We start from the raw sequence: 138,884 nt of genomic DNA, 5'->3' as shown, positions 1-138,884 counted from the left end.
AGTCCTCCCCCAAGTCTGCCCAGGAACAGGCCAGGCTGTTCTTGTTTACGACCCCCGTCCCAGGAGGGCAGTGATTGCTCATCCCCACATGTGATGTGAGAGGCCAGTCTTGCAGGCTGGGAGGAAACTCAAGCCCTGCCAGCCGCGCTGGCACCGGAATGCTCAGCTGGTCCCCTCCTGGGGCTCATGTGACTGGGGTCCAGCTATAAATATCAGAGGGGCCTCAGACCAAGAGAGAATTCAGGCACCAAGAGAAGAAGGCCAAGAGGCTCCGGGCAGGTGTTTTGTGACAAAGGCAAAATCCCAGGCCTGCTTAGAGCGAGGCAGGAAAAGGAGGCAGCCAGGTGGGCCCCACACCTCCCGACAGTATGGATTACAAATCAGGCCTGATCCAGGATGGGAACCCCCTGGAGAACTTGGAGAAGCAGCTGATCTGTCCCATCTGCCTGGAAATGTTTACCAAGCCGGTGGTCATCTTGCCGTGTCAGCACAACCTCTGCCGGAAGTGCGCCAATGACATCTTCCAGGTCGGTGCTGGGCATGGCCTGGTCCTGGGGGCTCCGGGGGCTGCTCAGCTTTCCTGGGATGAAGGCGCTTCTCTTTTAGCCCAAGACCCTTCTAAACTGGGGCCGGTTCTTCCCCCACAAAGGCCTCTGGTCTGGGCTGAGGGGGGCTGGGCAGCGGCTCTGGCTGCCTAGTTCCTTTTCTATGACGCATGCTTCCCCTCCCCACCCTGTGGCAGCTCTGCCACTGGCCACCTCTGCCCTGGGCTCCGCAGTTGACTCTTCAATCAGGAGTCAAATGCCTCAAGTGATAAGTCGGGCAGGCAGGGGGAGAGGAGAGAGAAACCAGACCCCTGGGGCTGGAGCCAGCTCCCTGGTGGCAGGGGGCCCAGAGCTTTAGCAGGAGGGAGGGTGGGAGGCACTGGGCAGTGGGGCACCTCCCCATTCGAGGCTGTTGCCTTAACTATAGGGCCAGAGGGGCTTCATCTGCTAAGAAAGACATGAGAGTAGATGTCCTGCCTGGGAAGCAGGACTCAAGGTTTCCCAGACTCGCTTTACAAAATGTTCTCTCACTATTTTATCTTTAAAGTAGCAGCCCTAGTTGCTGGCTCTAATTATAGCACCCATTTGTCGGATGGGCAAACTGAGGCTTGAAGGGATAAGGTTACTTGCCCAGAGTCACTCAGAGAACAACTGTGACTTGAACTCCAGGTCTGTTGATTGCTTAGTGCTTCTCAGGTGCTCCCTGTGTTAGTGAGCTGCCTCTCATCTCAAGACGGGGGGGGGGGGGGGGGGGGGGCGCTCAGGTCATGTGGTTTGACAAGCATGGTTGGGGTAAGCAGGAAGGAAGATAAATAGAGATTAGAAAGGGCAGGGGCTGAGGAGGGAGCCCAGGCCTCACCTCTGCCCTTGACGCCCACAGGCCGCAAATCCCTACTGGACCAACCGGGGCAGCTCGATGTCCATGTCTGGAGGCCGTTTCCGCTGCCCCTCCTGCCGCCATGAGGTGATCATGGACCGTCACGGAGTGTACGGCCTGCAGAGGAATCTGCTGGTGGAGAACATCATTGACATCTACAAGCAGGAGTGCTCAAGGTCAGTCCTCCTGGCTGCTGGGAGCCCATCCTCCCTCCTCAGCCGTCCTGCGCCCAGCTCTCCCAGGCTCCTTCCTCCTTCAGCTGCTTGGGATCCCTCCCCTCGCTGGATGAGCCCCACTAGCCAGTCCAGAGAGCCATGCCCCTCTTCCTCAGGCAGGGACAGGGGCTCACTCTATCCCCCACCCCTGATTCTCTGTGTCACTCAGCGACTGAAAGACACTGAGATAGGAACCAGAGGAAAGACAAGATGTGACAGGGACAGAGAAGCACTGGGGGCAGCTAAGTGGCCCAGATAAGCCGAGAAAGTGCCCAGTGAGAACAGAGCCAGTTTCTCGACAGTGATAGCAACAGCTAAGGGGGGCCTAGTACCGACCGGGCACTGGGAGTGCTTTCTCCTGCTGCTTCACCACAACCCTGTAAATCAGGCGTGGTTATCAGCCCCACTTCACAGATAAGGAAGCTGAAGCTCAAAGAGGTAAAATCAGTTGCTCAAGGTTGCCCCGTTGGGAAGTGGAAGAGCTGGGAGTGGGCCCTGTCAATGGAGCCCCACGTCTCCCTGATTGTAGAAGAGCAGCTCTGTCTCGGGCAGGATTTGTGAGTGGCAGAGGCTGTGCAGTGCTAGGCCTCACTGGAGAGAGATGCAGCTGCCAGGGAGATCTTTACAAATCAGGACGTCCTGACAAGACTTAAAGGTTGCTGACATCACAGTTCTTATGGTCCCAAACTGTCACCCAAGTGCCAGCCTGTAGGCTGTGTTCTGCCCAAGGAAAGGTGACAGACCAGTCCTAGCGAGAAAAAGCCCAGGCCTGGGAACTGTGTTTGCTAGTCTGACTCTTACTAACACATTGTAGGATCCTGCATAAATTTTTGAGCCTTCATTTCCCCAGCTTGCAGAGGGGACAGTAAGATTTGTTTTTGTGACCGTATAGGATTTTAATGGGGAATGTTAAAAAATATCAAATATTTATTGAGCACCTGCTGTGCTAAGTATTTTCCACGAGTTATCCTTATTTAATTCTCACAGTAATCCTATAAGACATTCTTCCCCTCATTTTACAACTATAAGGCTCAGAGAGGGCCAGAGGGTTGCCCAAGGCCACTCAGCTTGCAGGTGGAGTCTGACTGACTCCAGGATGAACACTTCTGACTGCTATTGCCCCTCGTGTTGCTAGGATTCAACACTACAAAAATGCAAATATATTTTTGATCATTCTAATCATAATACAATCAACATTGCACCGGAATATTAGCCCACCCAGTGTCTACCTATGAAGACCATATTGTGTTTGAACCTTCGAGGCCTTTCTGCAGAGTTGGATGACAATGATAGCTGCCCTTAGCGATGGTCTGCCCTGTGCCAGGCACTACACTGTCACTACAGACAGTGATTGCAGAAGCTCTGGGAGGAAAACCAAAGCTCAGACAGGTGAAAGCACTTGCCCAAGGTCACAGAATGAATAAGTGCAGAACAATCTGGATTCAAACCCGGATGCAGAAGCCTGGGCTGGGGGGTAGCCTGCTGTGTTAGGCGCTGGGAAATCAGAGGTAGGGTAGACATGGTGTTAACTAAATGAGTGTGTAGGCTAGCTAGGGAAGGTAAGACCTAGACTGCCCCCCCCCCCAGATGAATCTTAGATAGAAGGCAACCAATTTTCTGAGAGAACACAGATAACCTGCCAGAGCCCCTAACTGGAGAGAGACACAAAGGGAGAAAGACATTCTAAGGATGAGTGTTTGGGAAGAAAGAGAAGGAAGAGACTAGACCCTGGAAACAATCTCTGGACTAGAAGTCAAGGCTCGTGCTGGGCTGCTGGACAGTCCTGAGGAGGCTGCCCGTGCACTAGCCGTGTGACTTGGGGCACACACACTGCTTCCTCCTCTGAGCCTCGGGGCACCCTCCTGGCACGCTTGCTGATTTATCCTTTCTACCTGTATTAACTTACCACCTCCTCTGTGGGAGGCACTGTACACTGCAGGTTCAGGAGTGAAGGGAATGGGCAAGTTTCCCTGCTCCGATGGAGGTTACAGTCTGGTGGATTAAATATAGACTTCAATGAGGCCATGAGTATAAATTGCTTCACTTAGAGCCCAGCCTGCAGGAACCGAGAGTTGTGGTGACTATAATTAGAGCAAATGAACTTGAGCAGCCCCATGCCCTGACTTGCTGGGTGACCTTGGGCAAGTCAATGCACCTTTCTGGGGCCCAGCTTTTTCTTCTTGAAAATGTCTCCAAATCTGACTCCGGGATTCTACCACCCTTCCCATGTCCAGGCCAACTCCATCACCAGAGTTTGAGTCCTAGTATTGCGGTGTCATTGACTTCCCTGGTACTGGTTCCCCAGAGGATAAAGAAAAGAATTAGGACATCCAACCACTGAGAACTTGCGTCATAGACCTGGGGTTGGGGGGCACTGTGACTGGGGCTGGGTGAGGAGACCCCACCTTGTGACTTGTGACTCTTCCACTTCAGTAGGCCCCTGCAGGAGGGCAGGCACCCCATGTGCAAGGAGCATGAAGACGAGAAAATCAACATCTACTGCCTCACATGTGAGATGCCCACATGCTCCATGTGCAAGGTGTTTGGGGCCCACAAGGCCTGCGAGGTGGCCCCACTGCAGAGTGTCTTCCAAGGACAAAAGGTACTGGCCCAAGCCACATCCTCCCACAGCCTTTGGGCACAGCCCGATGATTCAGGATTCGGATTTGATCCCTGGAGATCTGCTGAGCCAGTCTTTCAGTAATGGTCCCTCCAGAGGGACTTCCCAGGCTGCAGGGACAACAGTCCTTGCCTTCCTGAGGGAGGTGGCTGAGCTCATGGGTTATACTTAGAGCCACTTGAGAGCACCTGGGTGTGGCCACAGGGGAGAGGCCAGACCCCAGGGCCAGGCCACCAGGGGCCCTCTCAGGCCATGACTTCTACATCCCAGTGTGCTTTGGACCCCAGATACCTCTTCCTGTGCTGGTCACCTGTCTCCCCCTGGACCTCGGGGTGACCCGCTATCCTGTCTGTGCAGTGATCTGTGGCTTCTGTTTCCATACTCTTTCCTCCCCACTCCCACCCTTCTCTTGAGTTCTTAGAATTCCCAACGATTTCTTCTCTTCATCCCTTCTTTTTTAGAAACAAGCCCCTCCTCTACTAGTACCTTGCTGTGTATTTTGGGCAGCTCACTTCCCCTCTCTGTGCTGCATCTGTTAAACAAAAGGAACAGTATCTCTCTGATAGTCTCTGCTCTGGACCTCAGCTGTACCTCCTAAAGAGGGGCCAGACAGCCACTGGAGGCTCTTTTTAGCAGAGAGGGAAGTGAGGGTGCCATTTTGCTGCCAGCTCCCAAGAGGGCAGGCCCTGAGACTACTTCTGTCCTCTCCTCTCCTGATCCCCCACCCTCTCCTCCCATCTAGACTGAACTGAGTAACTGTATCTCCATGCTGGTGGCGGGGAACGACCGCATGCAGACCATCATCACTCAGCTGGAGGACTCCAGTCGAGTGACCAAGGTGAGGGAACAAAACAGCTCTGCCTGGGGGTTTGAAGCCTCCAGTGCAGCCTGATCTGTGGGATGAAGGCTCTCCCATGGGTTATGACTCAACGTTGGGGCCTGCAGCCTGGGGTGTACAAGCAGGGATGGTGGGGAGGGACGGACTGACTAATCCTTTCATCCCCTCATTCAGCAGGTGTTTCTTGAGCACAGCTGCGTGTCCGGCCCTGCCAAAGGCTCTGGGGATGGGGTGGTGAACAAAGGCAGACCCCCCCGCCCCAGCAAAAATTCCCAGTTTAAAAAAAAGCATAGGTGGTTTTTTAGACCGTTGTTCTCTATGTGCTGTAGACCAAGGCTTCAAACCTTGAAGTGCATACAAGTCACCCAGGGGTCTTGTTAAAATTCAAGTTCTGGTTTAAGATGTCTAAAATGAGGTTTGAAATTCTTGGGGTTGGCCCAAGTTGCTGGTCCATGGACCACACTTTGAGTAGCAGGACTGTAGAGGCAGAAGGAAACTTCTTTATTTCTGCAAAAGCACCCATGATTTTCTCTCTTGACTTGGGATGGATCCCCGGAGATGAGGTGGGGAAAGGCATCATCGTATTGCTGGCAGACAAAGAGGGTGTAAGAGGTAGGTTCAAAGGAAGGATGGGGACATTGTTAGCACCCTTGTGGGCTCCCAGACTGAGAGATGCTGTCAGAGCGCTGGTCTGATGAGATGCTATTATTGTATCCATTTTACAGATAGGGAACTAAGATGTAGCATCTGCGTTGAAGACAAGGGGACTTCATTAAGTTACTAGGGAAGGAGCTGCTTCTCCACCTCTTCTAGGACCAAATGATGCCGAGCTTCTTGAATCCAGTCTTGGTCCTAAAATGGGGGGAAGACTGTGACTTGGGGATACACAGGAGGTTCAGAATATATGATTTCATCTGAAGCTAGAGTCTCTATTTTTTGAGGAAGGGAGTTGCTTTCTGCATGACACCAGACTCCAAACGAGTACTGAGTAGCTATGAAAACTTCGCAAGTGTTTTCTTCCTGCTAAGCCTTCGTTTTATCTTGTGTAAAATGAGGGTGTAGTAAGACCTCTTCCAGCTTTAGACTCCTTGTTCCTAGCATACCCATCCCAGAAAGGAAGTGTTGGGGATAGGGAGAAGCCCACAGGACGTGACTCCGAGATTTCTGTCCCCAGGAGAACAGTCACCAGGCGAAGGAACAGCTGAGCCGGCAGTTTGACGTGCTGTATGCCATCCTAGATGAGAAGAAGAGCGAGTTGCTACAGCAGATCACACGAGAGCAGGAGGAGAAACTCAGCTTCATTGAGGCTCTCACACAGCAGTACCGGGAGCAGCTGGACAAGTCCATTAAGCTGGTGGAGACAGCCATCCAGTCTCTGGACGAGCCTGGTGGAGCCATCTTCCTCTTGGTGAGCAGGACTAGGAAGGTGTGGGCAGAGTCCCTTCAACTCAATAGCTCTGAGTAAGGTTCAAGTCATGCTCCTCCTGTGACCACCCATATGCCCTTGGGCAAGTCATTTAAACCTCCCTGAGGCTCATTTTCCTCATCTGTAAAATGGGTATGAAACAATCCCTGCCTAAACCTATTAATTGAGCACCTAGTTTAGGTCAGCCACTGAGGTGCAGATACAGAGATGTATCTTGCCCTAGAAGAGCTAGTTGGGGGAGACAGAAAGGGATCAGCTATAAGATTCCACAGTTCAGTTCCTTAAAAACTTCCTAAGCACCTGCTGTAGGCCAGGCTTTGTGCCAGACATTAGATATAAAGAAGTGATGAGGATAAGATTCCCATCTTGGAGAGTCCAGGGTTTAAGGTGTTTAGATTGATATCCTTAAAATCTAAGCTTGCTGCCAGGACAATGGGAGGGGCCTAAAGTGATCACCAAGACCTGTGCCGACCATGGACAGAGGGAAAAGATCCAAGTTCTGTTCAGTTCAGGGTGGGGAGCAGGTCATAACTGGGCTAGGGAATGGCACCAAGGGCCCATCTGTAGCACCCAGTCACTGGCTTTGCTGATTTCCTGAGGCCACCCCGAATGCAATCCTAACCCTTTGCTCTCTCTCCCCCCCAGAATGCCAAGCAACTCATCAAAAGGTCAGTGTCTCCCCAGGGCCGTGACCGAGGCCCTAGCTCCTACCAGGGTCTCTGACTCTGTCCGGTGGGCCTCCTCCTTTACATGAGGGCTGCTGGGAGGGTCTCATCCCAGGCTGGCTTTCACGGCCTTTTTATCACCCCTGCTTTCTTGGACCAGTGCTTGCATGTGACTGGAGAGGAAGTAACCCCCTCCTCCAGGGGGAGCCTCTAGGTCAGCGGTTCTCAACCTGTGGGTCGCGACCCCTTTGGGGGTCAAACGACCCTTTCACAGGGGTCGCCTAAGACCATCGGAAAACACATATATAATTACATATTGTTTTTGTGATTGATCACTACGCTTTAATTATGTTCAATTTCTAACAATGAAAATACATCCTGCTTATCAGATATTTACATTACGGTTCATAACAGTAGCAAAATTACAGTTATGAAGTAGCAACAAAACTAACTTTATGGTTGGGGGTCACCACAACATGAGGAACTGTATTAAAGGGTCGCGGCATTAGGAAGGTTGAGAACCACTGCTCTAGGTGCAAGGCCTGGGTGGGGGCACAGGCATGAGGACTGGTGTGAATTGGAGCTAAACCACCGCTTCCCTGCACTAAGCCCTGGATATCTCTCCCCTCCCCCACCCCCACAGCATTGTGGAAGCTTCCAAGGGTTGCCAGCTGGGGAAGACAGAGCAGGGCTTTGAAAACATGGACTACTTTACTTTGGATTTAGAGCATATAGCGGACACCCTGAGGACCATCGACTTTGGGACAGGTAAAGGAGGTAGCGGTGCCACTTGTCTCTTTCCCTGCTCATCCCTGGAAACCTGCTTCCCTCCCACAGAGCCCCATGTGGAGGCAGATACACTAGCAAAGATGCCCGGATATCAGCCAACTTCTGGATTAGCCCAGTGCCGAGCACAGTGCTTGGTACATAATTGTTGCTCAATAAATTATCACTGTAGGGAGGTGTCTTGGGCTGTAGGAAGCACACAGCGTCTGGAGACAGGCAGACCCAAGTTTGAATCTGGGGCTGCCATTGGTTATCTGTGTAATCTCTGGTGAACTCCCTCCCACCTCTCTGAGCTTCATTTTTCTAACTTTAAAAATTAAGAGTGGGCCTGCTCATAATGACTACCTCAGGGTGCTGTTGCAGCAACTGAGATACTGACACAGAAGAGTTTGTAGAACATAGACACACACTAATTAGTGCCTAAAGCTAGTCTGAGCTTCAGCTTTTTCATGCTACCATCTATGATACTCAGGTACCTTAATTTATCTATGCCATATCCTCATTTCTGTTTATAGTTACTCTTCCACAGAGTACCTATAATAATTGTAACAATGTAACCACAACAGTAATAAGAGGAAAATAATAAGGGAAAATGAGGAAACCCCATGAAGAGCAAAGATGTAAATAATTTGCTCAAGGTCACGGTTGAAAGGTAGCTGTTGAGCAACGGAGAAAGAGAGAGAGGGTAGCTCCAATTTTGCTGAATGTTGCGTTGTTCTGATAGGTGATGCTTCAAGGAACAGGACAGAGAAGGGGGTGCAGGGTTAGGAAAGAACCGTGCAAGGGCTGGCATGAGGAAGCTGGCTCGCCTGCAGGCTTGCGGAATCTGGTGTTACATCTCCTCTCAGAGCACCAGGTGTACCCCACTTGTGGGTGAGGACAAAATGCATTCCAAAGCTGAGATGCTGGCAGATTGGGTAGAGCGGTCACTGTAGGTCACCTGTCCCAGAGCCACCCTCCTGAAGCTCAGATATTCAAGAACGGGTCCGACTATACCAGCAGCAGGGCATTGCGAAGACCTGCGCTGCCTTCCGTAATCTCCCTCCGCCTTCGTGTCCTCGGAGGAAAATGGGGAGAGAACCGCACCGACAGCCACAGTACAATTCATTAGGCGCTTTCTATGTCCCAGGCCCTAAGCCCATGGCATAAATTCTGTCATTTAATACAACTTCAGGAGGTAGTTTCTGTTGTCATCTCCATTTTGTAGTTGAGAAAATAAAGCCAAGGGACGATGAGGGGTTTCCTGGAGGCCAGCTAGTTAGTAGCCCATGTGGATGCCACCAAGGGCCACCTGGTGAGGCTTCTATGAGATGATGCATGTCCACATAGTAGGTCCTCAGCAAATGCGGCTCTGAGGAGTGAATGTGAGAACAGCGGCCCAACTCCCTGGATTATGCCGAGATTCCTGGCAGGTGGCTGGAAATTTGGCTGCTGTTTTGGAGGCATTCACTCTTTCAGGCCTCTTCCTAGACACTCCGGACAAATGCTCTGACTCTGGTGACCCCCACAAGGCCACAAAGGACTGAGGAAAGCAGCTCTGGAGAGGGGGTGGACAATGGGCATGTTCCTTGTTAGCAGAGCTTGAAGGTGATATCTCAGGGTGGGAAAGTGAGGACACAGGTTACAACTCGCTCACAGTCTGTCTGGGGTTCAGCTTCAGAGAGCCACGGAGCAGGTGGCCCAGAAGTGTCCTCGCCCCCTCCCCACCCATCTGTAGGCTGAGGAACAAGGAAAAGTGGACAGGGAGTGAGTGCTAGGCAAGCAGATTTCAAAGGCTGGGCAAATTCCTTCTTGACAAGGACTCTGATTGCTGAGAATCAAAGCGTTCTTGTCATGTCTCCACAGGTGATGTTATCTGTCTAACTGGGAGGTATGCAGAAGTACAGTGTGCCTATCAAAGTCCCCTCTGGTCACAGGCAGATCAGGTGATAGAAGCAGCTGCAGCTAGTGGAACAAAGGAGCCTCCTGAACCTCTCCCCACCTTGGGCTGATGGAAGGGGAGGGAGGAGAAAGGAGGAAACCCACCTCGGCACAGCTTAGGTTGGGCAAGCCCATTACCTCCTGGGCCACTTGAAGTCATTGCATGGCCTGTTGACTCTAACTGAGCGTCAGAAGGGATTGGGATCTGTGTTGTCCCCAACCTGGTTCCCCTTTGAGCAGCAGCTCTGAGAAACCAGCCTATCCTAACACTATTGTTCTTTGTCACACACAGATGAGGAAGAGGAGGAGTTCACTGAAGAAGAACATCAGGAAGAGGAAGAGTCCACAGAGGGGAAGGAAGAAGGTAAGAAACCCATCTACCTCCATTCATTCATTCATTCATTCAAAAGCATGAGCTGCTGACTGTGCAAAGTGCTGTGTTGGACATTGGGGACAATGCCAATATGTGCTGACGGTCCTAATATGTGTAAACTTTTGAAATGTAAAGTCCTGCTCCCTTTGCCCTTAGAGAAAAAATAAAACCCAAACTATTCATAATAAGAAGCTCCCATTTTTATCCTAAATGACCAGTATCTATATGGAAATAACACAGCATAACAGACGTGAAAGACAGAGTCCTCAAGAGCCAAGCTCCATCCACTGAGGTGTTTTGTTTGGCCAACACAATGTTTAAAATTTTTTTAAATCAGTTGCCAACATTTAAAAAATTAGGAGATTTTTAAAAGGATTTTTTAAAAGGAGACTTCAACTAAGAATCTGGATTTTCACCTTCTTGTAAAAATTTTGAAAAAGCTAACAATGTTGGCTTGTCCATCTCTCTGGTCCCAGAGACTTGGCACTGGCCAGTGGCTGTCCCCCCTGCATGAGACATACCCTTGCCAGCTTGCCCAGACCCACCACTGTCAGCCTTCCTGCTCTCCTCATTTTTGTCATCTGCTGGCCCCTGTAGGGCATCTGAGTTTGCCAACCTGGCACACTATAGCACAGCTTTATCACAGACTGGCAGTATGACCTTGGGCAGTTCACATTCTGAGTCTTGGGCTACCCCATCTATCCATGGGGGCATAATAGTACTTACTGACTCCAAAAGATTATAATGGAGAGTACATTAGAGAATCTTTTAACAGTGTCTGGTACATAGGAAGGACGTGTTTGCTAATTAGCATATGTTTGCTAATATTGTTTTAAAAGCCAAGTTATTATTGGAACTAAATTCCAATCCAGTTGAGAAATACAAAGGAGTTTTTTGGAGTTCTGTATTGGGAGTGCAATCCAATTTTGTTTTGGCAACTAAATTCTACTTTGGTTTAAAAGGGAAGAAGCCAGGCAAGAATTGGAGTTTAATCATATGGTCACTACGGTTTCGTAAGCCCTGGATCCCCTTGAGTCCCTGTCTCATTTTGTGTTTCTTTGTCTTTTTCTTTCAGGACACCAGTAAGGAGATGGATGAGGAAGAGACCCTCTAGATGCAGAGAGACTGGGGAGGGTGGGGATGGGCCCAGCTGCCTTGGTGACCGGCCCAGGGTGGGAGGGGTCGGGGCCCCTGGAGGGGCCAAGGGGAGGTGTGTCTTCTCTCTGCTCAGAGAGCAAGGACTAGGAGTAGGACCCCCACTGTTATGTCCAGCAGTCACTGAAGCAGAATTGAAAATGTGCTTGAAACAACCACACAGGACACTTTTCTACATTGGTGCAAAATAAGAGTATTTTGTACATTTTTAAAATGTGATTTTTGTATATACTTGTATATGTATGCCAATTTGGTGCTTTTTGTAAAGGAACTTTTGTATGATAATGCCTGGTCATTGTGTGACTGGCGATTATTAGAGGGGAAGGAAGCCAGGCTGATACAGCTGCCCACTCCTTTCCCTGGCTGGGAGGGCTGGGCAGCACTCACAGACCTGGAAGGGATAATGTACTGTACTTCAGCACCTATCCCTGACGTAGGGGATGGAAACTGAGCTTGTGTTATATGTTGTTTTAATAAATGCACAGCACTGTCTTCCTGTTGTTACTGAAGGAGTTGGGGTTTCACTCAGCCTTTTTTTCTGGAGAGTTCGGAGTGGATGGACAGAAGCCTGACAGAAAGTATGTGGCAGGCAGGAGACAGCAATGGCAAGGCTGGACTTCTGTCCCACCAAAGAAGAGCTTTTTACATCAGCATTCCCAATGAGAGCTCCATAAAAAACTGACCCTGAGATGATCCTCAAGGAACAGGTTTATTGCCCTGTTCTCTGGCTCTGGAAGACAGAACCAGAGGCAAAGCTTAAATGTTTTAGCCTAAATAATCCCCGTTGGCAGCCAAGGTGAGAGAAAGTGGAAGGAAGGCAGGAAAGGAGAGAAGCACATAGAAAGTGTCGCATGACTGAGCTGGCCACAGCTTCACCAGAGACTGGGCTGTTTGCTCAGTCATGTGAGATGTTCCTAGCAGGTCATAAAGACCAGAAGGAAGAAGGTAGAATTTTCTGTCTGCTGGCTCCTTTCCTTTCCTGTCTCAGGATTGAGGTTTATCTCCCAGAGTGCTAATTCCCTTACACTTCCAGGTTGCCTCACTTGGCCCCTCTAGGCAGCTAGGGGAGTTAAGCTAGATGGCACATCATCAGTTGACTCTGTGCATGGTTGGAGGAATAGAACCTCTGCGGTCCAGTGGGTTGGGCATGGGTGCTGGAGCTGCACAATGGATGCTCTGCTGGAGTCCACATTTACTCCAGGGAAGGCCAAGGTAGCCACCAGTGCTCCGGGATGAGGTGCTGACCACGGCCAAAGTAGCACCAACGCTTTCCATGAACAAGGGGCCGAGGGGCTGGGAGAGAGATGAAACTGAGTGAATCGGGCACAGTGAGTGAATTGGGTCAGAGACACCTTGGACTTATAAATTTGATGAACACTGCAGAGTCTGCCTCACCTTTTTGACATTCAGAACATAGTAGCAAGTTAAGGGCTCTGAGTAGTCCTGCTATAAAGAAGGCTATTTGACTTTAAGCAATGACTGGCCCATCACATTTATGGTATTTGGAATATTACCTGATCTTTAAGGCTCTTTGGTGGATTGAATATTTAATCCAACATTTCCCAATTTATTCATTTATGTGACATCCTCTAGAACTAGTGTTCTGTGGAACTCACATTTATTTAGTTATTTACTTATTTAGAGGATGTTTATTAAAGCTGGGGACAGAGAAACAAGGAAGGACCTAGGATACTAGGTGAGAAAATGAGCTTAGGCTGGGCTTCTTTGACTCACTAAGTTAGAGAACATAGGAGATCCAAGATGGTGGAGGAGTAGTGGAAGCTACACTAACCTCCTCCCAGGACCAATCTGGAATTACAACTTTATTTTTAAAGTATATTTTATTGACTATGTTGTTACAATAGTTCTAATTTCTTTTCCCCTTGGCTCCCCTCTGCCCAGTACCTGCCTTCCCTCCAGCGATCCCACCCCCCTTAGTTCATGTCCATGGGTCGTGCATGTAAGTTCTTTGGCTTCACCCTTTCCTATATTATTCTTAACTTCCCCCTATTTTGTACCAACCAATTATGCTTCTTAATCCCTGCACCATTTCCCCATTTCTCCCCCTTCCCCCTCCCAGCTGATAACCCTCCAAATGATCCCCATACCTATGATTCTGTTCCTATTCTGGTTTGCTTACTTGGATTTTGTTTTTATTTTCAGATTCAGTTGTTGATAATTGTGAGTTTGTTATCATTTTAGTGTTCATAGTTTTGATCTTCTTTTTCTTAACTAAGTTCCTTTGACATTTCATATAATAATGGCTTGGTGATGATGAACTCCTTTAGCTTTATCTTGCCTGGGAAGCACTTTATCTGCCCTTCCATTCTAAATGATAGCTTTGCTGGATAGAGTCATCTTGGTTGTATGTCCTTGCTTTTCATCACATTGAATACTGCTTGCCAGTCCCTTCTTGCCTACAAAGTGTCTTTTGAGAAATCAGCTGATAGTCTTAAAGGCACCCCTTTGTTGGTAACTCTCTGCTTCTCTCTTGCTGGTTTCAGGATTCTCTCTTTATCTTTCACCTTTATCTTTTTAATCATGATGTGTCTTGGTGTGGTTCCCTCTGGGTCCAGCTCGCCTGGGACTCTCCATGCTTCCTGGACTTGTATGTCTTATTTCCTTCGCCAAATTTGGGAAGTTTCCTCCATTATTTTTTCACATAAGTTTTCAATTTCTTGCTCTTCCTTTTCTCCTTCTGGCACCCCTATGATTCAGATATTGGCATGTTTAAAGTTGTCCCAGAGGTTCCTAAGCCTCTCCTCATTTTTTTCAATTCTTGTTTCTTCATTCTGTACTGGTTGACTTTTTTTCTTCCTTATGTTCTAAATCATTGATTTGAACCCTGGTTTTCTTCCCTTCACGACTGGTTTTGTGTGAATTTTCCTTCATTTAACTTAGCCACTTGCCCAGCACTTGCCCCCTTTCCAGGCACTTCTCCCACTTCTGTATGGGACTGGTGCCTCTCTAGCTGTTGTCCTGGCTGTTGTTCCCAGAGTGGATGTTCTAGGACCGTGGGGGCCCTTTAAACAAGTGGATTCTGCTGAGAGACTGGCAGTTTCTGTCTCTGCCCCAACCCCCACTGGTTTGCACAGTCAGAAGCAATGAGGCTTGATTTTCCCTGTTGCAGGACAGTGAGCTTTGCAGTCTGGTGAGGAGCTGCGAATGCTCCCCAGGTGTCTCTCCTGATTTTTTAAAAAGTGTAACTGTGCCTTCTGCCAGCCTGCCACTGCCGCCGCTGCTGCCACCACCACACCGCATCCTTTCCACCCCGGCTCCGCCCCTCCTACCTGTCTGGATGAGTATTTCTTCTTTATATCTTTGTTTGTTGGACTTCCATGCAGTTTGATTTTCTGGAACTTCTGGTTGTTTCTAGTTTTGAGGTAGTTGTATTCCTTCTTAGTTGTGGAGAGAGACATAGTGTGTCTGTCTTCACCTCCATCTTGGCTGGAAGTCCCTGGAATTACAACTTAATTGTGGAGAAGTCATCCAGAATAACCAACTAAACACTAGTTGGAGAGAAACCTTATAACCATGGGCAGACAGGAAAGGCAGCTTCATCGCAACGTGACTGGTAGAAAGTGCGGAGATGCAAGAGGGCTGGTTGGGCTCCCATAGGTGGCAGCTGAAGGGACAGAGAAACATCTCAATAGCTGAGGGTTCCCCCTGAGAAGGGTGGTGTCTAAACCCCTAGCTGGGTTCCCAGCCTACAGCAACAGAGTGGAGAGTAAAATAGCATACAGCTGTGAAAAGCAAAAAGCCATGGGGTTTTCTGCTGGCTTGAGAGAAATGGCTGGAGACAAAGAGCTCTTAAAGGGACCATGTACGAAAATACATTGGCATCCACTTACCCTAGGCTTCAGTAGAGGGAGGGCAGAGTGGACTAGAGATGCTTAAGGAGAGTTTGGGGCAGTGGCTTTGAGGAGAGAACTGAGGGAGCAGCTGACCAGGTCCCAGTGCTGACTCATTCCCCCATACTACAGACAGACCACTCCCCTACAAATGGCATCAGCCTGAGGAGAAGCAATAGCCCTGCCCTAGGTGCTTTAAGCCTGATGACTGGTCACAGATTGAATAGATTAACAACTAAATGAGACAAACAAAGGTAGTAGATCTCTGGTAGTCTCGAACAGGCTGCCTAGTCCCAGACTGGGACATGATGTCACCAGGGGCAGATCCAGGAAATAAAGGAAGTACTATAACAGTATACTAGACCTCGTGGGAGGAGTGACTCTCAGTCAGCTAGCCGGAGCAAAGGACCCACCAAAGGCCACCAACAACAACCAAAACCCAAGTACAACCAGACTGCCCAAATAAGCAGCATAAGGTGTACCCCAAGAGTATCAAGATCAGGAGATCAAGGAGACTGCACCACTGAATCCCACAGGTCTCCTACCACAGAAGGTCACAACATGAAGACAGGAAGTCAAAGCAGATCAATCTAAGAAGCAGAAACAAACAACAGTCACAAAAATGGAGAGACAAAGAAAAACAACCTCCAATCGAAATGAAAGGAAGTATCTCCAGAGAGAGTGCTAAATGAAACAGGGGTAAGCAAACAATCAGACATGGAATTCAAAATAATGATTATAGGGAAGCTCAATGAGCTCAGTGAGTTCAAAGAAAACTACAAAGAACTCCAGGGGAACTATTAAGAATTCCAGGGAAGCTACAAGGAACTTACTGCAAACTACATCAGCATTAAAAAGGACATAGAAACTATCAATAAGAGCCAGGAGGAAATGAAGATACAATTTCTGAATTGAAGAAGATGGTAGAAGGAATCAAAAGGAGGCTAGATGAAGCAGAAGATCGGGTCAGTGAGCTGGAGGACAATGTAGAAAAAAATTCCCAGACAAGTGCAACAAAATGGAAAAAGACTGAAAAAGAATGAAGAGGTTTTTAGAGAGCTGCAGGACACCATGAATGTAATAATATCCATATCAGAGGAATACCAGAAGGAGATGAAGAGGAGCAAGGGATAGAAAGACTGTTTGAAAAAATTATGACATAAAACTTCCCTAACTTGATAAGAGAAAAAGTCATGTAAGTTCAGGAAGCACAAAGGGTCCCAATGGAGATGAACCCAAAAGGCCCACTCCAAGATACATCATAATTAAAACGGCAAAACTCAAAGACAAAGAGAGAATCCTAAAAGCAGCAAGACAGAAAGAGCTAATAACATAAAAAGGAGCCGCAATAAGGCTATCAGCAAATTTCTCAGCAGAAACACTACATGCCAGAGGGAATGGCAAAAAATATTCCAAGCAATGAAAAACAAAGGCCTACAACAAAGACTACTTTACTCAGCAAGGCTCTCATTCAAAATGGAAAGTGAAATAAGGATTTTCCCAGACAAAGGAAGACTAAAAGAATACATCTCCACCAAACCAGCATTGCAAAAAATGCTAAAGAGACTGCTTTAAGAAGATGAAGAAACAGAGAGAGACAGAGAGGAACACAGGTACAAAGGGGAAAAATGACAATACGTACCTATCAATAATAACCTTAAATGTAAATGGATTAAATGCACCAATCAAAAGACATAGGATAGCTGAATGGATCAGAAAGCATGACCCACATATATGCTGTCTACAAGGGACCCACCTCAGAACTAAAGATCTACACAGACTGAAAGTGAAAGGATAGAAAAAACAATTTCATGCAAATGGAAAGGAAAATATACTGGGATAGCAATATTTATATCTGACAAAACAGATTTCACAACAAAGGCCATAACAAGAGACAAAGAAGGACATTTCATAATACTTAAGGGATAATCCATCAAGGAGATATAACCCCTGTAAACATATATGCACCCAACATAGGAGCACCCAAATATATAAGGAAAATCTTGAAGAACTTCAAGAAGGATATCGACAGCAACACATTCATAGTAGGGGACTTTAACACCCCATTGTCAACAGTGGACAGATCTTCCAAGCAAAGAAACACCCAGGATATTGTGGCACTGAACAACACTCTAGATCAAATGGACTTAATATATACAAACACTTTCACCCCAAAGAAGCAAAACATACATTCTTTTCAAATGCATATGGAACATTTTCAAAGATAGACCACATGGTAGGACACAAAACAAGCCTCAACAAAGTCAAGAAGATTGAAATCATATCAAACATCTCAGATCACAATGGATTGAAACTAGAAACCAACCTCAAGGAAAAAACTCAAAAACATTCAAATTCATGGATACTGAATAACATGCAGTTAAACAGTGAATGGGTTAACAATCAGATCAAGGAAGAAGTCAAAAAGTGTCTGAAAACAAATGAAAATGAACACACAACAGCCCAAAACCTATGGGACACAGTGAAGGCAGTCCTGAGAGGGAAGTTCATAGCAATACAGGCCGACCTCCAGTTTTTTGTTTTGTTTTGTTTTGTTTTTAATTGAGAGATTGAGAGAGAGAGAGAAAGAGAAAGAAAGACAGAGAGAGAAACATTGATTTGTTGTTCCACTTATTTACGTGCCCTGACTGGGAATGAAACCTGCAAACTTGGTGTATCAGACAACGCTCTAACCAGCTAAGCTACCTTGCCAGGGCTTCAAACTCACTTTATGAAAGTGCTTTTGGACAAAAAAGGGGCCACATACTAAACCTAATCAATTCAGGGGAGGCCTGCATGGTGTGTCTTACAAACTCAGGGACTGAAAGCAACTACACAGGATGGTCTGAAATTAAAACTTCTTAACCAAAAGTCATGGCAGGTAATTACATCCTGCTGGTATCTTCCTTGACAAAGGTCAGCCTTTACCTTAACTGAGCCTGCCTATAGTCTTTTTGCATCTAAGATGACAAACCTTTGGAATGCCTGAGTAATCCCTTTTTCCAGACCACTCAATGTCGCAGACTCCAACCAGTGGTGTCCACGGTGTTGTGGATGCGATGAACAAAATCACAGGGACTGCACTAATCCGGTAGAGAAAAGGGACAGAACAGCCACTCTCTAAATCAGTGAGAGCGCCATGACCCTTGCCTGAATAGGCTTTTATTCTTATTTTCCCCCAGCGGATCACATCAAACAAAGTTACAAATCTCTTTGCTAAGGTTGCTTTAGATCAGCAGTTCTCAATCTGTGGGTTGCTACCCCTTTGGGGGTCGAACGACCCTTTCACGGGGGTCACCTAAGACCATCGGAAAACACATATATAATTACATATTGTTTTTGTGATTAATCACTATGCTTTAGTTATGGTTGGGGGTCACCACGACATGAGGAACTGTATTAAAGGGTCGCAGCATCAGGAAGGTTGAGAACCACTGCTTTAGATGGTTGTTGTTTACAGATAATAAAGAAAAGAATGTTGAGCATGCAAGAAAACAATAAGGATGGGAGATCTGGCTACATCCTGTCCTTAAAACAGTTCAGAATAGACCCTGAGAAGTTACTTTAAAGTTATACATTAAACATCTGTTGTCAAGAGCAAGCCTTTAAGCAGTATAGATACAATACAGGCCTGATTCCCATGCTGATCTGCTGGCCTGGCTCCTGTGTGCCACCTCGCACCTGTTGGTTTTCCGAACCAGGGCTGAGCTACATTCGCCACTGCCACGTTACCAGTTCCCTGTACCTCAGGGCACAATGCTATAAATGTTATTAACTCTTTTATACCCACCAATGTAAAAGAAGTATTTTTCTTGTTATCCAATCCCAGACACTTCCTCACTTTGCTTTCTCCCACCTCCCAAATCTATCACCAATGAATTTCATGTAACCCTCTTTCTGCCTCCTTTGTTTTCAATGTATAAAATAGGGTGCAAAATTGCAATTCTCTGGAGCATTTTCTCAATCTGTTGAGGTTTTGCTTCCTGGCAATTGTACTCAGTTTGGCTCCAATAAAGTCATAAAAATTCTTATCGGTTTGGATGTTATCGTTGTATATTTTAAAAAAGATTTTACTTATTTATTTTTAGAGAGAAGAGAGAAAGAGAGGGGGAGAAACATTGCAACTCAGGCATAAGCCCTGACTGGGAATCAAACCTGTGACCATTCACTTTGCAGGACGATGCCCAACCAACTGAACCACACCAGTCAGGGTTGTGCGGAGACTTTAAACCCTCACATCTTGGCTCACTTCTGAGAGTTTTCCTAAGGCTAACTTAGCTCAGTCCCTAACTTCGAATTTCAGGGAATCAGATTTTGCTTTCATTTCTAGTCCCTTCTCAAGTTCTGAAGTATTTTTTTAAGTTCTTTAAAAATTGTGTGATACATTACAGACACAAGTGTACAAAACTAGTTATGGAGTTTAATAAACTGTTGTAAAATGGAATCCTGTGTTGCTACCGTGCAAGTCAAGAACATTGCCAGTTCCCTGAACTCTTTTTTTTTTTAATGGTCATACACTTGCTTTTCTTTATAGTTTTATTTTCTCAAGTTTCTAAAGTATCTTCCCATAGAAGACTTAAGGAGTTTGAGGCCAGAAAGGGAGAGGCAGAACACCATGCATGGCACCTCCTGGGACTCCTGTGAGCTGCTGCGGTCAGGGCAGGAGGGATAGTGGTGACGGTGTCAGCTCTGCCTAGACTGAGACTGACTAATGTTAACGACACCGCCCAGGGGTCGGAGATGAGGATAAAGCCGGCCGCTCCAGATTCTATTCCGAGCAGCGCACAGGCAAGGAACTAGCGCTGCTTCCGTGGCCAGGATGGGTCGGGCAGTCCCAACCGATCCTAAAGAGGGCCACTGCCCCAGCCTGAGGGGAGGCAATCCCCGCCTCCAGGACCCCTGTCCTAGTCTGAGCGGAGCACAGCCAACTTTTGGTGGCTGCAGCCTGAAGGTGGACACCTACCGAACTCTCAGGAGTCTCCAGGTCCAGTGGAAGACACACCGTAGCCTGAGGAGCCACATTCCTGCCCTCCGGGGATCCAAAGTGAGCTGCAAACCAAGATCCAAGAACTTCTCTGTGTGATGCTGCCAGCCCCAAGCGGGGAAGAGCGCGCGCAGCCGTCGCCCAATCCTAACTTAAGAGAGGCGGTTACGTCTTTCATCGCAAGCCAGGTGGGTTCCCCCAGCTCCAGGGACACAGGGGATGGGTGCTCCCGGACAGCTCCCGGGCATCCTTTGCAGCCGGCCACCTCCTCCCCCTTCCCCGCGGGCTTTTGCACACGACGCGTGCCAGGTCACTTCACACGGGGTGGCGAGGGCCAGATGAAGCGCTAGGCGCGCGGAGTCGAGGCTGGAGCGACGCGGCAGCAGGACTGTCCCACCGTGGCCCCAGTGAGGCTCGGGTAGGGGACACCGCACAAAGGATCGCGTGTGCTAGGGGCGCACGAGTGGCGAAGAGAGAGGCACGCAGTACTTCCCCGCAGGTGAGTGCGTGCAGCGAGCATCTGGTGTGCAACTTGCTGGGCTCACTCCGCGGGGCAACCGCGCGCGGCTTCCTGACCCAGAGCCGGGCACGCGGGGCTGCATGAAGGCCACGGATAAGCAGCATCTGTTGGACGCCAAGCCTGGAGCCCGGTAAGGCGAGAGCCTGGGGAGGGATGGAAGAGTGGCCATCAGAGGGACCTCCTTGTTCGCTCTCCTGGGATGATTTGGGCAGCGGCTAGAACTAGGACCACACGGAAGGGGTAGGGTGAGGTAAAGGAGAGGGAAAATCCAGGTTAGAACAGAGAACATCCCTCTTTCCCGGCTGAACACAGATCCTGGCGCCTGTCCGCTGGTCGGGAGTGCGATGCCTAGAGCCCCGCCCACAGTGGGGAACTTTGCCCCCTGCCCCACCCCCCTCTCCCCGGCAGCCTCTCCCAGGAAGGCCTTCTGGCCCCAGGTGCACGAGATAGGGGTTTGCCTTTCTGCCAGTGTTCAGATCCTTCTCTGCGCTCCGCTGGACCGATCTGCCCCTTGGCCAGTTCCCAAGGTCTTTGCCTCCTTCAGGGCCTGGGAGGGAAGGGGGAGGAGTAAACATTCCAGACCAAGGCCCTTAGACTCCTGGAGACTGGTCATTCCCTAAGCACCCACTGGCAAATATGGGCTTCTGGCCATTCGTTAGGGACCATGGAGTTTTGAGTGTCTTTAGCTATTCTTCTAAGTGTACACATGGTAACACCAGGGCCCCACGGAGAGACAGGACTGGAGTCAGCCCTCCTTGTCGCCAATTCAGAGCTGAGTCTCCTTCTTTCCCTTCCTTTCTGGCCAGATGTTACACTGGATCTCTGTGGCAGGATGGGGCTGGCTGGATTTCTGTGTCCCCACCTGACTCGGAGTTGCCATCCATTGAGCTGGCCATGGAGAGCAACCATTACTGTCATGCCCAGAAGGGTCCTGGCAGTCACTGTGACCCCAAGAAGGAGCGGGCCTGTCGCCAGCTCTATGTGGCCTCTGCCATCTGCCTGGTGTTCATGATTGGAGAAATCATTGGTAAGGCTTTTTGTGCTAATTAAATGAAATTGGCACATGGATAGTTTGGATGATCCAAAAGGCTTTTCTCCTGAATATTCCAGCAATATTAACACAGTTGACACTTAAACAATGGGAAGGGGGGAGGTTAGGGGCACTGACCTACACAGCTGAATATGCATGTGTAACTTTTGACTCCCCCAAAACTTAACTACAGTCAGCCCTTCTCATCCATGGATTCAACCGACCATGACTGGAAATCTGAGGTTGGAAAACCAGGCCTGTGAATGGGAAAGTACTGTTTTCCATGAGATTGATTGAATCAGCAGGTGGGAAACCCGTGACATGAAGGGATAATTGTGTCTATTGAAGGAAATTTGCATATGAGTGGTCCCACACAGTTCAGACCCGTTTGAGAGTCATAGTGGTTAAGATTGAACATTCATTATGCTCTTTAAACAATTTTTTATTTAAAAACTTCATTTTTCAATTACCTTGACATACAAATATTATATTAGTTTCAGGTGTACAAAATAGTGATTAGACATTTATATGTTACCAAGTGATCACCCCAATAAGTCTAATACCCATCTGACACCGTACATAGTTATTACAATGTTATTGACTATATTCCCTATACTTTGTTGAGTCAGGCAATCCTCAAAACAACCTTGTCCTGATTTTACAGATGTTGAAACTGAGTTACATTTAGGTTAAATAATTTGTCCAAGATCACACACAACTAGTAGGTAAGGGAATGCCTGTATGCCTAGAAGAAAAGAGCATTTACTAAATGCCTATCATGCTTTCTAGGCCCTATCTGAACTTGATTTTTCACATACACCCTCTAAGTAGATGTTGTTAGTCCTGATTCACAGACAGTAGAAACTGAGGCGCAGAGAAAATACTTGCCCGTGGTTATACTGTGAATGGGTGGAGAGGTCCTGGTCTGGTGTCTTTTTCTAGAGCTCATGACTTCCCTGCTACACCACACAGTCTGGGAAGTTGGCTCCTTGGAGAGCTGATGACAACCCTCCATCCCCATCACTGCCCCTACAGGTGGGTACCTAGCACGTAGCTTGGCGATCATGACTGATGCAGCCCATCTACTCACTGACTTTGCCAGCATGCTCATCAGCCTCTTCTCTCTCTGGATGTCCTCCCGGCCAGCCACCAAGACCATGAACTTCGGCTGGCAGCGAGCTGGTGAGGGTCTTGGTCTGGATGGGAGTGGGGTTGGAAGAGGGGCAGGTCAAGACATGGGTTCTTAGGTGGCTGTAATGAGTGGATCCCCTGAGTGAAGCCAGGAAGGTGACTTTTGTGAGGAAATATAATGTCAAAGTTGGCTCCCCTCCTCTGGGAAAGGAGAATTCACCTTACTATGAAATGAAGTGGGCAAACTTCAAGGACGAATGACTATAACATTAGCTCCATGACTCCATGGATCAGCTCTGGGGGGCCGGAAAGGTCAGTACAGCCTTCTGGAAGATACATGCTTTAAACCGTCTCTAGTTCATCTCCTGGCTGCGTTATCATTTTCCTCTTGGTGGGAGATGGCCCAGCCTCCCCTCCTCAGAAGCCTCAGTTTGCCAGCTGAGCAATAGGTATTTATTTACTTATTTATTTATTTTTAAGTAGAGGGAAAGGAAAGGAGAAAGAGAGGGAGAGAAACATTGATGTGTGAGAGAAACACAGATCAGTTGCCTCTTCCACGCCCCCAACTGGGGACCCAGCCTGCAACCCAGGCATGTGCCCTGACTGGGAATTGAACCAGCAACCCTCTGGTTCGCAGGCCAGCACTCAGTCCACTGAGCCACACCAGCTGGGGCAGTATATATTTTAAAAAGTCATTTTCATTACATGTAAAACCAAAAGGCTTGACCCAAATGACTTCTGAAGTTTCTTCTAGCTCTGACATTGTCAGATGTGTAAGTGGTGGGGTAAGGTGCAGCCATATTTTCAGCAGAGACCAATCAGAACCAGGCCCTGATTTGGGAGATGGAGTTCCTAGAGGGAGGGGGAGGCCTCCTCAGCCTTAGGGCTGCATGCGGAGACTGGTGTTGGGTTGGTTCTTCCTCAGAGATCCTGGGAGCCCTGCTCTCTGTGCTGTCCATCTGGGTCATGACTGGGGTACTGGTGTACCTGGCAGTAGAGCGGCTGATCTCTGGGGACTATGAGATTGAGGGAAGGACCATGCTGATAACGGCGGGCTGCGCTGTGGCTGTGAACATCATGTAAGTCCTCCCGTTTCTCAAGTGCAAACCAATGTGCCTTCTGGTGGAAGCCGGAAAGGCCACACTCCCGTATAGGCTACAGGAACAGAATTTCCCTAACTGTCTGAGCTCTGGCACCTGCAACACCTGGGTTCTACCTTAGGCCTGGGTCAAGTCCGTCAGCAAGTGGAAATCTGTGGCAGCATCAATTCCATCCCCTACCTCCCCCCAACCCCGTATGTGTTGGCGAATAACCTGGGAGGCTTCATACCTGAAATGGGGAGGGGTTAGTACAGTCCTTGCAGGAGCAGATGTCCCTAGGGGAAGAATCCAAGTTGTTTTTCAAGCTGATATGACTGAAACTGGTCTCAGTGAGAGGCAGGGTGTGTAGAGCATCTGTCTTATTTGGGTTCTGCCTCCCTTGCTTAGTGGCCTAGGGCAAGCCACTTCCCTCTCTAAGAGTTAGCTTCCCCATCTGTGACATGGGAGGGGAACTGATGACCTCCATGGTGCCCTCCTGCTCTGAGATTTGACACTGGGGCATCTTTGTGCCCAGATTTGGCCTGGCATTGGAGTTGAACCCTTTCTCCTGTAGCATTCTGAACCGAGGTCCCATGGGTCAGGCTCCTCATATAGTGAAAGGAATCATGCATTCTGGGGGCTTGGAATTTTTGCCCTACAGGGAGGCAGCCCTAATGAGTGGCCTCTACCTGGCTGATTTGAAGCCCTTACCTGCTGCCTCAGTGAGCCCCTTGGCTTTGTCTCCACTTCTGTAGAATGGGGTTGACTCTTCACCAGTCTGGCTACAGGCACAGCCACGGCCACGGACATAGCCATGACACCAGCCAGCAGCAGGAGAACCCCAGTGTCCGAGCTGCCTTTATCCATGTGATAGGAGACTTGCTGCAGAGCTTGGGCGTCCTGGTGGCGGCCTATATTTTATACTTTAAGGTCAGAGCTGGGGACAAGGGGGGTGGGCTGGGGAGTGGGCAAGGTGCAAGTCATCTGGGGGCTCCTCTCAACACAGGACTCTCTCCAGATTCTATCCCCCTCCCAGCTCTTGGCAGAAGGGTGGGGAGAGGGAAGAAACATTTACCCAATTTCTGATCCTCACAACAACCCCGAAGGCTATGTCGTGGTGTTTTCCAAAGCTCAGAGAGGTTCAGTGACTTGCACAGCATTGCACAGCTAGTAAGTTGTGGCATCAGATTCAAATCCAGCACTATGTGCTGCCAAAGACTGGGCATTGCCCATCACATAGAGGCAGCACAGTACCTTGGAAAGAGCTGGACGTTGGGTTTGAAGCCTGGCTAGCTGTGTGATGTAGAGTGGGTCCCTTGCTGTAACTGAGCTTCAATTTATCTGCTTATAAAATGGGGGTGATGGATGTAAAACGTACAGTGTTCAATGATTTCAACTAAACTTCTCAGATATGGCAAGATGGCATAGCCCATAAGAATAGCTATCTGCTGTACAATCTTAATACAAGTCTTGCTTGCCAGGACTTCTTGCTTTTGCAAACAGCTTTCAAGAATGGCAATAATGAAGGAATGCCCAGGGCAGAAACTTCAACAGCAAAAGGTCTGGTGGTTGTGTTACGAACATACTCATCCATCTTATCTATATCAGGTCTCATGGTAGAGATCATAGTAGCCAGACTAGCAGCCTAAAAGGTTAAGTAAAAAGGACAGTTAGTAACATTAACCTTCAACCATTTCTTTATATAATCAAATAATCCCATCAACAGATAGAAAACTTTCCTTTCTAAAAATATAAAATAGAAATAATCTCTTGGCTCTACATTCTAGTATAATAATCTTCATCAATCAACAGTGGTACAATGACCACAAGGATCTGAAAAAGAGGAGTTGAATTTTCACACCAATTATTGATGCTATCACTTGTAACAGTATTAAATACATATAGAAAAAAGTTATAGCATGTCATTTATATACTCTAAAAACACAAATATATACAATTCATTTTATTAGAAAATTTATAATTTCCAGGACATTGTTAATCAAGAAACAAATTAAGAATTCTTAAAGATTTTATTTATTTTTAGAAAGGAGGAGGGAGGGAGAAAGAGATGGAGAGAAACAGCCATGTGTGGTTGCCTCTCATGTGCCCCCAACTGAGGACCTGGCCCACAACTGAGGCATGTGCCCTGACTGGGAAGCAAACCGGCGACCCTTTGGTTTGCAGTCTGGCATTCAGTCCACTGAGCCACACTAGCCAGGGCCAAATTAAGAATTTTAATTGCACAATTTCAAACCCCATATAAAGATAAAATTTTGGGAGAAATATTAACCATATAGACTAACAGTTAATATTTTGTTTAAAAAAAAACCCTTTTACATCTGTTTGCACTTTATAATTCTAATCCATAATTGCCACTTGCAAAAAGAAAAAAAAAAAAGGTCCTTGACCCTAAATGGCATGCCATAGAGTCATAAATTTTCTCATCGTAGTCTAATGTCAATAAAGCAAATGAAAAAATGAGTAACACGAGCCCATTATAAGAAAGAATAAAACAAAATGAGGGTGATGGATGAGATGATATCTAAGATTCCATTCAGCCCTGCTCATGTCTCAGCCCCTTGGCAAGGAGGGCTGGGAAGGGACTATGCCTTATCCTGAACTGTGGTCTGTCATGCCTGTCCTTCTGAGCATGGAATAAACTGGGGGGCAGGGCCATGGTAAGGCTCATACCCACACTCAGAGAGAGCCCCTCTTCCCTACACGGTGCTGAGAGGGGAGGGAGTCAGGAAGCTGAGGTGTTGAACCCCAGCTCTGCCTTCCCTTTTTCCTGCAGCCAGAGTACAAGTTTGTAGACCCCATCTGCACCTTCCTCTTCTCCATCCTGGTCCTGGGGACAACCTTGACCATCCTGAGAGACGTGATCCTGGTGCTAATGGAAGGTGACTGGGCTTGGGGTTCCCTTTTTGTTCTTGGCTCTCCGGCTGTAACTGAAGTTCCAGGGGTGAGGGTTGGATCCCAGCACATTGGTGGGGAGCCAGGGTCTGGAGCCTGGCATAGCCTGGAGCCCTAGGCTGATCGTGGCATGGAGCTGGGCCCTCAGGTGTAGCCATTCCTAGAAATGTCCCCTGGACCATGCCTTCCCTTCCCCCTGGGCCCAAGGGTGCCCCCTCCCTGTTGAGACGTGTCCTCCTTGCACAGTCAGGCGGTTTCTGGGTTGGGTCTATAGCACCTGGCACCCTAGCCCTTCCCCATACACTTCCTCAGTCTCAATTTGCCTTGCCTCAGGCGGAGAAAGTGGTAGCATCATGCTTCCCATTGCACAGGAGGACAGACTGAGGCTCAGAAAAAAAACAGTCAGTGTTGTACGAGGCTGCTGAATCTGAACCAGTTCAGGCCTTGGCCTTCTTGGCTGCCTTGGCTGCCTCAGGAGGATGTGGCTGGGCTTTCAGGGGTGCTAGGTAGCAGCAAATGGTATGGCCTGAGTTACCACACTACTCATCCAGCTTTCTTGTGCTCCACATGTTGGGTCAGGGGTCTCTCTGTGGGCAGGGTCAATCTGAATCCTAGTTTTGGGTCAGCAGGAATATCCAGCTGCAGGTTAGAGCTTTCTCCCCAAGAATGTGACTGACCCAGATAACAGTAATGATGATGCCCCGTGCAGGTGCAGTAATGTCCAGGTTCCCTTTTTTCCACTACCAAAAAACAAAACAAAACAAACAAACAAAAAAAAACCCCACAAAGTCAAACTCTTTTTTTAAAGAGAGGGGAAAGGATGGAGAAAAGCATCGATGTGCAAGAGATACATCAATCTGTTGCCTCTCACATGCCCCCAACTTGGGACCTGGTCCACAACCAAGGCATGTGCCCTGACCGGGAACCAAACTGGTGACCCTTCAGTTCACAGGCCAGCACTCAATCCACTGAGCCACACCAGCCAGGGTAAAGTCAACCTCCTTTTATTGAGTACCTACTATGGGCTAGGCACTGTTCCAGGCAATGAGGAGGATAGGGTGGTAGACAAAACAGACTGTCCTGCTCTCATGGAGTTTCCATTTTAGATGGGAAGACAGACAAGAAACTAACCAACAAGATAGTTTCAGACAGTGTTAAGTACTACGAAGAAAATAGCACAGGGTGTATAAATATGATAGAGATCATTTGGGAGGTAGGGGCAACAGCAGATCCAACCAAGGAGCTCTTCTAGATGACATTGGAGGAGCAGGAACCAGTATGGGTGGAAGGGAGTGGTTTCCCTCAGCCCCAACCCTGCTGTCCCCAGGGACCCCCAAGGGCGTGGACTTCACTGCTGTTCGGGATCTGCTGCTGTCGGTGGAGGGGGTGGAAGCCTTGCACAGCCTGCATATCTGGGCGCTGACTGTGGCCCAGCCTGTGTTGTCGGTCCACATCGCCATCGGTGAGTGGTGGGGACACCTCCGGGTGGGGTGAGGGAGAGAGGCAGCCAGAGGCCTGGGCATCCCTGACGGGTCCAGGTGATTCCAGATGCTTGCGGTGCTCCTGCCTTGAAGCTGGCCCCATGCTGAGTGCGTAGCTCACATTATTTCATTTGATCATCGCAATCCCATTTAAAGATGAAGAAACGGAGGTTGGAGGAGTGGCGGGATGGTAGTGACTTACCCAGGCTTTTACAACTAAGTAGCAGAGGAAAGCCTTAAAGCAGTGCCTTTCTTGCTCTTAGGATTGTGCCAGGTATGGGAACTGGGGGGTTGCTTCGTGCAGGACTGGAATCTAGGCTTTCCTGATGTTCATGGTCATCTGTTTTGTTCTGCTGTGGGTACAGCATGAGAGTTGGGCTCCTGATTGTTTCTAAGGGCCCAAGAGTGAGTAAATGTTTTTCTGGTGCCTTCCCTGGTCTGTTCTCTTGGCCTCCAGCTCAGAACACAGATGCCCAGGCTGTGCTAAAGGCAGCCAGCGCCCGGCTACAGGGGAAGTTCCATTTCCACACCATTACCATCCAGATCGAGAACTACTCTGAGGACATGAAGGACTGTCAGGCATGCCAGGGCCCCTCAGACTGACTGCCTGGCCAGGTGCCAACTGGAACATGGACTGGGCCTGCAAATGGTGGGGCCAAGTGTCCACCAAGTCCAGCCAGGACTCTGTGTACCTTGGCTCTGTTATAAACCAGATCCCTCTCCTGACCTTAGCTCCATGTTTGGTGTGGAGGAGCCTTGCCCACTCCAGGAATGAGAGTCTTCCCCTGCCCACCCCATCTGACTATAGCCAGCCCCAGGATGCGGCCTCAGCCAGAGTAAAGATGGTATAACCCAATTCCTTCGTTCCTGTCCAGGATGGGTTTGGGCCTAATCCTCAGCCAATGCTGCCTTACCATCAGTCTCAGGGAAAGGCAGTGAAGCTCAGTGAGGGGTGCTGGAGGGGAGCCTACATGTCTCATCTGTCTGGCCTTTGCTTTATGAATCTGTAAAGAAGTCCCCTTCCTCTGCCTCTAACAGTGATCTGATTTAAGGAGGCCATGGGGTTTGGGGAGTTGTAAGTACGACAGTCTAGAAAGCCAGGACAAGTGGAACAGGGAAACAGACAGAGAGTTAAATGGCCAGGCCATTTACAGTCATCTAGTAAATCACAAAATCTTACCTTCTCCCACCCTGGATGCTTAAGAATAAATGGTTTACACTTCTCCCCAACCAGAGGGTATATAGCTTAGATCAGCCTACTCAAGGAGACAGATAATGAAACTCCAATTGGTGCCATTGTGCCAACCACACCCAAAGACAGATGAAGTGAGGGGAATCCATCTCATTTTGGCACACCAGCATAAAGCCGGTGAATATTCTATGAGACCCTCCCCTAAGATCTCCCTTAAACTTCCCTAAAAACACCCAGCCCTTAAAACCCTCAAGATGGCCCTGGCCCAGTGGCTCGGTTGGTTGGGGCATCACCCTGTACACTAGAAGGCTGGGAGCTCGATTCCCAGTTAGGGCACATACCAAGGTTGTGGGTTTGATCCAATTCATGTTTTTCTTTCACATAGATGTTTCTCTCTCTCCCATCCTCTCTCTCTAAATTCAATAAATGTATTTTAAAAATTAAAAGAAAAACCCCTCAAGATGAAGAATCAGTATGCCTGTGCCTTTCCCTTCCCCTTCTCCCCGCTAGGTGCGTTACCTCTGCCTTGTCCTGAGCTCCAAGGGTCCTTCTGTAACTTTCTAAATAAACTTTCTCTTACAACTTGAATTCTTAGCTCTGAAATCTTTCTTTGCTCAACTCAAGAACTGAGTCTAATTTCACTGCCAACACTACCGGTAACATAAGGACCCTGCACTCTTCTATGTGTCCCCTCAGATGGGGAGCCAGGGGGCACCTAAGGCCCAATCTGTGTGGTAGTTACTGCAGCTGCGAGCCAGATGTTTCCCTTTCCTGGAGGGAGGAAACTTCTAACTAGGTACGGACCTGCCTGGTTTCCTCTTCGCTTATTCTTCCAGCCCAGGAAGGTGTGCCAAAACAGACACCCTGGTCACAGTTGGGAGGGGGAGCAGGAATGTCATCTTGGGTCCTGGCCCTAACCACCTCACAGCTCCTGGGCCACTTCTCAGCCTGATAGTGTCCTGGGGCACTCAGATCCTGAAATCGGATCTGATTGGGCCAGCTGTTGCCCATATGGCCTGACCTACTCTGAACTTGGGGATAGAAGGCAAAGAGGGGCTGTACGATTGGCACAGGAGACACTGGCTTCCTGGGGTGTGTGAAGGTTCCTGAATTAGGGGGTGGCTTGTGTATGTGTGCTTATTTATTTATTTTTGGCTTGTGTTTATAAGATGAATGGGAGAAACCTGTCCCCAGTCTCACAGGATGTTAACACCTACCTCACAGGGTTGTTGTGAGGACTGGAGCCAGAATCTGCGAAGGACTTGATCAGTGAAGAGTGGTTACCTTTATCTTTATCCTGGAAAGATGCAGCCTGAGGCTGCCTTGTTGAGGAGCCAGGGACTTCCCAGCCTCCCTGGGGGGCAGCTCTTAGTTTATCTTGACTCTGTCCTGACACATGGCGGTAGTGGGGGGGGGGGGCTTGGTCACTCACCTCCCCCTCTGAGCCTCTCTCTTCTCAGATATGAAATGACATCTCTGTGCCTTTCTAGCACTGACATCCAAGGTTGCCCGTGACCTAGGTCAGTGGGTTCTTCAGCCACTCAAAATTAGTGGGAATCCCTGGCTGCTGTGGCTCAGTGGATTGAGAGTCGGCCTGCGAGCCAAGTGTCGCTGGTTCGATTCCCAGTCAAGGCACATGACTAGGTTGCACGTCAGGTCCCCAGTTGGGGGTGTGTGAGAGGCAACCACACAGTGATGTTTCTCTCCCTCTCTTTCTCCTTTCCCCTCTCTCCAAAAATAAATAAATAAATAAAATTATTAATTAAAAAAAAATTAGTGGGAAGTCATTTTGTGTTAGTTTGGAGGTGTATGTGGGGGATTACTGATGGTAGTGTGCTCCACTCCACCCCAGTCTCAGGGGAATCAACACCCCCTCAGCCATGGCAGGCACCAGGAATCCGGATCCTGAGCTTTGCTCTATGCCGAGGCCTTACCTGCCTCTCCAGACACTCATTGCAGTGCTCCATTTTTACAGATGAGAAAACTCAGAGAGGTCATTTGCTTTAAGTCACACAGCCAGTGTGAGGCAGGTCTGGGGTTTCTGCCTCATTCCCCTAGGCCTCCCCCTACAGCAGGGGTTGGGGACCTGCTCTGGGCTGCATGTTGTTACAGTGTGAATTCTTGGGCCTTGCAGTGCCCTCCCGGTGGGCAAGGCTATGCCAAAGCAGTTCAGTGTTCTGGGTGCCGCAGCTGTGAATGGGGAGGGGAAGGTGCCTCTTTCCCCTGGTTGGGCCTGGCACTCAGGGCCTTGCACCCTGGGAAGGCTGCCTGGGCTGCAGCTGTGTGCTTCCTCACCCACCCTCAACTGTTCTTGATCCTGGGCCAGGCTGTCTCCCATCTTCTTTAACTCCCAGTCTCCTCTCCACCTCAAGAATCCAGCAGCTCCATGCCTCCCAAGGGACAGCCTTCTCAGCACCCTCAGCTGTGACTGGCCCCAAGGAGGACCTGAGTCTTCCAGGGGGCAGAGGCCAAGCTGGAGGATGGGGATAGGAAGCCTTGGAGAGGCCTTGGGAGACAGCATGTTCTGGCCAGAGAGCTAGTCACGGGAGTTTCCAAAGCGGCCAGGCCATCAAAGCAGAAAAACACCTGATACTCTGGACCTGGGCTGGACCCACTCTACCCCCACCCCTCTAGAGCCGTCCCCCTCTCAGGTGCCTCCCCCGCGCAGCTGCCTAGGGGTATTTATAGCCTGAGCTTGAGCAGCAAGGACGTTTGTTTTATTTCAGAAGTGATAATTCCAGTTCCAGGTGTATGAAACTGGGAGAACCCAGCGTCCCTCCCCCCACTGCACTGTCACCTACAGCCGCTCCAACTTCTGCTCCCACCCAGCCCACCTAGAAACGATCCCGCTTGGTCCTAATTGTGTGGGCCAAAATGGGGGGCTGTTCTTTCAGATATTCCCTCACCCACTGAGTTTTCAGACCTCAGGCTGGCCACCACTGAGCCTCCTAGTCCCGCGACTGGAGCACGCAGCGGCGCTGACCTCTAGTGGTCCAGGCTGGTAATGCAGAGCACGGCCGCGCCTGAGCCCAGGGTCCCAGGCGCGGCAGGGGAGGATCGCCTGCGTTCTCTTTCCTCCGCTCCCAACTCTACTGCACCCGGTCGGGAACGAAGCGGAAATCGGCTTCCTGGTGCCTCTTTGCTCCATCGCTGGGACGTGAGGATTGCTGTTTTTTTTTTTTTTTTTTTAAGTATATTTTATTGACTATGTTGTTACAGTTGTCCCAATTTTTTTTGCCCTTTGCTCCCCTCCGCCCAGTACCCCCTTTCCTTCCAGCAATTCCACCCCACTTAGTTCATGTCCATGGGTTGTGCATATAAGTTCTTTGGCTTCACCCTTTCCTATATTATTCTTAACTTCCCCCTGTCTATTTTGTACCAACCAATTGAGCTTCTTAATTCCTGCACCATTTCCCCATTTCTCCCCCTTCCTCCTCCCAGCTGATAACCCTCCAAATGATCCCCATACCTATGATTCTGTTCCTATTCTGGTTTGCTTAGCTGGATTTTGTTATTTTTTAGGTCAGTTGTTGATAGTTGTGAGTTTATTGTCATTTTAATGTTCATAGTTTTTGTCTTCTTTTTCTTAAATAAGTCCCTTTAACATTTCATATAATGGCTTCGTGATGATGAACTCCTTTAGCTTTACCTTGTCTGGGAAGCACTTTATCTGCCCTTCCATTCTAAATGATAGCTTTGCTGGATAGAGTAATTTTGATTGTAGGTCCCTGCTTTTCATCACATTGAATACTGCTTGCCAGTCCCTTCTTGCCTGCAAAGTTTCTTTTGTGAAATCAGCTGATAGTCTTATAGACACCCCTTTGTTGGTAACTCTCTGCGTTTCTCCTCCTGCTTTTGAGATTCTTTTTGTCTTAAATGTTTGGCGGTTTAATTATGATATGTCTTGGTGTGGTCCTCTTTGGGTCTAGCTTGTTTGGGACTCTCTGTGCTTCCTGGACTTGAATGTCTATTTCCTTCACCAAATTTGGTAAGTTTTCTTTCATTATTTTTTCACATAAGCTTTTAATTTCTTGCTCTTCCTCGTCTCCTTCTGGCACCTCCATGGTTCAGATGTTGGCACATTTAAAGTTGTCCCAGAGATTCCCAAGCCTCATTTTTTTTCAATTATTAGTTCCTTGTTCTGTACTGGTTGACTGTTTTTTTCTTCCTTATGTTTCAAATCATTGATTTGAACCCCGGCTTCCTTCCCTTCACCATTGGTTTTGTGTGGATTTTCCTTCATTTCATTTAGCATAGCCTTCACTTCTATTATGTGTTTGCCATACTTGAGCATATCTGTCAAGCCTGTGAGCATCTTTATCATCTTTATCAGTGTTTTGAACTTTACGTCTGTTAGATTTGCTATCTCCTCATCTGTTAGGTTGGGTAACTCCTTGTCACTTAGTTCTCCTATTGGAACCTTGATCCATTCCCCATTTTGGGCCATATTTCTCTGTCTCATCTTGAGAGGCTCCTGTGTTTGTTTGCCTCCTTGTCTTAGGTAGAGCTGTCACACCTGTCACGTTGTTAGGGGGGGAGCCTTAGATATTCGTCAGTATGGGCCACTTGTTTCACCACGTTGTGGTGCTATATGTGGGGGAGGGGGTCTGAGAAGGAATAATGCCGCTTGCTCAGCACTTGCCCCTTTTCCAGGCACTTCTCCCACCTCTGTATGGGACTGGCACCTCACTAGCTGTTGCTCTGGCCATCGTTCCCAGAGTGGGTGGGTCTGCAGACGTTCTAGGACCCTAGGGTTCCTTTAAACAAGCACACTCTGCTAAGAGACCTGCAGTTTCTTCCTCTGCCCCAATCCTTACTGGTTTTCAGTCAGAAGCAATGAGACTTTATTTTCCCCGGAGCTGAGACTGTAGCTATGCAGTCTAGTCTGGTGCTGAGAGGGCCCCCCAGGTGTCCTTCCCCACTTTTTAAAATGTGTGACTGTGCTTTCTACCTGCCTGCCACTGCCGCCATCACACCACATCCTTTCCACCCTGGCTCCACCCCTCCTACCTGTCTGGATGAGTATTTCTTCTTTATATCTTGGTTTGTCAGACTTCCATGCAGCTTGATTTTCTGGAACTTCTGGTTGTTTCTAGTTTTGAGGTAGTTGTATTCCTTCTTAATTGTGGAGGGAGACTCAGCATGTCTGTCTAGGCCTCCGTCTTGGCCAGAAGTCCAAAGATTGCTTCTGTGGTTAGCTGCCTTCCCACCAGACTGGGAACCCTGGAGATGGGGATGGAGTTTCGTCTTCTCACTCCTGTCCACACGCCTGCTACCATCCTCACAGGGCCAAGAACGTAGTTGATGTTTCTTCCATTATCTGTTTGTCAAATATTTGTAGTGCACCTGCCAGGCCAGAGAGAGAAGGACATGACCCTGCCCTTCCTGGGCTCCCAGGCCAGTCCTGGGGTCTGATGGTGTGCACAACAAGGCATCATGCACTGGGAGAGATGAGGTTTTGAAAGACAAGTAGAAGTCATCTGGGCAGAGGGGCTGACTCTAGCAGAGGCCCTGAGACAGTGTAGTACACTCAAGAACCTAGGCAGGCTGCTGAGCTGGAGAGTGGTGTGAGGTCCCACCCGCTCCAGGCGCTGTGACTATGATTGGCCAATTGGGTTCTGACATGCTGGCCAACTGGGTGCCATAATTGGGAGGCCTCTAGGGAGGGGACATCTGAGCCGAGCCTCCTTTAAGCAGGTGCAGTGTTCCCCGGGAATATGCCAGGGGTCTCTGTGGATCCTACCTAGGGCTTCTCCAGGCTGCGATACTTCTTGCGCAGCACAGACACCGGGTCCTTGAAGAGTACTGGGTCTAGGCGGAGCTGAGAGGACACCAGGGGCATGTGGCCGAACCCCGTTGCCATCTGGTTCATGCAGTCTTGGTCCAGGGGCTGCAGCACTGTCGTGCGCCCCAAGACCCCAGACATCTAAGAGGGGGAGGAGAAATACATCGGAGGCTTTTCTGTCCCTCTGAACCCAGCCTTTCCCCGCCCCCTGCAGTAGAAAGAATTCAGGTTAGCCGATGAGAGGGAACCCTCGCCCCTTCCCCCTCCCAGTGCCCCTACATCCTCACCAGTGGTGGTCTGGCTTCCGAATGCCGCTTCCCATAGGGCACCTTGATAGGGGGCAGCTTGGTGACTGATGCTACTAGGAAGTTCATTAGGATGTCCGCACAGGTGGGTGCATCATCTGCCAGGCTCCTCAGAGCCTTGGGCAGGGAGTGGGTGAAGAGGGTGTGGTAATACCTGGGCAAGGAGGGGTAGACAGGTAGAGGCTGCAGCCCAGTTTACCCCCCTCCCCAGGCCTCATTCTCCCAGTCCTGAGCTCACTTTCCTTTTGACCCCAGCCTCAAAGCCTTTTGCAAAAACCCTGCTCCTCTCTCTGAACCCTAGCCACTTTAGAGAGCCCCTACCCCAAGTACTAACTGCCCTCCGCTGTTCTGTGCTCTGTGGCTTGCCTGCAGCCAATGGTGTACCTCCTGCCCCCTCCCTCACAACTCCCTGGGACCCCCACCCTGGGCTCTGAGGAATGAATTCGGACCCTGACTGAGGGGGCATCAGCTGGTTCCAAGGCCATCAAACGTGGCAGCCCAAAACCGGCTTCTGGAAGGATGTGGATTCACGGGGCTGATGCTGCTCCAGGTGAGCCTTGCCCTCCTACTGAACAGCCTGGGCCCCTGCAGACATTAGGGGTACTCTTCACTCCACTGAGGACTCCCCACAAGAGGGTCCATATTTGGTTTAAACATGTTTAAGGAACCGCTCTAAAGAGGCCCTCCAGAATTCAGTCCCTGCCCCAGGACTGGGGTGCTTGTATAGTCTCCAGTTCATCACACACACATTTATTTTTTTAACTTATTAAAATTTCTTTTCTTTTATCATTTGATTATCACACCAACCCTATGAGGGGAATACATGTTATAGATGAGGAAGCTGAACCTCAGGAGATGTGAGGAGACTTGATTATCACACAGCTGGGGCATGGCAGGTCTGGGCCTTGAACCTGGATCTCTGGGCTCTAGGCTGGCCACTGTGTTCGCTCCCATGCCACCCTGCTCCTGATTTAAAGAGGGAGTCGCTGGCCCTCTGATCCCGGTGCCAGGGCTGCCACCTGTACCTATGGTAGAAGGCAGCTGAGGTGAGGACCATGGAGAATTCGTTGACCCTCTCGGCGGTGTAGCCCCAGCTGCCCTGGGCCTCATCCCAGAAGTGGCTCCATGTCCGAAAGCCCACCATCCGCTCCGGGAAGCTCTGCCACACCACAAAAGCAAAGTCCACCTGGGGAGATAGTTCAGTGAGGTCTGCGGAAGGAACATCCAGAGATATGGAGGCGAGGCCAGCCGGGACTCGGGAAGAGGAGACAAGAGCGTGAAAGTTTCCAGAGGGTGCGTAGGGGAAAATTTTCCACTGGGAGCTGAAAAATACTGTTTTCAAAAGAGTCTGCAGAAAGCTTCTACTAGATTTCTAAGGAGGAGGCTGAGTGGCTTGCTGGAGTGATCTCAAAGGCAGGAGACTGGTTCTCTTGACATCTGGCCCTCCCAGCTCTGGGAATCCAAGGGGCTCCCAGGGCCCTCTGGCTCAGTCCCCACCCACACTAGGCTCCTCTTGGGCCCCATCCGTACCTCACTTGTGGAAAGACTGCTGTGGGCATCAAGGCTGAGGATGGCATCGGTGCTGATGGCACTGTACGGGAGGAAGCGGTCACTGACCTGCAGTGGGCGAGAGGTGAGGGCAACTCAGCTGTGGGAACCTCCCCAGGTCCGCACAGTGAATATCCAAGCATGTGCTAAGCAGGAGTCCTGCAGGCATGGCGTAAAGAAAAGGCAGTGAAAACAGCAAGCCTGCCCCAAACTTGGACCCAAGGAACCTATTTTACCTCTCTGGAATTCAGTTTCCCCTTTGGTAAAATGGGGGAGTTGGTGTCTAGGGGCCTTTCCAGGGCTGACATCACAGGGTTCTTTCCTTGTCTCATGGATGCTCCTCTCAGCCCTGGAAGGGGTTGTCAAACATCCTTTGTTTGAAAGGAACAGGTCCAGCCCTGGCTGGTGTGGGTCAGTTGGTTGGAGCATCATCCCATAGGCCAAAAGGTCATGGGTTGGATTCCTGGTCAGGACACGTACCCAGGTTGCAGATTTGATGCCCAGTCAGGGTGATTATGAGAAGGCAACTGATTGATGTTTCTCTCTCTCTCTCTCTCTCTCTCTCTCTCTCTTCCCCCCTTCCTCTCTCTCTAAAAGCAAAGAAAAAATGTCCTCGAATAAGGAAAAGAAAGAAAGAAAGAAGAAAGAGAAAGAGAGGAAGGAAGGAAGGAAGGAAAAGGAACCAGTCTAGAGATAAAGGGATTTGCCCAGAACCACACAGCAAGCAGGTGGCTCATGCCATCCCAGGTTCGCAGATGATACCCTTCTCTGGCCCATTTGCTGCCACCTGTCCATGTTTCCTCAGGGTCCCAGATTTCTCCTCCATCCCTCATCTGAAACATCATGTACTTCCTCTGCTGTCCCTCATCTGATAAAACCCCAGTTCTCTGGAAGCACAATTCACAGGGGCCAGGGATGGAAGAGAATCATTTCTATTAGGCCTGTAGGCAAAACCTCCTGTCTGATTTCTTCAGGCCCAATGTGAAGTCCAGCTTTGGCTCAGGCCCAAGTAAATGCCCTCCCCGGTTCCCAGCCTTCTAGGCCTGAGCCCACCCCTCCCATGCCCCTCCCCATCCCTCACCTTCCTGCGCCCCTGGATGACTGTCAAGGGCACTGCTGTCTCAGGCCACCTGGGTGGGGGTGGCTTGTCATTGCTCCAAAGAACAAAGATCTAGGAGGAAAGGGGGTGTTACTGAAGACTGGGGCAGAAAGATCCCAGGAGCCTTCTTTCTCAGGGTGGAAGAAATATAGGTGAGCAGCTGTATATGTGAGAAGACTTTAGTTGGAACCAAGGTCCTTTCGTTACTGCCCTGTTCTTGCCTCTGGGCTTCTGGAGGGCAGGAATTCCCATGACTTGAAGATAGCTAGCTACCTTTGGCATTAGAACCCAAGAGAGTTCCCGTGGTGGTAGCTCCTAGCCTGGGTCCTGGCCCCATGTCCCGTACCCATCTTCTCTCAAAGATTTTCATTCTCTTCCTCCTGCTCCATGATCATTCCCAGCCCGGCTCAAATGTCCCATCTTCGTTGCCACTCCATCTGTGCCCTGGCTGAGCTCACTGCTTCCCCCTTCTGCAAGTACTCTTGGGAGTCTGTCTGGCTTCTCTGGAAGTTATGTTTGACAGTCTATGTGCTAGGAAATGCTAACTGAATCTGAATCCAAGGGCACAAGCCTTTCCTGCCTCTTCTCTGCATCCTCAGCATCAAGCCCGGGGCCTGGTGCTCAGAAAGTGACTGCTGGGTGAATAAATGAGTGAACACAGGTATGTTTCTTTCTCCAGCCTCCCCCAGGAGGTACCTCTTTTTAGATGGAGTCATCAGTTTCCATAGGGAGGCAGAGAGGGGGTTGGTGGGAAAGTAGAAGAAACTTGGGACTTAAAGAAAAAGGTAGCAAGAGCACTTGAAAGCCCTCTCCATGCCTCCCTGCCCCCCAAAAGGGTGGGTATTTTTAGGGTCTAGGTGTCTTCAAGGGCCCTGCCCTTTTGCCCCCACCCTGGATCCCAGCTGGCAAGGGGACAGACCTGGGCACAGTGCTGGGAGCCTGCCACCGCCTGGATGAGCTTCAGGGGTGGCTGTCCTGGGGCCCCCACCCAGATCAGGGCGCTGAACCTGCCTGCAGGGCGAGAGCCTAGGGGAATGAGACAAAGGCTATTAGGGTGGGAAAGGACAGGCTCTACCAGAGGGTGACCTGGGAGCTAGGAGAGACACTAGGGACTTGGGGAGGGCCTTGGTGAAGCTCTATGGTTGAGACTGGGAGGAACTTGGGGAGTGCTGATGAAGGTACTTCAGGTTGTCCCATTCCCAGGACATACCCTGCTGTAGGTAATAGAAGGGGAAATCCAAAGGACTTGTGGAAAATGTGGGCAGGGCCAGGAGTGCCCCTGGGGGGCTGTTCCACAACAGTGAGGGGTGAGCAGATACTCCAAGGATCCGGTCCTGAATAATCTGTAAAATGAGAAGGGGTTCTGCAAAGGGAGCAGCCAGGGTGGCAGTGAGCAGGGTCTGAGGAACAGAGGAACTGGCTTAGCCCTGCACCTCCCCCTTCAGGCTATGGGCAGGTAGCAGTTGCAGCACCCAACCCCTGGGGACAGAAGGGTTCAGATGCAGAAATCCAGAGTAGAGGGCGCTGGGTGATGGTGTCCCGAGTTGGCAGATGTTGGGGAGCTTACCTCCCTCTCCTTCCTCAGGCATCACAGACATCACTAACAGCTCATGACATTCTTTCCGGACCCAGAACCCCTCCTGCCCAGCACCAGGACAGCCAGTGCCCATCAGCTGGAGTTGATACATGCTTTGGAATATATTTGCTGTCCCTCTACACATGGGGAAACTGAGGCCAACGTTGGGGAAGGAACTTACCCAAGAGCTCCAGTCCCAGACTCATCAAAGAAGCGTCTTTAAGGGGGAAGCCCAAACAGGTGGAGGAGGTGTCCCAAGAAGGGTGAGGTGCCAGGGCCCCTACCAGGCGGGTCCCCCTTACCTCTAGAGTGGTATGGATGACCTTCTCCACTGAGGAGAAGTAAGTGTCCCACAGAAACTGGGTCTGCTGACGCAGGGTGAGGACCCGCGTCAGGGGCATTTCCTGGAGGGCAGCCATGACCTGGGCCACAGAGGGAGAAAAGGAGGAGGCGGGAGTCTCTTCGGGCCCTGACTGACCCTGGGGTGAGGACAACCTGGGGTTTGAGGTCTGGGAACCAGGAGTGCTCTCCCCATGGTTCTCCAGAATTAGCAGCAACCACCCTTGGCCAACCCCCAGGTAACATAGCATCAAGAGTTCAAGGGTCACAGAGAGCTGAGTTTAAATGCCATTTAGTAACTGTGTGACTGTGGACAAGCTACTTAACCTCTCTGAGAGTTTCCTCATCGGTAAAGCGGGGATAATCATGGTTCCTGCCTCAGAAGATGAGTATAAGGATTAAATTAGATGATACGCATTAGGGGCTCTGCACGTTGTAGAGGTTCAGTGCATGGGAGCCGGTGTCATTAACTCCCTACACCACCTTCACTTCTCAGTGGATTCAAGGCTCACACATATGTTTTTCAGAGCCGGGAAAAATTAGTTTCATCAGATGGAAAAGTCACTGTGTCTTTCCTTGCCACCCAAAGCCCCATGGAGGCACTACAGTTTTGGATTGTGTGTGTGTGTGTGTGTGTGTGTGTCTTCCCTTAAAGTGGGTATTTAAGGAGTCATGGACCAGTAGGGCTGGGCTCATGGAGATCAACTGGTCTAACTTCTCCCATTGTACAGATGGGGAAACTGAGGCTGAAAGAGGCTCAGGACTTGCTCTCAGAACCCTCAGGAGTCTGCCTCCATGCGATCCAATGGAGTCCTAGAGGCTTGGGGCTGGGGGCTAAATCATCAATATACTACATAGATAGGGGATAGGAATGAGGACTGCGGCTAGTCTGGGGGCAGGGACCCTGGGGTTCCTCCCATGTCCGGGGTCCAGTCCCCACCCCACAGGCAGGGCCCTCAGCTACCTGAAGCGGGCGCTTCTCGTTCGCTACAATGGCTGCCTTGGTCCAGTCGATAACCTCGGAGAAGGGCAGCTCCCAGCGAGGGCTGAGAAGTACAGGGATGCAGCCAGCCTGGGGGCAGGGGTGTCACTGGGAGCTCAGTCGCACCCTACACATGCTCACCCACCTCCCAGTTCCAAGGCAGCAGTTGCTGCTGTTGGGGGCAAGGGGCAAGGAGGAGAGAGAAGCGGTTTGGGGGAAGCATGGGTTGTTCTGCAGAGTGTGAGACTAATGTGGCCGCAGGCACACCCAAGTCCCAGGGTAAGGGAGTAAAGGGCAGCTCAGGGCTTCTTCCCATTGGCCTGGGGCCCAAGGAACCCAGGCAGCTCAGGTGGGAGCGGTCTGGGACAGGGGATGCCCAAGTTGGGGTTGTACCTGCAGGGCTTGGAGGAAGCGCAAGGCATCAGGATGGTGGCTGCTGCCTGGGATGAGGCAGAAGGTGGCATTGGGCAGCGTTGCCCCAGGGTGGGTCCTAAAGAGGCACAGGAGGGGTCCAGCATAAAGAAGGCCTGGGACAGCTGCCCTTCCCCCACCTGGCTCACTGGGTAACTCCCAGCCCCCACAGCAACACTCCCAATTCACAATGTACAAACCCACCATCGTGTTCTCCTGTGTTAACAAACACTCGTGCACAAGCACAGCTACACACTGATACGCTTACACAGCACCAGCCTCACACTCACCCCTGAGCTGGGAGGCAGGAGCCCCAGGTTCTAGCTCTGCCGCTGCCCCTGCTGGTCTTAAACACCTCCCTTTTCTTCTCTGGGCCTCCGTTCCCTCGTTTGCAAAATGGGAGGTAGCAGGACAGGACTTTCCAAGGCCAGGTCTGGCTTGGACATGCATGTGTTTGCCCTCCCACTGCTCTGCCACACGCAGGCTCTCAGGCAGCCCTCACCTGAGTGGCCTCCGTGCCCTGCCTCCCCGCCACCATCCTGAGAGCCCAGGCCCATGAAAGGCTCCTCTGTCATGAGGTGGGCTGGGCCCCCAGCCTGGAACCACACAGGAAGCCATTGCCCAGAGGCCCCTCACCCAGAGGACAGGCCTGCTCTGTTCCTCCCACCTCCGCCCCCAGCTCCAGGGCCACACTCGGGCTATGTGTGCCTGTGGGGGGAAAGGGGGGTCACAGCCTCCTCAAAGCCAGTTCCCTGGGGCTGCCCACCCAGAGAAGTAGTGCCCATGACCTAGCTGCTGGGGGGAGGCGTGGCAGGCAGGCAGGACTCCTGGGCTCACAAGCCAGCTCAAAGTAGGACTGACGAATAGGGCCCAGAGGGACCCAGGATCCTCCTCAGCTACAGTGTATCTGGTCCTGAGTCTGAACCTTTAAGAAGCAGTCCTGGGAGTCCTTAGTCAGTCTCTGGACCAACCCCCATTGAACAGATGGGTAGGCTGAGTCTCAGACTCAGAGATGAGCTCAGTCTCAGCAAGGGTTGGGCAGAGCTAGGACTAGAACCAAGGTGTGCTAACTCTGGACCCTGAGTTATTTGAACTACCCAGAGCTGCTGCCTTCTTTCTCCAGTGCTCAGGTGTCCACCAGGCCTTCAATTAAACAACAGAACACCCTTCACCTCATTAAAAGCAGCAGCACCAGTCAGCTATAGCACTCCCCCCACCCCCCAGTAAAGCCTTAAGGCTTCAGAGAACCCAGAAGCAAAGAGCCTGTGAAATGAACTACACTCCTCAGCCCTCATTAGCCTCCATTGTTCTCTCTTTGAATGTCCTTCTACCTCATCCTGGAGCACCCACCCCTCCCTGCCTTGGAGCCCAAGGAATCCTATTTAATCTTAATGTCTTAACTCAAACATCACCTCCTCTAGGAAGCCTTCCTGATCTCTCTAGAGATGGCTCCCACAGCTTTTATGTGCACTGGAGCAGCAATGAGCCAAGCTAAGCTTTATTGAGCACATACTTTGTTCCAGGCACTGTTTTAAGAGCTTTACATTCATTACCACAGTTCGTTCTCATAGCAACCCTATGAGACAGAAGGTACATGCTGTTAGTGTCGCATATTACAGATGAGGAAACCAAGGTCTGCGGAAGTCACATAGCTCTGAAGTACAGGAGCCAGGCAGGCAGCTTGCATAGCCTCTCTATGCTTAACAGTGTGTGTCATAACCAGTGACTTGTCTGTCTCTGCTACAAGACAGAGCTATTTGAAGGCAGTGCTCTGCATCCCTCATCTCAGTATCTCTAGGGCCTAGCAGAGCGCCTGGCAGAGAATGGGTCACTCAGTGGGTGCTAACTAAATGAATTCTCAGTGTGCCGTAGAGGCTAGACCCAGGACCTGTGAACCAAATGTCTGAAAAGTCAGTTATGGTACAAATTCTGGTAATAGAGCTGGTTGTGAGTAGTCAGTGGGTGGCCTTGGGAGGCAGTGAGTTCCCTATCAGTGGCCTTGGGAGGCTGGAGGAGCACGTGTGTGTGTGTGTGTGTGTGTGTGTGTGTGTGTGTGTAAGTGTGTTATGGAAGGGTCATTGTGGTAACTTCCAATGAAGTCTTAGGGTTTGGTGACCATGTAAGGTACTTGCCATGGAATCAGGGCCTCAGTGCTCAGGACTGGAATCAGTGTGGCTCTCCCTGTTTTCATATGCCCTAGGTACTTGCTTTGGCCTTTGTGATCCTTCTGACATTTTTAAAAAATTGATAAAAATTATATTTGACAACTGTGTTGATGTAAAAATGAAGATATTAATATTATATATGAAAATATTTTCTTTGACCTAAAAGTTCATTTTTTCTCCTGACTTTGAAAGAAATGAAAACATTTTCATAGGCCCCTAAAAGTGTTACGAGCCCTAGGCATTGCACTCCCTGTGCCAAGTGGAGATGGGCCAGGGGACTTTAAAAGCTGCATTGAATTCATGTAAATAAACAAACAAACACACAAAAAGGGGGAGCATAGGTACATGTTGCTTGTACTCACACAGAGCACCTCAGAAAAGACACAAGAGAAACCAGCAGCGGTGTCTGGTTCCAGGACGGAAAACGGGGTGGCCAGAAACGGAGTGGGGGGAAGTTTTTACTGTATACCCTTTTGTGCCTTCGGAATTTTGCACCATGTGAATGAATTCCCTATTCATAAAAATAAATAACAATTTCAATGGGTGGAGGCTTATTCCAAAGCAACAGGAGAACTGTTCAACAAAGGTGGAAAAACATGGGCTTTGGAGCCAGAAGTGCAGGGTTTGATCCCAATGCCAAGCGCCTGATCAGAACCATGGAGGAGGCCATGGTGAGTCAAGGAGCTTGTCTCCAAAGGCCCCAGGCTGGCTCCCTCCACCTCTCTGAGCCTCAGTTTCCTGTTCTCTGAAATGGGAACACTAATACCTCCCTTGAAGGGTGCATCAGAGGATTAGGCATGACTTACATGAGATGGCTTACACAGCGCAAGCTTTCCCTAAATATTCACTCTTCCCCTCCCCCTCTCCTGCCAGTGGAGTGAATGTGGGACAGTGGCAGGGACTGTGAATCGCCTCTTTCTCTGGCCAGCAGTTGTTTATTCAGGCCACCTTCCAGGGGCTGGCCCCATGGCTGGAGGCCTCCCTCTCTCGCTCTGTCCCTATACTGTCCAGCTTGCTCAGGCAACTACCTGGCCTTTCAGGGAAACTGGGGCTCAAACTGACCCAGAGATTAGAACTGCCTGCAGTAGGGGGATGAAGCCAAAGATAGAACTTGTTGATGTTCAGAGGACAATATTAGAGCCTGCCAGGCATCATACCTTGGAAAAAACTTTATCAAAATGCTACTCAGAGGGTCGCCACACTGATTAGAAAACCTTGGCCAGTTCTGGCCAGTTTGGGGCCAATCAGTAAACTGTGTGCAGCTCCTTAACAGTTTCTCAAAGAAGTTCAGGCTGCAGTAGCTTTCAGATTCATCAATAATAACCAATTGCATTTAGCAGTAACTAAAGTCAGCTGAAAGAAGAACTTTCTGGGCAAGAATAGCTAAGTGCCAAGTCAGAAAAGTGACACAGAGCATGGTGAGAGAAGAACCTTGTCACCGAGGTGAGCTCTGAGCTTGAGGTACCCGGGGTATCCTGACTTTTCAGGTAATTGCCGAGGATGCCTGCTAGGGGTGGGTCCTGGCTGAAAGGCTGTGGGAGCTGAGGGGGGGGGAATTCCATTCTCAACCCTGGCTGTGGGGCTCCCTAGAGGAAGTAGAGAAATTCATTCCCACAAGTGCCCTTTGGTTGAGAGAAGCCCCAGAAGCCCCAAAAGCCCCAGAAGCCCCAAGCAGAGGCGAAAATGGAGTGTGGACACATGAAGAATTCCTGAGAGGGAAGTAGAGCTCAGAATAGCCCATGTTGTTCCAGCAGAGGACAGAGAGGAGCCTGGGGGAGGGAGCAAGGGAAGGAGACCAAAGTGACAGGTTCCAATTCAGGTCTGCCCTGGGAGATGGAGAGGAATCCCTCTGCTTCAGAGTCCCTGGACAACCTCAGAAGCATGTTCCTTTTTGCCCGCCCAGCCAGCCTTTGGATACTGCTGTCCTCCTGGGGGTACAGAGGGGTTAGGGTGCTTAGGGGTTAACTGCTCTATCATGTAAGGTATGTCACCCCAACTAGCCCAGGCAGAGAGAGACTCTCCATGTCCCATAGGCTAGTACCCTTTATATGTATTCAGGACTCCCACTTGCAGGAAGTTCTTCTGTGGGTCTAACCTATTCATATTTACTATAACCAAAGGCTGTTTCCTTGAGAGGTTAATTTCCAAAATTAGACATAGGAGCAGCTCCCGTCTGTGATTAATCATCATGGTTCTGTGGCATTTGACAGGGCTGATCATAAACTCTCCCTTAAAACTGAGAATTCTAATGCTGAAGGCTTTGGAGACAGGCAATTCTGAATTAAAATATGGCCTGTTCTTTTCTGGCTGGGTGGCCTCAAATAATTACTTAACCTCTCTGAGCTTCAGTGACTGGTACGCAAACATTTAATGACAGCAATTAGTATTATCTTATTATAATCATTATGAAAGTGCTTAGCACAGAGCAAACACTATAAAAGTGTATGTTAAATAAAATATTAGTGAAGGAGGGATTGGCTTAAGAAAAAGACTAAGAGTGAGTCATGTTTTATGTTTTTAAAGATCCCCAAGGGAGAACTCCAAAACCTGCCTTGGTCTTGCAGGCGGTATGGTTCTGTGCTGGCTAACTTGGCTCCCTCCCGCTGCAGCTGGTTCTCCCATCTCAGTTCTGCCCTCTACCATGGCCTCTGGGCTCGCTCCCATTGCAGACCCCTCTCATCCAACCCCCAAAGGGTAAGGTCCACTTACTTCTCAGGTCCTCGGTCCTGCTCACAGTGCCCATCCCAGGGGCAGGCAAAAGAGTTGGTACCTGCTGTGCGCCAGCCACCCCTCTCTTCTGCCAGGGCTAGCAGGGCCACCCTGGGGTGGGGGCTGTACTGCCGCAGCTGGCCAGGAGCCCCACCTCGAAACGGGTGGGCTTCAGGGAGAAGCGGGAGGGCCACGTCGAAGCCAGGCCGGAAGGTGTCCACTGTGGGGCTGGCCTCGGCCACCATCGCCTGTCCCGGCTGGAAGGTCCGAGAACAGGAGGCTGGGTGGAGCTGGAGAACTAGATGGTTCTTGCCCACATCCCATTTAGGGGGCACCAGGCTGCACTTGCCAGCTGAGGCATCCAGGCTGACGACGTGGAGGCAGGCCTCAGCAGGGTTGAATGTGTGATAGCGGGATCCCTCAATAGGAGCCAGGATCTTGTGCTGCGTCTCAGAAATGGGTCCTGCTGCTGGGTACACAAACACCTTCAGGCCACCACCCCTGCACTTCGAGGCATCAAAGCAAGTTCCCCAGTCACAGCTACCACTATGGAGGGCTTGAGGAGGTGGAGGGGCATCTTCTGGCAGCTCCTCAGGATGGGAGAAACTCTGCAGGAGCTCTGCATCCAGCCAGCGGGGCCAGCCTTGGGGGTCCCCTGCCCGAGGCCTGGTGGGCACTGCCAGGCGGAGAAGGGGAAAGAGTCCCAGGAGGCCGAGAAGCCAGGAGGCCAACAGTGCGAGCCAGAGGGACTTCCTTCTCCACGACTGCATGTGGCCACCCACAGCCAGGGCTGGGGGAAGCAGGAGGAGCAGGGGCCTAAAGGTGGATCGCTGGAGCTGGGATCAGCCTAGTTCGTGCACGCATTGTATAAATGGGAAGATTGAGGCTCATGAAGAGCAGGCTGCCTGCCTACGATCAAACGGCAAGTCACCAACCAGGCACAAGGAAGCCAGGTAGAGCCCAGCTTCCTGGCCTTGCTTTCCTGGGGTCAGGACGCTGCTTGCTCCACCTCTGGACAACCAAGCCAGTCTCTGCTCTCCCAGCAGGAACCGCTGCCCCCGGGCACTATTCAGGCTGATGTAACCTCTGTCCAGATTGCTAGGCTGTGTCCTTCTCTCCTCCTGGTTGAACCTCCTGACCTGGCCCTTGATGAAGAGTACTATCTGCCAGGCCATGGAGGACCTGGGCTGGAAGGAGCAGGGCTGATCTCCCCAATCCTCTCCCAGCCTGAGCAACCCCAGAGCAGCCCTGACCACCCCTGTACCTGCGGACCAGCACTCCTGGGCAGCAGGCCCTGTGGCTGAGTTAAAATTAGACCCTGTGCCCCATGTGGATTATCAGGGTCAGCTTAAGTCGAGGCCTGGGTGCAGCTGATGCCCCTTGCCTGGGGTGCCAGGAGGGCTTCTGGACCTGATCCTCTCCTACCCTGCCGCTATGTCCAGCTCAGGCAGCTTGGCCACTCCTCCTCCTCCAGCCCCTGGAAGCTGGCCCTGCACCCTCTGGCTTGGAGCTGTCACGGTGCAGAGGCCGGGGACCCTGCACCAAGATCTTGTCCCATGGCCCCCAAGCCCTTCCGAGGAGTGTTCTCCGTTCCCTCTCCAGGCAACATCAGGCCAGCCTAGATCTCTCTGCTAGTGGCAGCCTGGCCCCTCCCCTGCAGCCCTGATTCGCTCCTGGCTGGGAGGCAGGGTCTCCACTTAACCCCTTCCAAACCAGTTTCCTTAGTTTGCTAATCATAAGCAGCAGGGACCACATACCTCAGTCTGCCTGTCTCTGAATTCTCACACCAACCCTTTAAGGCAGAGGCTTAGCACTGTCATTTCTTATAAATGAGAAAAGTGAAGCTCAGGGAGGGGATGTTATCCTTCTAAGGAGACTCAGCTAAGTGGCAGGATTAGGGATTTGAACCCTGAGTTCATGACTCTAATCCTTAGAGCTTCCCACTGGTCACCCCAGCTGGAGTGTGGAAGTCTACAAATTAAATGAGATAATATAAGTGAGGTGTTAAGTGTCTGTGTGAGGTATTGGGCAAAGTGCTCCAGACTATTTCCAGGATTGGTCCTTCTTCCTTCAGCAGCCCCCACCCCCACCCCACACTTTGTGGGCAGCAGGTGTCTGAGGGCTGCCTGAGCCTAAAGTTGCTTCCTGCCTGAGATGTCAGGTGTCATATTGGTCAAGGTGTCCAGGCAGAAAATAAAGGCTAACTTCACTTTGTTTGACCTAAAGTGTTCTCTCTTTGCATCCTGATTCTGCTTCCCTCCATCCTTCCTTTTCTGGGATGGGCATGAAATCTCCAGATGGAATGTGTCTAGTTTTCCAAGAGTAATGCCATGGTTAAGGGCACAACTCAGGTGCTCTTAACAAGCTGTGTTCCTGCGCAAGTTACTCCACATCTCTGTGCTTCTGTTTCCTCATCTGTAAGATGTTGATAACAGCTTCTTCCTCCAAGGTTTGCTGGGAAGAGGATTTAAATGAGATGATGCCTGGCACAGAGTAGACACCTAACAAAGGGACCTTTGTTCCTCCTCAGTCCCAGAGGGAGTTGCGATGACTTGCTTAAGGGGCACTAAGCTTCCATCTGAGGCAGATCAGGACCAGGTCTTGGTTTTTTCCTTTTTTCCTCCTGCACCCATCACCCATGTTTTTCCTGCTGTACGAGGCAATCACCGTGGAAATCCACCTGCGGCTTCTTTGCTGCTGCTTGTTCCCCCAGCTCTGAGCTGTCTGGGCGTCTCACTGCCAAGTTAACCAGTGCGGCTGCAGGGGCCTCCAGGGTCCCAACTCCTCTCACTTGCTTGAGCACAGATAAGCTCAAACCCTGGTGAAACCCCACAGGACCCCAAGATATCACTCCAGCTCCAGCTGAAGTGAGTCTGCCCCTCTGGGCACCACCAGGATTCAGAGCAGTTACTGCCCAGAGTAGATAATCCACACCTGGACCCCATCTGAGGGAGGGCAAGAGATGTAGCCCAGAGGACTCAGATGGGGGTAAGGGGAGCAATTATGGCTTTTGCTCCTTCCCTAGGCATGGTATGTGACCCTGGACAAGCCACACCCTCTTCCTGGGCCTTCAATTTCTCACCATCAGCCTAACATGGTAGCAGGACTAGGCTTTCTAAGAGCAAAAATATGGAATTCTTGCTCAGAAGTAATCCTGACACAATTCAGAAGGTTAATCCTTCCCCTTCCCATCATTCTAACACTTGACCTTGTTAAGGAAAAGTTTATAAAACTTAGAAGTGAGGCAATGAGGAGACTGTGTGATGATCTTCATGGGGCATCATCAAACATGTCCTCAAGGGTCATGCAGCTCCCTGTGTATTCAGGCCCAGATATTTTATAAGTCTGAGAACTAAGATGTTAATTCATAGGAAACAGATATCCAATCATAGTATTACAAATGATTTCTGATCAGTGGGGGTTATAGGTTAAAGTCCAAAGGTCACGGATCACACTCTTGTAGGACATTTGCAGCTGGAATCTGACTGGCAACCTTCTTCCGGCATTTTCTATGCTTCTTTGACTCTGTCAGTCAGTTCTCTGAACCAGCTTTGTCATCCTGACAGCTGCTTCATGAATAAGTGAAATACAACTTTGACTTGTGTTCCCTATGCATTTGTATAATAGTTTTTTAAAACACTCCAATGAGTGTAATTGTATAGCTCACTGAGCCTCATTTTCCTCCTCTGTAAAATGGGGAATTCAAGGAAGGAGCTGACAAAGTTGCTGAACCTGCCCCAGGCACTGTTAAGCTCTTTAGACCCATGATTTTATTTAAGCCTTGAAGCAAAATTGCAAGAGTGGGGAGAGTGGAATGGAGAGGGAGAGGAGTGGCCATTCTCCCCATTTTACAGGTGAGGTGAGTGAGGTTCAAAAAGGTGAAGTGATTGCCCCAAGGCTATACAACCAATGAGTAACAGAACCTGGATTCAAACCACTGCACCGCAGAGAGCTAAGTCCTGCTTCGCAAATTTACTGTATCGCGGCTGAATGAGGTAACATGTGGAAAGTGCTTGGCAAGCGGACCAGTTATGCACTCATGTGAATAACTACAGTCAGCCCAAGGCAACCTTCTAACCAGCCGCATCTAGACACGACTGAGGGTCTGGGCTCCCCTTCCGTGGGGAATGGGTCCGTCCTTCCCATAGGGTGCAGAAAGCCAGAGGGGATTGAGATGAGCAGCCCCTCACACTAGGACAGCATCCCTGCTTGAAACTGCTGAATAGGATTTCTGCCCTGACTGCTCCTTTGGGGTCTGCATTCCTGGGACAGGGGTCTTGTGGAAAGCAGGGCTGGACAGGCCAAGGAGAGTAAATTTCAAACCCTGGTTTCCAAGTCATTCTGTTCCATCCTCCTGAGTGTTTCAACCTGAATTGGATCTTCTCTGAAGGCTCCGGAAGCTATGCCTAGCCTCCTCTAAGTTCCCAGAGCAACCCACATGCAGACAACTTCACCTCAGCCCTGGGTGCCAAGGGGTTAATCAATGGACCAGCTTGGCAAATGTTTACCTAGCAGGCAGATAATTATCAGTCTGCTTTCCAAAGCAGAGGCAGGAAGATTTATTTCTCCTCTCCTCCCTCCCTGGGGATGCCACTTGGCAGAGTAAACACAGCTTTCTGTTGGCTCTTTGAGGAGCTACACAGCAAAGAGGTGAGAGCTGGGGGAAGGAATCAGGCCCAGAGGTGGGCTTCCAGGAGGAGATGCAGGGGACTCAGTCCCTTTTCTCTAGAAGTCTGAAGTCTGGGCCCCACCTCTGGGGCCTGGCCTAGACTGACATTCCTTAAGACATGATAGTTAATGGCAATTGTTGGAGCCCCTGCAAAGGCTGGACCCCTCACATACACCACCTCATTTAATCCTCACAACCACCAGAAGAGCTAGGTGCTCTTAACTTCGCTTCCAGATAAGAGGAGAAGCAGAGAAGTGAACCCAGGTAGTGGATAGTAAACCAAACCATGATCTCATATCAGACCTGCTTGACTGGCTGTCAATTTGTTGGATATCTACTATGTGCCAGGCACTATGTTGGACACTTTATTTCTATCTCTAATCTGGAAGCAGCATTTCCTAGAATCACTTTGCTATGCCATTAGCATCAGAAGAGTGAGATAGTACAGTCCATAATGGGGGCGGAGGAGCGGCGCACAGGCACAAAACCCAGAAATAAGAAGGGATGGGCCTCAAGTTGCCTTGTGTAATCCAGCCGGTGGCCTCATCAGATGTCCATCAGGTTCTGTCCGTTTCACCTCTGAACAAACCCTGACACCAGCCTGGTGCCCTCCCCCCTCTCTCCACCTTGTACAAGCCACCATCACTGTGTACCTCGATTGGCCTCTGGCCACTGCTTTCCTCTTGTCTTACTGAAATACTGACTCCTCACAGCAGCCAGAAGATTTGTTAAAATGTAAGCCCCATCCCTCCTTGGCTGTAACTCTGGGTTAACCATATCTTTTTAGTTTCTGTATTTTGATGCTTTGACATGGGTTGGGGGTGGCTTGTTGATTCTGGAGGGACTCCTCCCAAGGCTATGCCAATTCCTAGAGGTGGTAACTGACTCACCCTTGAGCTTGCCTATGAAATGCAAAGCAATCAATCCAGAGCCCAGAGCCCCAGTCACCCCCTCTAGTGGGCACTCAAACTCAGGAAGCTTACCCCCCTGCCCTCGTCACCCCAGGACTAGGTACCAGACAACTGGGTACAGCTCCTAGGCCTCAGAGCTCACTGAAATTATTCATACTAGCCAATTTACGCTGTCCCATCCATTCTTTCCATGGAAACCACAATAAAAACTCTGGTTCACGTTTTCCCTCTGCTTTTTCTGTCTACTGACCACATGTGGCCATCAGGGGCATGGTGTGATTCCTCCTCTTAGGATCCGCGAGTATAACAAACTGTCTTTTTTCTTGTTAAAATATATTTTAAATTTAATTCTTCACCCAAGGATATGTTTACTGATTTTAGAGAGTAAGGATGGGGGAGAGAGAGAAAGAGAAACATCATTGTGAGAGAGAAACTCTGATCTGTTGGCTCCCACACCTGACTTCCTGAGTGAAGATCAAACCCATAATCCAGGTATGTTCCCTGATCAAGAATCGAACCCGCAACATTTTTGGTACACAGGTCGATGCTCCAACCAACTGAGCCACCCAGCCAAGGCTAACTGTCTTTTCAATGGCAGTTGTCTCCTGCCCTGCTGGCTTCATCATACCTAAATAATGTTGTAATAAATAAATAAAAATAAGATCTATATTTTGCTCTGGCTGGTGTGGCTCAGTGATTGAGCATCAGTCTGGGAAACGAAAAGTTGCTGGTTCTGTTCCTAGTCAGGGCACATGCCTGGGTTTCCAGCCAGGTCCCTGGTTGGGGGCGTGTGAGAGGCAACCAATCGATGTGTCTCTCATGCATTGATGTTTCTCTCCCTCCCTCCCTCCCTTCCCCTTACTCAAAAGTAAATAAATAAAATCTATAATTTAAAACAAACTCCCCAATGGCTTCCGTCATACAGAATAAAATCCAGGCTTCTTTCCATGGCCTAGTAGGCCTTCCATGATCTGGCCGTGGCCTGCCCTGCAGACCTTGTCTCCTGTCCCCCGCCCTGGCTCACTGTGCTCCAGCCCCACTGCCTTCTTTCTGTGTCTCAGACCCAGCAAAGCTGTTTCCACTTAAGGACCCGGCTGTTCCCTCTCCATAGAACATTCTTCTCCCAGAGCCCAGCACAGTGGCTCCTTATTGACATGGAGGGCTCAGTTCACACGAGGCCTTCTCTGAACACTCACCATCCAGGAGTAATAACAGCTAGGTGATTGCCATGTGTCGGGCATGTGTACTTTGTCTGTGTTCACTCTTGGAATCCTCGCAACAATCCTACAAGGTAGGTATTATTATTATTATTTCCATTTTGCAAGTGAGGAAATGGAGTCTCAGAGAGGTTAAGTGACGTGACCAAAGTCCCACAGCTAACGGGCAGGGGAGCTGGGACTCGAACCTAGCAGCTCATTTTGAGTCCACACTCTGAGTCACTGTGCCTTATCTTCTGGTGCAGAGTAAGTTTAAAATAACTATTATTTTATTATTACTGTGTTGAACGGAAGCTAAATTCCACCCACCCATCTTCTTTAATCAAATTTCAATTGCTTTAGGCAAGCTACTTACTGTCCCTCCTGCCCCCTATCCTGACTCACCTGACTTACTTGGACCCTGAAGGCATTTGTGTTTGGAACTAGCACTCTCAGTGCCTCTTACACGTTAGCTCATTCTTTGAACCAACACCCACTGTACCAGGCGCTGTGCTAGGCCCACAGAGACAATCAGATGGCATCCGTGCCCCCAAGGAGCCCACGGTCGTGTGGGAAGGCAGACCCACACACAGGCTGTTCCACTGCACTGTCACGTGTGCTGTTGTGGAAATGTTGATGTGTGTTAGGGATTCAGCTAGGAAGGATTTCCCAGCGGAAGTGCCGACCCTGCTGGGTTTGAGAGACTGGACAGGAAGCAGATGGGAAGGATGCAGGACAAGCAAGTGGAAACAGCACAAACAATACATGGCCGAGGGTTGCATGTCTAGGGACTGGCCCGTCAATTTGGATGAGAGCAAGGAGTGAATCTAACTGGCTGAAGGAAAAGCTGATCCAGACCTTGGAGGGCTCCTGGGCTTCTGATACAACTGCAACTGTTGCCAAGGAGGCTGAAAGCAATCCTTGAAGGATTTTAAGCAGGGAATGATGAAGTATCGTTGGTAAGGGTTCTTCCCCAATCCCATCCTCATTTTCTCAGACCTGCTGAGAACTTGGTACCCACCAGGCGAGCTCATGTTCTGCGGGCTGGAGAACTTTCCAGACTTTTGATGGGACTGATCATAACAAGGCTGGGAGCCAGGGAAAGAAGATTAAGAGTGGGAATTCAGGCTTTCCTTGGCCCCTGGTCCTCCCTGAACTGGCCTAGCCTCCAAGAATAATTTTTGATGAGATATTCTGGGAAGCAGACCATTGCCAAGGCCAAGTAAACTCCCGAAGGAATGGAAGGAGCCCTAAGGTAGAAAGTTTTCCCCTCCTAAGTGGGGTGGGCAGGATGTACTGCCCCTCCCCTTGCAGGAAGCTCCCTCAGCCTGAACTCCTTCCTCTGGGCTCTGCAGTCCCTACTCCTCCCAGCTAGGGCTGTGATGACTGCCTTGCGGGATGTCACCTCAGTTGTAAAGTTAGACCTAATGGGGGGTGGGGGATGTTGGAGCAGCCTCAGAGACCCTGATTCCTATCGTTTTCCTCCAGCCAGGCATCAAGTTATGGCAGCAGACTGGTAGATCTTGGTTTTGATCCTGGCTTTGCCAGTCATTAACTCAAGGACCTTGCATAAGTCACCTGGCCTCTGTGAACCATGGTTTCCTGACCTGCAAACTGGGAATGACGCTACTGATGTCTGAAAATCATTGTGCCGACTGAACGAGATCAGGTATGCCAAGCACATGGCACAGACACGATTCTCACCAGTGCTGGACACTGGCGACTGGAGTTCGTCAGGTGGAGGGTGGCAGGGAGGGAGTGAAGGTGGACACTGGAGCACTTGCAAAGGCACAGTGGGTGACAGGACATGGTAGGTTTGAGAGCTTTATGTCCCCAAGCAGTCTGGTGCGAGAGGGGACTGAGAATAAGGAGATGGGAGATGAGACTGGAGAGATCTGCAAGGTCTGCCAGGGTCAGGACAGGATGGGGACTCGGTCCCATCTTCGGGCTCCTTACCGTGAGACGTAAAGGTTAGCATTGCCATGTTGTCTGTGTGGACCTGGATGCAAATTTCAGTTCTCTCACTTGATTTGGTGGCCATGGGCAAGTCACTTAAGTCCTCTCTTATTTTGAATTCTCCCAAAGCAGCTTGGGTACTGGTAGTCTGTTTGGGAAGGGGCTTCAAGAGGCAGAAGGGAGGGTGTGAAGATGGTGAGACAGGGATGGGAGAAAAGCTAATATTGGGTGCTTTTACGTGCAGCTTGCTTCCATGAACAGCTGGGTTCAGATCCTCTGGGGACTCTCTGAGAGACAGTGTGAAATGCACCTTAGAATAATCCCATCTGAGAATGGAGAGGCATGTATTACCTTGAGGGCTGAAGGTTGCCCTTGGGGTGGGACCCAGGATGCCTCCTTTGCTGGTTCATAGATGCCTTCTTTGAGGCAAGGAAGCAGGACCTTGAGTGGCAGGGCTCGCAATGTACCAGAAACTACCACTCTGGTAAGGGAGCTCAGAGAATGGAGGAGGGGATGTGAAGCAGGTATCAACACTGTCTTTGAGCCTCTGTTTTCTTGTCTGAAAAACAGAAAGCACAAAACATACTCCCCAGGAGTACTTAATGAGAGAAAACATTTGAAAGTTCCTAACAACCTGACACATAGCCGATAATCAAGAAATGGAGGTGTGGTGGGCTCAGTGCCAATGCCAATGCCGGCTCGGCTCGGAGAATCCTTCCCTGGCCACCCTGTTGAGAGTAGCTCACTTCCTTTTGTAAATTTTATTTTACTTTTAAGAATGTTTATTTATTCCTACAGAGAGGGGAAGGGAGGGAGAAGGAGAGGAAGAGAAACACCGATGTACAAGAGATACATCAATCTGTTGCCTCTCACACCCCCCCTAACGGGGACCTGGCCCACAACCCAGGCATGTGCCCTGACTGAGAATTGAACTGTCAATCTTTGGGTTCTCAGGCCAGTGCTCAATCCACTGAGCCACACCTGCCAGGGTGAGAGTAGCTCACTTCTTTTATTTTCCATCAAAGCACCCTATTTTCTGTAGAGCATTTAACATAGTATGTACTTACCTTGGTTATATTTTTGTTTACTATCTGTCTCTCCTCACAAGAATTAAAGCACAATGTGGTTTAATTCTATTCCTGCTTGATCACCACTGCCTGTGACATACTAGGTGCCCAATAAATATTTTTGGAATGGAAGAATTATTATAGTAACAACACTAGAGAAGTACAGTTCCTATTTTTGACCTTTATTAAGCATATGCTCTATTTGTTAACAGGATGTTAAAAGAGGATTCATCCAGACTTCAGCTGGGTCCCAATGCTGAAAACGGTAGGTGCATGTATAGATGTAGAAGTGGACAAAAGCCACCTCCATCTTTGTGTTCTCCCATGCTGTGACCTTTGACCAACCTTGCCGTTCTTAGTAAGCACATCAAAGCCTTCTAGTTAATGATTACATGTGTTCCCTGAAATGTAACCATAAATACTTTTGTTAGTAATGGCCAGATGACAGCTGAGATGAATATCAAATTGGTGATAGTATGGCCACTGGCACTACTGCATTCTTTGCTCCTTTGTCTTGTCAATCATTAGTACCTGAGTTATAAAAACAGTACAGTAACTAGAGTGTTTACTGGAGAATAAATTGTGCCCTCTGTCTGTGCCTGCCCAATCTTCCTGTGGATAAATTACCCTATAATAAATTCTATTATATTCTATGAAGTTGCCTCCTTCATCTTTCATTCTGAAGATACCTGCTCATTATGGTGACCTTACACCTTTGCCCCACCCCGCCATCAGACAGTGCGGCTATATTCAGCTCAGGACCCAAGTCAATTAATTATTTTATTACTAGCTCATTGCCTACTAACTTCCAGGCTATAATACAAGAAAGAGCTAAGAGAGCTTGAGGTGGTTCAAGCCACAGCTAAAATATTTTGGAAGAGTTTGAAGGCAGTGATTTGAAAAGAATAAAACTCTTTCATAATTGTGCTCCTTCTCAGAGTCAGAGTTACAAAGAAGCTAATTAAATTTAAGCTTCAGAGTCCCTTCTGAGGCCCTGAGAGGGACCTTGCAGTGTATTCACACAATCATGTTTTCAAATTCTGAAAAAGTAAGGTATTTTAAAATTATTTTTCTTAAAGAGGGTCCCCCAAGTTGTGTAAGCTTCAAGCCCCACAAAACCTTGATCCACCTTTGCTCCCTCTCTGTCAAATCCAAGCCCTTTAAGTAATCAGTGATTCATAGGTTAGTTTATTTAATCCTTGTGCATCAGCTCTCTAATGTAGATACTATTGTTATCCCCATTTACAGAGGAGAAAACTGAGGCTTAGAGAATAGTCATTGCCCAAGATTTCACAGGTAGTAAGTGGTAGATCTGGAATTTAAAACTCATAGCCTCTCTCCAGAGCCTAGATCCTTAACTATAGTGCTTTCCAATGGTATGTATTTGTTTTCTTGTCCATATTTTAAAATTATATTTTATTGATTATGCTATTATAGTTGTCCTGATCATTCTCCCTTTGCCCTCCTCCAGCACCCCCACTCCCTCAGGCAATCCCTCCACCGTTGTTCATGTCCATGGGTCATGTATATAAGTTCTTTGGCTGCTCCATTTCCTATACTGTACTTTACAACCCCAAGGCTATTCTATAATTGCCTGTTTGTACTTCTTAATCCCCTCACCTCTTCACCCATTCCCCCACATCACCCTCCCATCTGGCAACCATCCAAATGCTCTCTATATCCATGATTCTGTCTCTGTTCTTGTTTGCTTAGTTTGTTTTTAGATTCAACTATTCATAGATGTGTACTTTTTGCCATTTTATTGTTCAGAGTTTTGATTTTCTTTTTCTTAAATAAGTCCCTTTAACATTTCATATAGTAGTGGTTTGGTGATGATGAACTCCTTTAGTTTTTCTTGTCTGGGAAGCTCTTTATCTGCCCTTCCATACTAAATGATAGCTTTGCTGGGTAGAACAGTTGTGGCTATAGGTCCCTGCTTTTCATGACTTTGAATATTTCTTGCCAATTCCTTCTAGCCTGCAAGGTTTCTTTTGAGAAAACAGCTGACAGTCTTATGGGAACAGCCCTGTAGGTAACTATCTGCTTTTCTCTTGCTTGCTTTTAAGATTCTCTCTTTATCTTTAACTTTGGCATTTTAATTATGATGTGTCTTGGAGTGGGCCTCTTTGCATCCATCTTGTTTGGGATTCTCTGTGCTTCCTGGGCTTGTCCACTTTCCCCAGCAAACATGAGGTTCCTAAGGATATGAAGATAAATTGTTTGTATACTCCCAGCACCCGGTCCAGAGGACAATCAACACATGTTAGTATATATAAAAAAGAGAAAAGTAGTCTTTAATAGCTGGGAGCTGGCCTGGCACTCACAGCTGGTCTTTGGTATTCCCTGGCTGAACACAAACAATTTCACAGAACATCCACATCAGACAAGCCCACTCTGTGACCCTGGTGGATCAATATACAAACAGGACAACTTCAGAATCATGTATGAATGCGGACAACACATGAACAAAAAGGACTACCCTCATATAAGAGACTATTGTTTCTTACTGACTGCTCTAACCTCAGTCATCTTTCTACCTTCTAGATATGAATCATTAAAATTCCCAGTCATAGAATTACCCCCACTTCCTGACAGCATTCAATCCAGACCAAAGCCCTGTTTCCTTAAACCCTCCCCAAAATCATCTAACAAGTGCCCAAATCCTATAAGCCTTTTCTGCATCCTCTTTCTGAGATAACCCCCAGTTTCCCATCATGTACATTCTGCCTCCCTGCAGTGAGTATCCAACTTAATTTGATGTGTATTTCTGGTGGACTTTGACAAGAATGGCATCCACACAGGTATCATATGTTGATGGATCACTGAGCATGAAATATTATTGTCAAAAGTTACAGAATGTTGTTTCCCACAGACGAGTTGATGATGATAGAAAGAAGAACAGTGGTTTCCTTTGAGGAATGGGGATGAATGGTTATAAACTGAGAAGGAATATGAGGCAACCTTTCAGGGTATTGGAAATGTTCTACATCAAATTTTTTAAAGGGGGCGGTAAGCTGTACCCAATATTAATGCACTTTAACATTTTATTATACACATATTATACTTTGACTAAAAAAAGTGTCCACCGACTTCAGCAGGTAGAGGGTGTTAACAAAAAAATAAGGTTTAAGTTGTAATAAAGAATAAAAAGCATTTATCTGAGCACAGGAGGAATGGTGATCAGGGGGCACAGATTCAGGTAGCAACCCAAATCGTGCTCCAGAGGAAACAACGATAGGCAGGGTTTATCAAGGGCAAAAGTGTCAATGCAGTTCTCGTTTTGGTCCTCCATGATGTGAAGGATGTTGGCTAGGTCAGTTGAAATTGGTTAAGCCCATTATGTAAAAAGAGGATGCAGGTTGTCGAAATGGATTGGTTCCTTTCAAGATGAAGAACGCAGATGGTCTGAACACCATGATGAGGTGGAAGCGAGGTCCATATATGTCCTTAGAGCAATCATTGACCCAGATGTTTGTCTCGGCCTGTAGCTGAGTTTAGCAACAGGTCAGCAACTTAACAAAAATTTCAAGAACTGAGACCTGAGACATGCATAAGCCCACCCCCTTAATGACCTCCGGACTCCATTTTAAGTGACTCTCTTAGCAACGCTTATTCCATTTTATTTTCTCCATTATCAGGGGGGAGAGCAGGAAGTCGAAAACTGGTCACTCAAATACCAATTTAAAGTAACTACAACAAGGTAAAGGCCAGAGTGGGACTGTAGCCAACTACAAGGGATGAGATCTATGATGAAAAGGCTACAATCAACCACTTGCTGAAAACTTAAAGCATTTGGGTGTTTATACCAGAAGGGATTAGATTGGAAGAAAATACAATTGCACTCAAGCACTTTATTTTGCAACACAAAATACTTTGGGCCCAAGGCAGATCTTCTGAACAGTGACAAAAGAGGTAAAGGAAGCTGCGACATCCCTGTTTCTGGGAAGTTTAAAACTCAGGGGCCAACCGTCCCCAGCATGGCCTGGTCTAGAGCAGACCTCGAGCTGCCCATCTCATGACTCGGGCCTCTGGTTAGCCGTGAATGTTCTGGGCCAGCCGCATAGCATCAATTAACCAAAGGGAGCCACTCTCTGCTCTGCACTAAGCTTTTTATGTTCTGCCATCACTGCCACCAACCACAGCTGTAATTAAAGCCAGGGTTTAATTACCACAGTGCAGTGCTGCCATCACTCTCTCCTGATGACTTTATCTTGGCTCCTGGAAGGATGGTGGTGGCAGCAGTGTGTCAGGAGGAACAGTGAGCCTAAGGAAGCCTAAAGCACAGACTCTGAACACCGGTGATTTGAGGGCATGTGGGGTTGGAGGGTGGAAGGACCAGCTGTGGGACTCAGCACCTGACCTCAAGTTGCTCACAATTTATTGCAGAGTTAAGACCTCCCATCTAGGAGATGGCACAAGGCAGTGTGAAGTAAGTCCCCAAATGAGAGGCACACACAAATATTCCAGCAACTGGAGGGACCAGGAAAGCGTCATGGAGAGAAAAGGAGGATCTAGAGGAATTTTCAAGGGCAACGGAATTAGGACACCAGGCAGGGCAGTCAGTGTAGCTAGCAGAGGGAAGGAAGAGCATGAATGTGGGAGTCACTGTGAGAATCTGATACTTCTTGGGAATAGTGAGGAGGTAAATGCAGCTGGGTGCAGAGCAAGGCAGAAAAGAAGGGATTCCTGTCAGAGATGCGCTCAAGCAACATATCTGGAGAGGAAGTTGGGGGGCCAGGTTGGGGAAGGCCCATGAATGCCAGGTTAAGGAGTTGGGACTTCATTCAGTAGGTAGTAGGGAAGCCACTGAAAGTTTTTGAGCTGCCTGAATGATCCAAATTTCTTTTTTTGTGAAGATTTTATTTATTTATTTTCAGAGAGCAGGGAAGAGAGGGAGAAAGAGAGGGAGAGAAACATCAATCAGTTTCCGCTACACGCCCCCAACTGGGGCCCTGGCCCACAACCCAGCATTAAACCGGTGACCCTTCCGTTCACAGGCTGGCGCTTAATCCAGAGCCACACCAGCCAGGGCCCAAACTTCTTATGGAAGCTGGTAAGACTCTTGAGGATGCTGTCCTACCTATCTCAGGTCTCAGTCTCTCTCTCCACTCCATCCCTCACACTGTGCTCCAGCAGAGTATAAGACATTATTCGCACTCCATGCACTCCTACGTTCTATTCCTCCAGTTTTCAATTTTAAATTCTCGGTAAGAGCTCTAAGAAGCCTTGCTGACTCCACTTCTCCCTGTGCAGGTGCCCCCTTTCAAGGCTCCCACAACCCCCTTCGTTTTCAACATTAGCGTATGCATCACTGTGTTGTAATTATCTATTTGGTGGAATCCTCTGCTAGGTTGTGAATTATTTCGAGGCTGGGGATGTATCATGTTCACCAATATATCCCTAAGAACCAGCCTAGGGTCAAGAGAGGTGAGGACAGATGGAGGGGCTGGGAGACTGAAGGATTGATGATCGATTTCTCACGTTTCTCCTGGTTCCTGGAAGACAATGGAAAAAAATCTCATGTCAACAGGTAAACTTTGGTAGGAAATGCGCCCTTAACTTGAATAATGTCCCATATTCTCAAAGGCAACAACGCTGCTGAGGGACACAAATAAACTAAAACGTCCCCGCCACCCTCCGTAAGAATAAAGTGAAACCACGCTGTTTTTTGGCACAGCCCGGGAATTATTTAAGGAGCGGTGAGGCGGCTGATTGTTACCGGGACTACATACAGAAACCTCCGCTCCAGGCTTGTAATCGTGGCGGCAGCTCCTTGACCACCAGGGGGAGAAATCGCACCGCACCGCATCGCGAGCCTTGGGCGGTTTCACCCAACGACAAAGGGCCGCGTAGAACTATGGGAATTGTAGTTCTAGTGTTGAAAGTCTCAATCTTGCACGGTGCACCACGGGAGTTATAGTTCGGGACAGAGAAGAGGGAAATGCTTTTAAGCGCCCGTGTCGAGTTCCAGAAACTACAACTACCAAAGGGCCACGGGCTCCAAGGCAGTTTTTAGTTTCCGTCGAGGTGACTGTCGGCTACTTCTGAGAGGTCAACTTGACTGGGTAAGTTTGACAGAGGGAAAGCTCCCTTTCTGAACTGAGGTGTCTGGAGACCTTTTCATATTCCAGTCCGGTTTGGTCCTCCTTGTCTTATCCCAGGAACTTCACATTAATCTCTCGTCCTTTCTGGTTCCTATTCAGACGCGTCCAGTACTGTCTTCAACCTTCACTCCCGGCACCCCTGGAATCCCACCCTGCGCTCTCGCTCTCGTCTTAGGACCCAGCCCCACAGCCCCACCCTGAGTCCACAACTTCACCTCTCTGAAACCTGGACTTCATGCGCCACGCCTTCTCTGTGCTTCGCTCTTACCTTCACTTTGCTGTTTTTCATGCTAGTGAAAGAAGGCTCGCTCTTCTTAGTCCACGGAAAAGCCTAGTCAGGACTGGAAGTCAGCAGGCACGGGTTCTAGTCCAGCTCTACAGCTCACTCGCTGTGTGACCTTGGGAAAACCAAACGTCTCTCTGGGACTCACTCTCTTCATCTGCAAAATGGAGATGACAGTTGCTCTGTCATTCTCAGGATGAGACTGTTGTGCAGCCAATAAGCTAATATGTGTGAAAGTGCTATGTAAACTGCAAAGCCTCCACAAGCGAGAGAGATTATTTTTATTATAATTATGAATGCTCTGGAATTTTATCTTGGCTCCTTTTTTAGTTCTGCCCCCTTGTTACTCAAGCCTGTCCCCTGAGTGCTTGGTGTCTCTATTCTCTAAGAGCAGGATGGTATTTCCTCACTTCTTCCAGAGACCAAAGGTCAGACTAGTGAGCTTTAAATCTTCAGAGAGCTCTCCCTGAAAGGCAGCCCCAAAGAAGTGCTTATCTTGGATTCTGTCCTGAAATAGCCAGTGATGAGAAGTGCACACAACTGGTAGAAGGGAAGTTTCTGCTCACAAGAAATAGGACTCCAGCAGGAGACAGACAGCTGCAGCATAAGCCCTACTCATTCCCTCTGGGCTCTTCTGGGCCTATTTAATAGATTGTGGTTTCGGTAGGGGCGTCTCAGGCCGGAAAAGGCTGGGAGGAAAGAATCTCTTTTGCTAAAGAGTTTAAGCCCGAAAAAAATCAGAGACCTTGGCTAGGTATAATAAAAGAAAGGCGTAGCATTGTTAATTCCTAACATTTTATGAGCACTTAAAATGTACCGGGCCCTAGACAATATCAATATTCTTCCTTACATTTTACTGTACCATCTGTGGTTATAGTGTCTTCTATTATATGTCAGGTGCTTTACAGCTTTACATATGTTATTTAATCCTCGTCAACAATGAGTGATTGTTATTATTTCTGTCATGTGAGTAAATTATCAGAGGCTTAGAATTTAAGGGACTTGCTCAAGATTACACAGCCAGTTAACTGGCAGAGGTCGAATTCAGACTTCATCAAAGCCTTTCTTTCCTCGCTATAACAGATAGCCTTATTTTTAGATAAAAAGGCAGAGATTAAAGAATTGAGGGGGTTTAAAAAAAGCCAAATAAAGGAATAGTTAATGGGTTCCTACTCTGTGGGGAAGGCTTGAAGATACAGGGTTTGGCCTACAAAGAAGCACAAAACACAGTCTGTAGTATATCTGAAGAGGTAAGGCATAAGTGTGTAAAAATTAAATAGCCTTTACTGGATAAACTGATTATTAAGACCTATTATTTCAGGACACTACATTAAGCATAGTGACTAGGAGGAATATGCTTCTGGTGGCCATGGGATTAAACCAAGTGAGATCATAGCCATCATTTCATTACTATGAAAATGAACTAAAACACCATACGAAAATAGTGGAACGGAGCTCTCAGTAGATGTTGCATGCACATGTATGTGAATAAAAGAAAAATCCTGTGTACCATCTGGACCAGAGGTTCTGAAACCTCATTGATCAGAAACCCTGGGAAGCTCTTAAAAATTACCTGACTTCTGGGAATGGGGATCTTAAAATCTTTATTTCTTGAAAAATTTCCCGGGTGATTGTGATGATAGGTTCAGGAACCTATGATCTTGATTCTACTTGGACCTCTTGCAGGCAAGTCACTGATTGAAAACTTCTAGAATAGGTACTAATCTAAAAACTGTCACAAGGCAAACTGTGATTGGTTGCCTAGAGTTGAGGGGAGGGAAGGTTGGAAGGACTTGGGAAAGAAAACCAGGGATTTCTTTTTCTTTCTTTTAAAGATTTTATTTATTTATTTTTAGAGAAAGGGGAAGGGAGGGAGAAAAAGATCACTGATGTGTGATTGCTTGCCTTGACTCTCACAGGCCCCCAACTGGGGACCTGGACAGCAGCAGCCCAGGCCTGTGCCCTGACTGGGAATTGAACTGGTGACCTCTCGGTTTGCAGGTCGGTGCTCAATCCACTGAACCACACCATCTAGGACAAGACAGAGATTTCATGGGGCCTTGGTGAATGGGGCAGGTTTGTAAGGGCGGAGTGTCTTCTAGACAGGCATCACCATGAATTGTTTAGATAAGGTGAACTAAAGAAAGTAGAGATACTTGGCTGGATTTCCTTGGAAAATTCCATAGCATTTACTAGAAATGACTCTGGTTGCTCTATGTGGATGTTTGTTAGGCAAAATTTGCAAGTCAGATTGGATTTTTCCATCTCCCCGTTTTACTTGGGCATCAGTCAATATGAACCCAGGGATGCAGATTCATTTTCATGTTAGCCTCACTGTGGCCAATTAGCTTCTTTAATTTTTATTTATTCCCAAACTTAATTTAGTTGATAATCTACCCAGGAACTTTCCAGGACTCCCGGAGGGTTCTACTCTCCTTCTGTTTAGCTGTTTTTGAGTTCACTTATCCTGATTCTAATCCCAATCACTATTCTCTGTGGGGTAAGACCAAAGCTGTCATCATTCTACCCAGTTCTGAAACCTGGCTCATCGTTGACTCTTTCTTCTCCCCTGGCTCCCCAAATCCACTCAGTTGTCAAGTCTTATTTCTACTTTTCACTCAGTCAACAGCTATTTCCTGGGTACTGCCTAAGAGCCAGGTTCTACACGGGGTGCTTTAAGTGCATTATTTCATTTTATCTCCATAGCAACCCTATAAAGATGTATAGTATTCCCATTGGACAGACGGGGAATCAGGTTTAGAGATACAGGGTAACTTGCGCAGGGTGAGAAAGCTAGGCAGTGAAGGATCTGGGGCTGAAACTTGGGTTTTTCAGACTTCATATCCCTCATATCTACGACCTCATTTCCAGGGTCGATTTCAACTCCTTACTCTAGTGCTTGAAGGACCAATACCCTCCGGATCTGGCCACGCCTTCCATTTCTCACCTGGCATCCCTTACTGACTACTCACGGTTTTTCATGTGTGCTTTCTTACCTCTATGCTTTTGCTTACACTCTTCTACTTGAAAGTCAACTTCTTCCATTTTCTCCTCCACACCTGAGCTAAAGGAGCTCTCTTCTCAGAACTGCAGTATTTCATCTGACAGAACCTTCTGCTGCTTCATCACGTGAGTGACTTGTGTCTTGTGCCCCAGCATAGGTCTTCCTTTCGTAGGCCATCAACGACAAGGGGAAAGGTCAGGGTCTGAGACTAAGCAGCACATAGTCAGTTTTACTCTGGCTGAACAGGGCACTGACTGCATCAGGACCTTAGCTTAGATTCTTAAAAAGAATTGGTTTTCTTTTTAAATTTGCTTCAGAGAAACAAGATGAAGTTCGTCGTAGAAAGAAAATCATTTATTATCTCCCAAAGTTAAATTGAATGACATTGGGATTATTGGTTGTTTGAGGCTTTCTACTGGACCAGACAGTTGGCAATCAAGAGGTCTATGTGTCATAATAGTTCTGCTTGTTATCTTGAGCTGCTCACTTAACTATGTAGGACCTTGATTTCTTCATCAGTAAAGCACATGTATTTGATATGTATGAGGCCATTGGGGAGGTGGGGTAGGGTGGGAAGATTGTGGGAGGGATTGACGGAAATAATCTCCCAGGTCTCTTTGACTTGCTTTGACTTGAACTCTGATCCGGCTCAGAGTGTCTTAAAGAAAGCAGAATAGTGTAATGATTTAAAATGTGAACTTAGGACTCAGTGTATCAGTATAGATGCTTTTTGTTCAAGCAACAGAAATCTAAACTCAATGGTTTAAATAAAAAAGGGGATTTATGTAACTAGAAAGTCTAGGATTGGGTCAGGTTTCAGGTATAGTCTGATCCAGAGAGTCTTAATATCTTCACAAATATGACTATTTCTCTGATTCTCTTAGCTCTGCTGTCTCTACGAGTAGCTTCATCTGCAAGGTGGCAAAGTAGCTGCAACAGACAGTTCAAGGCTTCATATCTGCGCATCACTAGTTCAAACAAGAAAGAACTTTTCTACCCTTAACCGTCAAACTGAAGTCCTGGGCTTTAATCTGGTTGGACTAATTTATGTCCTGTACCTTCTCTTCATCTCAGTACTGACCAGGGGATACAAAGGATTGTTTGGCTCAGGTCAATTTAGGCCAAACTCTGGAGGTTAGGGATGGGTCAGCCACAACCAAATCACAAAGCTGCTGTACACAGGAGGGCAAGACAGAATGGATATTGAGGAGTCTGACAATGTTCTCCCCTGTTACAGCCATAGTACCCGTGATCAAATTCTGGCTCTGCTAGCTGTATGTTCTTGGGTGAATTACCTGACTTTATCAAGCATCATTTTCCTCATCTGTAAGACGCGATAACAGTAAATATCTCAGAGGATTGTTGAAAGGATTCGTTTAAATAAAACATGTAAAGCACTTAGTGTAGTTCCTGGCACAGTGTAAGTGTAATGATGCTGGTGGTGCTGGTGGTGCTGGTGGTGATGAGACTGAGGAGGGATACAGAGCAATGGCGTTGGCCCCAGTGCAGGAAGCAGCCCAGTTACAGGAATGTTTTCTAGTCGAAAACATGCACAGCAGCCACACTGAAGGCTCCTGTTTGAGCTACTGCCTCCATCATATCTTTTCCTATCTCTACCGTTTTGCTCTTATATTACTTCCTGCCTGGTAATGCTTTCCTTTTTTTCCCCTGCCTCTAAGTCTTCCTCAATTTCAAGGCCCAGCATGAGTGCCACCTTTATAGTCAATAGCTTAGGTCAGTGATTTTGTAAATATACAGCTGGCCCTTGAACAATGCAGAAGTTGCCTACCCCTCACACAGCTGAAAATCCATGCATAACTTCTGACTCCCCCCAAAACTTAACTATGGTTGTGGCTCAGTATCTACAGGGGTTTGGTTCCAGGACCCTTCCCCCCTGCGACAGACACCAAGATCTACGGATGCTCAGGTCTCTTATATAAAATCGTGTAGAACAATGCCAACAGTCAGCCCTCCGCATCTACAGGTTCCCAAGCACGGGTCAAAAATGCTGTTTTTGGTCTGCTGTTGGTTGAATCTGAAGATGCAAAATGCAGAGAAATGGAGGGCCAACTGTATATTGAAAAAAATCCATGTATAAGCAGACCTGTGCAGTTCAAACCCATGTTGTTCAGGGCTCAACTGTCTCCCCATGAGCAGAATCAGTTAGGGTTAAGAGCTCGGGTCTGGATTAGTCAGACCTGGGTTTTGCCACCTATAAGCACTGTGACTTAGAAGAGTTATTCAACTTCTCTCTACCTCAGTTTCCTCATCTCTAAAACAGGGTCTTAATTAAGTACCTTCCTCAGACGGTTCATTGAGAGAATGGTAGTGTATGTGGAGTACTTAGTTCAGTGCTGACACAGTAAATAATAAACCTAAGTAGTTATTACTATTCTTTGCCTTGTGAGGACAAGTTCTGTGTTATATTCTCTGCAGCAGTTACTGCTGTGCTGGGCACAAAGTAAACACTTAGTAGTGGGTTTTGAGGAGCATGGAAGCTATCTCTGCTCTTCACAGGCATTTCCTCCCCACTTCCTCTCCTGACAACAGAAAAAGCAGCTTCTAAACTCTGGCAAAGGCAGTTAGCAAAGCAGATGATCTGAAAGATTGACTGTCACGGGCAGAGAGGATGAGGTGATAAGGAGCAGTGGTCAGGGGTGACAGATGACACACATAAGCAACAGGAAGCGAGGAGGGAACCGCCAAGAGATTGTTCTGTGTTCCACCCTGCAGCCGTCAAGGTCAGCACGGCCCGCGTCGTTGTTTGGTTCAGCTGGTGGTGAGATGGGGGTCAACCAGTCCGTGGGCTTTCCACCTATCACAGGACCCCACCACGTGGGCTGCGGGGATGTGATGGAGGGCCAGAGTCCCCAGGTAAGTGTTTGCAGCGCCACCCCTGCACGTCTACCCTGCTTCTACCTGCACTGTGACTTAGCGACAGCCAGTCTGATGGTGAAGTTCCAGATGGAGAAACCGAGTTAGAACTGGTCTGGATTCGGTTTCAGAGCTCTCGGGTCTGTCTCCCCTGACTCTGTCCTTCCTCCTTCCTATTGGAAACCTCTCAATAGAAATAATGAGTTCTTTTCCAGTTAGGAGGAAGTGGGGCTCTTGACTTCAAAGACAGCTTTCAGATCCTTTCTCCCATCTTGAGAGCAGATGCCTGATCCTGGCAAGGTTATTGATCTCATACTAATCTGGGTCTGTGAGAGGAAGAGCAGTGGACTGTGTGCCATTGGCTTGTGACTCCCAACCTGGGTGGCAAGACAGTCTCCTTTTCTCCTTGTGCTTTGGTTCCAGACTTGTTGCCCATCAGTTTCTGGGCTCCTTCTCTGCTGGCCCTTGGACTCCCCTCTCCCTTCTGAGAGGCACATACTTCTTGGTAACCTCTTCCCTACTCCTGGGTCAAAGTGTACTGCTGCTTCCCAAGGGCCAGTCTGGAGGTGACCCACTGATGCCACCCCAGTCAGTGTGAGGGCTAATCTCTCACTCCTGGGGTTCCTCTAGGCCTGGGTTGGGGGCCAGATTTAAGTCTTTCAATGTCCCAAGCACTGAAAATATTTTGGTATTCCCCCCAAGATGTAATTCAAAATACAGCTGGCTGTTTGAAATAACATAAGCTTTATACGTCTTCTAAAAATAAAATTGCTTCTTTCTGGATTTTCTGAATGCAAAATTCAGGTATATGTATTGAAGGTAAAGTTTTCCTATTTTGATGCTTTGCTGGTGCCCCAAACACCTGCTGAGTGTGTCTGCTGGGAGATCTAACAGTGCTTGGACTTCTCGCTCTGAGCAGCTTCCCTCTTCTTTCTTACAGGGGAGCTTCTTCCGACTCTTCTACCCCTGCCAGGAGGCAGAGGAGACCACGGAGCAGCCCCTGTGGATTCCCCGCTATGAGTACTGCACTGGCCTGGCCGATTACCTGCAGTTTAATAAGCGCTGGGGGGGTTTGCTCTTCAACCTGGCTGTGGGTAAGAGCTGGCCTCACCCATTAACCAGCATGGTGTGGAGAGTGGGGAGAGAATTATATAATAAGAATGTGGGGAGAGAATTATATAATAAGAGCATGGGGGGAGAGTTATACAAGCTTTTATTGTAGAGTTAGGTTGTCCTGGATTTGAGTCCAGACTTTATCATTTACTAGCTGTAGGACTTGGGCAAGTTATGTAACCTGACTGAACACCTGCCTTTGCAGGCGTCTCTGGGATGTATGTAAAGCCTCTAGTGCAGAGCAGCACAGAGAATGGGTTCCATAAATGGGGGCTTATGCTCATTTATTGGGCATGTCATTCCCACTCTGTGCCAGCTGTATAGGGCAAAGAAGCATTAACTACCAACGAGCATACTGTCTCCTGCAGCTCCCCCTTCAGCTCTCTGCTCTTCCGGGTAGGGTCACATTGAATCATCCACTTTCCCCAAAGGCACCTCCATTAGGAACTCCGCCCACTGACTTGGCAACCAGGGATTTACCCCCTGGTTGTTCAGTATTTCCCATCTGGATTTATGGTCCCATTTTCTACCGTGTTCATGCTTTCTGAGAAAGAAAAGGTGATTGGTTTCCGTGGGCTGCTCAGGGGTACATGGTGGTCCTCTAGAAAGGAGGGACATGTGTTCCCGCACTTGCTATGCCCAGGCTGCCCTTGGGCTTACAGCTTGGGGGCAGTCAGAGATTCTATAGCCCATGTCTCTGCTAGGGTCTTGTCGCCTGCCTGTTAGCTGGAATGGCCCCTTTAAGACAAAGGACTCTGGATACCCCTTGATCATCTTCTCCCATGGCCTGGGAGCCTTCAGGTAAGAGCTTCTCTCTCTCAGACCTTGTCATATTCATTGCCTGGTGACAGCTGCTGAGTCTCATTCTCAAAAGCCAGAGAAACAGACATTTCCATCTGCCAGATGTCTTACTCTACCATCTGCTTCATTCCAAAGCATTGGGTCCACCTCATCTCAAAGGCCTTTCCCAGGCTCCTTTCACCTGGCAGAGCCTTTCCACAGGCTTCACATCCTTCACTTTTCATGTTCTAGCATTTATATAAATCAACACTTTTTAGCTTTCTTCTGATATAATAGCCAAGAAGTATTAGGAGCTTGAGCTTTATAGTCAGAGTCATTTATTCAACATATATTGAAGGATAACCCTGCACTGACATAGCAGTGAATGAGACGGACTTGCTGCCTGCCCTCATGGAGTTATCAGCCCCACCGTTAAATCTCAGCCAGACCACCTGTGCGTTCTGTGAGCTCGGGACAGTTGTAGAACTCTGAGCCTAGATTTCATCATCTGTCAAAGGGGGGTGCTGCTCCCACAGGGTAGTTTGTGAGGGTTCAGTTAGGCTGGCACCTATTACGAGAACATACACAGTTCTCTTCATTTCTGTCTGGAGGAACATGGGTTTGTGAACTGTAAGGTCTCTTTTATCAGACCTTAGGAGACTCTCCGTAAGTTTTATAAGTCAGTATCCAGTCAGAATTCTTCCCATGAATTCTGATTTCTCACCTTGGTGAGTTATTCAGCTTACAACTATACTACACATGTTCCTACTTAAACTTGTGAATGTTCTTTAGGTTCATTATTAACGTGTAAGTCTAGTTTCTGTCCCAGAGTGTTACGTATCTCAAAGGCATCTATTTTTGCCTCCCTACCACCCAAACCACTGTACACACTGTAACCACAGAGTCCTATTTTAAAGCCGAATATGATCTTGTCATTCCAGCCTCTAGAACAGTGCCTGGCAGGTAGTAGGTGATCAGTAAACATTTATTGAATGGATGAGTGAACTTCCCTACTAGCCCTTTGAACTTAATTCAGCCTGTCTCATGGTCTTACCTGGAGGCAGGTCCTAGACAAAGTTTCCAGCCTCATTTCCATTTTATTCCTTAAGGTATTACTTATTTATTTTTTAAGATTTTATTTATTTATTTTTAGTGGGGAGGAAGGGAGAAAGAGAGAGAGAGAAACATCGATGTGTGGTTGCCTCTTGCACACCCCCAACTGGGGACCTGGCCTGTAATCCAGGCATGTGCCCTGAGTGGGACTCAAACCAGTGACCTTCTGATTCACAGGCGGGAACTCAATCCTTTGAGCCACACTAGCCAGGACTACTTATTTATTTTTAGAGAAAGGGGAAGTGAGAAAGAGAAACATCAATGTGAGAAAGAGAAACATCAATGTGTGAAAGAAACATCAAATAGTTGGCTCTTGGACGCCCCCAACTGGGGACCTGGCCCACAACCCAGGCATGTGCCCTGACTGGGAATTGAACTGGCGACCTTTTGGTTTGCAGGCTGAAGCTCAATCCGCTGAGCCACACCAGCCAAGGCGTCCAGCTTCATTTCTTGCTACTTGCCCTGCTCCAGCTCTCTAGACAAACTGATCTTCTTTCACTTCCATAAGGCATTGTATTTTCTGCCTCAGGGTTTCATCTGTGATGTGCTTTGTGGCTATTCCCTTTGCTTGGAATATACAAGGTCTTTCCAGAAGGTGTTCAGCCATGTAACATGAAAAATAGAGACATTTATTGAAAAAGATAAAACATACAAGACACATTGTACATAGGACAATGATGCCTCAGTCCCCTTCAAAGTAGGCACCTTTGGGACCTCACACAGTTCTCGCAATTGCCATTAGCTACCCTGTTGTGTTTTCCTGAATCTCATCAATGGTTTGAAATCTCTTCCCTTTCAAAGGGGATTTTAGTTTTGGGAAAAGCCAGAAGTCGAAGGGCAACAAATGTGGACTGTATGGGGGCTGAGTCACCTGGGTGATGTGATATTTTGCCAAAAAATTGCATGAGATGCGATGCCTGAATGGGGACCTGTCGTGATTAAGCTGCCACTCACCAGTTGCCCATAGCTGCGGCCTTCTGAATCATCCGACTTGTTTCTGCAGAGGAATGTTGCAGCTTAACGCAAAATTTGATGCAGATTTGGTGCTCTACTCGCTCAGTCATTTTGAATAATGACGGCCACACAGCACACATGCTCAGTCAATGGCATCTGGTGCCCCCTCTGACTACTACAATGAAGTCGTCATTGTTCACACATGCACATTCCAGTCCACTCTCCTTGGCTGCCAGGTTACATCGATGTTGCGCAAATCATTCTCGTTATATTAACAGTGGCTAGACTTTTTCCAGACAGACCTCGTATGTTCTTTTGCTCCTCTTTCTCTTCCCTCTCTCCCTCTTTTGCCTATCTAATTCCAAATGACCTTCAAGGTCATAGTGTGTATGTCATTTAGTTAGGGACACCCATTTTGACCCCTACATTGTATTAGGTTTAGTTTTCCAGTAATGTGCTTCCATAAGACAATCTATACTTCTCAGTACTTAATTGTAACGAATTAACTATTTGTATGATTATTCTTTAATGTCTGTCTTTCCTAATCGATTGTAAGCTCCATGAAAACAGATCATGTCCATCTTGTATCTCTCCCAGTGCAAAGGGCAGTACCTGGGCAGTAGTTGTTTCCCAATAAATATTTATTGAAGAAATAAATATAAGGGCTTTGTTTCTATAGATTCTCATTCATCCAGAAAATATCTGTTGAGCACCTCTCTGTGCCAGCCCCTTGGCATGAGAGGAAGGTGAGACATACAGAGATAAACAAGACAAAGAATCCACATCCACTAGAGGAGCCTAAGTATGGACTGTAACTCTAGCCCATGGCAGGAAGTGGAGAGGTGATGTCAGATGAGGCTAGAAAGACAAGTAGATGGTTTCAACATTGCTCTCATTTTTTTAAAAGATTTTATTTATTTACTTTTAGAGAGGGGAAGGGAGGGAGGAAGAGAGGGAGGGAAACAGCAATGTGCAAGGGAAGATCGATTGCCTCTCACACGCCCCCCCAACCGGGGAGCTGGCCAGCAACCCAGGCATGTGCCCTGTCTGGGAATTGAACTGGCAACCTTTTGATTCACAGGTCGCCGTTCAACCCATTGAGCCACACCAGTCAGGGCATCAACATTGCTTTCTTATTCAATAAATTTAGTATCTGCTGTGTGCCAGGGCCTATGCTGGGATTGAGTATTCTGTAGTGAATAAGGTAGAGTACCTGCCTTCAGAAAGATAGTCTAGCAGGGAAAAGAGGCTAAGAAACATTTTCTCCTAAGTTCACAGGTATTTTTTATATAGACAGCAGGTGAGCACATGACTTTGGAGAGCGGTCTTTTTGGTCTAAGCATCTATATTGAGACTTCACACTTCAGTAGGCCTGGGTGAGCCAGTTATAAATAAATACTCTTCATTAATCAGAGTGTTATTACAAGAAAAGGGGAGGGAAAGGGACATGGTTTCCTTTTGTAGTGTCTGGTTACTTCAGGCTCTGAAACCCTTCCCATGGTTCATAGACTCATGACTTCCCATCCCAGGGATGGGTATGTCCGTTTAAACACTACCTAACTATTTGCACTGTGCCATTATCTCCTTTGGTTTCCACACAGTCCTTTGGGATAGGCAGGGGCGATACATATTTTCCAGATGAGCAAACAGGCTCTGAAAGACAGACTTGCCCAAGGTTACACAGTTTAAACTAGAAAGGGGTCTGAAATCTCTCTCACTCTTATGTTCACTTCATTGCCTCCCAGGAGAAAAAGAAACTTAAGAAACTGACCTCCCTGAATCAATTAGGATTCAGGGAAGTTTTCTTTTACAGAAAAACCCCAGATAACAGTGACCTAAACAATGCTGATTTCTTTCACAGATAGAAGAAAGCTAGAAGTAGACAGGGCTGATATGGTAGTTCCACAAAGTTATCAGAGAAGCAGACTTCTTTTATCATCTTGCTCTGCCATGGATGGCTTCCATTTCTAAGGATATGACCCAGGGTGGCTGTTTAACCATTGCATCCACATTCCAGGCAATAGGAAGGGAGCACTCTCCTTTTTAGAGATTTCCTGAAACGTTCTGTATAACACAACTGCTTACATCCGTTGACTAGAGCTGCTTGCTCTGTCTGTTATAGTAGCTCCTAGCCACGTGTGGCTGTTGAACGTTTGAAATACGGCTAGTCCAAACTGAGATGTGCTGTAAATATGAAATACACACTGGATTTCAAAGACTTCATATTTAAAAATATAATAAAATATTACATTATTTTAAAAAATGTTTATCCTTGAAGTGATCATGTTTGGTTACATTGGGTTAAATATATTATTAAAATTAATTCTACCTTTTTTTGTTTTTACTTTTAAAAAAGTATGCTAGAAAAATTCAAATTACTGAAGTTAGTAGTATATTTCTATTGCTGGGCTAGAACTTAATCACACAGACCAACCTGCCTGTAGAGGAGGCTGGGAAATGTCATACTTGGATGGCACAATGGTGTCTTTAACTCAAAATCAGGTTCTGTTATTAAGGAGAAAGGGGGAAAGGTGTTTGGAATGGGCAGTTAGCAGTGTCTGCCATACTTTTTTTTTCTTCTCTGTAAAGTTGGAGCACAGACAAAAATTCCACATGCTAAATCACAGGTGCATATTTACATACTAAAGAAATAGCCAGAGTCACTGTCCTTGAGGTGCTAACCAACTCATTTGGGAGACATACAATATAACAATAGAAATGTAATTGTCGAAGTAGCCAAACTGTATTGTGGGGGTGAAGGGGCGTATATGGAGGTGAGAGTCATGTGTAGGTTTGGAAAACACCATGGGTTGATCTGTACATGCTTCCTGGAGGAGGACATTTGGAGCCTTGGTGAGAGCAGGGAATATTCTGGCTGAAGAAAGCACCTTGAGAAGGGCTTCTACAAATGAAACTTCCTCCTTTTGAGATGGTCACTAGCAGAGAATGGTTAGTATGGGGACTAAGGGTGGGCCATTTTTCTGACCGCTTTTCTCTGTTTCTTCCTGAATCTCTAGGACACTGTATTCAGCTTTCTGCATGGAGCTGGCCTCCCGTGGCTTTGTGGTTGCTGTGTCAGAGCACAGGTAAGGGATGAGAGTCTCAGTGAACCATTGTGGACTGGGTGCCTGCAGTGGGCTGGGACATAGGCTAGTCCCCTAATCCTCACAACAACCATGCAAGTATCTTATCCACTTTAAAGGTGAGCAAACCAAGGTTCAAAGATGTCAAATTATTATACTTGCTGAAAGTGACACAGCCGAGTTAGGGTTCCAACCCAGGTCAGTCTCCAAAATCCATATTTTTTCTACTTTCCTATCCATGCCTCCAGATCTTTTTCCCTATTAGATGATCCAGAGCATCTTGGCTGAAAAGGAGGATTTGGTAAAGGGGAGAAATAAGCTCAAAGTGTCTTCTGATTTCTCTCTGGTGGCATGTGTATTCCAGGGATGGGTCAGCTGCGACCACCTGCTTCTGCAAGCAAGCCCCAGAAGAGAACCAGCCCACTAATGAGTTGCTGGAGGAGGAATGGATTCCCTACCGTCAAATTAAGGAAGGGGAAAAGGAATTTCACGTTCGGAATTGCCAGGTAGGCTTGTGCCCATTGGGGAAAAAGAATCAATAAGCCTGTCCTTCTTATACTACATTCACTAAGAAGACTTACCTAACCTTCTCTCTTAAAATTTCACTCTTAGTCTGAGCTTCTCACATCAATAGGGAGAAATGGCGTATTAACCAAGGCTCTTTATAATTGCAAGTGACAGAAACCCAACTGAAGCTTGCTAGGCAAAAAGGAGAAGTGAGTGGCTTATGTCAGTGGACTTACAGAGAGGGCAAGACCATTGGACCAGACTGAAATGCCATTAGGGTTTGTTTTTCATTCTCATCCCTGTGTCCTCTGCTGGTTGGTCTCAGCTGCAAACTGACTTACTTTATGAAGTTAGAACCACCGTTCTTGACAGCTCCGAGCTTGCATATGTTTGACCTCGCCATCTGAGGGAATGGGACCATTTAGAGTTGTTCCCGCAATCCCCCACCTCTGCTCCAAGCTGCGATATGAAAAATCCTAGAGAGAGATTCATAGGCTGGGGCGAAGTACCAAAATGGAAAGCTCCCATCAGAAGTACATTGTTAAATTATTATTATTATTTTTATTATTATTATTGCAGAGTTGGGGGTAGTCCTCAAAGGTAGGGCTAACAAGAGAAGAGGAGTGGGTAAATGCTAGGCAGATGAAAGCAGTAGACATGGGTAATAAATGGGCAAGTAAAATCTAATACTGGATTAATAATAAGAGCACCCTTATTTCCTTTTTTGAAAAAAATCCTTGAGGACATACTTATTGATTTTAGAGAGAGGGGAAGGGAGAGAGAGAGATGGGGAGAAAAACATTGATGTGAGAGAGAAACATCGATCGGTTGCCTCTCATACACACCCTGACCCAAGTTGCCTGACCGGGGACTGAACCCACAACCTAGGCTTGTGCTCTGAGCAAGAATCGAACACCCTCCCTTCGGTTTACAGGATGACATTCCAGCCAAGTGAACCACACTGAACAGGGCTCCTTTTGTTTTCAAAATGCTTTTATATACATTGTCTTACTTGGTCCTCCTGACAGCCCCATGAGTAGGTAGATAGTGTGTGAAGAGCAGGTCTGACTCCATTGTACCGTTTGGTGATGTCTATGTTGAGTTGCTGAGAAGGAACTGGGGTTTTCTCAGCATGCGGGGCCCACAGTGCTTGCTGAGCGTAGGTGAGCTCACTATCCCTGCATTCTTTGTTGGCTCTGTAGAGGAGTGAGTTTCTCGCTGGATGATTTGTGCAATGTTTCTGCTCCCACTGGGACTATCTCCATTGCAGGTGCATCAGCGGGCCAACGAGTGTATGCGGGTGTTGAGGATCCTGCAAGAGGTCACTGCTGGGCAGACGGTCGTCAACATCTTGCCTGGTGGGTTGGATCTGATGACCTTGAAGGTATGATAGCAACTGGTATGACCTGTGCTCATGTATTCATCAGGACTTTTTTGGTTACATATAGCAGGAACCTACCTAACTTACTAGCTTAAACCAAAAGAGACTTTACTGGCTCAAGTAACTAGGAAGACCAAAGGCAGATTGGCTTTTGGCCAGTGTAGTTAGATCCAGTGTCTCAAACATTACCATCAAAGCCCTGGTACTCCTCTTCCTCGGTCTCAGTTCCATTCTGTGTACAGTATGTGAGCTTTTATTTTCACCAGAATAGTTGTTGCTGGTAGCCCAAGCCTCCATTTCAGCTCATCTACTGATTTAAAAGGAGAGGAGACTCTGTCAGCTTCCACTGATCTGGGGAAGGCTGTGGCCCTGCTTGGGTCACATGCCCCTTCTGAGCCAATCACTGTGCCAGAGGGGTAGGGTCATCTGATTGGCCTGCCTGAGTTACACAGCCACTTCTGACAGCCCCACAGGGCCACGTGGGTGAGGGAGAGGTGGTCCCTTCCCCAAAGGAAGGGCTTTTCAGCAGCAAAAGAGCCCATGTTTCCTGCAAGCTAATTCCTTTCTTGGAGGGAACCCCAAGAATCTCCAAGAGGATAGAACCTGGCCTGGGAGTTTGCTGCCAATTAGGTACATTTTCCTCCCCCACCCAGTCTTTTCACCTCTCATTTCAAAAGTAGCTCAGGCTCTATTCAGAGAAGTAAGAAGTCACACAAAAGCATAAAGAAAAAAGAAACAAAGAATTTTTTTGACATTTTGATGTTTGTCCTTCAGTTAATGTTATTTCATATAAGCTGTTCTGTGGCCTTTTTCTTCACTTAGCAAATATGTATAAAATAATGATTACTGCTTTATGAGTACTTACTATGTAAGAGCCCCTCACAAATGTACGCAGTAAGCATTATTATCTCTTCACATAGAAAGAAACCAAAGATTAAAGAAGCTAAGTGTCTTCCCAAGGTTATACAACTAAGTAAGTAGTAGAGTTAAAATTTAAATTGGGGCTTTTGGATCCCAAAGACTGTGCTGTGTGCTGCCCCAAAACCTCTTTAGAAAATATCTTTTAAAGGCTCTGGTAAAGTCTTCCAGGGAGACGCATCTGTCTGCATGGCCAGTAGGTAAGGCAGAACCTGAAATCTGGAGTGCTTTACCAATTGGTTTGTGTGTCTGCCAAGCTCCACCAGAGAAGCGGGGCTCCCAGGTATAGGCCAGGCCTGCATGCCTGTGAGCCTGAGACAAACATTGGGGAATGGCAGGCTACCGTATGGTTGGATTAGTTAAGAGGTAGCGTTTTGGAGAAATACAGAATAGAAAAGGCTAAATAAAGATTCATCTATCAGATTGAGTAAGATCTGAAGATTGAGTACTCATTCTTGCTGGCAAAGCCATGGGGAAGTGGATACATTGCCGGTGAGACTTCCGATTGCCCCATGTGGGGCAGTTTGGCAATAGCTGTTAATGGTACAAATGCACATATTTTTTGACCCAGCAATTTCCATTTCTGGAAATTTATCCTACAGATACCTGCATACGTGCAACACAATATGTATACAAGGTCGTTTGTTCCAGTGTTGTTTGTAATAGCAAAAGATTGATAGTATCATAAATGTTCACCCATAAGGGAACTAGTTTAATGGATTATGGAACAATGGATGTATTCTTTTGGGTAATGCTAATTGCTAGAACACATAAACCCCAAATTTCAGTGGCTTAACACAACAGAAATTTATTTCTCTCCCACATAAAGTCCAAAATGGGTGCTCCTGTGCAAGGGGTGACTCAGGGATCCAGGCTCCTGTATGTTACAGCTCCACCCTCTTCCACTTGTGAAACACAGCTTCACTGTGTACATTTAGCCAGGAGTGGGGAAGGGCATGGGGTTCGTACAGAAGAGTTTGGATGGACTAGGCCTGGAAGTAGAGATTTCACTTTCACTCACTTCTGTTGGCTAGAACTGGGTCAAAAGGCCACATCTTAACTGCTGGGAGATAGAGTCTACCTATGTGTCCATGAAGGAAAGGAACAGATTTGGTGATCACTAGCTGTCTGTACCATGGTGAAATCAAATGTAGCTATTAAAAAAAAGATAAAGAAGCTCTTTTTGTACTGACATTGTTATGCAAAAAGGTAAGATACAACATCTCTTGCAGAAAAAGTGGGGAAGTATTATTCATGTTGACCAATATATGCGTTAGTAAGCTCTGCAAACATGTAAGAAACTTACCTGTTTGGGGACAGGGAGTGGCAACTATGCATAAAGGGAATGTTGTAGGTGAGAGTCTTCTCTATATACTCCTGATTTTAGAGTATATTAACCTATAAAAATACCTGAACAGGCCACCAACCACGTTGCTGATCTGGAGGCACTGAGCAAAGGGGGGAAATTTAAATATAAAGCCTTGGCATAGCAGCTGCGGAGAACAAGGGTTCAGGGCAGAGGACAGGAGGCAAAGCCTACAGAGATTTCCTAAGCCCCTTGGCAGACAGCTGCAGTGGCTTTTTATATAATTATGCTCTGAAGGCTTCTAGAGACAACTAGAAATAGATACGTGCAGAGCATATTCGAGCAAGCACACTCACTCTGCTGGGTAAAAGTGGGACAGAGTCCAGAGGAAGTCGGACCTGAGTTGGCTTCCCTGCGCGCAGGCCTTGCCTCAGAGCACAGTGGACAGGCAGCAGGAGCGCCCCCACTCTGTCCTTGACTTGGTGCGTGTGTCACCCCATCAGACCGGTTTTAAGACAGGGAGCTAATGGATGGAGAGAGTTCTTACACTTAATGTGCTCTTAGATGGGTCAGGTTGGAATCCCATAATTTTTATCTATTCATTTATTCATAGATATTTGAATGTCTACTCTAGGAATCATAGGTGGTAAGATTATAAAAACAAAGATGAAAGAGGAACTTGGTTTTTAGAACTCCTGCCCACAGAAGGCTGTTCAGTCCAAGGATTGCCTGACAGGCTGCTCTCCAGTGGGCAGGTTCTTAATAGTGTGGTGGCGGCGGGGGAGCCAGGGGTCACCCACTGAACCGTGCTTCTGCATCACTGTCTTACTCTTTCTTCCTTTTGCCCCTGAAGATTTCCCTAAAAAGTTCACCGTTTCTGACTTGGCTAAGTTGTCTGCTTTCCTCAGGGCAGCATCGACATGAGCTGTGTGGCCATAATGGGACATTCATTTGGAGGGGCCACAGCTGTTCTGGCTTTGGCCAAGGAGACCCGATTTCGGTGAGTTTCCCAGTGGTGCTGTTGTTAGCTTTACACACCATTCAGCGCGTATTTGTTACCCAAGTACTATGTGCTAGGCGCTGTTTTGTGGGCTGAGGTTTCAGTGGTGTAAAGAAAACACGTTTTCTGATTTCATGAGTTTGTGGGGGGAAACAGACTAGTAAATGAGCTAACAGATAACCAAATCCCCAGCACCCAAGTGCAATGAAGAAAATAAAATTGGCTGATATGCTAGAGTATCTGGAGGCTTTTTTGAGAAAGTGACATAAGCCAAGACTCAAAAGGCAAAGAAGCCGGTCACACAAAGTTCTAAAGGAAGATCGTTCTGGGCCGAGGGAGCAGCTAACGCAAAGGCCCTGAGGTGGAAGGAAGCATGCTGTGTCCATGTGCGAGGCGCAGAGAGCGCAGGGGAAGAGGTTAAAGATGTGATGAGAGAGAGAAACAGCCAGGTCACAGGGCCTTTTGGCCACAGTGAGGAAGTGAGATTTTATTCTCAGTTTGAGGGGAAACTGTTGAAGGATTTTAAGCAGAGAAAAAAAATTTATGTACATATTTAAAAGATCCTTCCGGCTACTGTGTGAAGAGCGGATTGTAGCAGGACAAGACAAAGCAAGGAGGCGAGTTATACGGAGGCTATTTCAAAGTCAAGGTGAGAGATGATGATTTGCATTAGGCTGGAGGTAATGGGATGGAGAGCAGTGAATGGAGTTAGGGTATGTTTTAGAATTTTCAGGACTACGGGATGTATGAGGTGAAGGAAGGAGGAGTCAAGGTTTTTCATTTGCGTGTCCATCGTTTGAGTGAAGATGGTTATCCTTTACTGAGATGGAGAAGAGAGAGGAGCGTTTGGGGTGGGGTGAGGGGGTTGGGGGAGGCTTATTTTAGGGCCTAGCTTGGCCCGTGGTTACTGCTTGACAAACTGGCTAGATCTTTGAGTTGTGGCACCAAGGAGTCTTCCCTGACCTCCCTTGCCATGTATGCTCAGCTGACCTAGAAACTTGTGCAGTCAGGGTGCTAAGCTGTTCTGTCTCCCCTTCGTGACTGGGAACTCCTTGAGAGCAAGAACTGTGTCATTTATCTCTATGTCCAGAGCACAGGGCTGAGCACGTAGTCGGTGCTCAATGGACGTTGAATGAATGAGGTGCCGTTCTGTGTAGCCAAAGTCAGCTGCCTAACGGTGGATCCAGGGGAAGGAGAAGGCCTGATCCTTGTTCTCAGCGAATTTAAAATCTAGAAGGATCTTTGGCGAAAGGTGAAAGTGGTTTCTGTCCAAGATCCCAACTGTAGGGTGTGGACCCTGGTACCTCCTTCTTGGCTTTTCTGACCCTTTACCCCACAGCAGGAGGATCTCTACTCCCTTCCCCCGCTGCCCTAACGGCTTCTCTGCAATGCAGTTCCAAATGTCCCGTCCTGTTCCAGGTGTGCTGTGGCTCTGGATGCTTGGATGTTTCCTCTGGAACACGACTTTTACCCGAAGGCCCGAGGCCCTGTTTTCTTCATCAATACTGAGAAATTCCAGACAACGGAGAGTGTCAGCTTGATGAAGAAGATATGTGCCCAGCACAAACAATCCAGGATCATAACCGTCCTGTGAGTAAACCCCAAGGTCATGATCTCCAGTGTCCTCTCCATTTTCTAGCCAGCTACGGCTCCCTTAATTACTTTTGGATTATCCAGAAGCTCTACCTGTTAATTGAATACCTAAATGCTTCCTGCATTTCAAAATCTTAATTCCTTTAGAATTTCATATCTTTTCTTTTTTTCCCACTTAGTTCTACCTGCAGCGATTTCTTCACTAGTTTATATGACTTTGTTACAGGATTTATCTGATCCTTTCTGGAAAAAGGGTGTGTGGGATTGTGTGTTGGGGAGGCAGAAGTGTGGTTCTGGGTGGACTCCAGAAATCTCTGATCTCATTTGGGAATTTTATTGGGTCTTTTGAAGAATGTGGATATGGTAGACCTTTAACCTTCCCAAGATAGATTTTTAGGGACCTTCATGACTATCTAAATTCAGATATCTTCCAGAAACCATCTATAGTCTGGCTAAGATAAACCTCATTCTCTTTACTTCCATTACCAGCACTATCAGATACTTTTCTTTCAGAAGCCATTTTTCAGAGAAACTTTTTGAGTAATTTTAAGAAACGTACTAGGCATAGGAATTGGCCCAGAGCTCCAGGTACAGAGCTGAAGGCTCACCAACAAGTCTCTGACTTGTTCCTGTCCCACACGTGAGCTGAACAAGCATAGATGCTTCCAGTGCTGCAGGCCATATTTCAGCAACACAACCAGAAACTGCACGCCAGACCTTTGGAATCCCTCAAGTAGTTGAAATGCCAAATCCACAGCCTAGGAATCGGATCAGTATCAGTGGCTTCTTCCCTCACTCAGCTTGGCCCCTGTTCTCTTCTGTGGGGCCAGCCCCTCCCCTTTCATGTTGATTTCATGGCAAGGGAAGACTGCTTAGCAGTTTCTCAAGTCAGTCAGATTCAGGATAATCGTGACCCCTGGAGGGAATGGAAGTGAGAGCAGTTGGGAACGATGTATTCCTTCTTAAACTGAGTGCTGGACACTGAATATCCATTATATTATTCTTTATGCTTTTCCATGTGCCTTAAAAAATACATTATTTTAAAGTTAGGTTTTTTGGATTTGTGTGTGTGTGTGTGTGTGTGTGTGTGTGTGTTTTGGGCATGGTATCAAAGTGTAGCATTTTCCTCATCAGTTTGAGTAGTAATTTTAGTTATAAGTAATTTAGCCCAAAATGAACCTAGTGAGAATTTTACCTTTGCATTAAATGTATTTGATTTCAAAGCACTTAAAATCTAATCCAGAAACTCTTACAAGCACTTGTCCTCAGTTAAATTCCTTCTTCCTGTTTACTTTTTGGTACCGTTGCGAAGATGGGAGCTGATACGTTTTGTGACTATTTGGAAGTCACTGGGAAAAAGCCAAGGTGTTATAGTTTATAAGGACATAGGAATGGCAGACGTTGCCTCCTTGCCCCTGTCCCCACTCCCGCTGACTCAGCCTTTCCCTACACTGTCAAACTTTGTGGTCTCAGAGTTGAGGCAGCTCTGAAGCCAAGCACACCTGTGTTCAAATTCTAACTCTGTCCCCTTACTAGCTGTGACCTTGGGCAGATCATTTCTCTCCTGATTCTGTCAAAGGAGAAGATACGTCCCTTATAAGGGAATATTCTTCCCTTATTGTGAAAATTAAATTAGATAATGCAAATAAAGTACGTAGCACATAGTAGGTACTTAACAAATATTTGTGTGCCCTACCTTTAAGACCCCTACTATTTGTTTGTTGTTCTTTTTTTCTAGTGGTTCTGTTCATCGGAGTCAAACTGACTTTGCCTTTGTGTCTGGGAACTGGATCGGTAAATTCTTCTCCGCTCAAAACCGTGGGAGCTTGGACCCCTACGAAGGTCAGGAGCTTGTGGTGCGGGCCATGTTGGCCTTCCTGCAGAAGCACCTTGGTAAGCACAGCACTGGGGCTTGTGGAGCAGCCAGGGGGTCTCTTAGGTTCCCATGCCCAGTGGTCTGTACTCATCTGTCTCAGATCAGGGAGATTCATGGCAGAAAGACACTGACTGAAGGAGAGTTACATCAAATTATAGAAAGAACACTGTGCTGAAAGTTTGGAGATCCTGACTCTGTCTTTTACTACCCAGATGACCTTCACCTAGTCATTTAACTTCTCTGAGCTTTGGTTTCCTCACTGTGAGTGGAACATTGACCTTTCTAATCCACTATCTCTGCCCTGACTCATTACCACTTACCTCACTTGTATTGTGGAAGAGGCTAACTTACCTCATCTGTATTGTGGAAGAGGTTATGATGAGAAATGGCTTAAATTTGTAGAAGTGCTTTTAAAAAAAACAAAGCATGGATTATGACTAATGTCATAAATCACAGACCAGCTAAATGGCAAAGCCCGTAGGGTCTTCAGTCCAGCCTCCTACCCTTAGGAGCTGTCCCTCTCACGGTCAAGCAGCGTTGGTGGGGGGGGGGGGGGGTGCACTGCCCTGAGAGTCAGCCCTCACCCCTGCGGGACACTCATGGTTTTAAGAGCTGATATGCTAGGCTTTTGGGGGGTTGCAAGGACTAGAGAGATTCACTAATTTACTGCAAGAAAAAAGGGGAGTTCGTTTATGAAAGTACCCCTTGCCAGGATGAAAGGGAGAAGTTTCGGGAACCACAGTGGCTTGCAGGACTGACTTGTCTCTCTCGTGGGCTCAGTCTCTGTCTCTTCCTCTCCTGACATCTGTTTCTCTGTGCTCCACTCTGCATTTTTCTTCCTTCTACTCCGTAATTTTTCTCTTGCTGACAGCATCTGTGCATTCATAGTTTCTGCTTCCTCATAACTGCCTTATAACTTTGGTTGGCATGAACCGCCCAAGGCTTGTCCTCTCTACCTTGTGGCATCCTTTCGTCTTCAGCTCCCACTGCTCGCTGCCTTATTTCCTTGGGTTTCTGAGACCAGATTCCCCAGACAGACAACTTAATTGTCTCAGATCATCTTTACCTGCCAAAAGACATTGCAGGCCACTGCCCAACCTAGGCCCTTTCTGATCCAATCAGAGTGGAGAAGTCTACCCTTACTTGCGCAAGGCTGACCCCTCAGAGAGCGCTGTGCACGGGGCAGTTTCCTTCAGGAGCGAACCACGCAGCCTGGTTTTCTAAGTGCTGACTGTACTCTAACCTAAGACCGAGATCTGATACTTCGTAACTGCTCCCTGCTTGCCCTGGTTATCCCTCAGGAGCTACCCAGACAAGCTTCAGACCTTTTTTCATGGCAGGCAGCTCTTTAGATATTTGAAGTCACCTATGGTGTGCACTCTGTTTCCTGTTCATGAAGCTAAATGTCCGTGGTCCCTCCACCTCTTCCCCTACAGTTCCATACGTTGCCGTTTATTATTGCCTTTGGTTGCATTGCTTGTTGGTGCATTTTTTTTTTTTTTTATTCATTTATTTTTAGTGAGAGAAACATTCATTTGGCTCTCACACGCCCCAAACTGGGGACCTGGCCTGCAACCCAGGCACGTGCCCTGACTGGGAATTGGACCAGGGAACTTTTGGTTCCCAGGCCAGCGCTTAATCCACTGAGCCACACCAGCCAGGGTGTTGGTGCACCTTTTAATGTATGGTGCCTTGATTTGAATAGGACATGCTAGATATGGTCTGACAGTGCCTAGTATAGCAGGCCTGCCACCTATGTACCCCAGATACTAGATGACTAATTGGATGGCCCGAGTACATTAACATTCCCAACGAGTGCCTAACAAACTTGGTTTGCATTGAGTTTTTTTTTTTTTTTAAAGTATAACTGTCCTATTATGAAAGTACTGACTTTTCTAAACCTAAATTTGCATTTTTATGTTTATGCCTGTTTCCTGTTCATTTCATCTTAATGTCAGCCATTATACTGGCCTGGGTTTAGAGAGTTTAAGGTTAATAGAGATCTTAGAGTATTATTCTTGTTTTTTGTCCTTACCTGAGGATATATTTTTTTCATTGCTTTTAGTTAGAGAGAGAGGAAGGGGAAAAGAAACATCAATGTGAGAGAGAGGCATCGATCAGTTGCTTCTCATACACATCCAGACTGGGGATCAAACGCACAACCTAGGTATGTGCCTTTACCCGGACTCGAACCCGCAGCCTTTTGGTTATGGGACAACGCTCCAACTAGCTGAGCCACATTGGCTACGGCAGAGCATCATTCTTATCAGCTGGTAGGAGAGGAGTGTATCCATGTCTCAAGACTCTTAAGGGGCCTGATTACACAGTCCTCAGCCCACTTTCTGTTTTCCCCTTAGGCACCATATCATTAGGTAAGAGCTCCCTTTCGTAGCATTGTCTGCTGAGCTAAGATACTCATTACTGGAGATCAGCAGAAGAGGAGATGGAAGGTAGGGAGTCTTAGACTGGAGGAAGATTGTTGAAGACTTGCTTTATACCAGTCCTTCCCCTAAGTACTTTATTGTAATCCTGAAGACAGCTTTTTCCAGCAGGTAATTTATTATTAACTCCATTTTAGAAATGACGTAAGGGAAGCTTAGAACATTTCAGTAATTTGTCCACAGTGATCTGGTTACTAAATAGCAAAGCCAGAATACAACCCAGGCTGTCTCATTCCAAAGCTCATGTGCTTAATTGTTCAACTGTTCTGCCAGGGACTCTGATGACCAATGATGCAGTCAGTCTTTGGGGGAGCCAGAGGACAGTCCCCTAACTCTGACAGGAGGGAAAGGGCAGCTGGAAAAGGAGGCTCCCTAGACAAGGCAATGCCTGTCTTTAATTTAACAAATGATTAGGGTTCACCAGGCAGGGAAAGGGCACAGGTCTTCTAGACAGAAGGCGCAAAGGCTTGTGTGGGCCTGGTCAGTTTTGAGAAACTGCGTTTAGTGTTTCTGGAGCTCAGGATAGTGACTTCTTAGAAGATGAAAGTAGAGAAATGGATAGAAGCCAGAACTCAAAGCCCATGTATTTGCTGAAATAAGTTTGAATTTTATTCCACAGGCTGTGAGCGTCCTTGAGTCCTGAGCAGGGGAATGTCATGATTAGACTTGTTTTTGCAGTCTGGTTGCATCAGGGAGGGTGGGCAAGATGGGGCAGGTTGAGAGGCAGAGAGCCCAGGTAGGATGCTCTTGAAGTAACTAGGTGATGAGGGAGAAGACAGTCTGAAAAACCACAGAGGCTCCCCATTTGGGTTAATTAGCTTTGCAAAAAGAGAAAAGCTTTTTGGTGACCACATGGTACTTGCCACACGGGAAAGAAACTAAAATAGGTTGTAAGGTGGCTCAGCTGAACCTCTCTACGCCTAAAAAGTACTCCTGAGAGCACATTCCTCCGACACAGGAATATTATCTTCCATCGAGAAGAATGGTGCTTCTTTCATGTTAACTACATGCAGCTCCTGCCCCCGCCTATCCATCCTTTATTATGCTCTCCTGGAAGACTTTCACACCTTCCCCTTTCTCTCGCCTCCTCCCCTTTCCTGTCTCTTAGCTGATCAACTTTGCCTCCCACTTCACCAAGGAAAAGGAAGCAATGAGTGCACCCTCAGAATCCCGACACTCCATCTGCCCACCTCCGTGCATGCGCTCAGCTCTCTGCCTGGTTCCTAACGTTTCCTGCTCAGTTCCCTAAGGCCAGCCCCCCCGCCACCTGTACACTAGACATTATCCCTTTTAGTCTGCTCGAGATGGCTGTGCCGACACTTCCTTTCTCTTTACCTTAGACCATCAGTTTTTCTTCTCTACTGGTTCATTTCAGGCTGAAATTTCTCTTAAGTATCTCTCTTGACCCCATCAGTTGCCACCCTGTTTCCCTGTTCCTCCTAACAGCAGACCTCCTCAAAAGAATGTCTGTCTTTACTTTCTCTGCTTCTTCTATTCCCATCCCTCTTAAACCCCTTCCGGTCAGGCTTTTGCATCCCAGTTCTTCATGAAAACTGCTCCTGTCAAGGTTGCTAGCGACGTCCACAGTGCTAAATCCAGCAGTCGGTTCTCACTCCGCATCTCCATGGAACTCAGTAGCTCCCGGCAGGGCCGGTGATGCCATCCTTCCAAGACACCACACTGTGGATTTTCTCCCATCTCAGTATCTGCTCCTCCTCGGTCTGCCTCGCTGCTTCCAGGGCTGAATTGCGTGGACCTCTTCTCTAGCTGTGGGCCCTAATGCCATCGCCGTGCTGACAAGTCCCCAGTTTATGTCTCCAGTTTGATCTCTCCCATGAACGTTAGATTTATATAACCCACTACTCGACATCTAATAGACACCACAAACAAAAACTGGTTTCAACTGCAATCTTTCTCTTCTCAACTGATAGTCACTGCATCCTTCTAGTTACTTATGCCAAAGTCCTCATTTATGTCTCTTCTCTTACACCTCCCATCCAATCCCTCAGAAAATCCTATCGGCTCTACCTTCAAAATATGTATGGAATTTAATCACTTGTCATCACCCTACTACTGCCATCCTGTGCAAGTCGTCTCTCGCCTAAATTAAAATTACTGAACTCATTTCCTAACTGGTCTCCCTACTGCCACCTTCACCTCCCTACGCAGTCTTCTTAATAGAACAGCCAGAGTGATCCCGTGAGGAAGTAAGTCAGATCCTGTCACTCCTCTGTTCAGAATCCTCCAGTGAGTCCCCATTTCTCTGAGAGTCAAAGGATGGGGTCCTTCGGCCCTTCCTGACCCCCCCTGCTGATCTTCCCCTGGCCTGTTTCACTCTCGCTGTACCAGCCTCCAACATTCCAGGGACACTCTGGCTTCAAGCCTTTGTCATGCCGTTCCCACTGCCTGAAACATTCTTTCTCTGTAGTCTCGTGGCTCACTGCCACCTCCTTCAAGGCTCTGCTCAAATCTCACCTTCCCTGTGAGGCCCACCCTCCCTGACCAGCGTTTTCATTGTGCCTTCCCTGCCCGCCCTCACCTCTGTCCCCTGGCCGCCACCACTGCTTCTCTTATCTGGCTCTTTGTCCCCCATAGCACTTAGTGCCCTTTCACATTGTATTTAATTTATTGCTTATCGTTATCTCTGTGTACTGGATTGTGAGCTCTATGAGGATGAGGATTTCTCTTTGTTTGCAGATGGACGTTTTGGAACCAAGAACAGGCTGTAGCACATCATGACTGTGCCCAGTATTTTTTGAATGAATGAATATGTAGCACTTACTTGTTGAGGACCTATTCCATGCCAGGTTCTCTGCAGGGTACTGGGATCCAGAGATGAACAACAGTGGTCCCTGCCTTCTGTCCCAGCTTTTGTTTGTTTTGAACAAGGACATCATCTGCCAGCTCAGCTGTGCTCTACTCCCTCAGCCTGAGGCCATGGACCCTTTCTGACTGTTCTTCCCATGTAGTTAGTCCCATCTGCCCATGACCCCAGGGCCCCCACTTAAATCATACCCAGTGTTGCACTGCTTCATGGTACTGCCGCTCTGTTCCTTCTGCCCTTCACTGAGGTGGCCCTGGATTTGCATCCATTGGCTAGCGTGCAAAGGACCTTTTCTTGCTTAGTAACATCTCTGAGACTGGAAGTAGGCTTTCCATTTTCTCACCCTTTCTGACCAAGGTGTGAATTCTGTCTCTGTCACTTACCCACTGTAATGACCTTGGACAAGTCAGATAACTTCTTTGAGCCTCAGTTTCCTCAACTATAAAGTAAGGCTAATAACAATACTTAGCTCTTGGGAATATTATGAAAATTAAATGAAGCAGTGCATGTTAAGCACAGTTTCTACAAAGAGTTGTTCTTCAATAAATATTACTTTTGTTAATATCATTATTGAGTTATTGTGGATTAAGCAAATCATTTATAAAGCATCTTTATAAAGACACTGAATGAGTAATAGCCTTACTGCTACCACCATCACAACTAGTCCTGTTGCTATCCCCAGGGCTCTTCTCTCTAGGATGGCCCACTAAATCTGTGGTAGGTACTCTTTGATCTAACCTTACAATGATTTACCTAGCCTTCCTCTTTGTATTTTTTTCAGACCTGAAAGAGAACTATGACCAGTGGAACAACTTCATTGAAGGCATTGGACCATCACTCACCCCAGGGTCTCCACACCATCTGTCCAGCCTTTAGACACAACTGGCCATTTATAAAATGTCACAAATGGGAGAGAAGCTGAGCTGAACTCCCGTTTGGGGTCTGCCCATAATCTCCTCTCGGGAAGTGGTCCACATGGCCCTTCTTCACAGATCAAAAGGATATCATCACACTGCTGATCGGATAACTGGGTACTTTGATCTTGGACTAGCTGATCCTAAATTCATGGTAGGGCTTGGGTCATCTGCACACTGACTTTCTGGGACCTGAACACTAATGGTGTAGGGAACAAGCAGTGGGGTGGGGCTGGGGAGCCCCCAAGCCCTAAGCTGCGCACTATGAGCACTATTAACCCAGTGAACCTACTCCCTCACCTTGGGCCATCGTGGGTTCTACAGTAGAAGAAATGAAGCTGAAGGATGGAGTGAAAACCCCTACCTTCAGTACCTTTAGCCTAACCTGGCACTCTCTCTTCACACCTCTTAGCCTTCTCCCTCCCCAGGGCCACTTGGTGAGTTCTCAGCACTTGAGATAACTTTCTAGGATATGGACCACCATCAGATTTTCTGTTTATTTTCAAGCCTTCTCAATGCATACAGGGCACTTAGGGCTACGTTATCTTTGTGAGCCCGTAGGGGAGAGCCGACAGCACTGTCCTCATGCTGTAGAGAAAGGCTGAGGTATAGAGTCAGGGACCTCAGAAGCTCTGAATGTCTGGAAGTTTTGCTAAAAAATGTATCTTGACAGAAGTAGGTTGAGTTGGAGAAGATAGGATAACAGTGTTAAGCAGGCATTTGAACAGGCCCTTGCCACAAGAGGGATGTAGTCTGGTCAGCCAGAGTTCAGGAGGCCACCCTGGGAGGTCCAGGAACACTTTGGTCTTGCCATGGACCTCAGCCATCACAAGCCTTCAGCTCGCTCAGAATCAGAGTGCTGTAAGTTGGCTCTTCTCTGGCTCTGAGGCCCTAGCCCAAATTTGTCAAGATATATATTGAATTTTTATTCTGTTCCATTTATAATATGAATGATATTAATACTCATGTTTGCTTAATGATATGTTGGAATAGTCTCTATTTAATCTGCATTAGAGCAAGACGGGGAGCCATCTGGAAGTAACTTTTCCTTCTGTCTTTCTCTGCTCGCCTACTACTTGTGCCCATGTGGAAAAAAACTTTAAAAGGAAAGGAAGTCTTCCTGGGGCCCTAGTTCAAAGCTGACTGGGAAGACCACCCTGAAACACCCCTCCCCACTACTCTAGACTTCTTACCCCAGTTCAAGTAGAGGACCCCAGAGAAGACAAGATCAAAAGAGAAATGCATCTCTACACACTAGGTCCGAGGTCAGTGCCACCACCACAAGCTGGAACTAGGTCTCCCACCTCTCAACAGGTGTTCTAAGAGGTGAAACATCAGGTCCGTGGAGGCTGTGAACCTTGGGAGGATCCGTGAACTCCAGTGAGACAGGGAGTAAAGAGAATATCATTAAAGCCCTGGGCACTGGAGTTCTATAGGCTGGTTTTGAGTCCTGGTTTCACCGTGACTAACTGAGTAAATTTGAGCAAGGTATGTTCTCTTTCCAGTCTTGGTTCCTGCGTTTCTAAGATGGGGATCTGCAGTATGGATAGTTGGAAGGATTAAACGAGAGGATGTATACGCATATGGATTATTTAAAAGTTTGTGTCCTGCTTTCCAAATATACAAGGTTTTACCAATTATCCTGTAGTTATTGTTTTCTAGCTTAATTGCTTTTGCTCAGGGAAAATGACCCATATGGTTTTCATCCTGAAACTTGCCTATTGGCCCAGTATGAGGTCAGTTTTGTAGATGTTCTTATATGCTTAAACACTGTTCTGACGTTGTTGGCTTACCCAACAATATGATGGCTTTCCTTCTATGAGAGTGCAGACAGGTATGTAATAGGGCCTTTCTACCCCCAGTGAGGGACCACAGCCCCTCAGCACTCACAGAAGCAGTAGAGTCCACCTCTTGTGCCCAGACCACTTCTGCAGATGCCAAGGTTCTGTCAGCTTTAGCATGTGAGACCCAACTTCTTTCTACCTTAGGCCCATACGTGATGCATGTATACTTTGTAAAGACCGAGAGCCTCCCTGGAGAAAGAAGTTGTTTAGAAACTGGATCTATCACTCTCCAATTTAGTTCACGTTCTGGCAGTGGCTCATTTATCCGGTAACATTAGAGTAGGTGAGTTTTCCATATAATCAAAAATTATCCTTGGAGCCAAAAAACATAACATTGACTGTTTTGAATGGTAATTTACCAAAAAGGATAATGCACATGTTTCTTAATGTGAACTGACCTCATTTCACTTTCTAGGATGTTTCAGTCAGGACTGACTAGATTATGTGGTAGTAACAAGAATCCCAAGAGCAACAGAAGTTTCTTTCTTTCCCATGCTGCTTGTCCTCTGTGGGTCAGTTGGAGGCCCTGCTCTGTGTCATTTTTATCCCCACTCGGGGACTCAGGCTGGCAGAGCTGCCACGGTCTGGAAGTGTTGGGAGAGCATGGTGAAACTTTCTGCCCAGAAGTGACACTCATTATTTCCATCCACATTTCACTGGCCAGAGCAAGTCACCTGGCCATACCTAACATCCCAAAGCATCCCGAGAGAGCCAGAATATCTGTGACCAGGCCTGTTGTCAGAGCAGTGATGCCCTCTGGCCTGTGAAGATATGGGTAGCTATTGGACCTACGCTCCATGGCCCCTGGTAGCCGTCCTTAGTCTTTTCGATTGTGTTTCATAGCTTGTATTGCCTCCCTGTGGTCAGGTGGCCAGCCATTACTCTTCATTGCCTTTAATGTGCCAACTGCTAGCAGCTCTCCCCATTCACTTCAAATTTATTACTTCTGATCAGCTGTGTTATTTACAATCGTCTAAAGTAAAACCAGATAGTTACTGAGAGAGGGCTTTAGGGACTCTCCTGCAACTAAAATGCACTGCCTTTAGTGCTTAGAATTTATAACCCTTCCTTTGACTGCTCAGAACGTGTATAACAAGGTATTTGGCCCTTTGCCCTGGTTTTTGGTTAGCTTCCAGGGACTCAGAGGACACCAGATAAATGGCCCTTAGATAGGCAAGGTAATCCTGCATATTAATTGTCATGTGCTGATAAACTGCATTCTAGTGGATCCATTCGAGAAGCAAAGAGGTCTTGGGTTTCTTTTGCACCTTCTTGTTCCCATCCCATTTTAGAACTGTGCTCGTGGAGGCCTCCTAGTGGCATATTGTGGCATTTCTGTGCAGGGAATGGTGCATCAGTTAGGGCGGGAGGTGAGGAAATACAGCAGAGGATGAGATTCCTTATCCCTCCCACGTCTTGGAAGCACGAGGCTGAGGCTCCAACACAGTCCCCAAGCCCCTCTAGTGTGTGTCCTGACACAGCTGCCCTTCCTCAGGAAGGCCACTGGGCTCTTGAAATGTCAATTGATGGACTCCAACTTCATGTGTTGGCCTTGTGGGGACCTCTATCTGCCCCCTTTTTCTTCAGGGGTGCCCCTTCCCCCTGGGCCTGCAAAGTGATGGAGGGACAGTACTCTGTACCCGGGACCCAATCCTTATTAGGAAGTTCACTTTCTGTCCCATCTCAGCCAGATGCAAAGGCCATAGCTGCATGACAAGATGATGATGATGATGATGATGATGATGACTAATAGCCAGCATTGATTAGGCCCTTATTACATGTCAGGGACAGGGCTCAGTGCTTGTGTGCATCATCTCATTTGCTTTTTACAGTAACCCATGAGGTCAGGTGGTATTAGCCTCATTTTGTGTATGAGGAAACAGCCTTAGAGAAGTGATTTGATCAAGTTCTCACAGCAAGAATTCGGCAAAGCTGCGATTTAGGCATCAAAATCCAAGCTTTTAATCACTGGGCCCTGCTACCTAATGTATATAGTTGGTTTTGCGCCTTCCCCTGTCTGTTTAAACTGTTCAGGGTATAAGGAATATAATTTCATGATCGGTGGAATCAAGAATGTCAAATTCTCCAGCAGTTTCTACATGAATTGTATTGAGAGTCAGTGGTATTTTTAGTGCCACTGAGAAGTGGGTTGGAGAGACTTGAGCTGTACTGAGGGCTGTGGGTCAGGTGCTCTATTGATTTGATAGATGAGGAAAGCAGTTCATGGATTGAGAACATGGTCTTTGAAATCGGACAACGCCAACACTATTATCCCTGTGACTTATGCTAATTAACTTACAGGGGCTTCCATTTGCTCATTTGTAAAATGGAAATGTTAATAGTATTTACCTCTTTTAGAGTTGTAATAATTGAAATAATGAATGTAAAGCACTTAGCATGGTGTCTATCATAAGGGGTTATTAAACATTAATTACTTTTACTGGTATTGCTTTAATTGGTTCTTCTTACATATACCCATACGGTGAGATAGAACTTGCCCTTGTCCTGAATGGCCCCATGTGGTCTTGGTCTAAGTTCTTATTCCAGCTTTTGTTTCACAGTTACCTCCCTCATGTGAAGCTGCTGTCACTCAACTGCTGCCGTTGCGTGAGGGTGGAGTTGGATAAAGAGGGAGTTTTTCCATTCTATTTGCTCTCATTTCCCTGCTCTTCATGTAAAAATCCAAAGTCTCACCATCATTTTAGCCTTGTAGGCTTTCTTCACCACCAAGAGTCAAAGGAAAAGGTCTGTGTAGAGGTTGGCCAAAGGGAGGAGGGTTGGGGTAAAGTACCCCATGACCTCAGGAGAAACGTCCCAGGCCTGAGGATGGCCTGCAGATTAGCTCTGCATCGCTCTCTCCCTCACGGCCATATCTGATTTCCTGCCAAGTTCTTTTGTTCCTCCACTCCCAGCCCACCCTTTCCATTTCATTTGAGTCTAGTCCCTCCCATCACCTCACCCCTGTAATCATTTTTACAGTCTCCTGGACTCTAATCTCTCCTTTTCCCTGCATTCTGCTACCAGATCTTCCTGAAACAGTATTTTTATATCAAAGTACCAGCCTGGCAAGGTGGTCTAATAGAAAGAAGCCCTGAGTTCTTGTCCCAACTCTCATAGTCTGTTGATCTATGACCTTGTGTGTATGCCTTTCCTCTCATTGCTTCAGTTTCCCTGACTGTAAATTGGGATGTAGGGTGGTGGTTGTTGAATTGACTGGTCCCTAAAGCCCCTTCGGTGCTGGCATTTCACTGTCTCTGTCACTGAGTTGTCACGAATCTACAGAGCTCCCTTTTTCCTGTGTAGTTGCATCTCCTCCCTCATTCTGTCTGATTTTGCTCCACTGCTGTCCTGCTTCTTCCCAGGCACTCTGCTTTTTCCACAGCCCCCTTCCTATGCCCACCCGTTCCCCAGACAAACACACATGCCCTGTCTCGTGATCTTTTCTTGCCTGCAGGGCCTTCCCAACCTCCTCTCTGTCTATCCAGATACTGCTAATCCTTAGGCCCATTTCTAGTTCCACCTCTTCTATGAAAGCCTTTTTGATTAAATTCCACTAACATTTGATCTCTTGGCCTCTTGCTTGCTCCCCAAGAGGAATATATTCTGTGCCATATTTAGTATTGCGCTTTATTACATTATCCCAGGAGCAGGACCCATCTGTTGGACAGGGAAAAGCATCCTCCTGTTGACAGGCATGGGGAGCGGGGATCACTGTCGCCTCAGCGCCCCCACCCCCGCCCCCATGAGCAGACTTCTTGTTCCCCAGCCAGACTTGGGAATAGCTGGTATTCGCCCAGCCCTCTGATGTCTCCAGCTGCCCCTGCTTCCTTTTCTTTTGCTTCTCTCAGATCCCAGCTGTGGGGCCCAGGACAGAGCCACCGATGACGATGGCGTAGCCAAGGGCAACTGGAGCAAGTAAGGTACATGGACATGTGACACTGAGAGTTAGAAGGAAGGCAGCGCCAAGTCACACCAGCCTTGAAAATGAGGGAAAGCAGTTTGCCAGCTTATTTTTCCCTTCTTGCTTTCATCTAAAAAAAGAAGCTGCTCAGAAATACAGGCCTCCTCAGCCTGCTAAGCCAGGTGGTCTCTAGATTCCTGCCAAGTGCACATATATAATTATTCATCTTTATGGAATCACACCCAGGTCTGAATCTAGACACACTTTTTTGTCATTTTAAAAAAATCCTCACCCAGGGATATGTTTATTAATTTTAGGGAGATAGGAAGGGATTGAGAAAGAGAAACGTCAATCGGTTGCCTCCCGTATGTGCCCCGACTGGGTATCAAAACTGCAACCTGTGTGTATGCCCTGACTGGGAATCGAACCTGAAAGCTTTCTGTGTATGTGACAACGCTCCAACCAAGCAACCTGACCAAGGCACTTTTTTGCCATTTGATCTGATCTTTTTTGCCATTGAATCCTTCTGAGCCTTCGTTTCTTTTTCTGTAAAATGGGGACACTAATGTCTGCCTTGCCCTCAATATCTGGGGGGTTCCATGTAAGATGAAAGACCACTTTGTAATTTATAAAGCACTGGACAAATATATGTTGCTATTAATAGTAAATGGGCTATATTTTATTTTTGCAATAGTGTGCTGCTACTTAATGAGCACTTATTCAGTGCCAAATACTGTGATAAGTATTTTACATACATTGTAAGTACACTTAATCCTCACAACCTTCCTGTAAGACAGTGTGTATGGTTCCCTTTCAACAGATCAGGAAAGTGAAGTTCAGAAAGATTGGTGCTGGAGCCAGGATTTGGACTTAAACTACTGAGTTCCAAAGTCAGTGTTCTTAACTCCTGTTCATTCCTATCTCACAAAAAGAAAATGGTTCTTTACCCTACGTAAGTAAGATAACCCACAATGTGATCTCCAGTAAATGCCCTACATAGTTGGGTCATACAGAGTCATTTTTGTTGAAAACCTCACTGAGTCCTGAGTCCATCCATCCATTCATCCATCCATCTACCTACCTCATATAAAGTTAACAGTTCACGAAACCAGTCCATTAGTACTGTACTGTAAACACAATGGAGCCAATCAACAGGCAGAATTATTTTTTTAAATCTCCAACACACGTATTATAGATTAGTGATTCTCAGCTCTAGATGCACATCAGAATCACTTTGAAACTATGTAAAAATACTCAGGTCCTGGCCATGTCTCAAGAGATCCAGAGATGCCAATTCAGAAGATAACAGCCCGGGGATGTGTGTGTGTGTGTGTGTGTGTGTGAGAGAGAGAGAGAGAGACAGACAGACAGACAGAGACAGAGACACAGAGACAGAGAGAGGGAGGGAGAGAGAGAGAAAAGCTCCAGAGGTATTCTTGATATGCAGCCAATATGAGAACTTTTGCCATGATTTAAAACTATTAGCCTATTTTCTTTCATGAAATAAGAGCATTTGCTAGCTGAAACTATACAATCATTAAATTTTAGACTTGGAAGAGCCCTTACATCATTTGGTCTACGAGGAAACCAGAGCTCAGAGAACTTTTAAGTATCTGGAAAACTAAAATTCAGATATGACTCCAGTCTAGTGTTTTAGATACATCTATGGGCACCAGGGTTTTATTGGATTACAAAGAAAATCTTCAGGACCCACTCACCATGACATCCATGATGTCCAGCGGTCACACTTCGGAGTTCTTACATAGAGAAGAAGCCTGGATAGAAGGCCTGTGAGAACCTACTGAGATGGCAGTTCTCGTGTGTGTTCATTTACTCTACAAGTGCTCACTGTAGCGTGTACCATGGCTGGCACCATCCTCATGGGACTGAACCTAGAGAACAAGAAAGGCAAGTCAGCAGGTGCCATGTGATGAGTGCTGTTACAGAACATGTGTGAGCCTCAGAAGTGGCACAGGGTGAATTCGGCTTCAGCAGAATGAAAAGGCTTCACAGAGTATCATATACTTGAGCTTGGTGTTTATACAAGTTATCTGTTGCTGCATAATAAATTACCCCCAAATTTAGCAGTTTAGAGCAACAAACATCTCACACTTTCTGTAGCTCAGGAAATCGAGTGGCTAAATTGCATGGTTTGGCTTAAGGTCTCTCATGAGATCGCAGCTGGGACGTCTGAAGACTTGACTAGGATGGAAGAATCCACTTCCATGCTAGCTCACTTACGTGGCTGTTGGCAGGAGGCCTCAGTTCCTCAACACGTGGCGCTCTCCATGGGGCTGCTGCTCAAGACATGGCAGCTGGCTTCTCCCAAAGCAAGCGATCCAAGAGAGTAAAACAGAAGCTGTAATATCTAGTATGACCCCTCCTGGGACATCATACTCCACAATTTCCGCAATATCATGTTAATACACAGGTCAGGCCTGTTCAGTGTGGAAGGGTATATACAAGGGTGTGAATACCAGGAGGTGGAGCTCATTGAGAGCCATCTTGGAGGCTGGATACCATGGTATTGAAGACACGGAATTCCAGGTGGACAAGGGAGAGGAAAGGCTTTCCAGGCAGAGGAAATAACATGTAAAGCCACAGAAATAAATAGCAGGGTACGTAACTAGGGCATAGTGCTTTCAGGACATCGTAACTGGTTTTTTGAAAACATGTGAGAAGTAAGGATATAGGACAGCTTACAGAAGAAATCAGAGAGCTTTCTTTGCCAAGTGCATAAGTTAGCTTTTACCATGGTGGCTGGTGGTTTTCAAATGTTTCTGCATGTTGGAATCACCTGAGGAGATTTCAAAACTTCCAATGCCAGCCATGGCTGGTGTGGCTCAGTGGATTGAGCACCACCGGCCTGTGAACCAAAGGGTCGCAGTTCAATTCCCAGTCAGGGCACAGGCCTGGATTGCAGGCCAGGTCCCCCGGTTGGGGGCACACGAGAGGCAACCACACATTGGTGTTTCTCTCCCTCTCTCTCCCTCCCTTCCTCTCTCTCTAAAAATAAATAAATAAATTCTTTAAAAAAGAAAAAACTTCCAAGGCCAATGCTACACCGCTGTCAATTAAGTAAGAATTTCTGGGAGTAGACCTGGATATCTGTAGTTTTGAAAGTTGCTCAGATGATTCCAACGCTGAGAACCAGTGATGCAGGCAGCATGAAGTAACTGAAAAGCTTGAAGCAGGCGAGTCATGTGACCAGATTTTCAGTCTCTTGTCAGTGATGAGGGAGGGCAGCTACACCTTCCTTCTCTGCACACCTAGAACAGCAAGTATTAGAACTAGAAAAGCCCTATCATCTACACGTGCCACCTCACTTAACTGCTGTTTCATCATCTCTACTGCCAAAAATTGAGCAGAAATAGTTACTTTAGGAGTCCCAAGTAAGTTCCCAGCATCCTAAATTACCTATTATTTTTAAATTTCCAAGCCTAAAGTTGGTGTCAGCATTCTTATTTCAACCTAACCACTCTGGAGAGTCCCCCCCTCACCCCCCACTTAACACTTTCTTTTTCTGTGCATAGTTCTTACATCCGACCGTCTGAGGCAGTAGAGTGTAAGGGCCAGGGCACAGCCTTCTGAGTTGGATGGACCCCCGGATTTGAGTCCCAATGTCATCACTTATTAACTAGTTGGGTGACTTAACTTCTCAGCTAACATCTGAAAAACGGCTATAATACCTACCTTGGAAGGTGCTCAAGGATATGAAATGAGACGATGCATGTCAAGGCCTCTGCCCAGTGCCTGGCACATAGTTAGTGCTCAATAAATGTTAGTTACTCAGCTTTCCAAATAGCATTTAATATTTTGCTGCATCAGCACCCACCCCTACCCCACGGGTCTGCTTAGGAGTTCTCCCCATTGCCAAACTATTTGAGCCATTTCTAATTGTTTTTAGCTATGATATACATTTATTTCTTTAAATCGGTGGGATTTTAAAAAGTTGTTTCCCCAATTTTGTAGTTGTGGAAACTGAAGGTTGGAGAGGGGAAATATCTTGTTGAACAAAATTCATACTGCTTGTTGGTGGCAGAGCTAGGACTAGGGCCCAGGGCACAGGGACCCTGAGCCTTGACCTTGCATTCTCTCCACCATGCCACCCAGCCCCCATATGCACTGAAGACTTGAAGACTGGCCCTTTTTGCCTTCTCTGCTTCAGGCTGAATGATTCAGACCTCCCGTTGTGTCCTCTGACATTTCTCCTACCCTTTCATCATCCTAGAGTTTCCTCATCAATCCAGTATTCCTGCTTACCCCCTGGGGAGTGTGAGCTTATGATAATTAACGCTTTGGAGACCTGGACTCATCTTCAGGGCCTCTGGATCTCTGTTGGCTGATGTGCAGTCAGATGGGGATGGGGATCCTGTCTGACTCAGACGTACCCTCCCTCCTACGTGGAATGCTGTCTGATCTCATCAGATCCGCCTTCCCAGAAAAGTAGCACTTCAAGGGACCATAGAGATCATTCTCTAAATTAGCCCCTGTTATTTAAACAATAACTTAGGCTTAGTGATGAAGGTTGATTAGTGGCCAATCTGGGACGGGGACCCAAGCCTCCTGACTCCCAGTGTGGAGTTGGGGAGAGGGCACCGAAGCCAGGCATGTCTGGGGATACTAACAGTGTGACTTGTTCAAGGATGCTCAATTTTCTCTTCCTTAAAATGGTAATACCCAGCTCAGGGATGTTATAAAGATTAAATGAGATAACTAATATAGAGTCCGGAGCACTGTGCTCAATAAATGGTAGTTATTATTCAGTACAGCGCAGTGGTTAGGAGTCTGGGCTCTGGAATCAGAGAAATGATTCAAATCCTAGACACCCACTTACCAGCTTGGTGATCTTAGACAACCTATTTAAAAAGAGCTAATACGTATTGAATTTATTCTACACATTAAGCCAAGTGCCTTAGAAATATTATTCCAAGTAACTTTTCTAACAATTTAGGAGGAAGGTACTATCAGTATTTGATTTTATAAGTGAAGCTACATATTGAAGCATGGATCAATTTAGTAATTTTACTTCACTTTCCTATTATTTTTCCTTATTATTCTCTAGTTTGAATTCTTTCTGCCAAACACCCACCTTTTCTCCCTCAATGCTTACAGATTTTCTCCTGATTTTGAACTTTGGTAGAGGCTGTAATTTCTTAAACACCTCCTCACTTCTTTTCTTCACCTAGTTCTGCTCTGTCCCTCTGTTCAGCGTTGCCGGTGACTCTCCTCCTTAAGAAATCACCCTGCAAGCCTGTGCAAGCCGCTCCAGCATCTTCTCTCTCCTGCCCCCCCCCCCCCAGCTCCTGGAGCTATTCCTCAGGCTTGGTATGCAGCTCCTATTCAGGCCTTTGGTGTGCACCCTGGTTCTCCCTTAACACAAGGACTTCCTGAAGGACAAGTGTCCCTGGTCAGCTCCATAGAACCAACATAACTAATTGTGTTACCTCTGGACCAGGTGTTGGGTACTGTCCTGATTGTTAAGGCAGGCTGACAGATCACATACTGTGTATCACTGCTCCATAAGAACAAAACTCAGACTTCTTACCCAAAATGTGTAAGTCTGAAAACATGAGGGTTGGCAAAAAGGTGGAACGTTGGAAACACCAATACCCCTCTGGTGGTATTTAAACTTAAGTTTAAATATCTCGATGGTTAAACGTAGTAAATTAGGAAACACCATGTTATTAACAAAATGTTAATAACCAATGTTTTAACTTAGCATTTAACTGCTTCTTTTTTCTTAAAAGAGTTTATTTTTAGAAAGAGAGGAAGGGAGGGAGAAGGAGAGGGAGAGAAACATCAGTGTGTGGTTGCCTCTCGCGTGCCCCCAACTGAGGACCTGGCCCGCAACCCAGGCATGTGCTCTGGGTGGGAATTGAACCAACGACCCTTTGGTTCACAGGCTGGTGCTCAATCCACTGAGTCACACCAGCAGGGCTGCTGCTTTTTTCTTGATGACATAAAAGATATGTGCCTTTTTTTTCTTTCTGATCCGTGTACTTCTATCTTTTCCACCTTTTTATTAAGAAAAAGTTAAAACATAGAGAAAAGCTAAAATAATAGCACAAGGAACACCTGCCAATCCACTCTCTGGATTCAATACTTTGGAGACATACTCAAGCAGTTTATACAAAGTCACCTTCATAGGTCTCTTGGGTTAGTTCCTGTGTTTCCTGTATCCCATTTTCCTTCTGGAATTCCTTTTTAAATTTTGCTGGAGTATGCATACTTGTTGAAAGTTTGCCTGAGAGGGAAACTTGGGAGTCCTTGTAGGACCTCAGCTGTGTGTGCTAATCTGGCCAGGGAGAGAATCCTAGCCGCGGTTTTTCTCCCTCAGAACTTTGAAGGCCTTACTCCCTTATCTTGCTGTGTGTAGTACTGTTGTTAAGAGATCTGATGCCGATCTAAGTCTTGGTCCTTTATTGCTGGAAACTTTGGAGGCCGACCTTAATCCTCAAAGGTCAGACGCTTCACTAATATGTGCCTAGATATACATCTCTTTTTGATTGAAAGACAATTATGAATAAAGGGCTTGGTCGATTAGTATAGATAGACAGTTGGTGTAGGTTTCCTCGGAAGCCTGTGAGGTTTTCTTTCACAGAGGATCTCTTTCCTGAGTGGGAGATATGACTGTGGCATCTGATAAGTGGGCAGGGCTTGTCAATAAACAGGCTTCCCTTTAGGTGACCTTGGGATCCTCATAAGTGCCAAAATTAAGGAGTAGAACAATGTGTTGCAGGTCTGTTAGTTGCAACTGACAGAAAGCAGATTGGATCCAGCTTAAGCAAAAAAATATATATATATTGGCTTAGGAATTTTGAAGTGGGTTGCTGGCTGTCTGCATGGTTGGCAGGATTCCACAATCCCAGAGGAAGATCTTAGAGATGTTCTCTCTCAGGGATATACTATTAGACCCCGTGGAATGAGGCTGACTGTGCTTGGATCCTGTACACACCTCAAGAGTCACTGTCCAGGCCTGAGCCATAAATCAGACATTTAACCATGGACTCATTGACACAGCACTATTCATATGAGGACATTTACCCTAAAAACCAAATCATTAAATTTATGGCTTTTTTTTTTTTTTCCACTTCCAAGTGGCACATGTAAAGCAGACATTCTCACTTCCACTCCAAGCCCCGCCCAACGCCAACTCTTGCCTCTGAAAATCAGGAATGATTTGCAATGGAGAGGGGGTCAGAGGCATGGTGGAAATCAGGAGTAGAGTCAAGAGTCACGATGGAGTGAAAGCCAGGGGTAAGCTGAGTGTCAGAGAAAAATAAGGGTTAGATATGTCTTTCATAAGCTAGTTGGTAATTTTTTTAACTGTAATTTTGTATTTTGACTCAGTTCTAACAAAATGTCGCCCATGTCAAAATGTCTCCCATATCACATTGGCTTTGCCAAACTGCCCTGCTTTGAGGCACCGTTGGGCTGGGACTCAGATGGCTGACTCCCAGGCCAATGCTCTTATCAGATAGGGCACTGTCTCCTGGCAGAGTGGGCCCAGGTCCAGGCAGGACAGATTCCGGGCCCAGATTCTGCCCTCGTTTGTATCCTGAGAGCAGCCTGAGCAGTTGGCTTGAGCGGATGCTCCACCCATTCTTTGCCTCATTCCCCTGCACCCCTTTCCTCTCCCTCCTGGGTTGCTGTTCAGGGAGGTGAGGGTGGAATGGGTAAGGGTGAGCTAGTTACCTGCTTCCACCCCACAGCCCCCACCTCGGCTTCTGCCAGCCTCCTTGTCTTCCATAAATAAAGCTAATCCCAGAGGATGCCCTCACCTTCCTGCTCCACCTAGTTCAAAACATCCAGTTCAAAAGCTGCAGAGCCTGTCAGACTTCCCCTTAACTGCCCTGGGTGGCTGGTAAAGGGATCCACAGCCCCCGGGATCCCTGACTCTTGGTGTAAACAGGGCAGCTGCCTCCCCAGGGACCAGTCCCTCCTCACTTAGGGCCTCAGCCTTGAGTCACTATTTTTATTTGTTTTTCATTTTAATTTCTCTTTTTTACCCCCACCCCCACCATCCCTGTTCTTTGAGTAAGACATGCTGTCAGATGAGGCTGTCATAAAGTACCATCAACCGAGTGGCTAAAACAATGGACATTTATTTCTCCTAGTTTTCATGCTGGGGAGGCCAAGATGAAGGTGCTGGCTGATTTGGTTCCGGTGAGCCTTCTCTTGGTGTCCTCACAAGGCAGAGAGAGAAAGGGGAAGAAAGTTCCGGTCTCTTTTCCTCTTCTTAAAAAGGACACTAATCCCATGGGGGGTCCTACCCTCATGACCTCATCTCAACCTAATTACCTCCCAAACACCCTGCTTCCAAATCCCATCACATTGGGCATCAGGGCTTCAACATTTAAATTTGGGGGAGAAACCAACATTCAGTCCATAATAGATTCTTATTGTAAAAAGTTTGAAAAATACAAAAAGCAAAAGAGAAGGAAAGCACAACCTGTCCTACCATCTAAAGAGAGTGTCATAAACTTCCAGCAGATTTCCCTCAAGTATTTATCAACACTTTTAAAACTATAGATCATACAGCCCTGGCCAGGTAGCTTAGTTGGTTGGAGCATTGTCCCATACACCCAAAGGTTGTGGGTTTGATTCCCAGTCAAGTCACATACTTAAGTTGTGGGTTTGATTCCCAATTGGGGTGCCTAGAGGAGGTAATCAGTCAATGTTTCTCTCTCTTTCTCTCTCTCAAAATCAATTTTAAAAAAATTCTCAGGTGAGGATTTTTTAAAAATAAAAACTATAGATTATACATAAAATTTTGTATCTTTTAAGCATTTTCCCATATTGAACAATCTTTATGTTTATGTATTTACCATTTTAAATGACTGAGTAATGTTTTACTCTGTAATTGTAGCATAATTTATGTGAGCAATCTCCTATATTGGCCACTGAGATTGTTCTTACTTTTTTACTGTAAAAGTTAACATTATTCCTTGTGGTGGAACTGTTTTGTCTTGACTATGGTGTTAGTCCCACAAATCTACATATGACAAAATTGCATAGATCTAAATACACACAGAAGTGAATGAAGGTAAAATGGTGAAATATGAATAAGGTGTGTGGATTCTGTGAATGTCAATTCCTTGATTATGATTATAGAAGATATTATTGCTATAGACCAAAGGTTTATGTTTCCTCAAAATTCATGAGGTTGTGAATTTGCTGGACTGTGCATTTTAAAAAGTCATCTAGTTGTGATTATATATATCAGGTCTGGTTCTGCTTTCCATCAACATCTCCATCATCATTTCTTCTTATTTTAAGATTTTATATATTTATTTTTAGAGAGGAGGAAGGAAGGGAGAAAAAGAGGGAGAGAAACATCACTGTGTGGTTGCCTCTCACTCACGCCCACAACTGGAGACCTGACGTGCAACCCAGGCATGTGCCCTTACTGGGAATCAGACCAGTGACCCTTTGGTTTGCAGGCCAGTGCTCAATCCACTGAGCCACACCAGCCAGGGCTGTGGACATCTTTTGTATGTACATGTGTACATCTCAACTTCTAATTATTTCCTTCGGGTAGATTCCAATGAGAGAAATTATTCATAAGAAAATTCAGTAAGAAATAAGAGCTCTTGTACTTAGCACATTGGGGTTTACTAGCTATCATCCAAGAAGCCTTGTGGGCGTAGAACTCTGATATGTATGTCAGCAGAGGAAGGGGAGTTAATCATACTCACAGACTGTTCTATGAATCCAGAATGCCAGAATGCCAGTTTACTAATTTACAATGAAAAATGTAAGTGGAGGAGACCAGACCAACCCCCACCTGCCCATCCATCAACCAGAGCTTTCTCTCCAGGTAGGCCCTCCACTGGCAGAGGCCACATTATAATCAGAAATAGGTGATACGGCTGCATTCAGAGCCAGGGAAATTAGGTGATGTGATCCAAATGTTCAAAATTTCAGGCTGATAGGAAAGCAAAACCATCGTCACCAGTGATAGACAAACCGGTTCTTGGGCCACAGCACCCCTCCCTTAGCAGGGCTTGAGTGGGGACAGCCTATATTTGCCTCTGTGACTCTCGCAAGGTCTACTGGCCCCTGTTCCAAAAACACTTTGTTTCTTTAGGGGTGTGGATATATTCTAGCAAGTCATCGCCAAATCCTGTCGGCCAGGAGTGCATCTGTCTTATTAGAGCACTTGTTCCTAACGCCTGATTCAGTGGACCCCTGGAAGGCTCATAAGAAGAGCCCCCCTGAGAATATAGTCAATAATATTCTAAAAACTATGTATGGTGTCAGATGGGTGCAAAGTTTATCGGGATGATTACTTAGTAAATTATACAATCTCTAATCACTGGAGTGTACACCTTAAACTAATATAATAATGTATGCCAACTGTAACAGAACAATTAAATAAAAAAAAGAAGTGCTCCCTTGAAATTGTGTGTATGGCCAAAAATCCATTTTTCTGGAGAGAGAGTTTGTAATGTTTGCCAGATTTTCAGAAAAGGGTATCGACTTCATAGTGAACATCATGTGGCCCCCATAGTCCAGGCCTTGGACTGAGGGTTTTACGTACATTAGCTCATTAAATCCCCACTGAGGTCAAGAAACTTGCCCCACTTTAATGTTTGGGTAAATTGAAGAACTCCTGCTTTAAAGAGACTTTGAGAATCTTTTCTATGGTACATTCAGTGTCTGTGCTACAGAGCAGCGTTATCTCCTCCCCCCTCTTTTATCTTCCTAAATGAAGAAAAAAGTTACTGGCAACAGGCGCACACACAATGCTGCCAAATGAAGCCGTGGAATGGCTTTGTTGATTCTTCCCAGAGACTGAGCTCCGCTGTCTGCCCCAGCAGCTCCAGTTACCTGTTTTATTTTGTTATTCACAGATCACTGTGTGCACTTAAATTAACTTGTGAACTAGCACTTCGTATCAGCATCTCACCCACTTTGACAACTTGGATGCCATCTTCTAGAAATGACCTTTCTTCCGAAAAGCAAGCCTGCTGTCTGTTCCCCCTCCCTTTTACTCCATCAGAGCGTGGAACCTTCAGGCTTTATAAAGGATCATTGGGTTGATTTGTATCGAAGTGGTATGCTTTTCAGTCATCTTTCCAACAGAAAATCAGGCAAAAGGTTATTCACTGAATACTCATTAATTTTCCAGACACTGTTCTAGGCACTAAGGATATGGCTAAAAATCGTTGCCCTCATGGAGCCTAGGTTTTAGGGAAAGAAAACAGACAATAAACAAATAAGACAGAGATGCTTTAAGGTGCCTAGAAGATAAATAAAATAGAGTTGGGACATAGAGAGCCCAGGTCTGAGGCATTGCATGTTTCCTTCTGGTTTTCGTTTTTAAGAAAGACTCCTCATATTCCACTCTTCTCTCTGCCTGATAAAGATGTGGTCTTCAAACCAGTGCACTGATTGCAAAAGCCTGGATTGATTCAACACACTTGATCTATTTTCATCTCTCTACCACTTGCTTAAAATAAGGAGCTCATTGCTATTCCGCCCACGGCAGCATCTAAATCATAACTGAGCTGGGAGTTGAATACATTTTTCTCTCTTCTGCTAAATATCATTTTCATCTTTGCTGAGCCCACAAGTCCTCGGACAACAGGGTCTGCTTTAGCAGTCCATGCATGGGGCTGAAGGAACACAATGGTGCTGGGGGTCCCCTCCCTAGCTCAGAGCGAGCGTCCTGCCCCATGACCTGTTTGTTTCTCACTGAAAATTTTCCTTTACCGAGAGCTCACCGAAGCCACTGTCCAAGCTGTCACCAGTTCCTCCTTCTGTTGTCACCGTCTTTCTGTCGTTGGTGGGGGAAGGGGAGCTTTGTGAGCTTTTGAGTCTCCAGTTTCTCCTGCAAAGCCTTGAATCTAACTAAGCACTCTCTGGACTGAAGTCTCCTATTTTTTGACCCTTTTTTATAAGGGCTAGAAAATTAGCAATATGAGGAATTCAAAAAACTCCAGAAGGCAGTTTCAAAAACATGAATTAAAAGAGACTCAACTCCTAAAAGGAATGATGTCATTCTCTAAATTCAGCCTGAAACTCATGCTTTTTCATCTGTAATCCTCTCCCATCCAAGCATTAACTCCTCCCATGTACCTCTTCTCCTTCTCCTTCCCTTGAGAAGGTTTTACATTATTATCATCATTTTACAGACATCAAATCAGCCGCACTGGGGAGGGAGTCAGTGGCTTGGTCCCACTTAAGACCCAAGGCTCCCCTGAGGACAGACTGGAGTCTGAGGTGTTCCTCAACTGCCTCATTATTTCAATCATTATGAATTTTCCCTTTTCTGTTGGCCCCTGTGCACTTGTGACGAGAAGTCCTTGCCACCCACCATTGCAGACCTCACGGATGAGGAAAGATACTAGGACAAAGAATAAGCGCCCCATTCTGCTGTTGGGAAAACTGAGAGTAACTGGGAAACCAAGGGTCAGGGCCCCAGAGAGAGCCAGGAACAAAGGAGAATGAAAGCTGGCTTCAGTCGGAGCCATTCTGCAATGGCGCTATCAACCGAAGGGTTTTCTAGCAATGCAGGCAGACAGCTGCGAGCCAACCATAAGAATGGCAAGAAAACAGGCGCTGAAGCAAGTCAGCCTCCGGCCAATCTTGATTCTGTTATTTATTAGCCATGTTACCCTGGACAAGCTACTTTGCTTTTCTGAGCCTCAGCTTCCTCATCTGTAAAACAGGAATAATATTTCTACCTTGTAAGACTGTCATAAGGTTTATCTGAGATGATACAGTAAGAAGTGCCTGGCACAGTGTGCGACAAACAGTGGCTCTCCTCCGATTCTGTGTCATCTCTCCTGTGACCTTGAGCAGGTCACTGTACTTCTCAGTGTCTTGAGGTCCTTGTCCAGTGTCAGGAATATTATGTATTCCTTTCCCGGCTTATATCTTGAGTATGATAAGAATCAGAGTTAAAAAATGATGTCAGAAATCCTTTGAGAATATTAGAAGCATGACTCTGGACATCTTCACACAGGGCTGGCTGGTGGCCCTCAGACTATTTCGTTCTTTCACTCATTCACTTCATGCTGGAAAATGCTTCTTGAATACTTCCTCTGTGCCAGATACTGTGTTAAATAATGGGAGCCCAAGGAAGTCCTCAGACTTTGAGGGAGTCAAAGAGAGGAGAGACAGATCTAAACACATAATTGTGTCATGTAGATGTGAGGCCTTTTAAAGAGATGTACAAAATCGGGGAGACCTTTCACTGAGGTGTCCAGAGGTGCTGTGGAATGTAGAAAGGGGTGTGATGAGAAACAGCTGGAGCCAGAGAAAGTCCTACAAAAGGAGGATGAGGAGGCAGGTGATGGGGGTGTGGGGAAGAGTGTGGAGGGTGAAGGGTGGAGGAAACAGCTTGCACGAGGCTCCGGAGAGAATGTGAGGAGTTTAGCATCTCTGGAGCACTGGCTGTTTGAGGAAAGTGTGGTGGTTGTTTCTTTCTTTCTTTTTAAAAGATTTTATTTATTTATTTATTTATTTTTAGAGAGAGGGGAAGGGAGGGAGAAAGAGAGGGAGAGAAACATCAATGGTCGTCTCTCATATGCCCCCTACTGGGGACCTGGCCCACAACCCAGGCATGTATCCTGACTGGGAATCTAACCTTTCAATGTGCAGGTCAGCACTCAATCCACTGGCTATTCCTTATTGTTAAAATGGAGTCTGGAGTTTTCTTTGAGGAATGTTTAGCTGTGTCTCTCTGTGTGTATTGGTTTGCCTCTCTGGGTGGCAGAGAAAAGCCCCTGTAAAGGAAATGCCGTGATGGAGCTTTGTTACGAGGTTCCGTGGGAGGAGAGATTTTTAGGAAACTGTCTCAGCTGCTAGCTGGACACGCTCTGGGTTCCTAAGCTTCGAAGTCAGTGCAGTGCTGGTCCAGTTACAACCTGAGCTCCATGCTTTCCACGAGCACCTAGTCTTGGTTGTTGGTAGCTCCTGAGAGAAAGACGGCTCAGCGGGGTTGGTTTGCTGCTGACCGGCATACCTTGCCCCAGCAAGTAGGGTTTCCTGTCACGCCACCAGGGTAGGAGTTGGTTTCCATTGGGCCCGGCATACGCCAGGGCACGCCCTCCCACTACACCCTTAATGCAGAGGGGACTCCTCAGGACGCCTTGCTCAGAAGGGCTGTGAGTGGAGCAGGTAGTTGGCTCTCCCAAACTCATCTTTCGGATGCCATTTAACCTGCATAGGCTGTTTTGTTTTTGTTTGTTTTTTACTCAGCCCTTTTCAGTTGGGACAATAGGCTCCAAGGTTGCCATCCAGTGATTTTTTCTTCTTCTTTAATTCATCCTGATCTTAATGGAGCTCCGTGTGAATTTTTCCTTTGGAAAGAGAGAGCTGGAGCTGATAAGAAGCCCTTATAGATCACAGTCCTGCTTACTTCACATATGGGGAGACTGAGGCCCAGCAAAGGCAATAGACTTGCTCAAAGTTGCTCAGCAGGTTAGCTGCAAGGCGAGGCCGAGAACAAGGTCTCCTGATTTCAGTCAGAATTTTTAGTCGATATATTAAGGTATTTCTGGGCTGTTGAAGTGTTCATGAAGCCACCTGCTGAGTACAGGGCCCTGGGCCATATTCTGGGAAGAGGCAGCCGTGTCATCCCTACAGCCAGGTATCAGAGCACAAATAGAGAAAGATAGCTGTCTGATTTTAAACGGCCCCGAGGGAAGCCAATAGTTAGGTAAATTTTACGATGTCCAAAAAAGAGATCTGTAAAGCTCGGAGTGCCCACCTCACTTTCTGTGACCTTCTGAGAAAGGTGAGCATCAAGATTTTCAAAAATGTTTTAGTCTTGTTAGAATGAGACAGGCACCAGCAGGACTTCTGGACCTGCCAGAAGCCAGCAGAGAGCAGTGAGGAGCCTGAGGGAATGGAAGTGGGGTAAGATGGGACCTCATTGCATGTGACCTGCCCCCTAAGCCATCTGTTCTTGCAGATCCCTACAAACAGCCCAGAGCAACTAGCAAGCGGACTAGACCAGGCGTCTTTGAAACACGAATCACAGTGATTACAAAGCCATTGGGTATGAGGCTGTTTTTCCTCTCTCCAAGTAGATATGGTTTATAAAGGACAAAGGTCCCTCCTATGCCTTGGCTAAGGGGATGCTATCAGAGGCTCCTGGGAATGGTGGTAGACTGGCTTCCAGAAAGACAGGTTAAAAACGCAGCTCCAAGGTAAGCTCCAGAGTCTGGACCCTGGCAAATTAGTCTTTTGGCCTGGTTGCCATGGAGACAGACAGGCAGCAGCTGTGAGGGAAGTGGGAACAGCAGCGGCACCGACATCTAAGATTCTGAGACAGCCATGATGGGGGAGGGCGCTTGACACCGCCTTTTCTCCCCCAGATAGAAAAGCTCCTGTCTGCCCCCCAACGCCCAGACACAGGATCTGGTGAGTTCCCCGGGGTCAGAAAAGGAGACATGGCAACCCTGGCTCCTGAAACCCCAGGTTTTCTGCTTCTAGGCCAATGCCCTCCTGCTGCACCCCAGCTGCTTCCTGCTCAGCTTTTGGAGCAAACAGATCTTCCTGCAATGAGCTCCTGGGCCCTGGGAGGGTTCCCAAGCTCCCTCCTTAATGGGGATAAGTCATTAGAGGTGAATCTCAGAGTGTTGGCCACTGGAGGCCAATTTGGCCCCGTGGTCTCACCATCTCTCTGGAAAGCCTAGCAGAGGCTGTGTGGAGTTGTGACCAGCCATTGTCTGGGAAAGGAACTTGAAGCTGAGCCCAGAGGGAACTCGGCAAATGATGGGGTTTATTGTTCCCTCATTTGACGCTACACTGATATCATTAATTTGTGGCTTCAAGCCTTGTCCTCCCTGGCCCAGAGGAAACAGTCCTGGCTCTCCCCCTCCTACGGGTTATCTCTGGAAACCGAAGGTGGGAGAGAAGGGGCCTGGGATCCAGGTTGCCTGAATCAACTTTCCCAGCAGAGCAGCCAGGAGATTGTGTCTCGGCATCTTGGTTTCCTCTTCTTCGGTAAGAGGAGAAATGAGGCTGGTGTTGTCTAGGGCTTTGTGCTCCTGGGTATTGCATATGAGCAGTGTCATACCTAATAGAACAGTGTCCTACTATTGAGGGAGACAGCAGAGCTGAAGGAAAGCAGAGGCTCCTATCCACCAGCTGGGCTTTTAATGTTGTTGTTTTAACTATGATTTAATATATGACTTAATATAAAGTAAATGGAGAAAATAACACAATCTATTATCCTTGCTGGAAGCTACTGATAATTTTGTTGTGTTTTTTCAGATCTTCCTCTCGGCTTATACTTTCCCCCATATTATTATTATTACTTTAATTGCACATTTTTATAAAAGATGGGAACAGCACAGATAACTGCAGAGTTAAAAGCAAAAGTCTTCTCTCAGTCTATTCCCTTCAACAGAGACAGCTATTAAGAGTTCAATGCCCTCCATACATTTATATACAAATACAAATACCGAGTTTCAGCTTTTCTTTCTTTAGCATAGATGCAACCATAACATCCACATTGTTCTGCGGATTGCTTTCCCCTCCATAACAATGTTACCCTGTAGATTTTTCCATATTGACATACCTACCCTATTCTTCATAAGGATTGCTTAATGTTCTACATTTATGGGTGTTCTATACTAGTGGTTTCCTCCCACAGACACTTGAGTTATCTACAATCTGTTGTTATTAATAATGCTCTGAGCACTTGTGCATCTATTTATACAGGGTTTATTTCTAAAAGTAGAATTGCTGGGTTAGGATGTCTGTAGGTCTTTAATTTTTCTAAATACCATGAGGATTTGCTTTTAAGTTTTATCTTTTAAAAATTATCCAAGACATGGATGCCCAGTGCAAAAAACAAAACAAAACAGTGAAAAGTGTAGAAAGATGTATAGGAGGAACAAAATCACTCACAATCCCCGCAGCCAGTGGCCATGACTCTTTACCTTTTGGCACGTTTCTTTGCACAGGGGCCAGGCTAATCTTCTATGTATCGTTCCAGTTTTAGTATGTGTGCTGCTAAAGTGAGCACTGGCATGTTTCCTTCCAATTATTTTCTAGGCCTGCTGTTGTTACCATGATCAGATCTTACTGTACAGATAAATTTTCTATCTGGCATTTTTTTTTTTTTTTTACTTAATGTTTTAAGAATTTTCCTATGTTACTAAGGTAACTTGTAAACATCCTTTTTATGATTTCAGGATAGGTACAATATGTACATTTTTTCTTAGCTATACCCCTGTTGTTGGACTTTCAAGTGGCCTACATTTTTTTTTCACTCAACACCTCAGTGAATATCTTTTTGGGTAGATATTTGTAATTTCCTTAAGCTTGATTCCCAAAAAGGAGACTTACTGGGTCTAGAGGTAGGATTTGAGTGAATTTATTTTTTCAAGTTAACTTTTGAATTGCTAATATGTGTACATGGTACAAAATTCCAAAGGTTATAAAATGAAAAAAGAAAGTCTTTCTCTGACTTGGTCCCTTAGCTGTGATTTTCCTCCTTAAAGGCAACACTAATTAAGGAGGCAGCAAAGCATTATGGTTAAGGGTTTCAAAGGTAACACTATTACCTGGTTTTGTGTGTAGTTTTCTTAGGAAAAATAAAAGAAAAAAAAATTATGTGTGTGTACACATAAATATACATTCCTTTTTTTGTACAGAAATAGCACATCAGATAAGTACTTTTGTACTTTTTCCTTTCCACTTGATATTTTTGATGATTGTTCTATACATAAAATACAGAACTGCCTCATTTCTAAAGATATTTACATAGAATTTCTTTAAATGGATGTGCCATAGTTAATCAATTCTATTGATACATTTTGAGGTTGTTTGTTATCTTTTGCTGTTTGAGCAGTGCAGTGGAGTGTCCTTACATGGACACCATTTTGTCCTCGTGCCAGGGCAGCCATCTGTAGACTAGGTTCTTTCAAGTGGAATTGCTGGGTCCCAGGGAATGTGCATTTTAAATGCTGATAGCTATTGCTGTCTCCTTAGAGGGTGACCATTTCCTCAGTAAAGGGAATGAATTTGAGTAAAAAATAGTATGGTGATGTTTGTGGGGTTTGTTCTCAATTGTCATCTTTTTCAAAAGGATCTGTGAAAGATTAGCAAAAGTGAGCAAATAGCTAATTTTTTTAAAAAGCTTTTTGATAAAAATAAGTAAATAAATAAAAACACAGAATCTGGGAGGATTTCCAAACCCATTTTTGCCACTATATATGTGACCTTGGTGAATTGCTCTCCTCGCAGAACCTGTAATATCTTAGATTTGCTCTGAGGAGGAAATGAGATAATACACCAGTACAGTGCTTGGCACATACCAAGGGCTCAAAAGGTGGTAGCTAAGAAAAAAAGTTTTTAAAAAATCCTTGCCCTCCAAGTAATCCCAAGAGTGAGCGGAAGGAAGCCCGCCTTCCAAGCTCTGAAGAGTAAGCTGAGCGGTGCCAACCTTGTTCTTTCCCCAAATTCTCCCACTGGTCTTTCCTGCCTTGAAGAGCAAAAAGGAAATCTGGCCACCAGCCCCTGGGGGAGAAACATCCCACACCAGGACGGGCCCTTAAGAGGGGCTGGGGTCAGGGGCCTCACCCTCATTCCCCTCGCGCATCTTGGAGGAGCCCAAGCAGAGTTTAGTCTTCACCCTCCGTGGAGGTCCCTGCGGAGGAGCTTACACCCTGGGAAGAGAGGAGCTCTGACCCAGCCTTCCATTTCTTACTCTAAGCTAATAGCAGGAGTTTGCTGCACGTCCTCGTGCAGTCCAGCGTTCCAGGGCTGCTGGGGGGCGCGGCGGGGTGTGCACTGGCTGGGGAGGTCCTTGGGAAATCTTGGCGCTGTTCTCGGCTGCAGCGCGCCCGGCCAGGGGCAGCCCACCCCCACCCCCACCCCCACCCCCAAGGTGCTGCAAGGGGCCGGCAGTGTCCCTGGCTCGTGCTGAGTGCCAGTGCGGCAGTGGGCTTGGCGAGCCTGGGCCGGGATTCGGCACCGCGACTGTGGGCTCCGCACCGCCACAGCCCCAGCGAGGTGTGGCCTCCCCGCCTGTGCATCCAGAACAGAAATGCCTGCTGAAAACTCGGAGTCTGGGGGCCGACGCCATTTGTGTTCCCACCCTTGTCTCGGCTCAGGAACAGCCAATCAGATCCTTGTGTGTAGCTAAGAAAGGGGCAGGTAGAAACTGCATCGGGTGGGAGAACAGATCTTTGTAGCACAGCGGAGCCATTTTCTGGGAGGATTTGGGGTTGTTTCCAATCATCAGGTTGGAGAATTTTAGCCACTCCGTACCCTCCGCCACCCCCCTGGTAGGGGGATGTCTTTCATTGATTTTCCAGGGAGAGCTGACAGGGACGACATGGTGTGGTTCAAAGATTGTGCCATGAGGAACCAGTTGACCTGGGGTTTAGACTTGGCCCTGAACCTGCTCTGTGACTGTGAAGAAGCAGCACAGCCCAGGCCTCAGTCTTCTCATATATAAAAATGCAAGAAGGAATGAAATCAGACTGTGTCAAGCATTGGTGAGGTTGTGGGGAAATGGAGTCTCTCAATTTATCCATATCTAGAAAAGGTGAAAATCTTCATACCCTGTGCCCTGACAGTTCTCTCAGTTTCTACCCTGGAGAAAAACTTGCACACGCATTCAAGGAGGCTGCCCATTGCAGGACCGTATCTAATAACAAAGCATTGAAAACAGCTCAATGGCCACCAATAGGGAAAGTGTATAAATAAAATAGGGTTCATATTCATAATGGGTCACAATACCACAGTTACAAGGGTTAAATTAGGTCTATAGATGCAGGGACATGGATAGAACTCAAAATGTTTTAAGTAAAAATAGAAAGTTTCAGAATAATGCATACAACATAATTTTTGCAATGTGTAAAACAGAAGCGTGGATTTTCTATGGCATATTCAGATATATGTAAAAGCACTTTTTATATAATCCTAACTCATGAGAGCAGCTTTCTCTGGAGAGAAGTGGAGGGTGTAGGGGTAGGCAGTGTAAGTGAAAGGAACTTCAACTTTCTTTGTAAGATTCCCAGTCGTGAGCCCAGTCTTAGCAAACTGAAACCTGAGGGTTCCAGCTAGGGCAGACCACCTGCAGTCCTCTACTGCCATAGGCTTTCGCTCTCTTCTGGGAATTTAGTTGCTCTATTTCCTCTTCCTGGCAACTTCTTCCCTTCTGTCTTCTGGAAACTTCCTTCAGGTCTCATCAGCTCAGCAGTCCCTCCCCCCAGGGATCCTTCCCTGCTCTCCCTCCCTGCCTAGGGTAGGGCTGCTCCTTGAGGTCCCTCAGCACACTGAACCAATTGTTTGTTTACTGTGAACTCTTAGGGCCAGGGACTGGCCTTCCTCATTCTTGTATTCCCAGGGCCTAGCACAAGGCCTGACGCTTCAGAGTTCCTCAGTAACTCTGTTAAAGGAATGGACAATCAAGATCAAAAGCAGTGAATTCTTCTCTGGGCTAAGTTTTCCTGGTGTTCATTCCAGAGGTTCTGAAACTTTCTTAAGGGAAGAGGCAGAACTGGGATTTGAACTCAGAAACTGGTTCCAGAACCCACACTCTTTTCTTTCATTTAATGAAAATACAAACATTTTATTCAACCAAAAGTATCAATACATTAACAACGATAATGACATAAAACGCCACTTATCATTAGGCCAGTTATTTCATTATGTGCATTATTTTTTGCACCTTTAACAATGAATAATGATTTCACCATGCTTTCATCACTGACTTAACATTACTCAAATACTTGGATATGAATCTGCAGCTGACCCTTGAACAACACAAGTGTGTAGAGCCCATGCCCTTCCCCACTGGTATGCTCTCAGCCCCCAATACACTCAATCTGTTCATGAACCAAATATGTATTGAGAGCCTACTGTGTGTTAGAACTCTTCTATGGTAATAAAGAGAATGACACAGCCCCTATTCTCGTGGTTCTCACATTCAGTTGGGGAGGGGATGATAGTAAGTAAATATGTAATTTGCCTGTTTGTGATAGGAGGGATGAAATAGACAGGACATTGGGAAGAGCAGGTCAGAAGGTGGGGGAAGATGAGGAGTTCATTTTTAGACACGTTTAGTTTGAAATGTCTACGTGACGACCAAGTAGAGATAAAGAGTCGTCGTCGGCAGCCGTCCGTCTCGAGAGACGATGGCGTAGCTTCTTGAGAGTCTATCTGCACCGCCGAGAATGACTGTGCAGTCCGATTCGGGAGTGACAATCCCTGCCACACATGTTACAGGTGAAGGCAGATGGCTGTTGTTGCTGCTGCTGACGCTGCTTCCGCCTCGATCTTTTCTGGACCGCCTCCTCGTTGCGCGCAGCCTCCGCGCGTGACGTACCTTGCCTGACCGCGAGCCTCCAGGCTAGGCGGTCGTCTGCTTGTACTTCCCATGTGTTGAGATTGATGGAGCATTGTGTCATGTCCTTTTTGCAGATGTCTTTGAACCGCAGTTTTGGGCGCCCTGTCATCCTCTTGCCTTCTGCTAGCTCGCCGTAGAGGAGGTCTTTGGGGATACGGCCTGCATCCATTCTTTTGACATGGCCGAGCCACCTGAGGCGTCTCTCGCTAAGAACTGCATGCAAACTGCACATATTGGCTCGCTTCAGCACCTCGGTGTTGGGGACCTTATCCTGCCAGGCGACATGCAGGACGCGTCGCAGGCACCTCATGTGGAAGCTGTTGAGTTTCCTTTCGTGCCTTGCGTAGGTGGTCCACGTCTCGCTGCCATAGAGGAGAGTGCTGAGTACGCAGGCTTGGTAGATGCGCAGTCTGGTTTTCTCAGTGAGGCTGGAATTGTTCCACGCTCGCCGGTTCAGTCTGGCCATAACTGTGGCTGCCCTGGCGATTCTCCGGTTGACCTCCAAGTCGACTGACAGAGAGCTCGAGATGGTGGACCCGAGGTAAGTGAAGTCGTTGACAACCTCCAGGGTGTATCCGTCGATGGTGATGCATGGGGGAGTCCCCGTGCCTTGAGCCATAACATTCGTCTTCGTCAGGCTGATGGCTAGTCCGAACTCCTTGCATGCATGGGAAAGGCAAGTGACTAGCTGTTGGAGTCCCTCTTCGGAGTGTGATGTCAAAGCTGCGTCGTCGGCGAAGAGCATCTCACGGATGAGCACCTCTTTGATTTTGGTCTTGGCTCGTAGACGGGCCAGGTTGTAGAGCTTGCCATCGGATCTGGTGTGAATGAAGACACCCTCGCTGCAGTCCTTAAAGGCGTATTGGAGGAGCATGGAGAAGAAGATTCCGAACAGCGTAGGCGCGAGGACGCAGCCCTGCTTTACTCCGCTGCTGACTGGGAAGGCCTAGAGATAAAGAGTAGGAGTTAGATAAATGTCTGGAGTCCAGGGCTTAAGCCCAGGCTGGATCTATAAGTTTGGAAATCAGCAGCATACATAGCATTTAAAACCAAGGACTCGCTGAAATCACCAGGGGAGCGACTGAGTGTACAGAAGAGGTCCAACTACTGAGGTCCATACTTAGAGGTGAAGGAAGTGAAGAGGAAGTAGCAAAGGAGACTCGCGTTGAACAGCCAGTAAGTTAGGAGGAAAACCCAAGAGTTTAGGTCAGCTGTGACAAGGATGATGAGAACGTGGAACTGGCCCTTGGTTGCGGTAATGTAGATGTCGTTGGTGATCCTGACGCGAGTAGTGTCCATGGAGTGGTGGAACCCAGGTCTTCGTGAGGAGGGTTTAAAGAGCAAAGGCAGAGAGGGGCCGGGCAACAAAGACAGCCCCTCAGAGAGTGTTGTTATAATAGACAGCAGAGAGGTGGGGGCTCCGGAGGACTCAGGCTGGGGATGGTTTCGAGGTGGAATGAATGACAACATGAATATATGCTGATGGGAGAAAGCTGTAGGGTATAAACTAACCGTGGCAGGAGAAAGATCTGAGACAAGTATGGGGCCCCAGGCCCCCCTTTCCATTCTTCTACCCTCCTCTTTCTCTGTCTTTGTTTCCCTATGTTTTCTCCTGCCCTCTTCTCCTTGCCCCACTTTCTCTCCTTGTAATGATCCCCCATAGTCAACCTTACCCCTCTGAGCATGCTGTGCAGGAATTCCCTGTTCCTGGGAGGACTTGCCAGGTGGTCTTAACCTTTTTTCCTACAAAATCAGTGCTCCGTCAGGCCACCTAAAGAGGATCTTTTCTGTCCCAAATCAGAATGCATTGATCTCCATAAGCCTCAGTAGCATCTCTTTCTGCTTGATGTCATACACCACCAATATAGTTTACCTTTTCTTTGGTATCTTTTGAATCCCACTGGATTGCAAAGACCTCAAGAACAGAGACTCCCCATGATGCTTCTTTGGGTTCCTCATGATACCTAGTTGGGTGCTATGCAAAGAATATTGATTTAATCAACATTTACCCTGTGCTGGGGTCTGTGCTAAGTGTTCCAGATCAATAGTCCCTATCCTCAGAGGCTCACGGTTCACAAGAGGCAGACATGTAATCAAATAACAGCAAATAAACTGTTCTGCGAACCAAGTGTTGCTGGTTCGATTCCCAGTCAGGGCACATGATTGGGTTGCCCATCAAGTCCCCAGTTGGGGGCGCATGAGAGGCAACCACACAGTAATGTTTCTCTCCCTCTCTTTCTCCTTTGCCCTCTCTCTAAAAATAAATAAATAAATACATACATACATAAATAAATAAAATTGTTTTAAAAATAATAAAAATAAACTGTTGAGTGCTATACTAGAGAAATGCAAGGTGCAGAGGAAGCTTAGAGAAAGAAGAGGTTAACTCTCTGGGGAAGTAGATAGAGAAGACTTCACAGGGATGGGGGGCAATGAGACGGCATTTGAACAATGGCCAGCAGGATTGGAAGGGAGAGGGCATTACTGGCAGAGGAAGAGTGCCAAGTCGCAGAGGTTTAGACCAGCATGGCATGTTTAGAAAAGGACGAATCTTTTCATATGATGTTACAGCGGGGGAGGGTGTGGCCGGAACAGTGGGAAAGGATCCTGGAGAGATGGGAAAGAATTGTGGGGCTCTGCTCGAAAGCTGCTGGAGGTAACCTCTGAAAATGGTTCGCTATTCACTTGACCCAGAAAACCAAAAAGTGAAAATAAAATTTAAAAAATCATGCAAATCAAGAGGTTCAAATTTTGTGTTCACTTTGAGAACACTTGTGAGACAGCCCAGTCCATCAAGGGTATGCATATCCGAAAGCCACCAAGTATCTGAAGGCTGTCACTTTACAGAAGAAATGTGTGCTATTCCACTGTTACAACATGGAATTACTAGGAGTGCCCAGGCCACACAATCGGGCTGGATACAGGGTCGGTGGCCCAAAGAGAGTGCTGAATTTTTGCTGCACATGCTTAAAAATTCAGGGTAAAAGTGTTGAACATCCAGGTGAACAAAGCTCCCAAGATGTGCACAGAACTAACGAGCTCCTGGGAGGATTAACCCACATGTGAGCTCTCCCTGCCACACCGCGATGATCCTTAATGAAAAAGGTCAGGTTGTTCCTAAACCAGGACAGCCATCAGGTAAAGCTAAGTGGGAGCCCCCTACAATGGGTTGAATTGTGCCCCTCAATAGATGTTTAAGTCCCAATCCCCTATACTGGTGAATGTGACCTTACTTGTAAATTGGGTCTTTGCACATGGTCAAGTTAAGGTGAGGTCATCAGGGTAGGCCTTAATCCAATATGATTGGTGTCCTTATAAAAGGGGGAAATTTGGCCCTGACCAGGTAGCTCAGTTGGTTAGAACATCATCCTGATTTGCCCAGGTTGCTGGTTTGATCCCCAGTCAGGACACATATAAGCATCAAGCAATGAATGCATAACTAAGTGGAATAACAAAATTCTCTCTCCAATCATAAATTTAAAAAAAAAAATTTTTTTAATAAAAGAGCAAAATTTAGACACGGAGACAGACACATAAAGGGAAAACAATGTGAAGATGTGGGGAGAATGCCACCTGCAAGCCAAGGAGTGACAGAGGCTACCAGGAGCTGGAAAAGAAGCGTGACAGATTCTCCCTCACAGCCCTGAGAGGGAGATTTTGGACTTCTGGCCCCCAGAACTGTGTGACAATAAATTTCTGTTGCTTAAGCCACCCAGTTTGTGGCACTTTATTAAGGCAGCCCCAGAAAAGTAATACACCCCACTCCTCCCACTTAGATGGGGCCTGCCTTCTCCAGTGATTTGAGCTGGCAGGTGCCCACATAGGAAATGGAATCTAGGGAGGGAGTGGACTGCGGACCAGTTAGGAGGCTGCCGTAGTGATCCAGCGGAGTGGTGAGGTCTGCAAATGCCCTGCGTTGCTGATGCTTACTAATCGGTGCACGGGTTTAGCCATAAGGCCCCGAAGGTCTCCAAATCAACCCTGAGTTCCAGGGAGGCATCTTTTCTTTTCCTCATGTATTTTCTCTTACACAGCATCCCACCCTTCTCCGCCAGACACCCCAGCCATCCCCACCTTCTGAGCTTGAATTCTACTCGGTGTATTCTCTCACCCTGCCTCAGAATGGGTGTGATCTCAGCAGCCTTAGTTTCAACTTCCTGTGACAGCTGTAACCTCTGTTCTCACTGAATTACTCAGATTGTTGATAACTGCCAACTGCTTGGAAGTTTTGTTAGTACTGGGAACGTGATCCCATGCCAGGCCATGGAAAAACAGGCTGTGGAATGGCCCAGAAGTTTAATGACTTAAAAGTAACTAATAATGCCCCCCTAACCCCCCGGTTTAAGCCCACCAAGTGCCCATTCAGTACAAGGACTAGATCTCAAGTAAAAATCATCCTCCTAGCCCCATATGGGAAAAAATAGTTCATTTACCTGTTTGAAGCCCCCAGAAACCCAGTAGAGGGCAAGTGCTCTGACTTCACCACCCCCACACTATTTTCCTTGCTCACATTTTCATTATTTGGAAAAGGTCCATTGGCAGAAACAATAGAAATAAATCACCTTCAACCTCCAATTAAATATATGTCACTGGTTAAGGAGACATGATGCTACATGCAAGGTGGTGTCCTGAACTGGATCCCCAATTAAAGCGAGACATTTAGTTAATAATAGTATTGTGCCCAATATTAATGTTTTAGTTTGGGTTTGTAAGATGTCAACATTAGCTGGCTGAAGATTATATGGGAACTCTGTTCTAGCTTTGCAATTCCCTGGAAATCTTAAAATGATTGCAAAATTTAAAGTTTTGAATATATATACTTTAATTATCCCTGAGGTAGTACTTTTTGAATTTCAAGAGACTGGACCCCAGAAGAGACCCTCAATCACACTGTTTGACCCTCTGCCTTAAGTGTTAGTTTGTGGCCAAAAGACAGCCCAACAATCCAACATTTGTCAAGTGTCTATTCACAGCACTGTGGGGATACCAAGACAAACTCATACAGAATCCTGCCCTTGAGGAGCTTACTCTCTTGTGAGGAAGACAAACATTTGTGTGGATAGTTACTATACCAGCATAGTGTGTGAGGATCAGAGAGATTAATCAAGGTGGAAAGAATTTCAAGAGATAGAAACCAAGGGGTTCAAGCCTGAGGGCTGATGTCAGCAAACGCTGGGACATATAGGTGTGTGACTCTTTAGGGAGTTGGGAATAGTCCAATAAAGCTGAAACTTGGAGGTGTGGGGGAAGCAGGGGTAGAGGTCTCAGAAACATAGGAGGATCTAAGGCCAGTGAGAAGGATAGAACTCTTATATTTTAAAATACAATTGTTTTATCATTAATAAAAGTAGTATATGCTCACTTTATGAAGTTTGGAAAATCCAGAATAGTACAAAGAAGAAAACTAAACTCAAAAGTTATTTTTACCCTCTACACATATTTTGGTGCATTTCCTTCACTATATTTTGTTTCTAGTTGAGCTCATATTGTACACATAGTTGGGTGACCCTTGTTAGTTTATTTAATTTAGTGTAATATCACAAGTCTTTCCCCGCCTTATTAAAAAATAATCTTAAAGCATGAAGGAAGCCCTGGCTGGTATGGCTCAGTGGACTGAGTGCCGGCCTGCGAACCGAAATGTCATCAGTTCGATTCCCAGTCAGGGCACATGCCTGGGTTGCGGGCCAGGTCCCTAGTTGGGGGCATGCCACTCTCAATTGATGTATCTGATGTTTCTCTCTCTCTCCCTCCTTTCCCCTCTCTCTAAAAATAAATTAATTAATTAAAAAAAAAAGCCTGAAGGGCTTAGTCCATCTTCCTCCAAATGCAAGAATCCTTCTTCAATATTCTCAGTGGCTGACTGACAAATCTTTGCCTGGACACGTCTCATAGCAAGAATCTCATTCATTCTTTAAGAGGCGCATTCTATTGTTAGCTAAGTCCAGTGATCATAGAGTTCTTCCATGTATCTTAATTGTGCTTCCCTGTAATTATTCTTTTTTGAGATGACAGATCTTCAAATATATTAAGAATCAAAAAGTCTTAGGGTTTAATTGATCTTGAGGTAGATTGCAAGGACCTTTGGACTGTAATCCAAGGAACTCATCAAATTTTTTAGGTTTCAGGAATTTTTATTTTCTCATATGACGTTCCTGAAAGTTTAATTCATGAGATGTTTCAAGCAGAAAAGTGGTGTGATCAGAAACAATTCTAGGTACTTTACATATGTTATTTCACTTGGTCCTGGCAACAACCCTGAGGTAGGAGAATTAGTCCCACGTACCGATGACAAATGCTGGCCCCAAAAGGGGAAGTTGCATGCCTGGGCTCACACAAATAGTAACTGAACTGTACCTGCAGCATCATTTAAAGCACAAGATGCAAATTCCGACTGTGATACGAATTAGCTGTGTGACCTTGGGCCAATGTCTAACATTCTCTGGGCCTTTTCCCCCAATCCGTAAAATGATTAGCCTGATAAAACAGTTTAAAGTGATAGCTAAAATCATAGACTTCGAACCAGACTGCAAAAGCTCTGTGCTTCTGTGTAGCCTAGTTGGACAGGTGATTTAATCTCTCTGCAAGCCTGCTGCTAACATTTGACAGACCCCACATAGCTTAGGTCTAAGTATTTAAGACTTATATTATACATCAAGCTAACAAACTATTTTTTTAAATATGTGTTTTATCCTTCTTCCTTGACAAATATACCTCCATAATAACCTAGAAAACCAGGTTTTGGGTTGAGAATTCTGGGGTTCTTTGGAGCTCCAGGTCAGAATGTGGCAGAGCCAGCTCCCTTCTCTTCCTGTTCCTGGTCTTGTGCTCACTCCCTGGCCTACATGCCCAGGTTCTTTCCGCACCCCTTACAAGCAGCCAGCCATGCACTCACCAGCAGGAAAGTCGCCTTTGAGAGGGTGAACCCAGGGAAGGGGCTGGTGTAGATGCTGAAAGTGGACTCTGGCCATTTGGACTAGGAGTTCTAGAGTCCTGAGTGCCCAGAGTGTGGTCCAGGAGTGGTTACCAGCCTCTAGGTGGACATGTCTCCTTGGACTCAGCGGATGCCTTGCCTCTGAGAAGGCGCATGGCTCGATGAGGAGCAGAGAGACCACAGCCCTTCAAAGTGTAGGGCCTAGGGCCAGGACACTATTTGACATATCTACAGAAGATACTGTCTCTCTGTGCCTCAGTTTTTATTAGGGTGACCAACTCATCTGGGTTTGCCTGGGACTTTCCCAGTTTTAGCACTGAAAATCCCACATCTCAGAAAAATTCCTTGGCCCCAGTCACCTGTGTTTCCTCATCTTTATAATTAGGCTAATTATATCTCATAAGACTGATAATGAGGATTAAATGAGTTTTTGTAGTGGAGTGTTCAGACCAGTGCCTGCTGATAGTAAGCATTCTATGTGCATGTTAGCTATTATCTTTTCTTTCAATTATTTTTATTGTAGTAAAATACACATAAAATTTACCATCTTAACAATTCTCTTTACTTTTTAGAAACCATTTTAAGTATTAAGTTCAGTGGTATTAAGTAATTCATAATGTATGTAATCATCACCATCCACCTTCATAACCCTTTCATCTTGTAAAACTAAAACTCAATCCCCGCTAAACAATAATTCCCCATCTGTCCCTTCCCCCAGCCCCTGGCAATTACCACTGTACTTTCTATCTCTATGATTTTAACCAAGTATCTCACATAAGTGGAACCATATAGGATTTGTCTTTTTGTGACTGGCTCATTTCACTTAGCATAATATCCTCAGGATTTATCCAGTCACCCATGTTGTAGCATGTGTCAGAACTTCCTTCCTTTTTAAGGCTAAATAATGTTCCATTATGTGTATATACCACATTTTGCTTATCTATATATCTGTCAATATATATTTGAGAGGCTTCTACATTTTGGCTATTGTGAATAATGCTGCTGTCAACATGGATGTACAAATATCTCTTTGAAACCCTGCTTTCAGTTATGTAGGGTGTATACCCAGACATGGAATTGCTGGATCATAGAGTAATTCTATTTTTAATTTTTAAAGGACCTCCCATATGATTTTCCACTGTGGCTGTACCATTTTACATTCCTACCATCATTGCACAAGGGTTCCAATTTCCCCATATCCTCTCCAACACTTATTTTTTTATAGTAGCTATCCTAATTGATTTGGGGGATATCTCATTGTGGTTTTTATTTGTATTTAGCTAATGTTAGTGATGTTGAGCATCTTTTCATATGCTTATTGGCCATCTGTATGTCTCCTCTGGAAAAATGTCTATTCAAGTTCTTTGCCCATTTTTGAATTGGATTTCATTTTTAGTTCTCGAAATTCTATTTCTGGATACTAATCCCTTATCAGATATATAATTTGCAAGTATTTTCTCTGTTCTGTGGGCTGTCTTTTTACTCTGTTGATGCTGTCTTTTGATGTACAAAATTTTAAGTTTTCATGAAGTCCAATTTGTCTATTTTTTTCTTTTGTTGCCTGTGCCTTTGGTGGCACATCCAAGAAACCTTTGCCAAATGCAATGTCCTAAAACGTTTTCCCTGTGTTTTCTTCTAAGGGTTTTATAGTTTTAGGTCTTATATTTTATATCTTTGATACATTTTTGAGTTAATTTTTGTATATGGTATGAGGTCAGAGTACAATTTCATTCTTTTGCATGAGGATATCCAATTTCCCCAATATCATTTGTTGAAAAGACTGTCCTTTCCCCATGGGATGGTCTTGGCTCCCTTGTCCAAATCATTGGACCATATCTTCAAGGGTTTATATCTTGGGACTCTATGCTATTCATTGGTCTATATGTCTGTCTCTGTGCCAGTACCACACTATTTTGATTCCTGTAGCTTTGTATTAGGTTTTGAGATCAGGAAGTGTGAGTCCTCCAGCTTTGTTCTTCTTGTAGCTATTATCATTTAAATTGTTCCGTTCTACTAGAAAATGCTAAGCTTCTATAATTGGAGGCATGAGGGGTAAGAAAGAGGGAGGAGTCCAGCAAAGCCACTAGCTGAATGGGCAACCCTAGATGTTGTTGGTGGGAAGATGGTAGTTCAACGTGAGTCATGTGGAATTTGAGGGCCTTATGGGGCAGGGGCATCCATGAGGAGACATTCTTTAGGTTTTAGAAATAATATGGTTTTAGAGTTCAGGAGAGACACAGGAGCCCAAAAGACAAACGAGAGTCATCCCTATAAAAGGAACCATTAGAGGAAGGCATGGACTTAGATAAGAGGAGTGAGGGTTAGAACATGGGGTGAGAAGATGGCGGGACAAGGACATTTTGACCCCATTCCATGCATACATTTAATATGGGTACACTTTACCATATTTCACTGACTCACAAATGCCACTGATATTTTTTAAGACATAATATTATTTTATATCCCACTAAAAATATGCTGTCAATAATTATGACATGTTATTTATTGACTATGAGGTATAACTGATTTCAAAAATACAAAAATGTGAAGAGAAAATACATCTTAGGGTTAATTAAATAAGATCTATGCCAGGCACTCTTTCAGGCATCATGAGGAGGCAAGTGGGATAAAACTATGGAAAAAACCCTGCCTTCAAAAAGCTTCCAGTCTCAAAGTGACACCTGCAGACGCCTCTAAACCGCAAGACTGACTGAGGCAAGTGCTACAGTGCAGGCACCAGCGCTGTGTGAGGTCAGCTGCTGCTTGTCAAGTATTTATAGAAGTTATTAATACAGACAGAATTGACAGCCACATCTTCCTTGGGATTCCTAGTCCTCCCCCTCTTTTTCCCTGATGCTTGAAATTTCTAGGGACAAAGCCTTTCAAAACATTTTGGAATGAATTGAAGTAATGAATTAAAACACCACATGGTGGGCTCTGACTGGTGTGGCTCCATGGGTTGAGCATCATCCCGCAAACTGAAGGGTCACTGGTTGATTCCTGCTCAGGGCACATGCCTGGGTTGTGGGTTTGGCCCCTGTTTAGGGCACGTAAGAGAGGCAACCGATAGATGTTTCTCTCTCACACCAATGTTTCTCTCCTTCTCTTTCTCCCTCCCTTTCCCTCTCTCGAAAAATAAATAAATAAATAAAATCTTTAAATAAAACACTACATGGTGAGACATACAACTCCTACGGAAGGCAATTTTCCCTTTGACCTTGCAAAATATAAACTCTCTCTATACTCTAGGAATATATCTTGCAGATACGCTCACCCAGATGGAAAACGCTATTACAAGGAGAGACACTGCCCCCCCCAAAAAACGGAATTTATTTATAAAAAACTGTGTATTTATTCTTACATGTTTAAACTTCAGTTTCTTTCAAAGTACTCTCCATTTGATGCAATACACCTATTGAGATTTCTTTCAACTGCCTTTTAGTGCTTCTGCTGTTTTTTGTTTTACCTCTTTCACATTGGCAAAACGTTTCCCTGTGAGGACTTTCTTCATCCTGAGAAAAGGGACTTTTTTCATCCTGAGAAACAAACAAAAAATGCCAGTTTCTCAGGGAAAGTTCAGGTAAATATGGAGGGTGGGGCATGAGAATCATGCTGCTTTTGGTCAATAACTGCTGAACACTCAGCACAGTATTGGCAGCTGTGCTCATAAATCATGCATCATGAAATGGCCAAATGTGTTGGAAGAGTCTTAAAAAAATTCACGTAAGCCAAACACAGCCTCTCACAACAACACCAGCTGGTACACTGATACAGATGGGTTCCTAGAACACTCACCAATTGTGGAAGCCTATACTACAAGGGGCCTGCCCTTCAGAACATAATTCCAGGTTGTTGTTGTGGGTTTTTTTTTTGGTCTCCCCTCCTATAAAAGGTCATTCATTACAGCATCATTTGAAATAGCAAACAACTGAGAACAACCTAAGAGTCATAGATAGAGTACTGGTTAACTAGATTATGGAACATTCATTCATGCAGTGAATCCCAGATAAGGAAATGCTTGATCTATGAACACATCCCTGTATGAAAAGATCCCTGACATATATTGTTGAATGAAAAAATTCTAAGTGCAAAACAGTTACAGTAGACTACCATTTATACTATAGCGGGAGAGAAGAATATATATGCACAAGTTTGCTTGTGTACATGTGAGGAACTTTAGGACAAAGAGGAAATAACAATGGATGATTATGCTCAAGGAGGAGTAGGTATTAAATTTGTCAGGTGGGATAGAGAAGAGAGAAGAACTTTTTATACTTCATTTCTAAAGTATGTGAATGTATTATCTATTCAAAATATTAAACTAATTGAAATTTGTAAACTACCCCATGGAAAGAGTTAACCCAGTGACTATGATTCCCACCAAAGGGTGAAAGTCTATTATTCATTCATTCATTCATTCATTCACTCATTCAGTAACCTATAGCAATCAAGAGATTTCTTTAGTAATAATAGTTAACAAGTGTTAGGCACTTACGATGTGCCAGGCACAGTGCTCTGTACTTTTATGTACATGATCTCATTGTAATCCCCCAGCATTACAGAAGAGGCAGTTGAGGGTGAAAGAGGTTGTTCTTGTCTAAAGTCAACTGCAATGTCCAGGCCCCACTGTCCTGGACCAGGCCTGGTGCTGGCACTAGGGATAACAAGACAAAGATACAACCCCTCCCTTCTTGGACATACAACTCTAGTGAGGGAGCCACGGCGTGTAAAATAGCAAATTCACAGACAGCATTTAAACAGCGAAGGGAGTGTTAGAGCATGATGCTTAAGGAATAGGGGACAAAGAGAATGGAGAGGCTGAGGACAAGGAGGAAGCCTCTCCCACGACACCCTTTTGCCAAGGACAGGCCCTGTAAGCAGCAGTGGAATTCGGCGGCGCCTATGTGGGAGAAAACCCCTGCAGTCTCAGAACCAACAATGAACAAAGGCTGCCGGTGCTCTGTAAGAACAGAGATCTGACAACTGCCCGGCGCGTTTGATCAGTGTAGACATGCCTTCTGGACTTTGAAGCCTGAAGTGCTCTCCTTTAGCTGTCCACACAGATCAAATAAGCTGGATGACTGCCATATCTTGACTTCACTTTGTGCTAATCCCGTTACAGCCAGCTCCAGAGCAATCTGACCAGACCATCTGAGCTGAGGCAAAAATAATTCTCATGGGTAAAGATAGACAGTGCCAAGATGTGAACATTAACTGCTTGCTGCAACTTTAGGAGGGAGTGGGTTTTAAAGTTAGTTTTAGGAGGCTTCCAGGAAGGGAGCTTCTGTCCCTTTCCACTGTGAAGTGCCAAAACTGTTTTCTCTCCTTACAGTTGAAAGCCCTTCTTATTCCAGGGCTCATATATTGACACCCATAAGAGCTGATAATAAACAGCTATGGTTTGGCTCTCAGAAAGACAGCCCCACCCTAAAGAACAGGGATCATCCTACCATACAAGCACCTTTTTACTCTCTGAATCATTCTAAGGGAAATCTTTCCACAGCTTCTTCAGTCCCCAAGCAACAGTGAGGATCTCAGAAAACCTTATCACAGACGCTGGTAGGACCAGGTATCTAACAACAAATCCAGAAGCTAAGTGGCATCATTAAGAAAGATTAAAAATCTACATGAGTTCTAACATCTTTGTTGCTAGCTATGGTTTCCAGGGAAATAGATATATGCTCTAGGGAGAAAAAAAGGTGGAGGGAAGCGGTGTAAATGCTTTAAAATAATCAGTGTTTTGAAAGATTAATTTTTTTTCCTGTCACAACATTAATAGTCAGAAATGTGAGGATATTTTTATGTGTGTGTGGTTTTTCTTTTCTTTTTTTTTTTTTTTTTAATGCATCAAATGGGTGGGACCTTCCTCTGGAAACCTCAGATCAAATACAAAGACTTAAAGATAAAGGCTGGTTTAGGGGATAATAGATCCCTTGGCCTTGGGTTCCTTGCTCATTTGTGCTGCCTGACAATCTGTCACTTTTCAGTGAGGTCTGGTCCCCACCCCTCTCCAGCTTTTCTAACAATTTCTGAGATATCACTCAGAAAACTAACAGAGATGGAAACACCTGGCCATTTCGTGGCCAAATTTGGTCTGAGATAGAGAAGCCTCCAGGGCTCAGAATCTGAATTATTTCTGGTTCCACTCACATGCTAAGGGACAAGCAGTTATATTGGAGGCAGGAGAGAGGCCAACCCCACAGAAGGGCAATTGTTGGAGAAAATGCCACAACAAGCATATTTCAGGCCACAGCGCATTGCTAATTGTTTGCTTTGTGTGGCATGTCTGCTGCCTCTATGATCCAGTTTTCCTTGTCTCAGGCACCTATTCTCTGTATTTATCTCCAGCACATCCCTGGTGACTAACTGGACATGGAGAGTCTTTAAATTAGGACTGTTGTTTCAGCAGAGTTGGTCTTTTTTGTTTCTGGGTTTGGGGAGAGGGAACCAACTGATTCATAAAATGAAGGTGTCCTTCTGCCCAGTCAGGATCTCAAAGCAGGTGCATTGGTGTAATGACCACCACCTGAGGACATGGCCTCGGTCAGGGGAATGGGGGTGGTGGCCTGGGAACCATACCCATTTCATTCCTTTTCCTCTGGCCCTTTTGTGGGCAGAGGGAGGCCAATCATTCTATTCTGATCTGATAGCCAGGGTCAGACCAATTTCCTTTGTACCTCTGCTGTGCTGATACCTATCCAGGCAGGGAGGAATGGTGACCTCGTGGCTCTTTTTGTTTTGATTTTTAAAAAGGGCCCCAGCACCGTTCTGGGGAGCACGTGCTCCAAGAACAAAAGCAACATTTAACTGCAGTCTGTGCAGTTAGAACTGCTTTTTGCACTTCCTTCCCTATCATCTGGCCAAAGGCTGGGCAGCACAGATGGAGTGTGCATTTAAGCTAAGTGACTGTTAGACCAAAGAAGATCAAATTCCAGAGCTTTTGGTCTAACAGTCACTCATGCTTCTCCCGCCTCACCTCTCCTCACCAGTTCAGGGACCCTTAGATGGTTGTGAGAACGCCCATAGTGAGGAAAGGGCCACGCCTGTAATCTGTTAGGGCTGAGTGGGTTAGGGATTATGATGATGTCACAATACAGGTGACACGCGGGTGTCAAGGTAGGACTCCGTCGCAGGGGGGCCTTAACAGGGGCGGAGAGAGGCACTGTCCTGTCACCAAGGGCTTGGGCGTCTTGGGTAGCCAGTGCGAGGCGGGACACCGTTGGGATACTGCGCTCGCTGTCTGAGTGAGTATTGCCCTTTTGGCAGTGAGAAGCAAGTAGGTCAACCGAGGGAGTCTAGGCAGCGACGCTCTGAGAGGTGCGGAGGGACACCGCCCAGCCCCATCCTGCCCTTTTCCAAAGGATGGGAGAGCTGGCTGAGATCCAGGCCAGGGGCCAAGGCCACAGGAACATCCTTTCCTGTGGGGGGACAACAGCCCACGCCCCGGGTTCACACCTGGGGAGACCCACAAACGCTCCTACTCCTCGCATTGTCCTCCTGCCCCGCCAGCCTGGACTACATTTCCCAAGCTGCTCCGGCGTCCACAGGACCCCCGCCCCCAACCAACTGGGCTTTTGGGGGGGAGGGGCCGGCACGTGCCGCCCTTCTCAACCAATACAGAGCCCTGCAGGGAGGTCACGTGCTGCTGTTTGGCGCTTTTGTGCGCGCTCTGGTCTGTTGGTGCTCAGAGTGTGGCCAGGCGGCACGGACCGAGGAGGTCGGTGAGAGACTCTTGGAGGAGGCTGAGGGCAGTGGGAGGGACGGGCCGGCGGGAGGGGCTGGGCCTTCTTTGCGGCCCCCTGCTAGAGAGCAGCGGGCGGGGCCGCGGCCCCAGAGGGGTTGACGGGCGGGGGTCGCACCGCTTTGTGTGTGGCTCGGGCGGAGCCTGGGCTTTGTCCCGTACTCCCTAGGGGCGCGGCTGTTGTGGGGAGGGGGCGCGGCCAGCCCGGCCAGCCCCAGGCGTTAGCCCCCGGGTGCTGTGGAGGAGACAATAGGGGGCGTGGGCCCCCATTTGCCTCCCCCACTCCCCCTGCAGGCGCGGCCCCACTGGGGTCGCCATTGTCTGAAGGGGCGGGGAGGCGCCTCGAGGGAGCACATTGGTCTTAGGACCAGACTGCGCAAAGCCAGGGCTGCGCCCGCTCCCCGCGATAGTCCTTGCCCACTGACTGTGGGGCTGCGCCTGAGAGGCTAACACAGCATGAAGGCTTTTGCCCTCACGACGAGGGGCGCAGACAGCTAGGGTGGAGGTAGGCTGGGTGGGAGCGAGGGGAGTAGGTGGTGACTATCTCTCGGCCTGTTGCCGAGCTGCGGCGGTAGTAGGGGGTGGCCTCGAGGTGGTTTTGGCGGGAGTGGGGGTGGCGCCCGCCGGGGGCGAGCCTAGAACGGGCGGAGTTATCCGAATAGGACCGTTAGCCCCGCCCACCCCTCCCCTTCCCACGAGCGCGGGCTCTGGGGTGTTGAGTTAAGGGAGATTCGAAAAGGCGCGGGGAGGAAGGGGGCGGGGCCAGGGGCTGGAACCCAGGGTGTGTTCTCATTGGCCGGGGAAGGTCTGCCGCTGTCCTTGCCGAGACCAGGGCCACGCCCATCCTGGGGGTCTGCTGCTTAGTTTAATGCTCTGCTAGTGTTAGACCTTTTCTCTGCCTCTCATTTTAATTTCCAACTGTTGGGAACCTGTAGTCTTACGTTTTTTATTCTAGCCTGGAGCCTACAAGAATCATGACCTTTAAAAAAATCACGATGTGGGATGTAGAATTTTTCATAACATAAGGCAACAAACGCCATCTAAAACTTAGTGACTCATAAAACTAATTTTGCCTGTTGTTGGACAGGAGCTTAAGCCCCATGAACAATAGAACTTCAACGTTACTAATTAATATTAGCTTGGGCGTTTTGTTTTTCTACGGTGGCAGGCACAGACAAAGCAGGGGTGGGTATTTCATTTGCACAATGAGTTGTAAGCAATATTAAGATGACTTCCGTCTTACTGTTGAGTTGAATCTGGAATATCTATTTTTTCACTGTTTGTGGGGGAAAAATTAGAGTTTATTGGGGGTGGAGGGGTGGGAATCTTGTAATTTAACCTAGTCGAATTTTTTAAATCCAGGAGTTGTATTTTGAACAGGCAATCTCAGTTAACTTGATTTTCTGCAGCCAATGTTCTATTCAGTTCAAATTTTCCAATGTTTGGTATTTTAGAGGTTTTCATAAATTCTAGTTAATGATGTCTTCTTTAATTCCACAACAGTAATTTTTCTGACATCGATTTATGTGGATGTGATTTGAGGTCCCTTTAGATCAATGACATAGAAATTCAAAGAAATTGATTGCATGCTTTTGAAAATCATTTTCAGGGCTTTTCTTGCCAGTGGATTGTGTAGAATATACTGCCAGTCTCTTCTCTTCAGTTCACCATGGCTTCTTCCGGTAGGTAAACTATTTGGAAAAGCTGAAATTGTGATGGGCTTATGATTTTAGAAGAGGAGATGGCACCTGTGTTGTGGTCTTATCAAAAAAATGTATTTTATAAATTGGAGAATAATTAAAGAAGAAAAACGGTTATCACTTGAACAGAGAGCTTATAATTAATTGTTTCAATACTAGACGATTTGGCTTGCTCTGAAGCAAAATTACAGAATTTTGCACAGGTCTTTTGTTCATGAAAGTGATCGTCAAATACTATCTAAGAATGGTATTTATTAATTTAAAAATGTTGAATTTAGTTTTTCTGGGTGGTATTTACATAATTTCTTGCTTGCAAACGCAGCTTTATCACCTCTAATTCTATTCATTAAATTGGTTTGGTTTTTAGAAAACAGTTTATTAGGATAGGAAGACCCCATTTTCTGATTACATTATAAATATGATCAAATCCAGATATCCAGGTGAAAGAACTGGAGAAGCGTGCCTCAGGCCAGGCTTTTGAGCTGATTCTCAGCCCTCGATCAAAAGAATCTGTCCCAGAATTCCCCCTTTCCCCTCCAAAGAAGAAGGATCTGTCCCTGGAGGAAATTCAGAAGAAATTAGAAGCTGCAGAAGAAAGGCGCAAGGTAAACGTCACATTTCACAGAAAACAGTATTTATTACCAAATCAGTTTTATTTCCATATACCTAATTGTAGCTAGACAGTGGTTATAACTATGTGACAATTACATAATGCCAGTGGCTGGAAGAAAATACCAACCGTCATTTATTGAGTTCCTATAATGTACCAACTACTTAACTTATACTTTGCTCTTTTAATACAGTGACTCTAAAAGGGTAGGTGTTGTCTGAGATATCGAGCTTAGAAAATAGTCTTAGGAATGTTAAGTCATTTTCTCAAGTCATATAGCTAGTGAGCATTGGAGCCAGAATTCAAGCCCAGGTCTGTCTGAAACCCAAGTTCACGCTTCTCGTGCTTTCTCTATGAAACATATTTGTTTGTGGGAGATTCTTTTTTGTCTCTTCAGATTTTGGAGGGTTTCTTTTGGTTTGTGTGCTTGTGTAGTATTTTTGTTTTTGTTTTTTTTGAGAACTGTGTAATAAAAACATTTTAAATTGCTAGTAATGTGATTGTGTTGCTCAGCTGGCATTCTAGTATTGTGGCAGCTTTTCTCTTACGTGAGCTATTCCGTTATAAAGTAGGCATCTTTAAAAAGAACTAATCAGAAAAAAATCAACAAGTATTAATATTCTTGTTATAGAAAAATTGGGAACCATAGAAGTTTATATAAGTAGAAAATTAAGAGTATTCATCATCCTATTTCCTAGAAATAACCATTAACATTTTGAGTGTATTTCCTTCCATTCAGCCTTATTCTATTAATTAAGAATTTTATATAAATTCTCATTTTGTCCCTCTTACCAACAAACCTGATTGGGGCGACATGGGTTTAATTTTAAAATTAGGAAAGCTAAGTCACTAAAAGGTAAAGTAACAGCCTGCCTCCAACCAACACAGCTAGTGCAGCTTAATACATTTAACCACATACATACACATATAGGCCCCTTTTTAAACTGCTGTTGGATGTGCTATATACTTTTCAGTGCATGTACACTGGCCCACTATCAACACTGTGAAGCATTTCCCCAGGAAGAGTGGCAGTGTTTGCTGTGGTGTGTCATCTCCTACCTGCTCTTCTGTGTAGTTTGTGTTCATGGAAGAGACGCAGACAAAGGCTGAACAGAGAAGTTTTTAGAAATCAACCCTGGCCCTATAGTCATTAGCCTGTGCTTTACATAGTAACTGGCTAAATATAGTGAAAACTCTTATCTGACCGGGATTTTGCAAAAGACAATTAACAGAAACAGTGGCAGATGCTCTAGTTTTTCTACAAGTCAGTGCTTCCAAATATGCCGGACTCTGTTTGGTAACAAGCTATTCTGAGTGTTGAAGGAAGCACACCATGGTAATAGCGTTCCAGTGGTCTGGAAGTGGTTGCAGCTTCCATAGAGAGAAGCTAATAAGCTTTTCTTTGAAACAGATTCTTCTGGCTTAAGTAATCTGGAGGCTTAAATTTTCTATCATCCATGTAGTTTCTTTTATCAGAATGGTTATATTTTTTATAATGAGCTAATTTTCTTTGAGCAGACTTTGAAGTTAAATAAAATTCTTTATTATATAGTTGCATTCCCAAGTGCACGTCACTTAAGTCATCTTGATACTGTTAAGCAGTAAATTTTATAAGGATTTCCTTAAGGAGTAATTGGACAAGAATCTAAACAAACAGTCTCCAAAGTAAACACAAACTCTAGAAAATGACTTTCATAGTATTTTGATACAGATAATTCAGGTTCTGACTTCAGTATTATTTAAAGAGATCTAATATTCTGCCTCTTTTTCAGTCCTCTCAATAATTTCTTTTGTAATATTAACATACTAAATACATTTCAAGAGAGCCTAACCTGTTAAACATTTTTTTAGTCCCATGAAGCTGAGGTCTTGAAGCAGCTTGCTGAGAAACGAGAGCACGAGAAAGAAGTGCTTCAGAAGGCGATTGAGGAGAACAACAACTTCAGTAAAATGGCAGAAGAGAAACTGACCCACAAAATGGAAGCCAACAAGGAGAACCGAGAGGCACAGATGGCGGCCAAGCTGGAGCGCTTGCGAGAGAAGGTCGGTGTCTCTGCCTTCAATGAGGAGGGTGAAGAGCTTGAAGTCCTATGTACCAGTGAAGTGTTAAATGAGAAGTGTTTTATTTTAAAATAAGGTGGAATAGTCAACAATTCCCAGCATAATTGCACTTTTCTTTGAAAGTGCAGTAGGAGGTGGAGGCTCAGTCATTAGTTCCTCATGTCTTAGAACTCTGATTATGTGACTCCCATAACATATAAATGGGATGTGTTCCAAGACCCCCAGTGGATGCCTGAAACCCTATATGTAGATACTGTGTTTTTTCCTCTGCATACATGCCTGTGATAAAGCTTACGACTTCTCTTTGGCATATCACTTAGGCCTAAGAGCTGGGTTCTGGAAATCCAGGTCTGGTTTTAGCTAGCCCCCACAGTAACTGCTCATGTCAGAGACTACCTGACCCCCAATAAATCTGCCCCTTGCAGTGACTGCTATAGCCAGTGACTGCCTGTGTCCTGCAAAGGTATCCTTATCTGCAGATAGGAAATTAGCAACTTCTCTGTTCCCAGAATCAACTCCTGCTCCCCCATTGGAGCCATCTGCAAGGAGTTCCTCCAACCCCCTGCCCTAGTCAACCCCCCACTCCACTTTAAAAACCCTGCCTTACTATTATTTGTGGCTGAGATCAAAGGGTTGACGCCTTCCTGCCTTTCTGGTCTCAGCCTGCCTGTCCCAGCTGGCCAAATAAACCTTTAAAACTCATGGCCTGTTCTCCTGTTGTTTCTCCTCACTCTCGCTGAACCTAACAATATCCAAATTGGCAGCATGGCTATTCTTGTTCTTCTGGGGTCATTAGTAAGTTAAATAAGGGTTACATAACCATGAATACTGTGATATCACAACAGTCGATCTGATAATCGAGATAGCCGCTGAATGACTAACAGGCAGGTAATAGCAGCAGGGATACACTGGACAAGGGGTGTTATATCCAGGATAGGACAGAGTGGGTCAGGGTGAGATTTTATCATGCTACTCAGAATGGCACATAATTTAAAATTTATGAAATGTTCGTTTCTGTAATTTGCCATTTACTGTTTTCATAACCACAGTTGGCCACGGTTAGTTGAAACCATGAAAAGCAAAACCATGGATATGGGGGACTACTATATTTATAATATTACATATATAATAAATGTACTAACACTGTTGGTCCTCTTTGGGGGTTATGACTTGGCAGACTGCTTTATTTGACTAATGACATATACTATTTCTTTATAGGACAAGCACATTGAAGAAGTGCGGAAGAACAAAGAATCCAAAGATCCTGCTGATGAGACTGAAGCTGACTAATTTGTTCTGAGAACTGACTTTCTCCCCCTCCCCTTCCTAAATATCCAAAGACTGTACTGGCCAGTGTCATTTTATTTTTTCCCTCCTGACAAATATGCTAGAAGCTGATGTAGGACCATAGGTAGAACCAGACTGTATGATGTTGTTTTAGGGGATAAAGGGGAGAAACTGAAAGTGTTTTACTCTTTTTCTAAAGTGTTGAAGTCTTTCTAATGTAGCTATTTTTCTTGTTGCATCTTTTGTACTTCAGTACACTTGGTGTACTGGGTCAATGGCTAGTACTGTATTGGCTCTGTGAAAACATGTTTGTGAAAACAGTATGTAGTGGCTTCTTTCAAATTGTTAGATGCTGAATATCTGTTTACTTTAAAATCCCAGTTCTGTCCCTATCTTACCAGATGCTACTGTACTTGAATGGTTAATAAAACTGCACAGTGCTGTTGGTGGCAGTGACTTTTTTCTACCCAGGTAATAAATGGTGCAGTGATGGAGACCCTCCTGGCTTGTATTTGTTATGGGTGGGGCCTTTGAGCTGGTGGAAATACCCAGCCGGCGCTTCACTGCGAGTTCTCTGCCCTCCGACTTCTTCGCACCAGAGTTGTTTGCTTTGTCTTCGTCCACAATCATCACTTTGTTGTCACGCCTCGGCCCAGATCAGCTGTTACGATAGTCTTTCAGATGTTTATTTGCAAACAAGCATTTTTTTGTTCCTGTGTCCCTGTTAAAAAGGCAGATTGAGGCGCAAAGGGTGTTTCTAAAGAACAGTTGGGAGAAAATCTTAAGATCCTAGTTAAGGATATTTGACAGCTTGCTTTATGTTACAGTTGGGAATGGGGGTGCATCCTAATGCTTTCCTGCTGTGGAAGCTATGACTCCGGAATTGGAGTATTCGTAAAATGTTTGGTGCCCCTGCAGCGCCTCATGTGAGGTGATTCAACGGAATCGGGAGCAGCATTTGCCTTGGGTAGTTAAGGCTGGCAGTTGCTTCATCTTGTATCTCGAGGCTGTATAATCACTGTTTGGGAGCATTGCCTCTCACTTCAGGGAACGCCTTTGGCAGCTTTCCCTGGGGTATTTGGGAAATAACCTTA

The 138,884-nt window shown here is 46.6% G+C and overlaps 5 protein-coding genes and 1 non-coding gene across 9 annotated transcripts; 4 read left to right on the top strand and 2 right to left on the bottom strand.

Moving 5' to 3' along the window:
* Positions 1-223: 223 nt before the first annotated feature.
* Positions 224-11,929, top strand: TRIM63 (tripartite motif containing 63). Of its 3 annotated transcripts, none has more exons than XM_090268835.1 (9): positions 224-527; positions 1,426-1,598; positions 4,071-4,239; positions 5,000-5,095; positions 6,270-6,503; positions 7,167-7,189; positions 7,830-7,954; positions 10,185-10,256; positions 11,341-11,929. In XM_090268835.1, the coding sequence occupies exons 1-9, from the start codon at positions 369-371 to the stop codon at positions 11,349-11,351; spliced, it is 1,062 nt and encodes a 353-aa protein (XP_090124961.1). In that variant the 5' UTR covers positions 224-368; the 3' UTR covers positions 11,352-11,929. The 3 variants fall into 3 exon arrangements, with proteins under 3 accessions (XP_090124961.1, XP_090124960.1, XP_090124962.1); XM_090268834.1 differs by having other exon boundaries at positions 7,830-7,963; XM_090268836.1 differs by lacking the exon at positions 224-527 and adding an exon at positions 1,002-1,214 and having other exon boundaries at positions 7,830-7,963.
* Positions 11,930-20,201: 8,272 nt separating this feature from the next.
* SLC30A2 (solute carrier family 30 member 2) lies at positions 20,202-30,189 on the top strand. Its single transcript, XM_090271500.1, has 9 exons — positions 20,202-20,443; positions 20,755-20,905; positions 21,582-21,802; positions 22,841-22,987; positions 23,862-24,015; positions 24,771-24,945; positions 26,810-26,915; positions 28,256-28,390; positions 28,867-30,189. The coding sequence occupies exons 2-9, from the start codon at positions 20,856-20,858 to the stop codon at positions 29,010-29,012; spliced, it is 1,134 nt and encodes a 377-aa protein (XP_090127626.1). The 5' UTR covers positions 20,202-20,443; positions 20,755-20,855; the 3' UTR covers positions 29,013-30,189.
* Positions 30,190-33,043: 2,854 nt separating this feature from the next.
* EXTL1 (exostosin like glycosyltransferase 1) lies at positions 33,044-48,111 on the bottom strand. The gene is made up of 12 exons (XM_090268833.1): positions 46,521-48,111; positions 41,629-41,725; positions 41,218-41,325; positions 40,217-40,336; positions 39,549-39,681; positions 39,258-39,364; positions 38,321-38,410; positions 37,222-37,308; positions 36,717-36,877; positions 35,674-35,845; positions 35,345-35,527; positions 33,044-34,947 (listed from the first exon to the last, which is right to left on the bottom strand). Exons 1-11 carry the CDS (start codon positions 47,288-47,290, stop codon positions 35,345-35,347), a joined length of 2,028 nt encoding a protein of 675 aa, XP_090124959.1. The 5' UTR covers positions 47,291-48,111; the 3' UTR covers positions 33,044-34,947.
* Positions 48,112-62,313: 14,202 nt separating this feature from the next.
* Positions 62,314-92,101, top strand: PAFAH2 (platelet activating factor acetylhydrolase 2). The gene is made up of 11 exons (XM_090268832.1): positions 62,314-62,384; positions 68,444-68,584; positions 69,525-69,678; positions 70,402-70,498; positions 75,562-75,630; positions 75,992-76,133; positions 77,405-77,518; positions 80,648-80,739; positions 82,159-82,329; positions 84,071-84,225; positions 90,255-92,101. Exons 2-11 carry the CDS (start codon positions 68,495-68,497, stop codon positions 90,347-90,349), a joined length of 1,179 nt encoding a protein of 392 aa, XP_090124958.1. The 5' UTR covers positions 62,314-62,384; positions 68,444-68,494; the 3' UTR covers positions 90,350-92,101.
* A 19,352-nt stretch (positions 92,102-111,453) lies between these two features.
* STMN1 (stathmin 1) lies at positions 111,454-138,286 on the top strand. Of its 2 annotated transcripts, none has more exons than XM_090268831.1 (5): positions 111,454-111,513; positions 133,742-133,814; positions 134,265-134,437; positions 136,294-136,485; positions 137,722-138,286. In XM_090268831.1, the coding sequence occupies exons 2-5, from the start codon at positions 133,802-133,804 to the stop codon at positions 137,791-137,793; spliced, it is 450 nt and encodes a 149-aa protein (XP_090124957.1). In that variant the 5' UTR covers positions 111,454-111,513; positions 133,742-133,801; the 3' UTR covers positions 137,794-138,286. The 2 variants fall into 2 exon arrangements, with proteins under 2 accessions (XP_090124957.1, XP_090124956.1); XM_090268830.1 differs by lacking the exon at positions 111,454-111,513 and adding an exon at positions 132,026-132,108.
* LOC150014389 (U6 spliceosomal RNA) lies at positions 113,017-113,125 on the bottom strand. Its single transcript, XR_016510221.1, has one exon. It is a non-coding gene; the product is annotated as a U6 spliceosomal RNA (small nuclear RNA).
* Positions 138,287-138,884: the final 598 nt, after the last annotated feature.

This window comes from Furipterus horrens, unplaced genomic scaffold (genome assembly GCF_987537825.1).
Source record: "Furipterus horrens unplaced genomic scaffold, mFurHor1.1.pri manual_scaffold_3, whole genome shotgun sequence".
NCBI classification, from domain to species: domain Eukaryota; kingdom Metazoa; phylum Chordata; class Mammalia; order Chiroptera; family Furipteridae; genus Furipterus; species Furipterus horrens.
Note: the sequence above shows the minus strand (reverse complement) of the source record. Positions and strands in the feature narration are given on the sequence as shown.

Bases quoted from the DNA above. Each gene is read 5' to 3' on its own strand.
- TRIM63 (XM_090268834.1), top strand. From the start codon at position 369: ATGGATTACAAATCAGGCCTGATCCAGGATGGGAACCCCCTGGAGAAC. The intron at 528-1,425 runs GTCGGTGCTGGG...TGACGCCCACAG, and splicing joins GCGCCAATGACATCTTCCAG to GCCGCAAATCCCTACTGGAC. The intron at 1,599-4,070 runs GTCAGTCCTCCT...CTTCCACTTCAG, and splicing joins TACAAGCAGGAGTGCTCAAG to TAGGCCCCTGCAGGAGGGCA.
- PAFAH2 (XM_090268832.1), top strand. From the start codon at position 68,495: ATGGGGGTCAACCAGTCCGTGGGCTTTCCACCTATCACAGGACCCCAC. The intron at 80,740-82,158 runs GTGAGTTTCCCA...GTCCTGTTCCAG, and splicing joins GCCAAGGAGACCCGATTTCG to GTGTGCTGTGGCTCTGGATG. The intron at 84,226-90,254 runs GTAAGCACAGCA...TATTTTTTTCAG, and splicing joins CTTCCTGCAGAAGCACCTTG to ACCTGAAAGAGAACTATGAC.
- EXTL1 (XM_090268833.1), bottom strand. From the start codon at position 47,290: ATGCAGTCGTGGAGAAGGAAGTCCCTCTGGCTCGCACTGTTGGCCTCC. The intron at 38,411-39,257 runs GTCTGTCCCCTT...CTTTCCTCCTAG, and splicing joins GCTCCCAGCACTGTGCCCAG to ATCTTTGTTCTTTGGAGCAA. The intron at 35,846-36,716 runs GTACAGGTGGCA...CTCCTTGCCCAG, and splicing joins TCAGCTGCCTTCTACCATAG to GTATTACCACACCCTCTTCA.
- SLC30A2 (XM_090271500.1), top strand. From the start codon at position 20,856: ATGAAGGCCACGGATAAGCAGCATCTGTTGGACGCCAAGCCTGGAGCC. The intron at 21,803-22,840 runs GTAAGGCTTTTT...CTGCCCCTACAG, and splicing joins CATGATTGGAGAAATCATTG to GTGGGTACCTAGCACGTAGC. The intron at 26,916-28,255 runs GTGACTGGGCTT...TGCTGTCCCCAG, and splicing joins GATCCTGGTGCTAATGGAAG to GGACCCCCAAGGGCGTGGAC.
- STMN1 (XM_090268831.1), top strand. The intron at 134,438-136,293 runs GTAAACGTCACA...ACATTTTTTTAG, and splicing joins CTGCAGAAGAAAGGCGCAAG to TCCCATGAAGCTGAGGTCTT. The intron at 136,486-137,721 runs GTCGGTGTCTCT...ATTTCTTTATAG, and splicing joins TGGAGCGCTTGCGAGAGAAG to GACAAGCACATTGAAGAAGT.